The sequence below is a fragment of the Salvelinus alpinus genome, chromosome 28 (assembly GCF_045679555.1).
Source record: "Salvelinus alpinus chromosome 28, SLU_Salpinus.1, whole genome shotgun sequence".
In the NCBI taxonomy this organism is placed as follows: domain Eukaryota; kingdom Metazoa; phylum Chordata; class Actinopteri; order Salmoniformes; family Salmonidae; genus Salvelinus; species Salvelinus alpinus.
Genome location: NC_092113.1, coordinates 30,543,479 through 30,687,657, shown reverse-complemented (window position 1 = coordinate 30,687,657; position 144,179 = coordinate 30,543,479). Strand labels below are relative to the sequence as shown.

General features: G+C 41.5%; 1 protein-coding gene across 1 annotated transcript; it reads left to right on the top strand.

The window, feature by feature from the left end:
• Positions 1-43,584: 43,584 nt before the first annotated feature.
• On the top strand, positions 43,585-119,417 carry LOC139557629 (teashirt homolog 2-like). The gene is made up of 2 exons (XM_071372685.1): positions 43,585-44,094; positions 115,713-119,417. The coding sequence occupies exons 1-2, from the start codon at positions 44,055-44,057 to the stop codon at positions 118,748-118,750; spliced, it is 3,078 nt and encodes a 1,025-aa protein (XP_071228786.1). The 5' UTR covers positions 43,585-44,054; the 3' UTR covers positions 118,751-119,417.
• The last annotated feature ends 24,762 nt before the right edge of the window (positions 119,418-144,179 follow it).

Sequence of the window (144,179 nt, the reverse complement as noted above, 5' to 3'; positions counted from 1 at the left end):
ATGATGGTCATGTGACTCCATATAGAGTGTGTCCAGAGGAGATTCTCAATTGGAAAAAAGTCTGTCCTCGACTCCTCCGTCCTCCTCTCCTCTGTGTGGTCGAGGAGAGTGTCATATCGTTAGTAAGCAAATGGAGGAGCATGCTCACCTCTTTGATGAAATACTTTGGAAGATGACGCACAAGATGATCCTCCTGGTGGCTAGTGCAGAAATGTTTTAAAATCCACCACACCCCTTTTGAATCAGCTGTTGTTTTCTGGAAGGAGAAAAGCATTTAAAAATCATACGCTACTTATCCTTTACAAATAAAATGTTCTGCACAACTCGCTACATTTGTTTTTATCACTTTACACATTTTATTTTTGGGATTCCACCCCTTTAAAAAACATATGCCTGAGGACACGCGAGTGGAAAAGGAGAGTCTCCTATCATACAAGTGCTTTTGTTTCCATGTTTTCTCTCCTCTCCTTGCCTCCACCCCTGGATTACCTTTGACCTTTTTTCAAAAGCACGCGAGGAGAAGACGGAGGAGAGGATGCGAGGAGTCGAGCAAAACCACTTGAGATTCTCCCCAAGTGTCTTCTTCCTCTGATGTGTTGCATAAAAAAACACAACAACATTGAACTTTTAGGTTGAACAGAAATACTAGAGAATGTGAAATGTGGAAAACAAAATGTTTTGTCTGTTAATTAACTATATTGTTAGAAGCAGTTCACTAATACTACGTGTTGTATTTTGTTGATCAAAAACACCAATTTAGTTAGTGAGCACCCAATGTGTATGGGGATCACATATTTCTAGAACATATGCAACTCTATGGTTGGAATGTTATGTTTGTTTGTCTTTGACACTCCATTTCACCGTATTGTGTTTCCAATATGATGGAAGTTGGTGATGGAATTATTGAAATGCCTGGATCTCATCCGAATTTAACGAGCCAAATGACCTCATCATTATGAGACAAGCTTACCTTTAGCCCCCATTGGTGCGACAGTACAAAGCCTCTCTCAGGAAAAATAATGTCATAAATAAATGAGCAGACGAGTTTGGTTCTGACAAGTGAGGGACATGGTGTACCAGGAACATTTTTGATAGTGATCTAACTCATCTGGCAGCCGTGGATGTTGATTAAATCAGGATGTCAGCCACTTGACAAGACAAGACACAAACCGACGTGGAACCTGTTTGAACAGCGTGAGCAGTGCAAGATGACCAGGGAGATTTGCTCCAGAACTGCCTGCCTGCATAGCTGCTGAACGTTGAACACACACACACACACACACACACACACACACACACACACACACACACACACACACACACACACACACACACACACACACACACACACACACACACACACACACACCCCAAGTTTTGTAAGAGCTTCACTGAGCCCAATGTGATGGCATGGTTGATGCCACCATGAAGTATCTCTGACTATGCCAGACAGACAGACAGACAAGCAGCAGGCAGAACATGTAAAAATAACAGGCCCTATAATTATAGTATGTGAAAAACAAATACATTCTGAGTCAGTACTCAAAATAATAGACCAAATGCAAGAGAGTAATGCTTGGGGTTGACACATTTCTTACAGTACACAATGGGGCTGTGGTAAAAGGGGAGGTTCAGAGAAGGAAATAATGGAGCAGAGGTTTCTATTCAACTGCTGAGCAGAATTTATCAGTTAAAAAATAAGTGACTACAACAAAATGTGATGTGCAACTTTATCAAAACATAAAAATGGGATGCAAATAATAGAATCACAACAAACAATAATAATGGTGAGAGTATCTAAAATAATGGCACATTTTTCTACTTCCCTTTCACTTGAGATATACTGTACCTTGATCACATCTAGAAATTCTTATGTGATCATCACATACTAACAAGTATTAAGAAGTATTCTCTAGATGGCAAACGAGATGCACTCAATGAATCAGACCTGGGTTCAAATACTATTTAGAATATTTTAATTCAAGTTTTTTTATTTTAAAAAACAACAAGTAGTTGAATGTTGGAATGTATTTGAAAATACTATAATACACTGATGCAAATACACATTGACGCAAATACTTATTTGAAATAAGTATTTAAATGTTTTTTCTAATAGTAGGCTATTTAAAGGAAATTATTTGAAAATACTTTAAAATACTTCCAATAGAAGTAGTTGATTTGGGCCACATTATTTGAAAATAATAAAATATACAGACAATAAGTATTTAGATAACAAATACTCAAATGCACATCTATTTGAACGCAGGTCTGCAATGTTTACAAATACAGATGATCCAGTACTGTGTTGGACTACCCAGCAGCATCTCCTCTCCACCTGACCCAGCCTACTGTTCTCCTTCCTGCCTGCCCCATGGAGGTCAAAGTTACATGTACAACATCGCTCTGCTAATCTCCTTTGCCACTCATAAAATGTACACTACATCTCCCTCTTGGAGACCTGTCATTTTGGTGCTGCCTTTGGCTGTCAGTGAATGTAGATAATACCTCGGAGCATTCCGAGAAACCCGTGATTATTTATAGGGCTGGATCTGGATGTCTGAAAACATGCAAACATAAATGCTGCTTTGAATTACTTCACATTAGTTACAATACAAGAAAATTACGTTTTTGGTAGAACTTTCAGATTTCGATGAGTGTGTCTGTTACAAAATGCCATCTCTACAAATTAACACTCCTGATTCCTACTTACAAGCAAAAACTCAAACAGGAAGTACCATTGACGCCCTCAATACAGAAGTGGTCCGATGAAGCGGATGTAAAACTATAGGACTGTTTCTCTAGCCCAGACTGGAATATGTTCCAGGATTCATCCAATAACATTGAGAAGTTTACCACATCATTCACCGGATTCATTAATAAGTGCTCCGATGACGTCATCCCCACAGTGACCATACATACATATCCCAACCGGAAGCCATGGATCACAGGCAACATCTGCACTGAGCTAAAAGCTAGAGATTCATTCAAGGAGAGGGACACTACTCAGGAATATTGTAAGAAATCCCGCTACGACCTCCGATGAGCCATCAAACAGGCAAAGCGTCAATACAGGACTAAGATTGAATCCTACTATGACGGCTCTGACGCTCATCGGATACTGCATGGCTAGCAAACTATTACGGATTACATAGAGAAACCCAGCTGTTAGCTGCCTAGCGATGCAAGCCTACCAGATTAACTAAATGCCCTCTAAGCTCGCTTCGAGGCAAGCAACACTGAACCATGCATGAGAGCACCAGCAGTTCAGGACGACTGTGTGATCTCGCTCTCCGTAGCCGATGTGAGTGAGACCTTTAAACAAGTTAACATTTAGACTAATTACCAGGGCGTGTAGTAAGAGCTGACCAGCTGGCGGGTGTCTTCACTGACATTTTCAACCTTTTTTTTTCAACCTACATGTTTCAAACAGACCACCATCCACACTGCCCTTTCCCACCTGGACAAGAGGAACACCAATGTGAGAATACTGTTCATTCACTACAGCTCAGCATTCAACACCATAGAGCCCTCCAAGCTCATCACTCAGGATGTTTTAAATTATGTTTTAGTGTCACATACACTGAATAGCTGCAGTTAAATTTGTTGTTTTACAGGGTCAGCAATAGTAATACGTAGCCCCTGGAGCAAATTAGGGTTAAGTGCCTTTTGCACTAATTCTTTTGATTCATAGTTACCTAGCCAGTTTACCACTACCTACAGTGCATTTGGAAAGTATTCAGACCCCTTAACTTTTTTCACATTTATTTACATTAGAGCCTTATTCTAAAATTTATTAAATCCTTTTTCCCCTCATCAATCTACACACAATAGCCCAAAATGACAAAGCAAAAACAGGTTTTTAGACATTTTTGCTAATGTATTAAAAATTCAAAGCTGAAATATCAGACAATTTACTCAGTACTTTGTTGAAGCACCTTTGGCAGTGATTACATCCTTGAGTCTTCTTGGGTATGACACGCTTGGCACACCTGCATTTGGGGAGTTTATCCCATTCATCTTTGCAGATACTCTCAAGCTCTGCCAGGTTGGATGGGGAGCGTCGCTGCACAGCTATTTTCTGGTTTCTCCCAAAATGTTTGATTGGGTTCAAGTCCGGGCCTCGGCATTGTCTTGGCTGTGTGCTTAGGGTCGTTGTCCTGTTGGAAGGTGAACCTTCGCCCCAATCTGAGTTCCTGAGCACTCTGGAGCATGTTTTCATCAAGGATCTCTCTGTACTTTACTCCATTCATCTTTGCCTCGATCCTGACTAGTCTCCCAGTCCCTGCCGCTGAATAACATCCCCACAGCGTGATGCTGCCACCCCCATGCTTCATTCACCTTAGGGATGGTGCCAGGTTTCCTCCAGATATGACGCTTGGCATTCAGGCCAAATAGTTCAATGTTGGTTTCAAGAGGTCCTTTACGTGCCTTTTGCCAAACTTCAACCAGGCTGTCATGTGCCTTTTAGTGAGGAGTAGTTTCCTCTACCATAAAGGCCTGATTGGTGGAGTACCGCAGAGATGTTTGTCCATCAGGAAGGTTCCCCCATCTCCACAAAGGAACTCTGGAGCTCTGCCAGAGTGACCATTGGGTTCTTGCTCAGTTTGGCCTGGCAACCAGCTCTAGGAAGAGTCTTGGTGGTTCCAATCTTCTTCCATTAAGAATGATGGAGGCCACTGTGTTCTTGGGAACCTTCAATGCTGGAGACATTTTTTGACAACTGTAGGACCTTATATAGACAGGTGTGTGCCTGGATCAAGGATGATAAATGGAAACAGGATGCACCTGAGCGCAATTTCGAGTCTCATTGCAAAGGGTCTGAATACTTCAGTTTTATTTAACAAACATTTTTAAAAACTTGTTTTTGATTTGTCGTTATGGGGTATTGTGTATAGATTGGAAAAAAGGAAAACAATTATTTCATCCATTTTAGAATAAAGCTTTAAGTTACAAAATGTGGAAAAAGTGAAGGGGTGTGAATTCTTTCCGAATGCACTGAATATGTACATATCTACCTCAGCTACCTTATTTTTCTATATTTTTCTCTCAGCATTGTTGGGAAGGGCCCATAAGTAAGCATTTTAGGCTGGGTTTCTGTACAGCACTTTGAGATATCAGCTGATGTAAGAAGGGCTTTATAAATCCATTTGATTTGATTTGATTTGGCCTGTTGTTTATGAAGCATGTGACAAATACATTCTGGTTTAATGTAATCCTTGTAGTCATTGTGTCTCTTAGACATTGGAAGGCCTGATTTACAACCCACCAAATGATATAGGTGAATATAATGACATTCATCCTTCAAAACTAACGTATCGCCTTTCCTCATCCTTGGGTCAATTAAAGGAAATAAACTGCAAACATAAAGCACATTATATTCTTCTGTCCTAATCAAAATGAATGAATTAGTTAGATTATAGGAAACATGTTTACTGTAGTTCTGTTAACTATAGTTCTGTTTTTTAGATGGTTTTATTGGGATCTGTATCTCCCTTTCAGCAACATCCCATCAAATAGGGGATGTCCTGAGGACATTCTGCGACGTTCCCATTAGGTCCCACAAGGGTTACGGCACGACGGTATCCCTCTGGCGTTCTGAGAACGTTCTATGAACGTTGCTTAATTGTCCTAAGGGAACGTTCTCCAGGGGACCCCTCCTCCACATTGAGACTTGTGCTGTCTGCCATCCTTCACTTGAAGAAGCCTGTCTCCTCAACATCAGGTCAGTTGAATGAGCCCATCAGTCCAGCAGTCAACAGTCACCGTATTGTGTTCTACCATCTACAGTATGGCATAACCTCAGGCATTGTCACTCAATGAGTCGCTCACAATTATACCAACATGTGAAGCTCACAACATGTCATTCTGACCCTCATCTGTCACAATGGAGAGAGAGAGGTTGAAAACAATCTTCAAGGGACAATAGTTGTCATTTGTGTGCAACAAGTAACAGAGAAATATAATGTCAGTATTTATAAGCTGTCTTTATGTAGAGTTAAAATACAAAGTTGGAGGTTAACAAAGTATTTAAGTCAATATTAAACCAATGTCTTTGTCAAATTAGTAACTAATTCAGTCACAAATAGGAATGATTCATTCATTTTAAATGCATCTGCATATTTGAATCTAATACATTTTAAATGCAGGCATAATAAGAGATGGGAATTCCGTGTGCAGTCAATTTGGTGTCCGTCGGGACATAAAACTGCATATCATACGATAAGAGTCAAGATCAAGCAGGAACAGGTACCTTTAATTTAATTGCAAGGAGAGTTAGAAGACAGTTATGAATTTACAATTAGCTTCATCCTGGCAAACTTCTTAAGGTTTATGACAGTGTCTCTCTGGCCTTCACTAAAGGGTATGTGTGTGAACCATGAATTTCTTACGACAGCCCTATGATACCAGAGAGGATATATTTAGTGAGGATAACTAGTACTGCACAGTATAATCTGACACTTGTACCACAAGGGAGTCATACTGCATTGCTCACAAATGACAGTGTCACTGTTGGTTTGCATCCCTGGTGGAATAGGTTAAAGAGAACAAAACATGTTTTTGCAGTGGAGTGCCGCTCCACAAGACAGATCTAATAAAACTATATTTGATTTAGGGGGTATGATCTGACTGTGCTTGTCAGTGGTGAGTGAGCCCCCAGAGCTCCCAGACAGCAGCAGTCTGGCTGAGGAAGGACAAAGACAGAGTCCCTCAGAGCAATCTCAGTAGACTCAAGAACAGGAGTCTGCATGACTGGCCTGCTTTTGATGGCTGACTCCAACAGTGCATTTCAACTCGCTTCTGTTGCCAAGCTTTGCTCTCAGTTGCCCTGAGACTTAGAACAAAAACAAAAGCGTGCTGTTTCTGCCATTTTAGTTATGGAGATTTGATAAGAGTTTATTATAAATATATAGGAAATAGATACATGGAATAAATGCATAAACATCAGTTATTGATTGGAAAACATTGTAACAAATCCATAAAATCATTCCTGCTAGTGCTACTGGTAATGGTCTATTATACAATATTTCCCTATCGCTTCAAACTGGTCCCGATATTTTAGTTTAAACTAGAACCAACAATTAATTAACATTTGAACAACTATCAAACTCTAGTAAAAAATAACAACCATGTTGAAAGTGTACTCAATGAGGCAATTCGTTAGGCAATGTCAAACAGTGGTTCTCTTCAGTTTGTTGCTGCTCTTCCTTACCTCTCTCCTTGGCTACAGAGAATACACTCAGGTCCACATTCACCATGGTGATTAAACCTCAGCCTGCGTCAGCCTACACCTGCCTCCTCTCCTTCTCAGGAGGATCCAATAGTGGTTGCATAACTAAGCTATATTGACACACTATGGGAGTTCCTTTAGCAGCTCCTTCAATCACAGTCTCATGGCCATTGGAAAATTTCAAATACCAGGAAAAGGGGGACTGACTGCATTGCATTTGGGGAATTTGATTTTTGATTCATGTTGATAAAATAAAATAAAACGTTGTCCCTTCTTATTCTGGGATGGTCTTTTTACACAAGTAATCACTAAATAATATCGCACCAAGCAATAATCCGGTATTGTGTAACAATTAGCATAACATTCAATATAATTTCTTCCTTATTGTCATTCTATAACGCTACCTTGTAGGACAAGAACCTGCAGTGATCAAACTGAATTGAAAACATCAAATTAGAATCTGTGAGACATCTTCCTCAGGAAAACTCCTGAATGACGATTGGATAAAAATCGCAGTTATAGAATATTGTACAATGTGTGTGCCTAATTTAGGTTTTGGGAATTAGTAACTGGCAGGCTTTTTTTCAATGATATGTTTGAATTATTTCTCATGGGTGTTCATAATGGCGATATAAATCTTTCTGTTTGCAATTACAGACTGGCATGGTCTATTCCCCACTGGGTGATCGCCTGCGAACAATGACATATTACCGGCTGGCCGGCAATGGTCATTAAGAACTGATATGGGATTTATGGACAGTCTTTAAACATGAGATGGTATTAAAGAGATTTGAATACAGTCAAAATGGCACAGCAGAGGATTCTGCCTGTCTGAGCTAAGATGTAGCTAATGAATCGTGGTTGGTTGAAATGCTAGGGGATAAAGGAGTTATTTTGGGCAAGACCAATGTCTTATTGAACAAAATTTGTCTTTATTTCATAACTTCATCATTGGTCGTAGTCCATAAGATGGTGGATGGTTATTGTTATTTTTTGTCATTAGTCTGGTGTCATGTTGCTGTAATAAAATTATGAAATAGACTATTGGACATGATTAGGTCATTGTACTGCTTATTGAGTGAAATTTAGGTTTTATTTTACAGTACTTTCCACTGGTATTTGCCTGGTATTTATTAGAAAATTATGTGGTAACAATGGTTACTTTCTGGTTCTTACACAATTGGTAACTACCTGGGAGCTAATGTTGGCAAACGGTGCTTGACTTAATGAATCCTAAGAAACAACCAAGTAATTCATAGAGTTTAACTGTATTATTACTAGTGCTCGCAGAGTTAATCGAGTTAACGTTGAATAATTTTAATTCCCAAATTTCATATTTTTTTTAATCACGATTAATCACATTGTCAGAAATAGATTGACATTGAGGTTAAATAAAGTCTGCTTTCTCATTTGATCTAATTTTGCTAACGGTTACATTACACAAAATCAACCAGCAAACCAGGAACATTAGCTCAACATTCTCAGAACATTCTCAGAATTTTTTTAAATTAAATATTAACGTTCACTAAAATAAATTAACGTTCACTAAAATAAATTAACGTTCACTAAAATAAATTAACGTTCACTAAAATAAATTAACGTTCACTAAAATGTTGCGCGCAACATCTGTAACAACCACCACAGACCATTCCCCAGAAGTTCTCATTAGGTTTCCAGATAATGTAATATCACAATGTACCAGTGTACTAATGTACTAATGTTTTCCCAGCAAACCAAAATTGATTCTGTGCAAGTTCCCAGAACATTCGTTAGGTTGTGGCAAATGTTCTCATAACACAACAATTGTCTAGTTGTGCTTATTTTATTTCATTTTATTTGGATCTCTTTTAGTCCCCATTTGGACTAATCTTCCAAGAGTCCTTAAACATTAAAATACAATTTATAATAAAAACACATTTTCACATATAACACACTATTACAAACATACATAATATACTAACATAATGACCCAATAAATACTCAATCCAAAAAATATTGATTCTTCATCTACTATAGTCCCACAACATTTCTATGTATTATATTTAAATCGTTTTAAAATCATGTTTAAATTTATATATTGAAAGGTTTCTAGTTTGCTCAGTTAATTTATTCTATTTCTTTATTGCTCTAAATCGAAATGTTCTTTTGCCTATTTCTCTTTTCTGTCTGGATAACGCATAGATGGTGGACAATCTATTCCTAGTATTTACAGAATGTCACTTACCAACTGAATACCGTTGTGAATAGAACTTGGCCATTTTAAATGATTTATATTATGAAATAAAATAAGCATGTTTTTTTCAATTATCTTGTCGATTGATGACCAACCAAGAACACTGCGCATGACTGCAACAGAAGAACCATATCTCCACCTTAAAACAATCCTTGCTGCTTTGTTCTGTGCATTCTGCAGCCTCCTAACTTCACTTGATGATGCATTTCCCCAGACCACAGAACAGTAGTTCACCTGACTCTCAATTAATGCTTGTGTTATTTGCTGAAGAATTTTTCCTGGTAACGATTTTTTTTTTTACATAGATTAGTTATTTGAGACGACCATGATAAGCAGTTGTCTAGCTGCACTCCCAATAGTTTGGTTTCTGCCACTTCTTCAATTTGTACTCCTCCCATACGTAATTGTATCCCATGCTGTTTTGGCCTTTTCCTAGTTGAACAGACCAACAACTTTGGTTTTCTTGGTGTTTAAAACAAGTTTGTTTTGGCAAACCCACTCCCTGATATTCTCCAAATCTTCTTGTAAAGCCTGCTGTACCTGTTGAACCGATTGTCTTGCTGCATAAATTGTAGTATCATCTGCAGATATAGTAGCTTGAGTTTCAACTAAGGCATAGGGAAGGTCATTGGTATATATTAAATAAAGAAATGGCCCAAGGCAGCTGCCCTGCGGTATTCCACAGTTTAACACATGAGGGGAAGAAAATGAACCATTGATATAGGTGGACTGTTTCCTGTCAGTTAGATATGACTGTACCCAATTCAATACTACCTCCTTAAAACCATAATGCATTAATTTTGTCAAAATTATTTCATGATCCACTAAATCAAATGCTGCACTGAAATCTAAAAATAGTACACCCACAAACTTGCCATTTTCCATAGCATTGAGCCACTGGTCAGCTTATGATTATACAATGTTTGTATACTGTAAAACATTTGCATGATGTTGCAAGGATGTTCCCAGAACACATTTAGTTTGTTCTTTAAAGGCTCCCAGAATGTTTAATTTTGTTGTTGGAACAGTCTGGTGGAAACATTGTGGGGACAACACAAAATATGTTTCCAAAACACAAAAACTGTCCAGTTGTGCAAATAATTCCAAAATATATATTTTAGGGTACAAAAAACTTTCACCAGATGTTACAAGAACATTCCCAGAACACATTTAATCTGTTCTTTAAAGGTTCCCAAAATGTTTAATTCGGTTGAGGGAATAGTCTGGTGGGAACATTGTGCGGACATCACAAAAGAAAAACTCAGCAAAAAAAGAAACGTCCTCTCACTGTCAACTGCATTTATTTTCAGCAAACTTAACATGTGTAAATATTTGTATGAAGATTCAAAATTCAACAACTGAGACATAAACTGAACAAGTTCCACAGACATGTAACTAAAAGAAATTGGATAATGTCTCCCTGAACAAAGGGGGGGGTCCAAATCAAAAGTAACAGTCTGTATCTGGTGTGGCCACCAGCTGTATTAAGTACTGCAGTGCATCTCCTCCTCATGGATTGCACCAGATTTGCCAGTTCTTGCTGTGAGATGTTACCCCACTCTTCCGCCAAGTCACCTGCAAGTTCCCGGACATTTCTGGGGGGAACGGCCCTAGAGCACACCCTCCGATCCAACAGGTTCCAAATGTGCTCAATGGGATTGAGATCCGGGCTCTTTGCTAGCCATGGCAGAACACTGACATTCCTGTCTTGCAGGAAATCACGCACAGAATGAGCAGTATGGCTGGTGGCATTGTCATGCTGGAGGGTCATGTCAGGATGAGCCTGCAGGAAGGGTACCACATGAGGGAGGAGGATGTCTTCCCTGTAACGCACAGCATTGAGATTGCCTGCAATGACAACAAGCTCAGTCTGATGATGTTATGACATACTGCCCCAGACCATGATGATCCCTCTACCTCCAAATCGATCCCGCTCCAGAGTACAGGCCTCGGTGTAACGCTCATTCATTCGACGATAAACGCGAATCCGACCATCACCCCATGTAAGACAAAACTGCAACTCATCAGTGGAGCACTTTTTGCCAGTCCTGTCTGGTCAAGCGATGGTGGGTTTGTGCCCATAGGCAACATTGTTGCCGGTGATGTCTGGTGAGGACCTCCCAGACAACAGGCCTACAAGCCCTCAGTCCAGCCTCTCTCAGCCTATTGAGGACAGTCTAAGCATTGATGGAGGGATTGTGCGTGCCTGGTGTAACTCGGGCAGTTGTTGTTGCCATCCTGTAACTGTCCCGCAGGTGTGATGTTCGGATGTAGACGCTGTCTTAAGCGTCTCACAGTACGGACATTGCAATTTATTGCCCTGGCCACATCTGCAGTCCTCATGCCTCCTTGCAGCATGGCTAAGGCACATTCACACAGATGTGCAGGGACCCTGGGCATATTTCTTTTGGTGACTAAAGAGTCAGTAGAAAGGCCTCTTTAGTGTCCTAAGATTTCATAACTGTGACCTTAATTGCCTACTGTCTGTAAGCTGTTAGTGTCTTAACTGTCACGTTCGTCGTAATGTGGAAGAGAGGAGGACCAAGGCGCAGCGTGAAGTGAATACATTCTTCTATTTATTTAAGAAGAAACACTAACCAAACTAATACAAAAACAACGTGACGCTATATATAACAGTGCAGACACAGGCAACTAACACATAGACAATCACCCACAACCCACAATGACAAAACAGGCTACCTAAATATGGTTCCCAATCAGAGACAACGACTAACACCTGCCTCTGATTGAGAACCATATCAGGCCAAACACAGAAACAGACAAACTAGACATACAACATAGAATGCCCACTCAGATCACACCCTGACCAAACAAAACATATAAACATACAAGGCAAACTATGGTCAGGGCGTGACATTAACGACCATTCCACTGAACAAGTATGGGAAACAGTGTTTAAAACCTTTACAATGAAGATCTTTGAAGTTATTTGAATTTTTATCTTTGAAAGACAGGGTCCTGAAAAATGGACATTTCTTTTTTTGCTGAGTTTATGTTCCCAAAACACTAAAACTGTCCAGTTGTGCTGAAATTCAGATATTTTTGTGACAGGGTGCACAAAACATTTCTCTGATGTTGCAAGAATGTTGACAGAACAGCCTTTCAGAGTTCTTTAACCTTTTACTGCAGTGGGCTAAATCAGGGTCACAAAGAGTGTTTCTTGGTAGTCTTAAAAAAATCTATTTAGAAATTAAAGTATTCACCTCACACACATGGTTATGGGCTTAAAAAGAGTGGGCATCGAGCCAGGAGGGATGATGCCGGCTCAGCGCATCTGGTCTCCAGTGCGTCTCCTCGGCCCGGGGTATACTGCACCAGCCCTACGCACGGTGTCCCCAGTTCGCCAGCACAGCCCAGTGCGGCCTGTTCCAACTCCCCGCACTTGCTGGGCTACAGGGGGGATTCAGCCAGAATGGGAGCAGCCAGATCTGCGCTCGAGACCGCCAGTGCGCCTCCACGGCCCAGTGTATCCGGTGCCTCGGTCAAGGACAAGGCCTCCTGCATGTCTCCCCAGCCTGGTGAGTCCTATGCCTGCGCCGAGAATTAACCTTCCTATCTGTCTCCCCAGCCTGGTGAGTCCTGTGCCTTCTCCCAGAGCCAGGCCTCCTGTGTGTCTCTCCACTCCAGTGTGGATCCATGGCACGAAGCCTCCAGTGATAATCCATGGCAAGAAGCCTCCAGTGATAATCCATGGCACGAAGCCTCCAGTGATGATCCATGGCACGAAGCCTCCAGTGATGATCCATGGCAAGAAGCCTCCAGTGATGATCCATGGCACGAAGCCTCCTGTGATGATCCATGGCACGAAGCCTCCTGTGATGATCCATGGCACGAAGCCTCCAGTGAGAATCCATGGCACGAAACCTCCAGTGAGGAGTTATGGCACGAGGCCTCCAACGAAGGAAGCTAGTCCGGAGCCTCCAGCGTCGCCCTCTAGTCCGGAGCCTCCAGCGTCGCCCTCTAGTCCGGAGCCTCCAGCGACGCCCTCTAGTCCGGAGCCTCCAGCGACGCCCTCTAGTCCGGAGCCTCCAGCGACGCCCTCTAGTCCGGAGCCTCCAGCGACGCCCTCTAGTCCGGAGCCTCCAGCGACGCCCTCTAGTCCGGAGCCTCCAGCGACGGGCCTCAGTCCGGAGCAGTCAGAGTCATCCTCCTGTCCGGAGCAGCCAGAGTCTCCCTCCTGTCCGGAGCAGCCAGAGTCTCCCTCCTGTCCGGAGCAGCCAGAGTCTCCCTCCTGTCCGGAGCAGCCAGAGTCTCCCTCCTGTCCGGAGCAGCCAGAGTCTCCCTCCTGTCCAGAGCAGCCAGAGTCGCCCTCCTGTCCGGGGCCCGCTGCGTCCCGCACCAGAGCCGCCACCGCGGTGAAAAGCCCACCCAGACCCTCCCCTATAGGTTCAAGTTTTGCGGCCGGAGTCCGCACCTTTGGGGGGGGGGGGGGGGGGGGTACTGTCACACCCTGACCGTAGAAATCCTTTTTATGTCTCTATTTTGGTTGGTCAGGGTGTGAGTTTGGGTGGGCATTCTATGTCTGGTGTTCTATGTTGTCCTTGTTTTGTATTTCTGTGTGTTTGGCCTGGTATGGTTCTCAATCAGAGGCAGCTGTCTATTGTTGTCTCTGATTGAGAATCATACTTAGGTAGCCTGTTCCCACCTGTGTTTGTGGGTGGTTGTTTCCTGTTTAGTGTTTGTTTCACCTTTCAGGACTGTTTGTCGTGTTTGTTGTTTTGTCAAGTGTTGCGTATTTTATTAAATAATATGAACACTTACCACGCTGCACCTTGGTCCTCTTCTCCTTCTCCCGACGATGAGCGTTACACCAATATTATACTTTATATATGTCTGAAATATAACAAAAACGTTTGATGTAGAAAATAACTGATTTTCTGGAGTACTTCATTTAAAAAAATATATTTTTATTTTCCATATACACAAAAAGCTTATTTCCCTCAAAATGTGTGCACAAATTTGTTTATATCCCTGTTAGTGAACATATGTCCTTTGCCAAAATAATCTATCCACCTGACAAGTGTGGTGTATCAAGAAACTGATTTTACAATATGATCATTATACAGGCGCACCTTGTGCTGGGGACAATAAAAGGCCACTCTAAATTTGTCACACAACACAATGCCACAGATGTCTCAAGTTTTTAGGGAGCGTGCAGTTGGCATGCTCACTGCAGGAATGTCCACCAGAACTGTTGCCTCATCATTTAATGTTAATTTCTCTACCATATGCCGCCTCCAACGTCGTTTTAGAGAATTTGGCAGTACGTTCAACTGGCCTCACAACCGCAGACCACATGTGCTTCTTCACCTGCGGGATAGTCTGAGACTAGCCACCCGGACAGCTGATGAAACTGTGGATTTAGTTCGGCGTTGTAACCGACTTCAGTGGGAAAATGCTGACCGTCGATGGCCACTGGCATGCTGGAGAAGTGTGCTCTTCACGGATTAATCCCTTTTTCAACTGTACCGGGGCAAATGGCACACAAGCGTGTATGGCTGATGTCAACATTGTTAACAAAGTGCCCCATGGTGGCGGTGGGGTTATGGTATGGGCAGAAATAAACTTCTGACAATGAACACAATTGCATTTTATCGTTGGCCATTTGAATGCACAGAGATACTGTGACAAGATCCTGAGACCCATTGTTGTGCCAATCATCCCCTGCCATCACCTCATGTTTCAGCATGATAATGCACTGCCCCATGTTGCAAGGATCTCTTCATAATTCCTGGAAGCTGAAAATGTCCCAGTTCTTCCATGGCCTGCTGTTACGGCTTTCTTCCTGGGATGAGGGAGAGGACCAAAACGCAGCGCGGCTAGTGTTCAACATGATTTAATAAAGATAATAACGTGATCACTACAAGCAACAAAACAATAAATGTGAAAACCGAAAACAGTCCTATCTGGTGCAGAACATAAAGACAGGAAACAACCACCCACAAACCCCAACACAAAACAAGCCACCTAAATATGGTTCCCAATCAGAGACAATGACAAACACCTGCCTCTGATTGAGAACCATATCAGGCATACATAGAAATGGACAAACTAGACACACAACATAGAATGCCCCCCCAGCTCACGTCCTGACCAACACTAAAACAAGTAAAACACACAAGAACTATGGTCAGAACGTGACACCTGCATACTCACCAGACATGTCACCAGCAATATTTCTGCTGCTTGGCCGCCTCCGAGAACATTCCTTTGTGCTTAATAAGCATATGATTTGTCATGGAGCTAGTTGTGCTGTGATAGGAGAGCTTGATCATGATAGGGAACTTAACAGGGGTCGCATTAACGCAGAATTCAGCATTTTCCATGCAGAAAAAATATATATAAAACACATAAGAAATATCTTTGCTGAGTTTTATAAACTGCTTGTTATTGTAATTTCCAGCAGCAGCCGCTGATTGGCTGAATACCCAGGGAGCGAGGTGGTTGGAGTTGTCAAGAAAGCAGCATGAAAGAAATATGATGCCAAGTTTTCTAACTACCGTTAGTTTCTTTGAGAAGATTTATAAAGTGATCTGTGCATTTTAACAACAGCATAAGTACACCTATTTAACTTTTCCATGTCAAAAACCAAATGAGTACTGATGCACATGCTGCCACTGTTTTGAACAGATTAGATTATACTATTTAGAAGGAGAAGTCAGGTTGTCACTAGTTACCACACTACTAAGCTAATTAATGGAATTGTTTTAAGATGGTCATACCATGGATCATTAAGCTATTTAATTTGGAATTTTAGGACCCCTGTATGTATAAAAAAAAGTATATAAAAAGAATGTTGATAGAATATTAAATTTGGCCTTCACTACCATTTTCTTTGTTGTCACAAAACGACCTCTATCCTTCCATAAATGTGTATGGTTTACCTGCAGATGAGTCCCGTGACATTGTAGTTAGTGGGCCCAACCTTTCTCAAGCTACAGACCTTTTCGTGAGAAGACCGATTTTCAGGATGTCTCCTGGTCTGACAAATAGCACTGTAGCTCTGCCACTTTCCATCGCAGATGCAGAATGGTGACATAGGTGGATGTGATGGATTGAGATACAGCCAATGATATCTTTAGCTTAAACTGACAGATTTTTATGGGGATTTTTTTTAAATTATGTTAATTAGATTGACGTGTGGGTGTGTCAATAGACTATTAAGACTATTGAGGATTTTTTAAACTAAAACTAAAACAAAAAAATCTGGAATTTTTACTATATAGCCAATTTTTTGTTTTTGCTTGTGGTAACTAGTGGAAACCAGGGAGAACGCAAAATCATGCAGATGCAATAGGTGAAAACATATGATCTAACTGGGGATAGCTAGCTAACATAATGTCAGAAAGCATGTTGCGCTAGCCAGTTAACTTTTATTATGAAATAACTTCATATTTCCGAGTCAGATATGAGTTTAGAAAGACTTGAAATTTGCACGGGAGCTAATTAGCTGGCAAGCAACCAGCTAGATATAGCTAGCTAGCTAGTTGCTTATCAAAGGTACAGTACCAATCATAAGTTTGGACACACCTACTCATTCAAGGGTTTTTCTTTATGTTTACTATTTTCTACATTGTAGAATAATAGTGAAGACATCAAAACTATGAAATTACACATATGGAATCATGTAGTAACCAAAAAGGTGTTAAAAAAATACAAAAATATTTTACATTTGAGATTCTTCAAAGTAGCCACCATTTTCCTTGATGATAGCTTTCCACACTCTTTCCCAAACGTTTGACTAGTACTGTAGATTACTGTTTAATTTGAGCAAAACATCACCCAAACTATTTCTCGATGTTTCTCAAAATTACTGTAGCCGGCTAATTAATTTGATAATGCGTTGTGATTCACCCAGTTTTATGCTGTTTTATTCCACACATGTTGCTCTGTCACCTACAGTAGAACCTGATGAATACCATGGGGGGAAACAAAATTGGCCATGCTTTTTTGCCCTACCAGATGTGCAATGAGGTTTTAGCTAGTGTATCCCTCTGTCCTTCGACTCTTGTTGGGTGTAAATGTCCGGTTTATCGGGTCCCAGGCTTCCAGGCTCCCATGACTGTTATGATTATTTATTTGAGCGCCCCAGGATGGTCCATTTACTTTGTGCTGTTATAATTTTGCTATGAAATCCCGATTTTATTGGGGCAGTTCTCCCTCATAGCAAGTAGCTGGCAAAACAATCCAAGTAATGTTTACATGGCCTATGTGTCCACGGAGGCGCAGCTTGTCTTTGTACAATATATTTTTGCAGTAGGAAAATGTACACACTTACCACACTTTTATGAGCATTTAAAACATAATCCATTAATTATATAATATATATATTTGTTTACCAATCACACGTTTTTTGTTGTTGATCAATCACAAGTGGGGCGCCACCCTTAATGCCCTAATGAACAGGGCGACGCTGGTCATTTCTGCTTGGCATCAGACTCATTTTGTGCTTCAGTTGCACTGCACATGATATGGTCCCCCCTGTCTTATTTTTCATGATCTGAAAAGCGAAAGTGAATCTAAATCCGCACTCATTGTCTTGGTTAACTTGTAAATATGGGCCCAGAAGTATACAGCATATAAAAAGGATGGGTGGAGTGCTAGTGAATAAGTTAGTTATGTCTAAGAACACTAAAAAGCATGGAATTCCCGATTGAACATACTGCCATAGCTACTGTAAATACTGAAACAATAAGTTGTAAAAGAGCTTCCCTGGTGGCGCAGAGGCTAAAAGACTAGACTTGGGAACCAATCACTGCAGGTTCACACCCCATATGTGCAGATTGCCAACATGTAAAAAACAATAGATTTGTATGATTGAATGCTGTTCAAATGTCTTATGAATAAAATTAAAATGCCATGTGTCTGTATATCACATACAATCTTCAAATATGAATTGTCATTAAATGTAGAGAGAAAGGTAATTTGGATCTATTCCAATCTGCTGTCCTATGCTTTAAGGAGCAACAGTTTTCCATGCTGAAAATATTGTGGTGATATTAGTTCAAACTTAAATATAACATTTACAAAATGTTCTAAGGACCTCCAAGACAATGTAAAATGTACACTACCATTCTAAAGTTTGGGTTCACTTAGAAATGTCCTTGCTTTCCATGAAAACATAAATGAAATGAGTTTCAAAATGAATCGGAAACATAGTCAAGACGTTGACAAGGTTAGAAATAATGATTTTTAATTGAAATAATAATTGTGTCCTTCAAACTTTGCTTTCGTCAAAGAATCCTCCGTTTGCAGCGATAACACCCTTGCAGACCTTTGGCATTCTAGTTGTCATTTTGTTGAGGTATTCTGAAGAGATTTCACCCCATGCTTCCTGAAGCACCTCCCACAAGTTGGATTGGCTTGATGGGCACTTCTTACGTACCATACGGTCAAGCTGCTCCCACAATAGCTCAATAGGGTTGAGATCCGGTGACTGTGTTGGCCACTCCATTTATAGACAGAATACCAGCTGACTGCTTCTTCCCTAAATAGTTATTGCATAGTTTGGAGCTGTGCTTTGGGTCATTGTCCTGTTGTAGGAGGAAATTGGCTCCAATTAAGCGCCGTCCACAGGGTATGGCATGGCATTGAAAAATGGAGTGATAGCCTTCCTTCTTCAAGTTCCCTTTTACCCTGTACACATCTCCCACTTTACCACCACCAAAGCACCCCCAGACCATCACATTGCCTCCACCATGCTTGACAGATTGCGTCAAGCACTCCTCCAACATCTTTTCATTTTTTCTGCGTCTCACGAATGTTCTTCTTTGTGATCCGAACCTCTCAAACTTTGATTCGTCTGTCCATAACACTTTTTCCAATCTTCCTCTGTCCAGTGTTCTTTTGCCCATCTTAATCTTTTCTTTTTATTGGCCAGTCTGAGATATGTCTTTTTCTTTGCAACTCTGCCTAGAAGGCCAGCATCCCGGAGTCGCCTCTTCACTGTTGACGTTGAGACTGCTGTTTTGTGGGTACTATTTAAGTTGAGGACTTGTGAGGCGTCTGTTTCTCAAACTAGACACTAATGTACTTGTCCTCTTGCTCAGTTGTGCACCGGTGCCTCACATTTCTCTTTCTATTCTGGTTAGAGCCAGTTTGCGCTAGTTTGCGCTAGAGTAGTACACAGCGTTGTGCGAGATCTTCAGTTTCTTGGCAATGTCTCGCATGGAATAGCCTTCATTTCTCAGAACAAGAATAGACTGATGAGTTTCAGAAGAAAGGTCTTTGTTTCTAGTCATTTTGAGCCTGTAATCGAACCCACAAATGATGATGCGCCAGATACTCAACTAGTCTAAAGAAGGCCAGTTTTATTGCTTCTTTAATCAGAACAACAGTTTTCACCTGTGCTAACATAATTGCAAAAGGGTTTTCTAATGATCAATTAACCTTTTAAATTATAAACTTGGATTAGCTAACACAACGTGTCATTGGAACACAAGAGTGATGGTTGCTGATAATGGGCCTCTACACCTATGTAGATATTCCATAAAAGATCTGCCATTTCCAGCTACAATAGTAATTTACAACATGAACTATGTCTACACTGTTTTTCTGATTAATTTGATGTTATTTTAATGCTTTTCTTTCAAAAACAAGGACATGTCTACGTGACCCCAAACTTTGAACGGCAGTGTATATTGTATGAAGATCAATAAATATTATGTTAAACCTAAAACGAATATGCTATGAATGTCATAAAAACTGACTTATTTGGAAATTGTGGAACATGTAACGTTGTGGCAATGTTCTGTGCAACCTATGTGAATATCACAAGAATATTCTTGCAACATTCCAGACAACTCCCATAACTTAATTAAATGTTCTGAGAACCTTTAAACAACTTAGACCAGGTGTTCTGTTATCATGCTAGGAATGTCCTGAGCAACCCAACTTAAACATTGCATGAATGTCATCACAACTGAGCATATTTTGTGTTGTAGGAACCGATGTACCAACATTGTTCCCACAACCTAATAAAATGTTATGTCAACATTCTTGCAACATCAAAGGAATGTTTTGTGCACACTGACACAAATATTATCTGAATATCAGCAAAACTGGACAGTTTTAGTGTTTTGGGAACCTATCTCTTGGCATACAGTATCCCCACAATGTTCCCACAACCTAAATAAACATTATGGGAACCTTTTAAGAACATACTAAATGTGTTCTGGGAAGGTTCTTGTAACACCAGGTGAATGTTTTTTGCACCCTAAATGAAACATTGTAGAATTATCCAAACAACTAAAAAGTTTTTGTGTTTTGGGAACATATATTTTGTGATGTCCCCACAATGTTCCCACCAGACTGTTCCCACAACCTAATGAAACATTCTGGGAACCTTTAGTTTAAATGTGGTCTAGGAATGTTCTACAGACATTCTATAATCATCAGCACGACTAGACAGTTTGAGTTATTAGAACATTTGCTGCGACCTAACAAATCTTCTGGGAACTTTCACAGAATCAATTTTGGTTTGATGGGACGTCAATATTCGTCAATATTCTTGTCATGTTTTTTGTATGAAATATCTTAAATTACAAAAATGTAGCATATTCAGAATGTGTTGTTAATTACGAATAAATGCAGCAACTCCTGCAAGTTAACTCAATTATATTTTTTTATCGTTTGGCAGCCCTAGTTATTACCCTAAGACCATGTACTTACCTGGTCATTTCTGTACTGTACCAGAAATATAACATTTGTCAATCAAGAACATAATAAAACTTTCTTTGCCTGTAACCGGTCATGAGAAGCAAAGGCAAAGTCATGCTAAAGTACCTAGACAATATAACAAATCTCTCAGCGCCGTTGCATCCTCAATAGCTCTACAAGCATCTGACTAATTTCCAGTGGCAATTAGGAGCCTTTATACATTCCAAACTGCACTGCTCCTACAGCTGCTACCTCTGAGGGAATATAAGGAGCTTAAACATTAGATGTGTTCATTGGAAAGTGAGATATCAAGCCTTTGCCTCATCACATTAGTGCCGGCCCTTAAAGTGACTGTTTACCATGAGGTAGTGTTCACGGCTTTTAATGAGCTATCTGCCTGTTCTAGTATCATTCCAATTAGGCCCTCTTCTCAGACTATGGCATGATTACCACCATATGAAGCCTCAGACACCATTGTTTTAGGTACAGCAGTGAATGGAGCCCAGACTGTTTTTCCCTGTATGAGCTAGCACCTGGTGAATTACACATAGTAGCATATGATTAAACAGGTATTGGTTAATTAATACAGAGGAGAAGAGTATACACATCCCTTAGGTCACACCTGTGAAAATTCATATGCGAATTGAATATTATTTTCTAGAATTGTAATTATAGACTACAGGTTGATGGAGGTTACGTGCCACCACAGGTTTAATGTGTTGAATGCCTCCTTTCTTACAATAAGATGGTATTCTCAAAAGAATATGGATCGACTGATGTTAGTAGTATAGATTTTGAATGAGATCATGTCTCCTGAGTGGCGCAGTGGTCTAAGGCACTCCCAGTGCTAGAGGTGTCACTACAGACCCTGGTTCAATTCCAGGCTGTATCACAACTGGCTGTGATTGGGAGTCCCATAGGGTGGTACACAATTGGCCCAGTGTTACCTGGGTTAGGGTTTGGCCATGGTAGACTGTAATTGTAAATAAGAATTTGTTCTTAACTGACTTGCTTGGTTAAATAAAAAATCTCTGATGTGATGACAAACCATCACTAAGAATAGGCTGATCTGATGTGGTACAATTCTGGCCACTGCCATATCCCCAGCTAGCAGAAGCTATTGTATTTCTGATCAAAACACAGGCAGGAGGAGAGTCAGCCATTTACACTGACAGCTTGCGGCTCTCACATCGCTGTGGCTCTCCAGGAAATGTGCCCTTTATAGGACACTACAATTTATCAGGGCCCGTATGGATCTGGTCAAAAGTAGTGCACTATATAGGGAATGTGCTACTTGGGAAGCACCCTTAATCTCATCCTATTGTATAGTGTGTCTGTGAAGATGCTGATTTGTCAAGAAACACACTACCCAGACATTAAAGTATTTATATTTTGTCGCAAGAGAATGCTGTGGGAGAGTATGATGGAGGACAACATTATATAGGCTACTTTAGTTATTAGCTATGTTAGTTGCCGTCATCACTGAAAGAAAGCAGTATTAGAATTTAATGTATAGTAGCCTATAAATCCAGAAAATGCTATTAAAACAGAGCAAAACAGGAGACATTGATAATGGCTAAAACCGACACCAGATTCAGATTTAGCCTAGATTTGACACTCTTCACATGAAGAAGAGACAGGGAAAAAGATTATACAAGAGAAAGACCTTAAAAGAATCAATTTGGCAAGGTGTCTGGGAATGTGACTTCATACAGCACTGTGATTCCAACTGTCTTCCAGAAAGAGTGGAATGACTGTCTCTCTTCCACACTGACAGGCAGGCCGGGACCAAATTGACAGTTCTTTAAAGCAGCTGACAGAAAGCGGAATTAATGAAGTCATTGCTGGACTTTAATTATGTTAAGAAGTAAAAAAAGAAAATAATCTAATATAAGAAAAGGTTACCAAGTCCTCTGTGGTGTCAGATTATCTACTTTCTATGAATATTAATGTGCCTAATGAAGACAATCTTTGCTTCATTACCTTCATTATTCTGTATTCAGGTGCCAAGCTTCCACTGCCATTGACTTGTTGTTAAAGAACAAATATGTCACGGGAAAAATGACAGTCTTACCTTTTATCTGAAATGTATCAAAATGCCTTTCTTTTCAGATGATGGGATTTTTTTGTTGTGGATTTTTTTCCATGCATATTTAATTTTCAAAAACACATTTGAGTGTATATGTAATCGTGGCACACTTGCAAGTAGGATATATTGGATAAACTGGATAAGCAATATTATTTTATGGTGAATTATTTAAAGGGGGCAGAGGTAATGTAAATTCTATATGGACATTATACACTCCATTCCACTGGACAACAAATAAACAGGAAGCCACTAGAGCAAAATTGTTATAAGGGTCAATTACTGTTTAGACTTATGTTAATATTTTTTTCATACGATACTATACTATACTTCTATCCTGATTCCAAAAGGTAAACACAGCGATTCTATTGCGTCTAAGCAAATAGATATTAGAGGACAAATAGAGTATATATAAGTCTGAGGATCATCAGCTTTGCAAGGTGGGGGAACGCAAATGTCGGCAGATACCGTTATGTGATAAGATGTTTGATGACAAGTTACGTGCTCCTTCTGCATGCTACTGTATGGGCCCTGTGGGAGGGAAACACCAAGTGCTCCCCAAACTTCAATATTAACCAAGCATTATGATCGCCAGTTTCATTGAAGAGACAGAAACACAGAAATTAAAATGAACCTCGTTCTCCATGACAAGGCTACCTGAGTCATTGTGAAGGATGAGCTATGGCTATTTCTGGAGAATTAAGTGCTGAGTCTTTGCCACAGGGCAAACCCTGAATAGCCAGGGCTGGAATTACTTGAAAAGGGACAGGACTGATGTACTCTCCACTTGTCATTGAAGGAGTGTCTTTTTTCCCAGAACTCATAGATCAACATGGAAATCGACTGACTGTACACGAGGACTGATATGCAATGGTGAAATCTTTTGTGGGAAATGATCCTCCCAAAGTCAACAAATATACAACGAGGAAATGTATGTTCCTGATAAAAATGTATGTTTGTATGCAATATAATGTACATCTACAGTACGTGTTAGATCAACTGTATGCCATTTGGTATCACATTGTGCACTCAATGTGAGTTGTAAATATAATCATCATGACATCATTTTTGAAGGTTTTCTCAGGAAAGTCTAAAAACGACATGGAAGATTGAAATCCCTGTTTTGTTCTAAACATGTCTGGTTGAGGAAGGATATACTGTTTTGTTCTAAACATGTCTGGTTGAGGAAGGATATACTGTTTTGTTCTAAACATGTCTGGTTGAGGAAGGATATACTGTTTTGTTCTAAACATGTCTGGTTGAGGAAGGATATACTGTTTTGTTCTAAACATGTCTGGTTGAGGAAGGATATACTGTTTTGTTCTAAACATGTCTGGTTGAGGAAGGATATACTGTTTTGTTCTAAACATGTCTGGTTGAGGAAGGATATACTGTTTTGTTCTAAACATGTCTGGTTGAGGAAGGATATACTGTTTTGTTCTAAACATGTCTGGTTGAGGAAGGATATACTGTCATAATATTGATATATTATGACAGTAAATATTCATATTTGTCCAGATGTCTTTCTTTGTCCTGAATGGTTAATAAAAAGGAATGATCACCTTAGCTAATGTATGTCTTGGAGTGATGTATATAACGGTATGAAGGATGGGAAAGTATGTACCTCTGGTCTACGTTTTACTGCATCTGACAGATTACTTTTTAGGTGTCTTCGTCTGTACTCTGCATGTGGGAGTTCCAAATACTAAACTAAGATATTTAGTCAAACAATAAACTTTGGCCATCATCACTGAATTACTGATGATGATTTGAAGTGTGTTTTTGGGAAACAGTAATTCAGGCCAAGATGATTGTGTTTGTGGACACAATAATTTTGGAGGATCATGATGAAAACTTCTATAGATTAGTTCTTTTCGTGTAGTTTTATATTTCAGCAGTCTGTGTAACAAATGGAACACACAGCACACTAATCTTAAACAATTTGGAAGAGATTGTAACGACTTTCCTCTTCTTCTGACGAGGAGTAAGAGATATCGGACCAATGTGCAGCGTGGTAAGTGTCCATTTTAATATATAAAATGGAACACTACAAAAATACAAAATAACAAAGTGAATGAACAAACGAAAAATCGAAACAGTCCCATATGGTACAGACACAGGAAACAACCACCCACAAAACCCAAAGGAAAACAGGCTACCTAAATATGGCTCCCAATCAGAGACAACGACTGACACCTGCCTCTGATTGAGAACCATACTAGGCCAAACACATAGAAATAGAACAACAGAACAAAACATAGAAAAACAACATAGAATGCCCACCCCAACTCACGCTCTGACCACACTAAAATAAAGACATAAAAAAGGAACTAAGGTCAGAACGTGACAGAGATAACTAAGTCATGAACAATATTTAGCTTCATTGGAATGTTTGACTTTTCACCATGCACAATGGCTTTTGTTTGAGATGCTGCTCAACCTCAGCCATTGTATGGCACAGCAGTCTGTGACAAATTGATTATTTTGATTCAGATACCGTTATTCTGTATTCCTGTTGAAATGTTTAAACATTTACTTTGTGTTCATTTTAAAAAGGTTGTTATCCTTTTCCTCATGAGAAATTGTTGAATAAGCAATGTTCTCATCATGTTCTCAAGTTTATTGACTTCCATGTCACTGTAAATACCATTAGACTTTACGAGGAATATACAGTACACTGTATTGTAAACAATGCAGAATATCTCATCATCTTACAGTTTATTTACCTTCTTATGAATGTATGAATTAGTAGTAGTGTTCCGTTTGTTTTTCCCTCCGATCTCTGCAACACCACAGACGACCCAGGAGACTGTAGGAAGCGCCTGATCTGAGAGAAAAGTCATGATAAGTCATTCAACAACGCTTTTCTCTCTTCCACAAGCCTAGTCTGGCCTACCTATTAACACTTCCTTTAAATTATTCATGCTGATGGATAAAACACCTCCACAATTAATTGCATACGAGCCACCAGCACCCTCTGAAAACTACTGATAGGGCAGATACTGCAGTCACCGCATAGCCAACACCCATTCATTTACTTTGAGGCGTTTTCAGGATTTTATAGGCTCATTTGTTGCAAAACAAATATAATAGCAATTTGATACTAACACTATTATGTAAACATCGCTTTGGACGCTGAAATTAATTGTATCAGATATTTAATAGGCTACAGTAGATACACACAGTAAATTAAGGTCTGATGTGCCTCCTCCAGTAATAATAAGCATTGAAGAGATAGAAAGAAAGAAAAGATAGACCCTTAAGATATGAAACTTTCCTAGCTTGTATACTGTATTCTGTTTGATGGACAGAACTTCAGAGAAAATGAGCACCACACGTCTGACATGCTCATGTAAATTAGATTAGATTAGAACCCCAACCTTGAGCCCATCCGCTATGCAAAAGGCATTTCATTTCATATATTCATTATAAAACATTCAATGGATGCAGTATTAATTGCCCTACTTATTTAAAAATCTTAAAGATGATCTGTTGGAGAGTTTTGGGATCACACTTCATACTATATACATGTGTGTTCAAATCAAACTCAGTGGGGCATAATTTTTCCCCACACCATGTATCTTCTCTAAAAGTTTATATCTGGACAAAACTTTCAAACATGTCCATTTGAACAGTACCTTAGCTAATTGACTTCAGTGACCAACCACTTTCATGTAGAGTGGCAGGTAGCCTAGTAGTTAGAGCATTGGGCCAGTAACCAAAAGGTTGCTGGTTTGAATCCCCAAGCTGAAAAATCTGTTGATGTGACCATGAACAAGGCACTTAACCAACATTTTCTCCAGGGGCGCCATACTACTTCAGCTGACCCTGTAAAATCCCACATTTCCCTGCATATATCCGGTGTGCATATATCCGGTGTATGTGACAATAATAAAACATCTTTAACATCTCAGATGCAATTAAACATAAATTAAATCAAACATTTGAACCGTGATATAGTCAATGTTGTTATTATCAGTTAATAAACAAAACTTATTTTTAGATTTCTTCCGCATTATGGGCTGTAGATTCTGTATCATCAGACATAAAATACACAAGACATAAAATAATTGTATTGTCACTACAGTATGCATACCCCCAGCTAAGGCTAATGTGTAGCCCAGCTTTTTATTGCCGTGCTGCTGAGTGCAACGCCATGCATGCAGCCCAAAAGGCTTCAAATCATTGGGGAGATTGTTAGGCTTCTGTGGAAATTATGGAAATGCAGGGGGAAATGGACGAGCAACACTTCATAACAATTAATCAGAGTCCGCTGATTAAAGTTATATATTTTTTTATTCTCGATGATTCAGGGGATTATCAAAAGGACACTGTCCTTGTCATATTGATTAAGAGAACGCCTCTGCAAGAGGACGACACGCTAAAGGGAGATGCTCTCTCTCTTGCCCGTAAAATAAATATTAAATGAGAATATTAACTCGTTAACCTTGACAAGTATTTGTAATTTTCATAAGAGGGGAAAACTATAGCAGATTCAGCACAAAAAAATGCTGTGTGGGTTTAAGAAAGGGATGGCAGAGGGGAGCAGGGTGAGAGGGACGACGACAACACACAACAAATTACAGAGAATGAAGAATGCTACTGCATGAATCCTGTCATTTTTATGGGCTGAAATGATTAATTTGTTTGTTCAAATTCTCAATTAAGGCAGGAGGAACTGTGGAGAAATAGAGGATGAGAGCACTGCAGTGCAGTGCGGTGCTGTATTGGCTTTGCTAGGACCCAAGGGAAAGATACCTGATACAGTGCATTCAGAAAATATTCAGACCCGTTGACTTTTTCCATTTTTTTTAATGTTACAGCCTTATTCTAAAATGGATTAAATAAAACATTTTCCTCATCAATATACACAATACCCCATAATGAGAAAGCAAAAACTGTTTAAAAAAAACAGAAATACCTTATTTATATAAGTATTCAGACCCTTTGCTATGACACTCGAAATTGAGCTCAGGTGCATCCGGTTTCCATTGATCATCCTAGAGATGTTTCTTCAAATTGATTGGAGTACACCTGTGGTAAATTCAATTGATTGGACATGATTTGGAAAGGCACACACCTCTCTACATAAGGTCCCATTGTTGACAATGCATGTCAGGCACATATCTGGGGAAGGGTACCAAAAATGTTCTGCAGCATTGAAGAACACAGTGGTCTCCATCATTCTTAAATGGAAGAAGTTTGGAACTACCAAGACTCTTTCTAGAGCTGGCCACCCAGCCAAACTGAACAAATGGGGGAGAAGGGCCTTGCTCTGGGAGGTGACCATGAACGCAATGGTCACTCTGACAGAGCTCCAGAGTTCCTCTGTGAAGTATGGTGGTGGCAGAATCATGCTGTGGGGATGTTTTTCAGCACCAGGGAGACTAGTCAGGATTGAAGGAAAGATGAATGGAGCAAGGTACAGTGAGATCCTTGATTAAAACCTGCTCCAATGCACTCAGGACCTCAGACTGTGGCGAAGGTTCACCTTCCAACAGGACAACAACCCTAAGCACACAGCCAAGACAACGCAGGAGTGACTTGGGACATGTCTCTCAATGTCCTTGAGTGGCCCAGCCAGAGCCCAGACTTGAACCCAATCAAACATGTCTGAAGAGACCTGAAAATAGCTGCATTTGCAAAAATTCCCAAAAACCTGTTTTTGCTTTGTCATTATGGGGTATTGTGTGTAGATTGATGAGGAAAAAAACTATTTAATCTATTTTAGAATAAGGCTGTAACGTAACAAAATGTGGAAAAAGTCAAGGGGTCTGAATTCTTTCCGAATGCATAGGCCTTGGGTCACGTAAACTACATATATCCATACATAGGCTGAAAAAGGACTAAAAATGTACATACAAAGGCTGAAACAGGGATAAATATGTACATTCATAGGCTGAAACAGGGCTAAATATGTACATACATAGGCTGAAACAGGGCTACATTTGTACATACATAGGCTGAAACAGGGCTAAATTTGTACATACAGTAATATATGTAACAGGGCTAAATTTGTACATACATAGGCTGAAACAGGACTAAATTTGTACATACATTAATATTGTAACGGACGTCTACTTCGTCCTCCTCCTCAGACGAGGAGAGGCGAGAAGGATCGGAGGACCAATTTGCAGCGTAGTAATTTGACATGATATTTATTTACAAAAACAGACGAAGACGAAAAACTCTTGAACAAATTACAAAACAACAAACGAATGTAGACAGACCTGGACTTAGAACTTACAAAAACGAAGAACGCACAAACAGGTACAGACTACAAACAAACTAACGAACGATACAGTCCCGTGTGGTAACAAACATACAAACACCGGAAACAACCACACACCACAAACAATGTGAAACCACCTACCTTAATATGGTTCTCAATCAGAGGAGATGAAAACCACCTGCCTCTAATTGAGAACCATATCAGGTCACCCATAAACCAACATAGAAACACATAACATAGAATCCCCACCCACACTCACGCCCTGACCGACTAACACATACAAAAACAACAGAAAACAGGTCAGGAACGTGACAAATATAGGCTGAAACAGGGCTAAATATGTAATACAAAGGCTGAAACAGGGCTAAATATGTACAAACATAGGCTGAAACAGGGATAACTATGTACATACATAGGTATTCATATGGGATTTATTTTAGACATAACATAGTAACATGTATATATGTAAGATCAAGCAAATACAAATCGTTTTCATTCCTCATTCCTGCCTACTATATTTATTTGTCCAGGTTTCTCGATCAAGCGCAATGCCCTTAAAATGTCAGTTGTCTTCTATTAGAAATAAAGTGCAGATCACCACACACACACAGCAGCCTTGGCATCACGCACACAGAACATAAAATATGTAGCTTGCACTTCTTTTTCCCCAGGGTGCCAGTGCACTTATTATTGTCAGAGTGACAGATGTTTTTCAAATGACGCCGTCCCATGTGTGTTGAACCTTTACCGAAACCATGAGAGACTTTAGAATCCTCTACACAATCTGATTGAAGAAATCTCCATGAAATTAGGAGTCTCATGAGTCTGCTGGGAGTTCCACTTCTGTTGGATGCATTCGGATTGTAAAGATCTCCAGCAATCAGCAGGAGATCTCTTGACTGCAGGTCTTACGGAGGAACAGCATATTCTAGTGAGAATATCACCAATTATACGTGAAAAATACAACCACTCTTAGCGTGTACATTGGATGAGGCAGGTGCTCATATGTTCCTAGAACCACTCTGAGATTGAGACTTCACATCGTTCTTGTCACTGATTTGACAACAATGCTGCATTTCGATGGCTTATAATGCTAAGTGTCTGTTGGGCAACCTGCCCAAAAACCCAAACAACAATCCTTTACTGTCCACTGCAAGCCTTACTCAAAGTTAAATCATCAAAAAACATTTCCTGACAGAGGAAGTTATTGCATTTGGCATACACTACAGTTTTTTTAAGACAAAGCGCAACTCCGTTATAATGTTTTAGACCGTTTTATGATTTTCCTAATGATATCACAGTGTGTTTTCCAGATCAGTGGCTGCATTTAATGGTGTTGGCCACCTTTTCCTCCAATAAGGTGTCCTCTAAAAATCCAGAACTGCACGGCATTGACTGGAGCCAGCACTTCACAGGGAAGTGAAAATGCTTATTAGTCAAACAATGTCCATGAGAATAATGCCAGCGTCAGCCAGTAGTGAAGAATAACTCTGTCTCCATGACACTCTGGAGCCTGTGTTCCACACCAGTCCTGCTTGAGTACACAGAGTACACACATTATGTATATGAGTAAACCATACAGTACTGCAGGCTAGGCCAAGGTAAAGGACAGTCATTTTTAGCAGCACAGGCCTCCTATGAAGTATGAATTTCATGAATTTGCATACGTTTTAGGGTTTTACTGGTCAGTTTCTGCTAATTTTTTACTAATTCGGCTATCAGATACCTAAAGACATGTCACGCTAATCATCTTGTACATCTCACTATGATTCTAATACACCAGTCCCTTGTTTGCACATGTTTAATACAAAGAGGTATGTCAAAGCACTGTGTATTTATGGGGAACATTTGCTGCGTACGGAAAAGATGGGAATCAATTTCCCGCTCCTACTGATAATTGATGCCTTTTCTGAGTGTGCTCCCAGAGAGAAAGATGACAAGCCAGGTCTATCATAGTTGGAATGGTAGTAAAGCTGCCAAGGCCTCATTTCCTGGAGGCTTCTGACCCCTGAGCAACCCAGTGTCTCTCGTACTGCCTAGAGCCAACACTCATTCATCAACCAGGCCTGGAACAGGTCCAATGTGTCAATATCACTGTCACACATATCTTTCTATCTATATGGACTGTATGTATCTACTGTAGGTGTATCTATGAATTAATCTATTGGTTATGGTACATGTGTAAAATCACAGATTATAGATATGCACAGAGTATACAAAACATTAAGAACACCTTCTCTTTCCATGACATAGACTGACTAAATCCAAGTGAAAGTTATGATCCTTTATTGATGCCACTTGTTAAATTCACCTCAATGTGTGTAGATAAAGGGGAGAAGACAGGTTGAATAAGGATTTTTAAGCCCTGAGACAATTGAAACATGGATTGTGTATGTGTGCCATTCAGAGGTTTAATGGGCAAGACAAAAGGTTTAAGTGCCTTTGAACGAGGTATGGTACTAGGTGCCAGGTGCACCGGATTGAGTGTGTAAAGAACTGCAAAGCTGCTGGGTTTTCCACACCAAATATTCTGTATCAAGAATGCTCCACCACCCAAAGGACATTCTGTCACGCTTGCACCCGCTCCCCCTCTCTGGCACTCGAGGACGCCAGGCAGCCCATCATTACGCACACCTGTCACCATCGTTACGCGCATCAGCGCTTCATGGGACTCACCTGGACTCTTAACTTTTTGATTGCCTCCCCTATATCTGTCACTTTCTCAATGTCTTCCCCGTGTCTGCATTAATGTCGTTTTGTTTCCCTTGTCCAGACGCTGTCCTTGTTTTGTTTCATGTCCGTTATTTATTAAATATTCACTCCCTGTACTTGCTTCTCATCTCCCAGCGTCTGTCCTCACAGAATGCAGACACAAATATTGGAAGCATCAGAGAGTTCTTTGTTTCTTGTTGAGGTTGGTGACGTTGGGTCCAGGTGCTGCTGCCGAAGGAACCGGGGGAGCCTCAGCTGACTCGTCTGGCTTCCATGTCTTAGCTGGCTCGAGATGTTTTCTTGCCTCGGTTGGCTCGGCAGGCTCCCATCCCACAACATGCCTCTGCCGGATTGTCGGGCTCCCACGCCTCAGCCGGCTCGTCGGGCTCCCATCCCACATCATGCCTCAGCCGGCTCGTCTGGCTTCCATGCCTCAGCCGGCTCGTCGGGCTCCCACGCCTCAGCCGTCTCTTTGGGCTTCCACGCCTCAGCCGGCTTGTCAAGCTTCCACGCTTCAGCAGGCGTGTTGGGCATCCATGCCTCAGACGGCTCGTCCGGCTCCCACGCCTCGGCCGGTCTGTCAGCCTCGTTCAGGTGGGACGCCGGGTGGAGGCCCCTAGTGGTGGGGGTACTGTCATGCCTGCTCCCGCTCCACCTCTCTGTTTCATGTTTGTTATTTATTAAATATTCACTCCCTGTACTTGCTTCTCGTCTCTCAGTGTCTGTCCTCACACATCCAGCCAAGTTGACACAACTTGTTCCCCATTGGAGTCAACAATGGGCCAGCATCCCTGTGGAACACCTTATAGAGTCCATGCCATAATGAACTTAGGCTGTTCTGAGGGCAAAAGGGAGGGTGCAACTCAATATTAGGAAGGTGTTCCTAATGTTTGCTATACTCATTGTAGTTTTTCCGGTTTTACGCATTTACCGTAACATATCTATATATCTTTCTATCAATCTGTTCATCGATCAATCCATCCAATCTATCTCTAACAGTGGAGTTTATAACCATCGGTTAGATGTACTGCATTTATGTTTATTTAAAAACCTCTTAAGGATCTGACCCTTTCTTTCAATTTTTGCCTAAAATGACATACCCAAATCTAACTGCCTGTAGCTCAGGACCTGAACCAAGGATATGCATATTCTTGATACCATTTGAAAGGAAACACTTTGAAGTTTGTGGAAATGTGAAATTAATGGAAGAGAATATAACACATTAGATCTGGTAAAAGATAATACAAACAGAAAAAAAAATCCCCATCGTCTTTGAAATGCAAGAGAAAGGCCATAATATAATATTGCAGTTTAGGCGCAATTTAGATTTTGGCCACTAGACGGCAGCAGTGTGTGTACAAAGTTTCAGATTTATCCAGTGAAGCATTGCAATACTGGACAACATTTTGTATCAAGTCTGCCCAAATGTGCTGAATTGGTCAATTGATACATTTTCAAGTACATAACTATAGAGAACATACAAACATGATATGGTAATACAAAATGTAAGTTTACACAGTCCCAGGAATGTCATACATGATGGATCATTAGCTTATACACTAACTTTCACACATCTAGATGGCTGGGCAGGGTGGGTGTGAAGCCAGAGACAGCAGGGGTTCAAACTGTAGAACCCAGTTCCTACATTTGAATATAGAAATTGATTTTATCAAACAAAACTACGCTACATTTTATCTCTGGGACCCTCAGGATGACAAATTAGAGAAAGATTACTGAATGTAAGTACATTATTTACCTTCAGAGGTGAATGTATCAAACCAGTTGCCGTGATTTTTGTTGTTGTGCACTCTCCTCAAACAATAGCATGGTATTTTTCACTAATAGCTACTGTAAATTGGACAGTGCAGTTAGATTAACAATAATTTAAGCTTTCTGCCCATATAAGACATGTTTATGTCCTGGAAAGATTATTGTTACTTACAATGTCATGCTAGTCATATTAGCATACATTAGCTCAACCGTCCCGGTATAGGGACACCGATCCCGTAGTTAAGAACGGGAAGCATATAAATAGCGCACATAGAACAGATCTACCACTTCTTAGACTTGCTTTCAATGAGAATGACAGATTACATTTCTATGTGAAATTTGGTCGGGTCTCCTAAAAAGTTAAATATTGCAGCTTTAATGATTGTTTATATTTATTTAGTTGTACTGCATATGAATATATTATGAATGGGTGTCTCTGAAATTTCCGACTTGTTAACTGGTTGAACGTGGCACATGTACTTCAAATAAGGTGTTCCCCATTTACAGCAAATAAAGCCTTATACTTGGGGCGGGCACAATTACTGCATAACTGTGTAACCGACAGTTATGAATGAAGACTGTCATGAAAATAAAATAACCATCACAACTGTATGCATATATTATAATTTTTTCTAGAGAGAAGGGGCGACCAGGTGACTGAAGACGGGATGACCAGGCAATTAATGCGGTTGAGTGTGTTTCTGCAGTAAATGGACTCTTAACAACGTGATGAAACTTTGTTGCTCCTTGCTGAAACAAGCAAGGTTGTTGTAGCAAACGTGTATTCAGTTGCCTAGACAATGCACCCCTACTTGCAGCAGCACATATAGAAATAGAATGGATAGAGCAGGCTTGAAACCTCTAACCCTGGCAATTTGACTGGTAAATTCATGGGTACACTCGCAATGGCTGCATGGTATTGTGAGTCACTAATTTCCATGGTAATGTAGAATGTTTATTCAAATGATGTTAACTGATGTGGCACATGCAATGGAATCTATTTTTTGTAATGTCAGTTGAGTTTAATCAACAAATCCCAGCACATATTGATGGGTACACTTCCTGCTATTACTTCCTGCTTTGCTACTCGCAATGTTCGCCAGTCCACCCATTATGCCGTCATTGACTTGAATGGGGACGCAGGTTTTATTCATTCTATTTCTATGGCAGAGGAGAGGAGAATTTAAATTTGTATCCATGACCGTCACAGCCCTACTTAAACTGTAAATGAGCGTTGATGTACTACAGGATGACTAGTCTTTAGATGCTAACAGAACAGTACCATCATATAAAGAAGTGTTGAGTATAATATCATTAATGTCTTTGGGGCATACAAGTGAAAAATTCAGGAGTGTAAGTTGCCGTTTTCATTATAGCATAGGTAAGCTTCACAAAATAACGGTCGCATGTCTTTCGGCTCTAATTTTAGGTATGTTGTCAGGTCTGCTTCATCTCTTTGATGGCATCGCTGACGATTAGCAAGACAGTGCCACACAAAACCATCCCGACAGACACACATCTCTCACTGCTGAGGGAGACAGTTTTGGGTCTGACAAAAATACATTTCAAGGTCATTTGTTGTCACTTTAAAAGTATCAGGTTCCCTTGGAGACATACATATTTACTGGATGACATTGATATTGAGATGGCAGACTCACTTGATGAAGTGTTTTGGAAAATTTTAAGTTTTATTTTTGCATCTTTTACTTTCGGTTTTGTACACCAGCTTTAAACAACTGATGATACAATCTTTTCTGTTATGGAAAATATTTTCCCCAGTGGTTTAGATGTACAGTGATTGTCTACACTATACTTGCTTGTTTTGTCACTAACTGAAATTAGGAGAACTATTCGAATTTAAGCAATCAGGAAATGGCGGAGCGATTTCTGCATTGTCCATCTTTAAGTGTTACTAAGTTGGTAAGGATGAAACACCAACCAAACCCATGGCTGTCCCTGCTGATTGCATTACGTACAAAACAAACCATATGACACTTCAGACTGACATGTGCTAAAGTGCATTATAGTTATAGCTGGGATAAAGGTCACGTAGCCTGCTGTTATAAATGAAATCAGACAGCTTGAGCATACATGCAGTGTCAAGTCTGAAGGAAAATCCCTTGGATCTTTTAGGGACAGATGTAGACAGACCTCGAAAGATCTCTCCTTCCTTCTTTGTGAGTAGCAGACACTTAATCATCAAATTGAACAGAGAGAGAGAAGTATTTTAACTAGTTCATTACATAAGAGATAATAGACATGACATGGAGATGCTGTGCCTCCGTGTTAAAATGTGAAAATGCCCTTTTGATTTTCACTACTGTCTTTCTGAACTAGAAGGTTTGAAACCTGCCAGGGGTCATCAGTATTCTGCATCATGCAGGAACAGTCAACGAACAGTTCATACTGGCTAATTCATCTTTCCTTCATGATATTGTCTGGTCATCATGTAAATTTGGAGGTCTTATTTATTCTGTTTCTAGAATGTAGTATATCTACATATTCATTGCAGGCGTAATGGTCTGTCTGCTACCCTGTCCGGAGAAGCCTGTATACGTTTTCGAGTAGCAGACTTTTGCTCAGAGGGAGAGAGAGAGACTTGAAAGGAAGTAAGCAAATTAATGCAATGCCTCATTAGCATGGTTTTATTTGACCATGCCTGCACGGCCAATTAGAGAGCATATGTAATTTAAAACATTCAACCTAAATAGAACAAACTTAAACCAAAAACACATTTTTCTCATGGGACTCCATCTTTGCCTTGTTTTAATTCAAATTACGTTTTTTTCCCAGTAACACAATTTATAACGTTACTGAAGTGTATACATATAATATTATGGGTATATTCAGGCTTAAATGCATGTAGATGGTTTATCTATCTATGGTGTGAATACCTTTGTACATTAGGTCTAGGTTAAGGCCAGAAATCACTAGGCTCACGTCTGGCTATAGCTGACATGTTTGGCTATTGCTCTTTGTAATCAATACCTTCCATCCTGTCTTAAGAAACGGATGCTTGGCTGAAATATCTGTGTGCTGCCCTAACGACACAACGTGCAGCTCTCAGCTCAGCCCTAACGACACAACGTGCAGCTCTGCCCTAACGACACAACGTGCAGCTCTGACCTAACGACACAATGTGCAGCTCTCAGCTCAGCCCTAACGACACAATGTGCAGCTCTGACCTAACGACACAATGTGCAGCTCTCATCTCAGCCCTAACGACACAACGTGCAGCTCTCAGCTCAGCCCTAACGACACAACGTGCAGCTCTCAGCTCAGCCCTAACGACACAACGTGCAGCTCTCAGCTCAGCCCTAACGACACAACGTGCAGCTCTCAGCTCAGCCCTAACGACACAACGTGCAGCTCTGACCTAACGACACAATGTGCAGCTCTGCCCTAACGACACAACGTGCAGCTCTGCTTGAGCCTATGTCGCAGTCAGAAATAGATTGACAGCCAGTTCGCCGATGAATCATTCCCTTACTGAAGATTTAACAGAGCATACCTCACAATCACAAACAGAGACAGCAGGGACTGAAAAATGTATACAAGTAAAAGGCTGCTGGTACATAAGACACATAGCAACTGATCTGCACCAATGATAGCCTTATGACCAAAGCAAAATCCAGGTCCCAAATTCTTCCTGTGCAGCGGACTCAGAGCCTCAGTCACGTGAAAAATAGTAACACCTGTATTGCTTATACTGGTTGTTAAGCATTGGAATAAAATGTTGAGCAATATGCATAACCAAATGCTGGAATAATGAGACATCTGCATGTGTGGTCTCCTCCTTGGAGATGCCAGGAACGGAGCCATCTGTGAGGCTGCTGCCAGCTGTTTTCGTTCTTATAACATGTTTATTAAAAACTGGAGTTGTTGTCCTCTTCAAGAAAAGGAAAAAATATAAAGTATGGGTGTATGGCAATGTCTGTCTGTGATCGGATTGTCTCCATTGTCTTTATTAGAAAAGGAGTTGGGATTCATTGTCTCCACTGTCTTCATTCAAAAAGCAGTTGGGATTCATTGTCTCCACTGTCTTCATTAGAAAAGGAGTTGGAATTTATTGTCTCCACTGTCTTCGTTAGAAAAGGAGTTGGGATTCATTGACTCCACTGTCTTCATTAGAAAAGGAGATGGGATTCATTGTCTCCACTAACTTCATTAGAAAAGCAGTTGGGATTCATTGTCTCCACTGTCTTCATTAGAAAAGCAGTTGGGATTCATTGTCTCCACTGTCTTCATTAGAAAAGGAGATGGGATTCATTGTCTCCACTAACTTCATTAGAAAAGGAGTTGGGATTCATTGTCTTCACTGACTTCAATAGAAAAGGAGTTGGGATTCATTGTCTTCACTGACTTCAATAGAAAAGGAGTTGGGATTAATTTCCAACTCCCATAAAATATGTTGATCTTTTTAAGAGTTCTATACAAAATAATTCAGACATAAAAACTGGACAAATGTAAATCAAATATCCCTTAAGACTTATGATTGCGTTTGTCTGATACTACTATATCAACTGAGTCATATCATCATTATGCATGCATAATTATGAGATCAAATCAAATTACTTTCTAATTTCAGAGTCAATTAGAAAAATATTGATTGGCTACAATCAGGCAAATGTTTGCACAGCAGGCAACCACCAACCTAAACTTCTCAAGTTAGAATCAGATCAGATCTCCCATAATTGAGGGCGGCAGAACTGCAGACCACCCTCTGTAGCTGTCAACAAGATGCGTCAGGGATGCATCCTGGCATCCTTCCTGGGCTGGGTGATGGACACGGAGAAGGAGCACTGGAAATGTCCATCAGCATCCTTTAGCCAGTGCCATGTGCTGAACAAGACAGCTCAGGTCTGAACAGACACTGACAAACCCAGGGTGGACACACTGTCGACACAGACTAAAGCAATGCCAAGAGACAAGTGACAGGTTGCTTTGATGCCTTACCTAACTGCCCACTGCAGTAGGCCCACATGCAAACAGGGAGGCAGAAATAGGCACATAGAGTGGATGCTCTCATGCACGCACGCACACACACACACACACACACACACACACACACACACACACACACACACACACACACACACACACACACACACACACACACACACACACACACACACACACACACACACACACACACACACACACACACACACACACACACACACACACACACACACACACACACGTTATTGTAAATATATCCTAAAGATACATATGGCCATCACAAAGGTTTAAACTGCAGAAACTCAGGGAAAGGCAAAACGATGTACTAACAGCAGGCCTACAGATCACCAACATGTGCAATACATTGACATACAGCTCTAGACTAGGTAAGATGTAGAGCTCTAGACAGTGTGTTCAATGTTCAGTACTTTAACAAACAAATGCTCTTTTTCTTTTTAAGCAATTACCTGCCACAGGGTGAACCTTATAGGATCAAGTGAAATGTTTGAGATAAATCATTAAAGACACTGACAGGGCATTTATCTTCACTCCTGCTTTACTGCCTCAAGTGCACAACACACACATATCGACACATACCGACACACACACACACACATACCGACACACACACACACATACCGACACACACACACACACACACACACACACACACACACACACACACACACACACACACACACACACACACACACACACACACACACACACACACACACACACACACACACACCGACACACACACATACCGACACACACACATACCGACACACACAAACACACACACACACTGAACCCGATTGTTTTTGAACAGTCCTGCTGCTTAGTCCCAGTGTGTCTCAGTGTGTGTTCTTGTAAGAACACAGTTGCATGTGTCAATCCTCCAGTGGATCCATGTTCTTAAAGCGCTTCATTTTGAAATCAAGCATGAATAATGAATTAATTTCACAAGGCTTCCTTAACGATATATTACAGGAGAGGAAATAGGTCAAGCGGCTCGATGGTAGAAATATTTTTTGAAAATGATATTATTGGGTTAAAAAGACACACTTTAATCTGGTAAAGAATAACCTAACTTCCACACTCTCTTCTCAACACCACAACCACCTTCAAACACCATAGTAAACCAATGTACTAACATGTTTGATGTCGCCTATGCCAAAACTGATATATTAGGATTTATAAACTGGGTGGTTTGAGTCCTGAATTCTGATTGGCTGAAAGCCATGGTATACCACAGGTATGACACAACATTTTGTTTTACTGCTCTAACTACGTTGGTAACCAGTTTATAATAGCAATAAGGCACCTCAGGGTTTGTGATATATGGCCAATATACCACCAGGCACCACGTTGCGTCAGGCTTAAGAACAGCCCTTAGCCGTGGTATATTGGCCATATACCACACCACCTCGGGCCTTATTGCTTAAATATTATCCTAAAGATATCAAGGCCATTGTTTCGTCAACTTAGATAATAGACACCAGATTTAGAATTAAAAACAACAGAGATATTTGGATCCAAATACAATATTCTTGGACATTGAGCAATGTCATTCTCTAACATGTTAGTCTTAGCAAACTTTAACAAGGATTTCTCACAGTGAAGCATTTGCTTCAAGGTTAGCAATCAGAGCATAAAACAGTAATTGTCGTTGTCATAAATATGTGCATTTCAAATTACTCCAAATTAATATACAAAGTTCTCATGCAGCTAATTGAAATATAGTTTGATATTTTATTGAAGCTCTTTGTTCTTTTGGCCATTTTTTTTTTACTAACTGGTTTCTATATTTGATTTTGAAATGGGCATCTGCTGTTAACAGTATGCATATGTTGTTGTTCTACTTTGAAACCTATGACTCTCAAGATGGATCACTGGTTGTCCGTCTCACATGAAATGTAATCTTTGAATCAAAAACAGGTTTGGATTCCCTAGGCCTTTCTTCTTTCATTGTGGCTAGTACATTTTAATTAGACTGGCTATGCTGCTCGGTTTTGTAGCCAACCTGCGTAACTAAATAGTTGAACCAAAGATGCAAATGAGTACTGGGTTATTGGGTTGTTGCAATATTGGAAACAGTCAGGAGGAGGTGAAACTAACTGCTCTTAGTGAATTCCAGAACACTGATTTCCTTAAATAAGAAAATCCATGTTCAACATGAGGTCGTGGTCAAAAGGTTTTTATTTTGTTTCACATACACTATATATACAAAAGTATGTGGACACCCCTTCAAATTGGTGGATTTGGCTATTTCAGCCACGGCCGTTGCTGACAGGTGTATAAAATCGAGCCCATAGCCATGCAATCTCCATATGAAACATTGGCAGTAGAATGGCCTTACTGAAGAGCTCAGTGACTTTCAAATTGGCACTGTTATAGGATGCTGCCGTTCCAACATTAAACAGGTTTTTTTTACAGAGACATTTGAGAGATTTTTTGACAAAAAAAATGTGACTGATTGATGTCAAAGTGCATGTTTGTGCCTTTCTTGTGTTTAGCAAACATCGATTACATGTTTCATCATTGAATGAGTACATGTGAGCAACATCATTTGCAATTGGAATATGTGATATGATTTTATAATGTTGGGGCTTTGATATCCTCAGACAGTGTATACACACATCAATGTGTCTTTGTTTACGGCCTTCTCAGCATGCAGGCAACACAATGCATCTAATTGCTGCAACACTGAAAATTATGGAAGCTTAAAGCCACAATTGTCCACAGTTAGGAACATAATCCCACTAAAACTGGTTTGTTACCATATGTTATGGTGGTGGATCATCAGCTATGTGGTGGAAAATCCATAAGCAGCCAAGTAAGAGAGATGCAGCCGTGTAACACTGAAATGCTTGACAAAAATATGTGAAATTGTACTATAGCGTAGACTAGTAGCAATATACTGTATATACACTGATTGTACAAAACATTAGGAACACATGGTCTTTCCATGACATAGACTGACTAGGTGAATCCAGGTAAAAGCTATGATCCCTAATTGATGTCCCTTGTTAAATCCACTTCAATCAGTGTAGATTAAGGGAAGGAGACAGGTTAAATATGGATTTTTAAGCCGTGAAACAATTGAGACATGGATTGTGTATGTGTGCCATTCAGAGAGTGAATGGGCAAAACAATATTTAAGTGCCTTTGAACGGGGTATGGTAGTAGGTGCCAGGCACACCGGTTTGAGTGTGTCAAGAACTGCAACACTGCTGGGTTTTTCAAGCTCAAAAGTTTAATCTGTGTATCAAGTTGGCTGGATGTCCTTTGGGTGGTGGAGTCAACATGGGCCAGCATCTCTGTGGAACACTTTTGACACCTGTAGAGTCCATGACCCGACGAAGGTGTTTGTACACTCAGTGTATAGCAGAGATATCCCATAGACATCATCTATGCGCGCGCGCGTGCGCACACACACACACACACACACACACACACACACACACACACACACACACACACACACACACACACACACACACACACACACACACACACACACACACACACACACACACACACACACACACACACACACACACACACACAACCTCCCATAGACATCAATGCATGATTTACACACACACGCACGCAGGCACACACATAAGAACACACACACACCCCTGAACTGAGCAGAGCTGGATGGAAGTGTACACACACACATGCTTCTTTTGAAACACACAGCCGGGACCGGGGTGGGTGTTAAAAGCTGTCAGACAGGTATGGCTGTGGTTGCATCTAAGCCGTGATTGATCACACCGGTTCAGGCCGAGTTCAGGGGAGGTCGCTGGCATTGTGGGTAAGATGACTGATATCCACATAAATGGCATGATGGAATATTATTATGAAGCCATTTGTAATGTAGGGACGGACTGGCCAGGGCAAACCAGTTTCTCCGAAAGGGTTTGTGAGATCATGTTGCACTGTGAGGACCACCTAAGTCATCCATCATATTACCTAAACCTAGTTTCTGATTATGTCATGAGTAGCTTCTCTATGTAATAGGAACACAATTTGTCTAAACATACAGGTACCTACTTACCTCAATAATCTAGTAAGGACATTTCTGGTGAAGCAGTTGGTCAAGTTCTCCTGCAGCATTGCAATTCTCAAACAGAAATGGTAGAAATGGACGGGGATTAGACATAATTATCACTGTACAAGATATTTCCAAAATATTAGAGCACAATATTAGAGCACAAAACGTGTTTTTGTGAGGGTGAATGTGAAGTTGATGAACATGATGCTACGCAAGACTGAATCACAGATTACAAAGACATAAACAGGTGTTGAATACTTCTTATACAACTCTATAACCTCATAATATAGCATTTACTATGTTTGGAAGCAATTTCAGTTTTCAAATGTCTATTTCTTTCTTCCAACACCTCAGCAAAACATTGTGAAAACAAAAGGGAATTTAAATCGATGACGTCTAGTACCTTTTTTACAGTTTCTACTGGGCCATATCCTGGTGTTTTCTCTGGCCTCTGTCCCTTTAATAAGTTATTGAGCGTAACAAATGTTTGGTTTCCACTAGCTTCCATAGACATAAAACGAAAATTGGCAATAAGATACATTTTAGAAATGGGCGGGGTTTAGACTTAATTATGACTTTGTGGCTAGTGACGACCAAATGTCTCACTGCCATCATCAAGTCCAGGCGAGGAGGGAGGAGTTTTTAATGTTCAGTTTGTACTATGTATCGATGTTTGCTGGCATCGCCTCACCCTGCCTGCTCCTTGCGTGATATAGTCTACTGTACCATTACCAAAACGTTTTACGCTCTTCCTTCCATATATGCTATTCAATACAGGGTGCTCTCAGAACCTGACTGGCATCTATCTATCTGACGGACGTCGTCCTATGGCTTTGGTGGACCGAAACGGAAAGAAAAGGAGAAGACAATACGCCCTATATGATCTAGGAACGGTGAAAGAAGAAGAATTGCTTTGACACCTGCATTGCCCAGGCAACGTTTTCTGACTCTGGATTTTATAGTAAGAGGAAAGAAGTAGGCTACTCTGAGAGCAAAATAGAGAGTCGCTCGCTCTGCATGGACTAGCTTATTAGACTGCATACTGATTTCACCTGGACAGAGTGAGCTACGTGAACTACGAGTTAAAAAATGCCAAGGAGGAAACAGCAGGCGCCGAAAAGGGCTGCGGGTAAGAGGACATTCACACGTATATTGGTCTTGAACAATATTAGATGTTATTCTTATCAAACTGATATAGCCTCTTTACTGTCCCAAAGCGAATATCAAAGTGACGGTAATACGAGATGACAAAGGTGCAATTTATTCAAATATACTCGAGTCTTTTTTATATTTAGTTAAAGTTTTCTGTTTTTGAATAAGAGAGATATGCATAGGCTATTATGCGCACATATGTGGGGGTAATTTAATTGAATTAGTCTACTTTAGCGTTTGTAATTTAGCCCAAGTCATTCGAAAATAGTTTTACCAGAAAGCAAAAGTGGTGTGTATTGCTATAAACGATTAAGACGTGCGTAAAAGTATATTTCAGATGTGTGCTTCGGGTAGGTTATCTGAAACAGTTTAACTTACAAAGAACTCATATTATTTGATATCACAGACAAATGGAGAACAGAGTGAGAAAGAAGCATTTATTTAACTTTTTGGCGTGTGTGTGTCTACTATGTTATGTGTTTAAACAAGATGGAGAACACCTGAGACAATCATTGACAACCACTGTAACAGTGTAATGCAAATATTATGTAAATAGTTATACCTGACTGTCACTCAGTAAACTGAATACATACAGTAGGCCTACATCATCTACAGTGCAAGGTGTAAAATATGAACAAAGCTCTGTTGCTTAAATGTAGGTGTTAGGGGTCATCAGGAAAAATACATGCATATCTGTCAAATAAGGCTAGAGTTTATGTGGCCCTTAGTTTTTGGTGTGTGTGTGTGTACTTAAGCATATGTTCTCAGTGTGGCCTTTCTTCATGTCATGACCAATAGTGAAATAGTACTGTAGTGTTAAAGGTCATCAGTGTGCCAATACTTGGTTTGTTATGGTGACCAACTCATTTTAGTGTTTACTAATCGGGTTACTTAAGCCAGATCGATCATTACCAAAACCATCAGGCTGTCCTACTCCTTCTTTCATCCTTTGTTACCTCACTCTGCTAAATAATTGGTGTTAATGCTCAGTAATTCAGGCCATATACATCACCTGTATGATTAACCTTAACCTTGTTCTTTAACAGTGTTTCCACCATTGTAATAACGCACTGTAGTGCAGACCAGTGGCTTTATTAAAATAGGGACTGAAAATAATTGAGATTATGGATATGAATTGATTGATAAAAGGTATTGTCAGTGGAGATGGCAGGATGGGGTGGGTATAATTTGTGGAATGTTCCAACAGAAATCTGTTCTAAAAACTTCAGAAATAACAAGGTTGCCAACAAACAACTCATACAAAGTTGTATAGTGGCTGAATAAGATACCGGGTAGGGAATGGGCTATTTCATAAAGTTTTCCCTCACCACGTTTATTCAGAAAAATGTCTCTGGTAGCCTATGGACAAAGATTAAGTATAAGCTACGTTGGTGAGTTGATGCCTATTCGGCAGCTAGTTAGCTAGGTGAATTGATCATGCTACTTTGTATGCGTTGTTTGTTGGCAACCTTGTACTTTATGAAGTTTGTGGAACAGATTCCTGTTGTAACGTTCCACAAATTATACCGACCCTGCAGGATGCTGTTCAGTGGGTTTAGAAGTTATCACTCCTTATTATGATTGCGGATGTAGGCACCAGATGGTGATTGTTCTCTGCCAGTAATGGCGGATCTATATAGTCACTTAAGATAGTGAAACCCTTATCTAATAGACACCCACTCAAGTGTATGGACACACAGACACACACGCACAGACAGAGAAGCACCTCCAAACACACACACTCATCCTTATATATATATATATATACACAGGGCCTTCGGAAAGTATTCAGACCCCTTGACTTTTATCACATTTTGATACGTTACAGCTTTATTCTAAAATGGATAATAAAAATAATAAAAAAGCACTCAAACACATAATACCCCATAATGACAAAGCAAAACAGTTTTTGTTGAAAATTTTGCTTATTTATTAATAATAAAAATAGAAATGCCTTATTTACATAAATATTCAGACCCTTTGCTGTGAGACTCGAAATTGAGCTCAGGTGCGTTCTGTTTCCATTGATCATCTTTGAGATGTGTTTTGACAACTTGATTGGAGTCCACCTGTGGTTATTTCAATTGATTGGACATGAATTGGAAAGGCACATACCTGTCTATATAAGGTTCCACAGTTGACCGTGCATGTCAGAGCAAAAACATAGCCATGAGGTCAAAGGAATTGTCCGTGGAGCTCCGTGATGGTATTGTGTCAAGGCACAGATCTGGGGAAGGGTACCAAAAAATATCTGCAGCATTGAAGGTCCCGAAGAAAACAGTGGCCTCCTATCATTCTTAAATGGAAGCAGTTTGGAACCACCAAGACTGTTCTTAGAGCTGGCCGCCAGGCCAAACTGAGCAATTTGGGGAAAAGCCCTTGGTCAGAGAGGTGACCAAGAACCCGATGGCCACTCTGACAGAGCTCTAGAGTTCCTCTGTGTAGATGGGAGAACCTTCCAGAAGGACAACCATCTCTGCAGCACTCCACGAATCAGGCCTTTATGGTAGAGTGGCCAGACGGAAGCCACTCCTCAGTAAAAGGCACATAACAGCCCACTTGGAGTTTGCCAAAAGGCACCTAAAGACTCTGACCATGAGAAAAAAGATCCTCTGGTCTGATGAAACCAAAATTAAACTCTTTGGCCTGAATGCCAAACGTTATGTCTGGAGGAAACCTGGCACCATCCCTACGGTGAAGCATGGTGGTGATGGCATCATGCTGTGGGGTTGTATTTCAGCAGCAGGGACTGGGAGACTAGTCAGGATTGAGGGAAAGATGAACGGCGCAAAGTACAGAGAGATCCTTGATGAAAACCTGCTCGAGAGCGCTCAGGACCTCAGACTGGGGCAAAGGTTCACCTTCCAACGCGAAGACAACGCAGGAGTGGCTTCGGGACAGGTCCTTGAATGTCTTTGAGTGGCCCAGCCAGAGCCCGGACTTGAATCCGATCGAACATCTCTGGAGAGACATGAAAATAGCTGTCCAGCAACACTCCCAATCTACCCTGACAGAGCTTGAGAAGATCTGCAGAGAAGAATGGGAGAAACTCCCCAAATACAGGTGTGGCAAGCTTGAACTGACATACCCAAGACAACTCGAGGCTGTAATCGCTGCCAAAGATGCTTCAACAAAGTACTGAAAGGAAAGGGTCTGAATACTTAAGTAAATGAAATATTTTATTTTTTAAATTGTATTTTTTATAAATTTGCAAACATTTCTAAAAACATGTTTTTGCTTTGTCATTATGGTGTATTGTGTGGGGGTGAAACGATTTAATACATTTTAGAATAAAGCTTTAACGTAACAAAATGTACAAAAAGTCAAGGGGTCTAAATACTTTCCGAATGCATTGTAATATACATACCTACATACACACAACACCAGTCTCAACGTCAACAGTGAAGAGGCGACTCCGGGATGCTGGCCTTCTTGGCAGAGTTGCAAAGAAAAAAACATATCTCAGACTGACCAATAAAAATTAAAGATTAATATGGCCAAAAGAACACAGACACTGGACAGAGGAACTCTGCCTAGAAGGCCAACATCCCGGAGTCGCCTCTTCACTGTTGACTTTGAGACTGGTGTTTTGCGGTTACTATTTAATGAAGCTGCCAGTTGAGGACTTGTGAGGTGTCTGTTTCTCAAACTGGACACTAATGTACTTGTCCTCTTGCTCAGTTGTGCACTGGGGCCTCCCATTCCTCTTTCTATTCTGGTTAGAGCCAGTTTGTGCTGTTCTGTGAAGGGAGTAGTACTCAGCGTTGTGCGAGATCTTCGATTTCTTGGCAATTTCTCGCATGGAATAGCCGTCATTTCTCAGAACAAGAATAGACTGATGAGTTTTGGAAGAAAGCTCTTTGTTTCTAGCCATTTTGAGCCTGTAATTGAACCCACAAATGCTGATGCTCCAGATACTCAACTAGTCTAAAGAAGGCAGTTTTATTGCTTCTTTAATCAGGAACAACAGTTTTAAGCTGTGCAAACATAATTGCAAAAAGGTTATCTAATCATCAATTAGCCTTATAAAATTATTAACTTTGATTAGCTAACACAACGTGCCGTTGGAACACAGGAGTTCTGGTTTCTGATAATGGGCCTCTGTACGCCTATGTAGATATTCCATAAAAAATCTGCTGTTTCCAGGGATAATAGTCATTTACAAAATTATCAATGTCGACACTGTATTTCTGATCAATTTGATGTTATTTTAATGGACAAAAAAATGTGCTTTTCTTTTGAAAACAAGGACATTTCTAAGTGACCCCAAACTTCTGACCGGTAGTGTATAGTTGAAGTTGGAAGTTTACGTATACCTTAGCCAAATACATTTAAACTCAGTTTTTCACAATTAACATAGGTCAGTTAGGATCACCACTTTATTTTAAGAATGTGAAATGTCAGAGAATTATTTATTTCAGCTTTTATTTCTTTCATCACATTCCCAGTGGGTCAGAAGTTTACATACACTCAATGAGTATTTTGTAGCATTGCCTTTACATTGTTTAACTTGGGTCAAACGTCTCGGGTAGCCTTCTACAAGCTTCCCACAATAAGTTGGGTGAATTTTGGCCCATTCCTCCTGACAGAGCTGGTGTAACTGAGTCAGGATTGTAGTCCTCCTTGCTCACACACGCTTTTTCAGTTCTGCTTACAAATCTTCTATGGGATTGAGGTCAGGGCTTTGTGATGGCCACTCCAATACCTTTGTTGTCATTAAGCCATTTTGCCACAACTTTGGAAGTATACTTGGGGTCATTGTCCATTTGGAAGACCCATTTGTGCAGGTCTATAATTTTATCCCTGATGTCCTTACACAGCTCTCTGGTCTTGGCCATTGTGGAGAGGTTGGAGTCTGTTTGATTGAGTGTGTGGACAGGTGTCTTTTATACAGGTAACGAGTTCAAACAGGTGCAGTTAATACAGGTAATGAGTGGAGAACAGGAGGGCTTCTTAAAGAAAAACTAACATCTGTGAGAGCCGGAATTCTTACTGGTTGGTAGGTGATCAAATACTTATGTCATGCAATAAAATGCAAATTAATTACTTAAAAATCATGCAATGTGTCTTTCTGGATTTTTGTTTTAGATTCCGTCTCTCACAGTTGAAGTGTACCTATGATAAAAATGACAGACCTCTACATGCTTTGTAAGTAGAAAAACCTGCAAAATCGGCAGTGTGTCAAATAATTGTTCTCCCCACTGTATATATATATATCACACACACAGTTGAAGGCAGAAGTTTACATACACCTTGGCCAAATACATTTAAACTCAGTTTTTCACAATTCCTGACATTTAATCCTAGTAAAAATGCCTGAGTCTTCTTAGGTATGACGCTACAAGCCTGGCACACCTGTATTTGGGGAGTTTCTCCCATTCTTCTCTGCAGACCCTCTCAAGCTCTGTCAGGGTGGATTGGGAGCTTTGCTGGACAGCTATTTTCATGTCTCTCCAGAGATGTTCGATCGGGTTCAAGTCCGGGCTCTGACTGGGCTACTCAAGGACATTCAGAGACTTGTTCCGAAGCCACTCCTGCATTGTCTTGGCTGTGTGATTAGGGTCGTTGTCCTGTTGGACAGTGAACCTTCGCTCCAGTCTGCGGTCCTGAGAGCTCTGGAGCAGGTTTTCATCAAGGATCTCTCTGTACTTTGCTCCATTAATCTTTGCCTCGATCCTGACTAGTCTCCCTGTCCCTGCCACTGAACAACATCCCCGCAGCATGATGCTGCCACCACCATGCTTCACCGTAGGGATGGTGCCAGATTTCCTTCAGACGTGACCCTTGGCATTCAAACCAAAGAGTTCTATCTTGGTTTCATCAGACCAGAGAATCTTGTTCCTCATAGTCGGAGAGTCATTTAGGTGCCTTTTGGCTAACTCCAAGTGGGCTGCCATTTGCCTTTTGCAGAGGAGTGGCTTTCATCTGGAAACTGTACCATAAAGGCCTGGTTGTTGGAGTGCTGCAGAGATGATTGTCCTTCTGGAATGTTCTCCCATCTCCACAGAGGAACTCTAGAGCTCTGTCAGAGTGACCATCGGGTTCTTGGTCACCTCTCTGACTAAGGCCTTTCTTCCCAGATTGCTCAGTTTGGCCAGGCGGCCAGCTCCAGGAAGAGTCTTGGTGGTTCCAAACTTCTTCCATTTAAGAATGATGGAGGATACTGTGTTCTTGGGGACCTTCAATCCTGCTGAAATGTTTTGGTACCTTTCCCCAGATCTGTGCCTCGACACAATCATGTCTCGGAGCTCCACGGACGATTCCTTCGACCTCATGGCTATGTTTTTGCTCTGACATGCACTGTCAACTGTGGGACCTTATGCAGGTGTGTGCCTTTCAATTGAATTTACCACAGGTGGAGTCCAATCAAGTTGTAGAAACATCTCAAGGATGATCAATGGAAACAGGATGCACCTGAGCTTCATTTCAAGTCTCATAGTAAAGGGTCAGAAATATTATGTAAATAAGGTATCTGTTTTTTATTATTTATAAATTGGCCAAAATTTCTAAAACCCTGTTTTCACTTTGTATTGTGTGTAGATTGATGAGGAAAAGTTTTATTTAATCAATTTTATATAATAAGGCTGTAACGTAACAAAATGTTAAAAGTCCAAGGGGTCTAAATACTTTCCATATGCACTGGTTATTTATTATTATTATTATTATTCACACACTAAGTATTTTTGTCCCACAACAATCAATTTTCTTAAAAACAATGTGTCCCCAACCCACTATTATCCTGGTAACTTTTGAGAAGATGCCTAAGATCCCTTTACACGCTCTCAGCTGCCTCGCCTGTAATCTGGTAAATGTGTCAGCCCTTTAGAGAAATAAACCTTCCTGAAGAGTTTCTTCATTGTTGAGGTAATTGTCTCCTCTTTGACAGGCACATTCATCAGTGGCTTAATGGTCAATCAAAAGTTGGCAGGCAGAGTGTTTCCATTCTTTCCTATCCACTACATTAGGAATACTTAATCAAAATGTCTACCGGTAATGGTTGTGAAGAGTTCATGACTGACTGATCCGTTGTCTGTGCCGATAGAAAATTAACAGCTCGGCACTGGAGAGATGTTGGCCTGCAGATAAACAAATTGTGCATTAATATTTCATCTTCAAGACCTGGGATGTGCTTGCAGGCAGCTGAATATTCCTGGGCGGTGTTGTCATTTCTCTCACTCGCTTTTTTCCCCCTCTGTATTCTTGAAGGCTCTTTGCAGCTGTAACTCATTTCGCTTGATGACTTTACTGGGGTTACAGAGAGTGACGACAAATTGATTACCTGGCAGAGCAAGAATGGTGCGAAGAGAGACACGGGCTGACAGTCATGTTATAATAATATGTTTAATGATGTGTGGAAGGGAACAGGGAGAGAGGGCTATTGAAATAAGAGATGCAAGTATTATTTTTTTTGTGCAGATGTAGTAGGCCTATACCTCAGTGAAAATGTAATTTTGAAGGTGTAATGAAGAGAATGTCCTCAGCTACAGCCCATTCATTTATGGGACATTTTGTTTGAGGCGACAGACATTCATGCGAAGTCCAGTTACAGTATTAGACTTGCTCATCATTCATTGAACGTAAGGGTAACTTAGTGACAATTCCTTCCTGGCACACTGCAGAACACACTAAACTTTTAGATTTAAGTCACCATACGCCATTGTGGAAACGTTAAGGAATATGTGATGGAGTATAGGAAAGCATTTCAGTGTTTTGTTTCATATGTTGCAGACGCATGCAACCCTATGACTGGACTAAATACTGTAGCTCTAGCTGTACCTCAAACCGTTAGCCCAATTTTCTTTTAACTAGATACATTGGGCAACAAACAAAGGCTTCAGGTGTTGCAGTGCCAGTAAGTGAGTGACAGTAGCTTGTGGGGATTGGCAAGCTGAAAGTGATTTGTTCTGGAAACATCTTATCATCAGGGCAGATGTTGTTTATTCTAGTTCATGTAAAAATAAAAGGATGTCCAGTGCAGCAGTTTGATTTGAGTGACAAAAGATGAAAGGATAGGGCACCACCAAATATAGAAGTGATGCATTTTCTGGCCTATTTTTCTATAGAAGATTATAACCGTTGCTAATTATTGTGTTTTGTACCAAAAAGTGTTGACTTTGTCGAAGGTCTTGATGGCTTAGTTTTGCTCTCCTATTGAGTTGTCCTCATATTTGTTATAAGAGTAATATGGGGTGTGTTGTGTGATTTTGTAATGATAAATGCCGTTTAGCAAATGTTTTTTATCCAAAGCGACTTAGTCATGCGTGCATACATTTTTCGAGTGGGTGGACCCAGCAGGAATCAACCCACAATCTTGGCATTGCAAGCACCATGCTCTACCAGCTAAGCTATAGAGATCTCATTACATTTCACGACAGTGAGGTGAGGTGACAGCAGGTGTGGATAGGTAATAGTCTGAGAGGGAGTCAGCAGGGGGGCGCACTATCTATGTGATAAGAACAGAGACTCCTATGCCCTCCCAGCGGACTGATCTCTCCTGTGTGGAAAACAGACTGTTATGATTGGTCTCAAGGTGAGTGCCTGACTGCCTGTGCAGTGCTGCACCGTACCTCCTCAGTCACAACGCAACTGCAGCCTGCAACTGCTCATTCACCTTGCGTTCCCTCTGAGACCTGCGCTAGTTTCCAGGCAAATTACACAATTTAATATGCCATTGGGCTGGGTGATTCATGTGTCCATGTGATCATCGCAGCAGAAAAAGGCTTTCTTGTTATATTTTTTTCCTCATTAAGGCAGACAATAACTAGAATATTGGGAGAGTTTATTGTAAGCAGGCTAAATCTCAAGGATCAAGGAAATTATGCCACAGCACTGTGCTTTGTCCAGGTTCCAGATACAATGGTTTAAAGACCGAAATGGGGAAAAGACTGAAGAGTAAGGGCAGTTCATCTAAATGTACTTTGAAGATGAAAATGGGGAAGGACTAGTAGAGATAATGTAATAACACTCTGTTCCTGCTGTGTGAAGGACATTTGTATATGATGAAGTACAGTGGAGGATTTCCACTTGCCAAGAGCACTGCATTCTTATAAGTATGCAATAAGCACATTTACCCTGTACATCACCTTATAAAACACAGTTTACTCCAACACAGGAAAGACTAGGACTACCTGAGAGTTGTTGAATGAAATGAATGGTTGTAGACCTACTTTTTGGACATATGACTCTGAAGGCAGTGCTGGATCAGGTATCTAGCGCCATATGCCTCTCAAATGGATACATCCATATCTGTTCTATTTGACACAATTCACAGAAGAATATCCTGTGTTGTGTAACGCTCGTCTTCCTCCTCGTCTGAAGAGGAGCAAGGATCGGACCAATATGCAGCGTGGTTTGAATACATACTTATTTATTATGTAAACGAAGACGGAAAAACACTTAAACAAACTACAAAACAATAAACGACGTGAACAGACCTGAACTTGAGAACATATAAAAATGAACGCACCAACAGGAAGAAACAAACGAACGAAACGAAACAGTACCGTGTGGCGAACAAACACAGACACAGCAACAATCACCCACAAACAAACAGTGAGAACAGCTTACCTTAATATGGTTCTCAATCAGAGGAAACGTAAAACACCTGCCTCTGATTGAGAACCATATCAGGCTAGTTGACAATGAACCCAACATAGAAACACATAACATAGAATGCCCACCCAGCTCACGTCCTGACCAACTAAACAATACAGAACAAAGGAAATAAGGTCAGGAACGTGACATGTTGTATATATGATGTTCTCTCATTTCAGTTGTATACACATCATATTGTGTACGCCACATCATATTGTAAGTTACTTAAATTGTGAAATAAATAAAAAGTAGTTGTGTGTGTGTGTAAGATTAGCATAGACAAATTTCAAATTTGACGACAGCACCTCGAGAAACTATCCAACATTTGAGCAATTTAGTGCTTTTTGAGGTTGTTTCGTTTTGAATCTTTTATTTTTGGGGTTTCAATGATTCATTTTTTTAATTGTTTTTTTATTTTTACATAATGCACTATGTGGGTTGAATGTTGTAACACAGAATAAAACAATTTAATACCAGTCCCATAATGTTAGTGTCTGCCCTTACTGCTAATCGGTTATTACCCATAATTTATTTATTCACTTTACTTTAATCAAATATTTGAGTAGTTGTGTATATTACATTTGATTTATTTGATTACTGCATTATTTTATTCTCAAGTCATCAACTCATCTCTATAGAGCTGCTGCCTCTACTGTCTGACAATCATCATTTTAGTAGTTCTTCAAAGTAAATAAGGCATACTTTTTTATGACTGCTGAACACCTACTATCAATCACTTAGATTGGGTATTTTCAGGTAGAGAGACCTCGCGAAGTAACTGCTCTCTATCCCTTTCCATCACGCATTCTTCTCTCTTCTCTCTCTCTCTTTCCCTTTCTTCCCCACACTAACCTAATGTGGCAGGCGTAAAAGAAACACACAGACCAGACAAGTAGGCGTGCAATGGATTATGGTCATTGTAGTTAGTTTAGCGCAGACAATGTGGTAAATTATGTAGAATTATTGGTCTGTTGGAAGCTACAACTCCCTACAACATCACACAGTTCGCAGTAGTGATCTGATTTATCTTTAGAGAAACTGTGCAATGTGCACATTTAATCTCCCTGAAAAAACAGACAAATAATTGAACTGATTGGGTCAATTAGTTGTTTTAAACAAAAAATAATCAACATTTTGGTTAATTGCTCAGTGCCACTGAATGCAAAAAAATCTAAAACACAGTGAAAACATTAATCTGAAGTTATCTGCGGTGTACCTGATTTGCTTCTAATCAAATCCTTAATAGGCTTAAATTAAGATGTATTATGCAAATTAACTAGGACAATATTGTGCTAAAAGGTGTGATCGTTAAAAACAATTACAAAGTTAAACTGATTTCATACTGTGGCTCTATGCTTTTCCTAGAGGTCAAAAGGCAGTTCAGTTTGCATTGTAAATGTTGTTCATATTTTAGCATACACTCTTAGAAAAAAGGCTTCCAAAAGGATTCTTCAGTTGTCCCCATATGAGTAACTTTTAAAGAACAATTTTTGTTTTCAGGTAGAACCTTTTTGAGTTCCATGTAGAACCCTCTGTGCAAATGATTCTACATGGAACGCAAAAGAGTTCTACCTGGAACCAAAAAGCTGACCTCCCTTGCCTATGCTCTCCATTCTCTAGACTGGGGTCAAACGGAGGCTTTTACGTTTGAAAGAATTTTACCAATTCAATCACATTTCGTGTCTTGAAGAACGACTCTTGTACATTAAAACCTCTTAGTATTCAACTATTCAGGAATATTAAGTGGGCTAAAAAATCATGGTATTTTCAATGTCAATTACAGTATGGTACTGTATTTGACAATCAATTCATTGATCAATCAATGGACTAAACAGAACCGTATATTGGTTTCTTCTGATTTTGGACATTTAAAACTATTTTGCTATGGTAGCTTCAGTGTATATAATGTCAGTTTATGTGCCTCTTAGTAACATATTGCAATAAACATTCATACTGAACAATATTCCTAAAATTCAATACAGCAAATGTAGTATGGTTACTCAAATCACTTTCCATTGGTGTGCATTTCAAGCCTTGAGTTATTTGCCTGTATGTGCTGCATGTGCTGAGCCAGTCTTTTGAAACCAACATCTTAATTGAATCTCATTAAATAGCACTGACAGCTTGGGTGTTCGTGTTGAATATAGAATGATTCTGCTGTGCTTGCAACTTGATTAAGAGGATTCAAGAGAACATATTATTGTATGCCTTGGTTTACTCTGGTATGTAAAATTTATTAAATCATCATTAAAGGGAATAACCTGTTTAATTACTTTTTACCAGGCATGTACTTACTAGGTAACAGTTATGTTACTTACAGTGCATTTGGAAGTTATTTAGACCCCTTCGACCCTTTTCCACATTTTGTATTCTGTTTTTCCTCCTCAATCTACACACAACACACTATGACAAAGTGAAAACAGGCGTTTAGAAATGTTTGCATATGTATCGGGGAAAAAACAAATAGAAATACTTATTTACTTAAGTATTCAGATCTTTTGCTATGAGACTCGAAATTGAGCTCAGGTGCATCCTGTTTCAATTGATCATACTTGATGTTTCTACACCTTGATTGGAGTCCGCCTGTGGTAAATTCAATTGATTGGACATGATTTGGAAAGGCACACACCTGTCTATACAAGGTCCCATAGTTGACAGTGCATGTCAGAGCAAAAACCAAGCCAAGTCGAAGGAATTGTCGGTAGAGCTCTGAGGCAGGATTGTACCGTGGTACAGATCTGGGGAAGGGTACCACAAAATGTTTGCAGCATTAAAGGTTCCCAAGAACACAGTGGACTCCCTCATTCTTAAACGGAAGAAGTTTGGAACCACCAAAACTCTTCCTAGAGCTGGCCGCCCGGCCAAACTGAGCAATTGGGGGAAAGGGCCTTGGTCAGGGAGGTGACCAAGAACCTGATGGTCACTCTGACAAAGCCACTCAGTAAAAGGCACGTGACAGCCCCCTTGGAGTTTGCCAAAAGGCACCTAAAAGGACTCTGACCATGAGAAACAAGATGCTCTGGTCTGATGAAACCAAGATTGAACTCTTTGGCCTGAATGCCAAGCGTCACGTCTTGGTATCATCCCTACGGTAAAGCATGGTGGTGGCAACATCATGCTCATGGGAATGTTTTCAGTGGCAGGGACTGGGAGACTAGTCAGGATCGAGGGAAAGATGAACAGAGAAAAGTACAGAGATCCTTGATGAAAACCTGCTCCAGAGCACTCAGGACCTCAGACTGGGGCGACGGTCTGAATACTTTACAAATGCGCTGTACGTGCCTATTAGTACTTACATTCTCATTTTCCAAGAAAATACAGTACTAGACAAATAATTGAGCATCTTAGACAATTACTGCATGAGTTCATATGTATTTATTATCTTGTAGTACTGTATGTAATATCTAGTAGTATATTATCTTGTAATAGCCTGTTACTTTGTTATTCCACTGGAACAGTTTTACCTTGGAAACTCAACATGCACAACAACAACGTACTATACAGTAACAGGAAAGTTTGCATGCAACCCAAAATGTGAATCATGTTCACTTTATTATTGCATTTATTCATGCAGGGCACAATATATTATCTTAGCTACAATAACAGAGTCCGTAGTAGACAGAGTTATGAAAAATATGCATCCTGTATCATCTAAGCTAGCAATAAAAGGCAATTGGAATTGGTTCAAAATTGTCTGTCCTTGTAATGAGAGGATGACGAATGATATAATTTAGGGAAAGGAAATGAATGCGGGCAAACCAAAGAAATAATGATTCTGCTGCATTTTTTATTCGCCATGAAGATTCACTAATTCTGCTAAATATACCAGGAAATGTATGATCGCCAGTTAATCATTAGGTATTTTCTAACATTGTTATAGTCTGGTAGTAACACAAATGATGTATGGACAATGTAGATTTGATAGATGAACAGAGCATACATAGTGTGTGTATGAAGACGAGTAGGCTACACAAACATTGTCAAAATTGAATCCATTTCTTAGTCCACTTTTTTTCTTCTTTAGCCCCCCCTCCCCCTCTTTTTTACCATTAACTCAGATCATCCTGTACTTAAGAACATTAATCATTGCAGATTCCAGTACTTAGCCCATGTATGATCTCAGATTGCAGACATCTGATTAAATCACACAATTCAAACGGAGTCCTTTTCACCATTTTTAAGATCATGAAAAGGGGGGAATTTCCGAAGGAGATGGATCTAAAGCTCAATAATTTTGTCCTCACATGATTAATAGTAGACAGGGAGGGCTTTGTACAGGAAAGAGCTACATCTAATTGTGGGCCAAGTGTATCTAAGAGAAAGAAAACATGATGCCAAAGGCTTCCTGTATGAAGTGACATGACATGAAAGGTTCACGTGGGTGTTGGATGCTGTGATGATGTCACAGATGAGATTTTGGAGACCGCAAATGTTTCATGACTGATTGGACAAATGCGTTTCTGGCATTTCCACACAATTCTAAATAACACCCAAGGAAACTTTTTCCAAAGAAATGTTGTTAGTTGAAAAGGCAGAGATGTGTGTGTGTGTGTGTGTTAGAGTTTCCGGTAATAGCCGGCTTTTGGCGTTTATTATAATTATTTTGGGCGAGAAATAAAATTGGTGCCAGCAAATTGTCTGGGAGAATAAGAACAAATGCTGTTGCGAAATAATGCATTTTAGCCTCTTCATTGATGTAAATACCAGTCGATGTAAATACATTTGACTGGTAATGCTATTCGGTCTATAGGTTAATTTGCATAATTTAGTGGAATTAAAATGGCACGTGTGTACACAGTAGATTCGTTATGTATCTTATTTATCACACTCGTACAGCATGCAGATACTGCTGCCGCATCTCAAACAGCACACATAGGCAACAGAAGGCAGGCTTCATCACTTTGCAATGAGCTGTAGGTAGTATGCATTTTGAAAACATACACTACCGGTCAAAAGTGTTAGAACACCTGCTCATTCAAGGGGTTTTCTTTAATTTTACTATTTTCTACATTGTAAAATAATAGTGAAGACATCAAAACTATGAAATAACACATATGGAATCATCTAGTAAACAAAAAAGTCCAAATCAAAATAGATTTTAGATTCTTCAATGTAGCCACCCTTTGCCTTGACAGCTTTGCACACACTTGGCATTCTGTCAACCAGCTTCACCTGGAATGCTTTTCCAAAAGTCTTGAAGGAGTTCCCACATATGCTGAGCACTTGTTGGCTGCTTTTCCTTGACTCATCCCAAACCATCTCAATTTAGTTGAGGTCAGGGGATTGTGGAGGCCAAGTCATTTCTATTTTATTGATTTATTTCACCTTTATTTAGCCAGGTAGGCCAGTAGAGAAATCTATGTACAATGTGTGCAAATGTAGAAGAGTAGGGAGGTAAGGTAATAAATAGGCCATAGAGGAAAAATAATTACAATTTAGCATTAACACTGGAGTGATAGATGTGCACATGATGATGTACAAGTAGAGATACTGGGGTGCAAAAGAGCAAGAAGATAAATAACAATATGGGGAAGAGGTAGTTGGGTGTGCTATTTACAGATTGGCTGTGTACAGTGATCGTTAAGCTGCTCTGACAGCTGATGCTTAAAGTTAGAGAGGGAGATATGACTCCAGCTTCAGTGATAAAATGTTATTTTGAATTTGCCAATTCGTTCCAGTCATTGGCAGCAGAGAACTGGAAGGAAATGCAGCCAAAGGAGGAATTGGCTTTTGGGATGACCAGTGAAATATACCTGCTGGAGTGCATGCTACGGGTGGGTGTTGCTATGGTGACCAGTGAGCTGAGATAAGGCGGGGCTTTACCTTGCAAAGACTTATAGATGACCTGGAGCCAGTGGGTTTGGTGACGAATATGTAGTGAGGGCCAGCCAAGCATACAGGTCGCAGTGGTGGGTAGTATATGGGGCTTTGGTGACAAAACGGATGGCACTGTGATAGACTGCATCCAATTTAATGAGTAGAGTGTTGGAGGCTATTTTGCAAATGACATCGCCGAAGTCAAGGATCGGTAGGATAGTACATTTTACGAGGGTATGTGATAAAATCATTTATATATTTAAAGATAATGATTAAATAATTCCACTCTGAAACCATATAATTGTACGAAATGTATTAGATTCATAAAACTATAATCTGATGTGTGTAGTTTTAGTCAGAATTAGAACAAGGACCTTTTTGTTCCTTGTTAGTATGTACGCAGGGTGCAAGTGTGAAACAAATGATAAGAGGAGCTATCGACAGACGAGTTGTACTACTGTGTCCCCTACAGGACATTCTGTCTACACCCGTGGAGGGGAGAAACTGTTAGGCTTGCAGAAAATTATGAGACATGTTGCAGATTAAACAATGTATCTGTGTAGTGGAAAAACACCGACTTTCTAAGCAAGGCGTAGTTTATGATTTGAACTTGTTTGTGTGTGTTATAAAAGACTGGGTTTGTATAATGGACTTCAGAGTACTCTCGTGAATAAACATGTTTGACTATTGTAAGCTGGGACTGTTGTCTGTTTCATTCAACCAGAATCTTACAAACTCTGGGTTGCAGACTGAGTAGATTAATTGAAGTTTATGAACATTGATAACGAAGTTCTCATAACAGTATGTTTGGCAGCATGAGTGAAGGATGCTTTGTTGCAAAATAGGAAGCCGATTCTATATTTAATTTTGGATTGGAGATGCTTAATGTGAGTCTGGAAGGAGAGTTTACAGTCTAACCAGACACCTAGGTATTTGTAGTTGTCCACATATTCTAAGTCAGAGCCGTCCAGAGTAATGATACTGGGGGGCAACAATCGGTTGAAGAGCATGCATTTAGTTTTTCTAGAATTTAAAAGCAGTTGGAGGCCATGGAAGGAGTGTTGTATGGCATTGAAGCTCGTTTGTAGGTTTGTTAACAGTGTCCAAAGAAGGGCCAGATGTATACAGAATGGTGTTGTCTGCGTATAGTTGGATCAGAGAATCACCAGCAACAAGAGCGACATCATTGATATATACAGAGAAAAGAGTTGGCCTGAGAATTGAACGCTGTGGCACACCCATAGAGACTGCCAGAGGTCCGCACCACAGGCCCTCCGATTTGACACACTGAACTCTGTCTGAGAAGTAGTTGGTGAACCAGGCGAGGCAGTAATTTGAGAAACCAAGGCTATTGAGTCTGCCGATAAGAATACGGTGATCGACAAAGTCGAAAGCCTTGGCTAGGTTAATGAAGACGGCTGCACAGTGCTGTCTTTTATCAATGGCAGTTATATTGTTTTGGACCTTAAGCGTGGCTGAGGTGCACCCATAACCAGCTCGGAAACCAGATTGCATAGTGGAGAAGGTACAGTGGGATTTGAGATGGTCGGTGATCTGTTTGTTAACTTGGCTTTCAAAGATTTTTAGAAAGGCAGGGCAGGATGGATATAGGTCTGTAGCAGTTTGGGTCTAGAGTGTCTCCCCCTTTGAAGAGGGGGATGACCGCGGCGGCTTTCCAATCTTTGAGGATCTCAGACGTTTCGAACGAGAGGTTGAACAGGCTAGTAATAGGGATCCAGATTTTCCTCTTTCAGAACATCTGCTGTCTGGATTTGGGTGAAGGAGAAGCGGGGGGGGGGCGGGGGCTTGGGCGAGTTGCTGCAGGGGGTGCTGAGCTGTTGGCTGGGCTGGGGTAGGGGTAGTCAGGTGGAAATTATGGCCAGCTGTAGAAAAATGCTTATTGAAATTATTGATTATTATATTCGATGCTAATGCAGAATGCCAGAGGGTGTTTTTGTGCTGGTCAAGTCTGGGGTGAACCATGGGCTATATCTGTCCTTAGTGCTTATTTATGATGGCGAGGAAAGCACTTTTAAAGAATAACCAGCCATCCTCTACTGACGGGATGAGGTCAATATCCTTCCAGGATACCCGGGCCAGGTCGATTAGAGAGGCCTGCTCGCTGAAGTGTTTGAGGGTGCATTTGACAGTGATGAGAGGTGGTCGTTTGACCACAGACCCATTACGCACACAGGCAATGAGGCAGTGATCGCTGAGATCCTGGTTTAAGACAGCAGAGGTGTATTTAGAGGGCAAGTTGGTCAGGATGATATCTAAGAAGGTACCCATGGTTACGTATTTAGGGTTGTACCTGGTCGGTTCCTTTAATCATTTTTGTGAGATTGAGGGCATCTAGCTTAGATTGTAGGATGGCCGGGGTGTTAAGCATATCCCAGTTTAGGTCACCTAACAGTACGAACTCTGAAGATAAATGGGGGACAATCAATTCACATACGTATATGGTGTCCAGGGCACAGCTGGGGCCTGAAGGGGTCTATAACAAGCGGCAACTGTGAGAGACTTGATTCTGGAAAGGTGGATTTTTAAAAATAGAACCTCTAATTGTTTGGGAACAGACCTGGATAGTATGACAGAGCTCTGCAGGCTATCTCTGCAGTAGATTGCAACTCTGTCCCGTTTGGCAGTTCTATCTTGTCGGAAGATGTTATAGGTAGGAAAGGAAATTTCAGGATTTTTGGTGATTCAGACACAGCTAGGACATCCGGTTTGGCAGAGTGTGCTAAAGCAGTGAATAGAACAAACTTAGGGAGGAGGCTTCTAATGTTAACATGCGTGAAACCTAGGCTTTTACAGTTACCGAAGTCAACAAATGACAGCGCCTTGGGAATGGGAGTGGTGCTGGGGGCTGCAGGGCCTGGGTTAACCTCTACATCACCAGAGGAACAGAGGAACAGAGGATGAGTAGGATAAGGGTACGGCTAAAGGCTATAAGAACTGGTCGTCTCGTGCATTTGGAGGAGATTTCTGGGCGCGGAAAAATAGATTCAAGGCATAATGTACAGACAATGTTATGGTAGGATGTGAGTACAGTGGAGGTAAACCTTGGCATTGAGTTACGATGAGAGAGATTTTGTCTCTAGAGGCACCAGTTAAGGCAGGTGAGGTCACCGCATGTGTGGGGGGTGGAACAAAAGGGCCATCTCAGGCATATTGAGCAGGGCTGGGGGCTCTACAGTGAAACAAGACAATAATCACTAACCGAAACAACAATAGACAAAGCATATTGACATTAGGGAGAGGGATGTGTAGCCGAGTGATCATAGGGTCCAATAAGTAGCACTAGATGAGTCAGGGAGCCAATTCAGTATCTACTATGCTAGGCGAGCTGGTGACACAGCGATTCAGACAGTGGGCCGGGGCTAGCAGATGGGCATCCGGCGACGTCGCAACGGAAGAGCCTGTTCAAACCACCTCGGACGGTTACGTCGGCAAACCAGTCGTGATGTATCGGCTGGGCTCCGTGTCGGCAGTGAAGGGTCCAGGCCAATTGGCAAAAGAGGTATTGTAGCCCAAAAATTGGCTGCTGGACCTCTTTGGCTAGCCGGGAGATGGGCCTAGCTCCAGGCTAGCTCCTGGGTAACTGGTGCTTGCTTCGGGACAGAGACGTTAGCCAGGACTGGCCACTCGGATAGCAGCTAGCTAGCTGTGATGATCCGGTGTAAAGGGTCAGAGCTTGCGGTAGGAATCAGGAGATGTGGTAGAGAAAAAGCAGGTCCTTTGCTGTTGTTCTGGGATTGATTTGCACTTTTCGCACCAATCTATGTTCATCTCTAGGAGACAGAATGCGTCTCCTTCCTGAGCAGTATGACGGCTGCATGGTCCCATGGTGTTTATACTTGCGTACTATTGTTTGTACAGATGAACGTGGTACCTTCAGGCGTTTGGAAATTGCTCCCAAGGATGAACCAGACTTGTGGAGGTCTACAATTCTTTATCTGAGGTCTTGGCTGATTTCTTTTTGATTTTCCCATGATGTCAAGCAAGTTTGAAGGTAGGCCTTGAAATACATCCACAGCTACACCTCCAATTGACTCAAATTATGTCAATTAGCCTATCAGAAGCTTCTAAAGCCATGACATCATTTTCTGGAATTTTCCAAGCTGTTTAAGGCACAGCCAACTTAGTGTATGTAAACCTCTGACCCACTGGAAGTGTGATACAGTGAATTATAAGTGAAATAATCTGTCTGTAAACAATTGTTGGAAAAATTACTTGTCATGCACAAAGTAGATGTCCTACCCGACTTGCCAAAACTATAGTTTGTTAACAAGAAATCTGTGGAGTGGTTGAAAAACGAGTTTTAAAGACTCCCACCTAAGTGTATGTAAACTTCCGACTTCAACTGTATAAAACCCCCAAGGTGCATTATTGCTATTATAAACTGGTTACCAATGTAATTAGAGTAGTCAAATTAAATGTTTTATCATACCTGTGGTATACGGTCTGATATACCACGGCTGCCCACCAATCAGCATTCAGGTCTCGAACCACCCAGTTTATAATATAAAATAATTGCCTCAACGGACATGGTCTGATTTTGGCTAGGCTACTTTGAAGCAAGGTAAGATATGCCTCATAATATGTAGTAAAACGTTCAGGTTTCAAACAAAGTACACACTACCGGTCAAAAGTTTTAGAACACCTACTCATTCAAGGGTTTTTCTTTATTTTGAATAATTTCTACATTGTAAAATGATTTTTGGAGGAATGTCATTTTTGGAGAAATGTCCTCTGGTCTGATGAAACAGAAATAGAACTGTTTGTCCATAATAACCATTGTTATGTTCAGAGGAAAAAGGGAGAGGCTTGTAAGCCGAAGAACACCATCCCAACCGTGAAGCATGGGGGTGGCAGCATCATGTGGTGTGGGTGCTTTGCTGCAGGAGGGACTGGTGCACTTCACAAAATAGATGGCATCATGAGGCAGGAAAATTATGTGGATATATTGAAGCAACATCTCAAGACATCAGTCAGGAAGTTAAAGCTTGGTCACAAATGGGTCTTCCAAATGGACAATGACCCAAGCATACTTCCAAAGTTGTGGCAAAATGGCTTAAGGACAACAAAGTCAAGGTATTGGAGTGAGCATCACAAAGCCCTGACCTCAATCCTATAGAAAATTTGTGTGCAGAACTGAAAAAGCGTGTGCGAGCAAGGAGGCCTACAAACCTGACTCAGTTACACCAGCTCTGTCAGGAGGAATGGGCCAAAATTCACCCAACTTATTGTGGGAAGCTTGTGGAAGGTTACCTGAAGTGTTTGACCCAAGTTTAAACAATTTGATGTCAATGCTACCAATACTAATTGAGTGTATGTAAACTTCTGACCCACTGGGAATGTGATGAAAGAAATAAAAGCTGAAATAAATAATTCTCTCTACTATTATTCTGACATTTCACATTTTTTAAATAAAGTGGTGATCTTAACTGACCTAAGACAGGGAATTTTTACTAGGATTAAATGTCAGGAATTGTGAAAAACTGAGTTTAGATGTATTTGGCTAAGGTGTATATAAACTTCCAACTTCAACTGTATATGGCCAATATACCACGGCTAAGGCCTGTTTTCAAGCACTCCGCATTGCGTCGTGCTTAAGAACAGCCCTTAGCCGTGGTATATTGGCCATATACAACACCTCCTCGGGCCTTATTACTTGATGAACTTTCTTTCATTGTCAAATAGCCAAAGGCACAATCCTAATTATACTAGCAACCTATGCAATTATTATTTAATTTTTTTGGCCTACTGGTACATTAGTATGAATTTGTGATCTATCGTCCCACAACTGTCTGAGTCTGTTTGGAATAGGCTATTTATTTCTTGACAAGTTGACTATTGACATAGGTAAACTTTTCTACTATGGGCGATAGTAGATTGACAGGCTAGTGAGTTTTCTGTTTGTTACTTGTCTTGTTGGGTGAGAAAAAGTACATTTGGAAAGTTATTCTAACATCTTCAAAGTGCGCATCAGAATTTGGTAAGAAGGACCGCACATCGTTGCACCCTCGACTTGCATGTTCTGTTGAATATTAATACCATAATCTAAATGATATTTCTGTCATTCTGAACACCGTGGGTGGACACCCTAATCAGGTTACACACCCAATGCATATGGGTCAGGTACATTTCTCAAATGACCGGTAAATTTAAATGTTCCCGGTCAATTGTCTGGTGCCACATTTTCCTAATGAATACCCTGGTGTGTGTGTGTGGGAGGCAGGGCTTTGGGGGATCAGCAGTGTAATACATGCCATTACATTGCCAGGGGGAGTCATTGACGGTTAGCAGGATCCTGTTCCACATCATACTGCAGTCAAATTAATTCTGCGGTAAAACGACAATATGCATTTCAGTGGAAACCAGACCTTAATGTTCTCAGGCGTTTCCACTGTTGTTCCCTGAACATACAGTGTACATATTTATTTGTCCCTTACTGTTTTTCAATAAAATGTCAAATGGAAAGTGGAAAAGGGAAATATCAATACTTATTGAGCTAACAGTGATGTGATCAGGTACTTGTGGGAAGTCTTCACAATCAGAAGGAATGTTAAAATGAGTCCAAAAGCCATTTTAGCTTTAAAGAACAATATATTTTTTCCCCTCCCTCTCATATCCTGAAAAACACGCTGACTCAGCATTTCCTTTTTGTTTTGATCAAAGTTCATAAGTTTTATATTTTTATTCATACATTTTTTATCTTTAACTCTGCATTTTTGGAAAAGGACATTTCAGTAAGCGTCTCACTGTTAGTCTACACCTGTTGGTTACGAAGCATGTGACAAATACAATTTGATTTGAATTATCTCACAGTCCCCTCAGGTAATTTTGTGAAGTAGATCACGGCCATTTTCTCCATGACAGTCTGTGGTGTAGTGTTTGGATAAGAGGGAAGCCATTGTCTGGTGGTGAAAGTGATCATGTTGGGAGTGAACCACGAGCCAGTCGTCTCCTTGGTCATAATAAACCACAGCAATCCTCTGTCTGTGAGTCTGAGTGACATGACCAGAGCTCAAGGCTGTGGGAAGATCATCTCCACGACAACGTAACAGAGGTCACACATAGATCAAAGCACGTTGCCCAGAGCCATGACATCAACACTGGACAGGCTCTTTGTCAGCTGGACAGGGTACTGCATATCTCTTCATATCTACTGGAAACATACATCCAAACAATCTGCTCCTCTATCATTGTTATGAACTGAGCCAGACTGTTTCAGTTCTGTATGTACCCAACAACAATCATTGCATGTCTCAGTACTGTACAGTATATGCATTCATCCACAGCCCTGTAAGGCTGGCTGAACAAGGCTTAGAGACAGGGGTTGATTCAATTTGAAAAAGGGACTTTGTGATTGGCTGTTTGATACGTGAAACTGTATATCAGATGTCATATGGAGGATGTAAGCGGATTCATTTCTGATGTCTATTTAACACCTATATCAGTCAAGGAGTGAAGTGTTTTGGGAATACATTTGATGTAGTTTATATAGATCTGACTTTGTGTTTGTAAACATTGTTAAATGTTAAGTGCATTTCCCTCGTATTTTGACAACACCCCCCCCATTCAGAATAACTTTGACTCTGAACCCCTAACCCTATTTGTCGCCACTTCCATTTCCTGAAACACAAAAGAGGCGGATCCAGAAGCGTTAAGTTATGACTCATGACTTCCTGTCCCGTCCACTCTCTTACCTTGTCAATCTAAGAGACGCATGCATCTGTCAGGACACATGTACTATGGCCAAAATAACAGCTGCTATACATTGTCTTAGAAAATCTCTTATCCTTATGTTGTTGTTGTTTTGTAGTGTATTTGCATGTATGTCTTGTGCTCTACTGTACATACGCAACTACAGTCCTTATACATTGTGTCAGTGACATGTGTTTGCACACTTGTTTGTGCGTACATATGTGTTTATTTTTGCATGTTCCCTACATGCGCTATGGCAGCCCTACCATTCTGGCATGGACCCAGCTGAGAAGGTTCCGGCAGTGTCCAGACGCATCCTTTAAGGACCTCTTCAGGTCCTGAACCCCCGCCCCCCCCCCTCGCCTGCAGGAGGGCATTCATATTAATTTCCTCCTCTGATTTGGGAGAAATTATAAAAGGCGAGTTTCTTCCCCCCACTCTTATTTCCTGCCTGTGTTACTTACAACACGAACCTGCACACTCATTCACATTTAAAATGTTTGTATTTTTTAAATATATTTTTCAAATGTATTATTTCCCCCTGACCCTACCACCCCTCCTCTAATTGAAGTAAAGTAATGGACAACAATACTTAGGCTTCTACTTCCAGCTTATACATTCCCATTTGATTTAGACCCTAGACTGTTAATGATTGTCATGCCATGTCACAGAGTAGGATGAAGGAAAGCTCCATGTTAGGATCTGTGATTACTGAACGTAGTGTTAGTGAACTCTTTGGGTGTTTTTTTTTTTTATAACATTCATCACTCCCGATATCCATATCTTAGTTGCTTCATATACTAGTACACTTTTGTGTCATTCTAAAGATGTGTTTCTCACCCTGAACTGAAAAAACCCCTCTAAATAAAGTTATTAGTGCTCGATGATATAGGGTTAGGGTTGAAATAAATTACACTGATTAGACTGCTGGCTGTATATTTATTTTCTTACTGAGGACGTTGAGTAAATTAATGGTAATGAAAATAAGTCAGTCATGTAACTCAACTCTGTAATTACTGGCATACTTTGATGGTGCTATATGATACAGACAGCATACGCATCTACCTATTTATCCAAAACTCAGGTATCATTACATCTTATCCAGAGCGACTTACGGGAACAATTAGGGCTAAGTGCCTTGCTCAAGGGCACATCGACATATTTTTCACCAAGTGAGCCCAGCGCTCTTAATCACTAGGCTACCTTCCACCCTCTAAATATGCAGGCCTGGGTGGGGTAGCTTAGCTATAGCTCTGTGACTCTGTAGGCTGTAGTCTGTATGATTGCCATGTCAACTCTAAACACACATACACACAACTACAGCACCTTTAGCTTTGAGAGGATGATCTCCACCTCTGGCTCAGATTATGAGGGGTCTCTGTCTCGGCTCTGTTCAGTCAGCGAGGAATGTGCTCCCTGCTCTCTGCCTCCCTCTCGCCTACAGGCACATTGAGCAGAATGTGTCTGCGGTCTTCAAACAGCCCACATTGATCATTATTCATGACAGAAAGTCATAGGAAGGTTTATGCTTATTCTAGTGAGAACGGAACAGTGTGTTTGTGTTTCAATCTGAGTAACAGAAACGTAACTTTTTTTAGTAGATAGGCCTTAACTACAATTACTGTAAAGACACCCACTTCTTCTTGTAATAGGTGGTGCGATTCATATGTGCGATTCAAGTGTGGATAACAAAATGGAAACTGAAACAAAATAAATTGCCTTTTTTAACTGTGTAATTATGCGTGAGAGGGAGAGAGAGATGTGCTGTATTGGTGTATGGGCAGCCTATACTGTATATGAGCTCTGTTGGGGTGTGACTGTGTGCACCATCTTGAGTCCCCTCTTTGCAGGGGCAGCAGGCTGGCTATGGCATCAGTAAGGCACTGGGCTAGCTGAGATTCCAGCCTGTGAGTAATTGACTTGCTCTGGTAAACTCCTCTGAATGACACAGGCATAATTCACCCTAAATGTTTGCACTGTCACCAAGATGAGCTAACTGTCTCCCTGAAATATATGGGTGCAATTTTCGTAATTGGGTTTATAGCAATTCTTGGGAGAGGAGAGTGAGATTGAGATATTACTGACTTTATTACTGCAGCTGAACACCACCTAGCACCTTTCCCCTCAGTATCTCTCTATTCCTCTATTGAACACTATTGTGAAGGTTCACATGGCCCATACATTTGAGATATTACCAAAGTGAAGATTTTAAACAGTACTTACGTACAATACAGAATAGGAGGATGAGAAGTCACCATACATAATGTCTTATTACCCATGCCTACCGTATATTCTATTACTGATGTAATAATGTTAGAAATTGTGTTCCAGTTTCCTGGTCCTCTGGTACATTACTGTAGTTGCAGCCCTTGGTTATTGTGGTGGTGTGTCTGCTAGCATTACCTTGTGTTCACCATTATTGGTCATTTTAAAGTAGAAATTGTGGGAAGCTTGTGGAAGGCTACCCGAAACACTTGACCCAAGTTTAACAATTTAAAGGCAATGCTACCAAGTACTCATTGAGTGTATGTACACTTCTGACCCACTGGGAATGTAATGAAAGAAATAAAAGCTGAAATAAATAATTATTTATACAAATTATTCTGACATTTCACATTCTTAAAATAAAGTGGTGATCCTAACTGACTTAAGACAGGCACTTTTTACAAGGATAAAATGTCAGGAATTGTGAAAAACTGAGTTTAAATGTATTTGGCTAAGGTGTATGTAAACTTCTGACTTCAACTGTTTACTAAGAATGATATGTACAGCAGTATATTGCAGTGAGCTATGTCAAGAATCCAGTATATAAATAATGGAACGTACAGTAGTAGAATGAACAGCTCATTGTTGAACCCTCTCATTGGATAATTTTCTCATCTTTACTCATGTGCCAAAACATAATGTGAACTCATAAAAAATCTAATATACATAGGCTGTATAACACATCCCATAAATTGATTTTTACTCAAGCGTTTGAACAAAAACATCACTGTTACATTGCCCATGTTAGAGAGCTGATGCCACTCCCCTCTCTGGCTCCCTGTGAATACTCTCCTTTAATAGTGTGATGGGTGGTAGCTGAAAAGGTAGCTTACTTTGTGGGTTGAGGGAGAGGAGAGGTAGGATGGGGTTTTTGTGACTGGCAGCAATCAATCACTTTGTGAGTGCAGGCTAATGAAGCGGCCTGTGGTTTATTAAAGGCTACCTGGGAAAAGATTACTGCTGGGCCTGTATTTCTCGCCAGACAGCCAGACAGCCAGACAGCCAGACAGCCAGACAGCCAGACAGCCAGACAGCAGTCAAGCAGTCAAGGTGTTAACTCAACACTGGCTCCTATTATGTGACCTGGGTATATATGTGAATGCAAAGCTTTATACATTGTGTATTTTAGTAGGAGGAGAGAGAGAAAATAACAATTTTAGGATTTTTATTAGGATCCCCATTAGCCGACGCAAATGGCGACACATAATGACGCCATCCTGGGGTCGACACATAATGAAAAATGAATTACAGACAAAAAGGCTTTACAATTGACATACATTTAAAATCAAATCAAATTTTATTGGTCACATACACATGGTTAGCAGATGTTAATGCGAGTGTAGCGAAATGCTTGTGCTTCTAGTTCCGACTGTGCAGTAATATCTAACAAGTAATCTAACAATTTCACAACTACCTTATACACACAAGTGTAAAGGAATGAATAAGAATATGTACTTATAAATATATGGATGAGCGATGGCTGAATGGCATAGGCAAGATGCAGTAGATGGTATAGAGTACAGTATATACATATGAGATTAGTAATGTAGGGTATGTAAACATTATATAAAGTGGCATTGTTTAAAGTGACTAGTGATACATTATTATATAAAGTGGCATTGTTTAAAGTGACTAGTGATACATTTATTACATACAATTTTAATTATTAAAGTGGCTAGAGATTGAGTCAGTATTTTGGCAGCAGCCACTCAATGTTAGTGATGGCTGTTTAACAGTCTGATGGCCTTGAGATAGAAGCTGTTTTTCAGTCTCTCGGGCCCAGCTTTGATGCACCTGTACTGACTTCGCCTTCTGGATGATAGCGGGGTGAACAGGCAGTGGCTCGGGTGGTTGTTGTCCTTGATGATCTTTTTTGCCTTCTTGTGACATCGGGTGGTGCAGGTGTCCTGGAGGGCAGGTAGTTTGCCCCTGGTGATGCGTTGTGCAGACCTCACTACCCTCTGGAGAGCCTTGCGATTGTGGGCGGTGCAGTTGCCGTACCAGGCGGTGATACAGGCCGAAAGGATGCTCTCGATTGTGAATCTGTAAAAATGTGATTGTTTTTGGTGACAAACTACATTTCTTCAGCCTCCTGAGGTTGAAGAGGCGCTGTTGTGCCATCTTCACCACGCTGTCTGTGATGTGTATGCCGAGGAACTTAAAACTTTCCACCTTCTCCACTACTGTCCCGTCGATGTGGATAGGGGGGTGCTCCCGCTGCTGTTACCTGAAGTCCACGATCATCTCCTTTGTTTTGTTGACATTGAGTGTGAGGTTATTTTCCTGACACCGCACTCCGAGGGCCTCACTTCCTCCCTGTAGGCCGTCTCGTCGTTGTTGGTAATCAAGCCTACCACTGTAGTGTCGTCTGCAAACTGATCAAATCAAATGTATTTATAAAGCCCTTCTTACATCAGCTGATATCTCAAAGTGCTGTACAGAAACCCAGCCTAGAACCCCAATCAGCAAGCAATGCAGGTGTAGCAGCACGGTGGCTAGGAAACACTCCCTAGAAAGGACAGAACCTAAGAAGAAACCTTGAGAGGAACCAGGCTATGAGGGGTGGCGATTATAACAGAACATGGCCAAGATGTTCAAATGTTCATAAATGACCAGCAGGGTCAAATAATAATAATCACAGTGGTTGTCGAGGGTGCAACCGGTAAGCACCTCAGGAGTAAATGTCAGTTGGCTTTTCATAGCCGATCATTCAGAGTATCTCTACTGCTCCTGCTGTCTCTAGAGAGTTGAAAACAGCAGATCTGGGACAGGTAGCATGTCCGGTGAACAGGTCAGGGTTCCATAGCCGCAGGCAGAACAGTTGAAGCTGGAGCAGCAGCAAGGCCAGGTGGACTGGGGACAGCAAGGAGTCATCAGGCCATGTAGTCCTGAGGCATGGTCCTAGGGCTCAGGTCCTCCGAGAGAGAGAAATAAAGAGAGAGAATTAGAGAGAGCATACTTAAATTCACACAGGACACCGGATAAGACAGGAGAAATACTCCAGATATAACAGACTGACCCTAGCCCCCTGACACATAAACTACTGCAGCATAGATACTGCAGGCTGAGACAGGAAGGGTCGGGAGACACTGTGTCCCCATCCGACGATACCCCCGGACAGGGCCAAACAGGCAGGATATAACCCCACCCACTTTGCCAAAGCACAGCCCCCACACCACTTGAGGGACATCTTCAACCACCAACTTACCATCCGGAGACAAGGTCGAGTATAGCCCACAAAGATCTCCGCAACGGCACAACCCATGGGGGGCGACAACCCAGACAAGAAGATCACGTCAGTGACTCAACCCACTCAAGTGACGCACCACTCAAGCACTAGTAAGCCAGTGACTCAGCCCTGTAATAGGGTTAGAGGCAGATAATCCCAGTGGAGAGAGGGGAGCCGGCCAGGCAGAGACAGCAAGAGCGGTTCGTTGCTCCAGTGCCTTTCCGTTTACCTTCACACTCCTGGGCCAGACTACACTCAATCATAGGACCTACTGAAGAGATGAGTCTTCAATAAAGACTTAAAGGTTGAGACCGAGTCTGCATGTGAGATGAGTAGGCAAACCATTCCATAAAAATGTAGCTCTATAGTAGAAAGCCCTGCCTCCAGCTGTTTGCTTAGAAATTCTAGGGACAGTTAGGAGGCCTGCATCTTGTGACCTTAGTGTACGTGTAGGTATGTATGGTAGGACCAAATCGGAAAGATAGGTAGGAGCAAGCCCATGTAATGCTTTGGAGGTTAGCAGTAAAACCTTGGAAATCAGCCCTTGCCTTAACAGGAAGCCAGTGTAGAGAGGCTAGCACTGGAGTAATATGATCACATTTTTTGGTACTAGATTCTAGCAGCCGTGTTTAGCACTAACTGAAGTTTATTTAGTGCTTTATCCGGGTAGCCGGAAAGTAGAGCATTGCAGTAGTCTAACCTAGAAGTGACATGATGATTGAGTTAGAGGCGTGCATGGCCACGCAGTCATGGGTGAACAGGGAGTACAGGAGAGGGCTGAGAACGCACCCTTGTGGGGTCCCAGTATTGAGGATCAGCGGGGTGGAGATGTTGTTTCCTACCCTCACCACCTGGTGAAGTCCAGGACCCAGTTGCACAGCGCAGGGTCGAGACCCAGGGTCTCGAGCTTAATGACGAGTTTGGAGGGTACTATGGTGTTAAATGCTGAGCTGTAATTGATGAACAGCATTCTTACATAGGTATTCCTCTTGTCCAGATGGGTTAGGGCAGTGTGCAGTGTGATTGCGATTGCGTCATCTGTGGCCCTATTGGGGCGGTAAGCAAATTGGAGTGGGTCTAGGGTGTCAGGTAGGGTGGAGGTGATATGATCCTTGACTAGTCTCTCAAAGCACTTCATGATGACGGAAGTGAGTGCTACCGGACGATAGTCGTTTAGCTCAGTTACCTTAGCTTTCTTGGGAACAGGAACAATGGTGGCCCTCTTGAAGCATGTGGGAACAGCAGACTGGGATAGGGATTGATTGAATATGTCCGTAAACACACCAGTCAGCTGGTCTGCGCATGCTCTGAGGACGCGGCTAGGGATGCCTGGGCCGGCAGCCTTGCGAGGGTTAACATGTTTAAATGTTTTATTCACGTTGGCTGCGTTGAAGGAGAGCACGCAGGCTTTGGTAGTGGGCTGTGTCAGTGGCACTGTATTGTCCTCAAAGCGAGCAAAGAAGTTGTTTAGCTTGTCTGGGAGCAAGACATCGGTGTCCGCAACGGGGCTGGTTTTCATTTTGTAATCCGTGATTGACTGTAGACCCTGCCACATACGTCTCGTGTCTGAGCCATTGAATTGCGACTCTACTTTGTCTCTATACTGACGCTTAGCTTGTTTGATTGCCTTGCGTAGGGAATATCTACACCGTTTGTATTTGGTCATGTTTCCGGTCACCTTGCCATGATTAAAAGTAGTTCACGCTTTCAGTTTTGCGCGAATGCTGCCATCAATCCACTGTTTCAGGTTGGGGAAGGTTTTAATAGTCACCGTGGGTACAACATCACCGATACAGTTGCTAATAAACTCGCTCACCGATTCAGCGTATACATCAATGTTGTTGTCTGAGGCTATCTGGAACATATCCCAGTCCACGTGATCGATGCAATCTTGAAGCATGGAATCAGATTGGTCGGACCAGCATTGAACAGACCTGACCACGGGCGTTTCCTGTTTTAGTTTCTGTCTATAGGCTGGGAGCAACAAAATGGAGTCGTGGTCAGATTTGCTGAAAGGAGGGCGAGGGAGGGCTTTGTATGCGTCACGGAAGTTAGTAGCAATGATCCAGAATTTTGCCAGCCCGGGTCGCGCATTCGATATGCTGATAAAATTGACATTACAGACTTAAATATAAAAATATTTGTAAACCGCTACTAAAGACACACACATATACGCCTCCCCAAAAAAATACAGAAACATTGTTGTCAGGTTTTGGCCAGGACTGTTCAGGTTTTGGTCAATAGATGTCCCCATTGCACCTTTTTTGTACCTTTTGTTTTTTCCTTGCTCTAATTATTGTTTGCACCTGTGTGTCGTTCCCTTGTTAGTATTTAAACCCTGTGTGTTCCTCAGTTCTTTGCTCAGTGTTTGTATGTTAGCACCCAGCCCCAGCCTTGTTGTGAACATATTTCTCTTATTGGATTTTCCAGAGGTTCTCTGGTTTAGTGCTTGTGTATTTTTGAGTAGTCTTTTGAGGTTTGTTTTTCCCTGCTGTTTTTACCACTTTGTGGAGTTTCTTTGTATTTTGGAGGATATCCATTTTGTGCCTCTTGGCTTTATTTTTGGACGTGGTGGATTTATATTCTTTGCCTGAAGATCTTGTCCTTTTATTAAACCACCATTTCTAGTACTGCTGAGTCTGCCTCATCTTCTGGGTTCTGCCGACTATTAGTGACTGTTTCTCTCACCGGGTCCTGACAGAAACACTGAGCCATTAACCTCTCTGGGATAGATGGGACGCTTGCGTCCCAACAGCCATGTCAAAATGTAGAGCGCCAAATTCAAAAAAACTATATAAAATTAAACTTGATTAAATCACACATATAAGATATCAAATTAAAGCTACACTCGTTGTGAATCCAGCCAACATGTCAGATTTCAAAAAGGCTTTTCGGCGAAAGCAAACGATGCTATTATCTGAGGATACACCATAGTAAACAAAGAGAGACAAGCATATTTCAACCATGCCGGCGCTACTCAAAACGCAGAAATAAAATATAAAAAACGCATTACCTTTTATGAGATTCTTTTGTTGGCACTCCAATATGTCCCATAAACATCACAAGTGGTCCTTTAGTTCGATTAATTCCGTCCATATATATCCAAATTGTCCATTTATTTGGCGCCGTTGTACCAGGAAAAACAGCGTTCAATTTGAGCAAAATCACGACACAATATCTAAAAAAAATTACCTCTAATCTTTGCCAAAACATTTCAAAGTACTTCTGTAATACAGCTTAAGGTATTTGTAAACGTTAATAATCGATCAAATTGAAGACAGGTCAATCTGTTTTCAATACAGGATATCAACAAACTCACGGAACATTTCATGTGTTGCCCAAATCTCAAACATAAACAAACGACGTCACTCCACTTCCGGGTTAATATCTTTTTCACCTCACTAAGAAAAAACCTTAACCATTTTCCATACAATGGCGACATTCAGTGGAAGCAGTAGAAACTGCGCATTTACTGATTAGAATTCTGGTTTGCCCAACACAATCCATTGAACATAGAGGAACTGAACAATAAAAAAGTTAGTCCTCAGGGTTTTGACTGCTATATAAGTTCTGTTATACTTACAGATATGATTCAAATCGTTTTAGAAACTTCAGAGTGTTTTCTATCCAAATCTACTAATTATATGCATATCTTATATTCTGGGGATGAGTAGCACGAAGTTGAAATTGCGCACGCTATTTTTCCCTAAGTGAAAACTCTGCACCCTATCCTAGAGAAGTTAAAATGAACCCAGAGGCAGCCAGTACCCAGGACTTTTTTCCCATGCTGTCCCACCACGAGGGGACTGTCCAACGTCACGAAGCTGCTCTGGTTCAGCAAGAGGCCTTACTGGCTGGACATTCTCAACTTCTGTCGGAGATGATGACTTCCATAAAACAGATTTCTGATCAATTTTCCCCTGCAACCGCTTCTGCTCCAGTTCATCAGATTCAAGTGCCCGTGGCAGTTAACCCCCTGGCTGAACCTCGTCTGCCGCCTCCCCAACGGTTCTCAGGTGATCCGAGTGTTTGTAAGGGGTTTTTCACCCAATGTTCTCTCTCCTTCGAGCTGCAACCCTCGTCGTTTCCCACCGACCGGTCCAAGATAGCATATATCATCACCCTGCTGTCGGAAAAAGCCCTAGCCTGGGCTACTGCTGTGTGGGATGCCCAAAGTCCCTGCTGTGCCAGCTACTCTACCTTTGCTGAAGAATTCAAGCGAGTGTTTCAAGATCCCACCAGGGGTCCTGACTCAGCCAAACAGCTCCTGACTCTCAGCCAAGGTGGGCGCAGCGTGACGGACTATGCCATCCAGTTCCGCACGGTGGCAGCAGCGAGTGGCTGGAACGACGAGGCGCTCACAGTGTGTTTTTTGAAGGGTCTTTCCGACACCATCCAAGATGAACTGGCCACTCGGGAACCACCGGACAACCTCGAGTCCCTGATCAAGTTGGCTTCACGCATAGACCAGCGTCTGAGAGAGAGAGAGCTCAACCGTAGATCTCTCACCCTAGCTCCTATCGGTCCCAGCTCCGAGTCTCCACCTTTATCCTCGCTGACTCCACCGGAATCCATGCAGGTTGGACGCATCTCCCAGGCTGAGAGAGACCGCCGGATAAGGGAGCGATGCTGTCTATATTGCGGCAAACCGGGCCATTTCCTCTCCACGTGTCCCGGGCTCCAGGGAAAACGCACTCTCCCGTGCAGGCCTGGGAGGACTGTAACGGGAAACATAACCTCCTCCCATCCATCCAACTCCCGCCTGCTTATTCCAGTTACCCTTTCCTGGGACAACCACGAGCTTCCCCTTCAAGCCTTGGTAGACTCTGGAGCCGCAGGTAACTTCATGGATGGTGTTTGGGCGAAGGAGAATGGCGTTCCCTCTGAACCTCTTAGTGACCCCATAAGGGTTACTACATTGGATGGAAGCCCTTTGGGATCTGGACTTGTCACTCGTGTCACTACCCCCTTGCGACTTTCAGTTTCCCAACACCAGGAAGTGATGAACTTTCATCTGACCTCGTGTTCCGAGTTCCCTCTCGTCCTTGGATACCCCTGGCTTCACAGCCATAACCCTCACATCGACTGGTCTGTGGGCACTATCAAGCAGTGGGGTCCTACGTGCCAAGCCACTTGTATCTTCCCTAGTTCCCCGAGTTCCCCTCCCGAGTCTCTAGAATCCATCGACCTGTCCCGAGTTCCCGAGTGTTACCATGACCTCAAACCGGTATTTAGCAAACAGAGGGCCACCAAACTACCACCCCATAGACCTTACGATTGCCCCATCGACCTGTTTCCGGGCACCTGCCCCCCCAGGGGTCGGATCTTTTCCCTATCTCCTCCCGAACGAGCTGCTATGGATACCTACATCAAGGACGCTCTGGCAGCAGGCCTCATGCGTCCATCCACCTCGCCGGCGGGAGCAGGGTTTTTCTTTGTGGCCAGAAAAGACGGTGGATTACGACCTTGCATCGACTACCGGGGACTTAATGCCATAACCGTCCGTAACCGCTACCCCTTATGGCCACAGCCTTTGAGCTGCTCCAGGAAGCAGTGGTCTTCACTAAGCTTGACCTACGGAACGCATACCATCTTGTGCGGATCAAACCCGGTGACGAGTGGAAGACCGCTTTCAACACGCCTACTGGTCACTACGAATACTTGGTGATGCCCTTCGGCCTGACCAACGCCCCGGCTGTGTTCCAAGCGCTCATAAACGATGTGCTTAGGGATATGCTTAACATTTTCGTGTTTGTTTACTTGGATGACATCCTCATCTTTTCGAGCTCCCTTCAAGAACACACTAAGCATGTCAGACAAGTGCTCAAACGCCTCCTAGACAGCCATTTGTACGTTAAGCCGGAAAAGTGTGAATTCCATTCCTCTCGAGTACAATTCCTGGGATTTGTAGTGGAACCCGGTCGAGTCCAGATAGACCCCAAGAAGGTAGGGGCGGTAGCGGATTGGCCCACCCCCAAGTCCGTTAAGGAAGTTCAGCGTTTCCTGGGCTTCACTAACTTTTACCGCAAGTTCATCAAGAACTTCAGCTCGGTGGCAGCCCCTCTCTCAGCTGTAACCAAGGGTGGAAACACAAGGTTTCTGTGGGGAAGAGAAGCTGAGACGGCCTTCCAAGGACTCAAGCAGCGCATCCTCTCTGCTCCCATCCTGACACTACCGACGGCGGATGAACCTTTTGTGGTGGAGGTAGACGCATCAGAGGTTGGTGTTGGAGCTGTCCTGTCTCAGAGGGGGGAAGACGAGGCTTCATCCTTGCGCCTTCTTCTCTCACCGGCTTACCCCGGCCGAGAGGAATTACGATGTGGGGGATCGTGAACTCCTAGCGGTTAAGATGGCATTGAAGGAATGGAGACACTGGCTCGAGGGGGCTTCTCAACCATTTCAAGTGCTTACGGACCACAAAAATCTGGAGTATATCCAGCAGGCGAAGCGGTTGAACTCCAGACAAGCTCGATGGTCTCTTTTCTTCAGCCGATTCCAGTTTATCCTCACCTATAGACCCGGGTCGAAGAATCTCAAACCGGACGCCTTGTCACGAGTCTACTCTCCTGCCATTCGAGAAGATACTGACATGACTGTTCTTCCTGCCGCTAAGATCGTGGCTCCAATCTCGTGGCAAGTTGAGGATACCGTGAGACAAGCTCAAGCCATCGAACCGGGTCCTAAGGGAGGTCCTGCCAATCGGTTGTTTGTTCCCAAGGCAGCAAGATCCCAAGTCCTTCTGTGGGGGCACTCCTCTCGCCTCACCTGTCACCCGGGCGTAGGTCGCACCTTGGAGTTCATTCAGCGTAAGTTCTGGTGGCCCACCATAAGAGAAGACGTTGCCACTTTCGTCAAGGCCTGTCCCGTGTGCTGCCAGGGCAAATCTTCTCACCTCCGCCCTCAAGGACTCCTTCACCCTTTATCTATTCCCCACCGACCCTGGTCCCATATCTCGTTGGACTTTATTACTGGCCTTCCTCCGTCCCATGGTAATACTACTATCCTAGTCATCATCGACAGGTTTTCTAAGGCGGCCAGGTTTGTTCCCTTGACCAAATTACCTTCTGCCAAGGAAACAGCTGAGTTGGTGATTAACCATGTGTTCCGAGTCTTTGGCATTCCGCAAGATATGGTTTCCGACAGAGGTCCCCAGTTCGCCTCAAGGTTTTGGAAGGCCTTCTGCCAACTCATAGGGGCCACAGCCAGTTTATCTTCAGGGTACCATCCGGAGTCCAACGGCCAAACCGAGAGGATGAATCAGGAGCTGGAAACCACCCTCAGATGTATGGTTTCCAACAACCCGTCCACATGGTCATCCTTCATTGTTTGGGCCGAGTACGCGCACAACACCTTGTGCTCCTCCTCCACTGGTATATCCCCGCACGAGTGTCAGTTTGGCTATGCTCCTCTATTGTTCCCGGACCAGGAGGCAGAAGTCAGAGTGCCTTCAGCCTCGAGGTTCATCAGACGCTGTCGGCTTACGTGGAAGAAGGCCCGTCTTAATCTTCTGCGTTCCTCACAGCAGTACCAGCGACAAGCCAACAGACGTCGCCGTCCCGGTCCTACCCTGTACCCCGGCCAGAGAGTATGGCTCTCAACAAAGAACTTACCGCTATGGGTGGAGTCTCGTAAGCTGTCCCAGAGATTCATCGGTCCCTTTAAGATTGCCAGGAGAGTCAATCCCGTTACTTTTCGCCTGCACTTACCCAGATCCCTTAAGATCAATCCAACATTTCACATTTCTTTATTAAAACCTGTTGTTTTTTCTCCCCTTATCCCGGCAGGCAGACCTCCCCCTCCGCCCCGTGTCATCGGAGGCCAGTCGGCTTATACCGTCCACCGGATACTGGATTCCCGCCGGGTGCAGCGGTCCTGGCAGTATCTGGTGGACTGGGAAGGCTACGGTCCCGAGGAGCGCTCCTGGGTTCCTGCCAAGGACATACTGGACCCTGACCTCATTCGTCAGTTCAGGGCCCTCCACCCTGAGAAGGCTGGTAGGAACGTCAGGAGCCGTTCCTAGGAGGGGGATTCTGTCAGGTTTTGGCCAGGACTGTTCAGGTTTTGGTCACTAGATGTCCCCATTGCACCTTTTTTGTACCTTTTGTTTTTTCCTTGCTCTAATTATTGTTTGCACCTGTGTGTCGTTCCCTTGTTAGTATTTAAACCCTGTGTGTTCCTCAGTTCTTTGCTCAGTGTTTGTATGTTAGCACCCAGCCCCAGCCTTGTTGTGAACATATTTCTCTTATTGGATTTTCCAGAGGTTCTCTGGTTTAGTGCTTGTGTATTTTTGAGTAGTCTTTTGAGGTTTGTTTTTCCCTGCTGTTTTTACCACTTTGTGGAGTTTCTTTGTATTTTGGAGGATATCCATTTTGTGCCTCTTGGCTTTATTTTTGGACGTGGTGGATTTATATTCTTTGCCTGAAGATCTTGTCCTTTTATTAAACCACCATTTCTAGTACTGCTGAGTCTGCCTCATCTTCTGGGTTCTGCCGACTATTAGTGACTGTTTCTCTCACCGGGTCCTGACAATTGTGTCGTAGGCTGGAGTTCAAAATTATAATTGACACTGCAGATTGACGGTGAAATTGGGAACTTCAATTTAAGATGGAAAAAGATGTTAAACTAATCACACTAAGTTGGTTATTTTATTGGTTTCTCATTTCATGTAATAGTGGTGTACACATACAGATGTAGAATCTTAATTTTAGCCAGTTTGCTACAGCAGGAAAATAATCCTACAGCAACAGGCAATGTGGATTATAATTAATGGACTTTTTTGTAGCGGTTGATACATTTTTTGTAAGGGGAAGTGGAAATTACAAACTTCAGAAGCCTTTTTAACCTCAAATGTAAAAGTTTAAAAAAATAAAAAGTTATCATGCAACAGAGTGATCAAATTAAGATCTGACATCTGTAAAGCTTGATCAGGTGTGTGAGTATAATACTTTTCCATTGTACAATTAACATTCATCTGTTGAGGGGTTTTGGAGGGGCACAATGTGCGACTTATGTGTTTTCCGTTTGCTCCCACAGTATTCTTAAAGTTTATGTCAATTTTGCATCAGAACCGTATTTATTTTCCAATATTAGTTTGGTGATCCCTTTCCGTAAAAACCAAGACTACTTTGCTTTCGAATGTCAGCATGTCGGCGAAACATAAGGCCAAAAATATGACTTTGAGAAAACCCGGTCTACAAGACCCACTCTTATCACCGCCCTCTCCTGAGTCTGAGGGCCCGGGGATTTAAACTTTACCTGGAGGTACGACTTGGCCTGGCTGTGCTGAAATGAACATTCTCGAAGCCATCAAACTACTACGCTCTGAGGTAGTTTAAATGAAAACAGAGGTAGTTGCTACGATTGAGGCCCGAATACAGGAGGTTTCTGATACTTTACAAGCAGATCTAACCATCCTGCGGAACGAGACGGTGCCAGCAATCACATCACTCAAATCAACAACAGTTGCACACTACAACGATTGCAGCACTGGAGACCTCTGCTACCAATGTCTCTGACCTAACTACCTCCCTGGAAGCTGACGTGAAACGCGTGGCTGCGGATCTGAAAAAGGTGCAGGAGAGTTGTGAGTTTTAGAGGGATTCTCTCGCAGCAATAACCTGAAACTGGTATTGGTCCCAGAGTCAGTGGAAATGCCTCGCGCCCCATATTTCGTTGCTGGGCTCCTGAAGAATGTTCTTGCCATGGATGAGAAGCCGCTAATTGATCGTGCCCACCGGTCGCTCCACCCAAATCCCCGGGATGGTGAGAGGCCCTGTGACATCATTCTTCGAGTGCACTTTTTCCATGAGAAGATGGAGATTCTCCGACTAGCCCGCAATACCACTCTGAGCTTTCAAGGACAGAGCTTCTCTATCTACCAGGACTACTCCCCCACTGTTTCCAGGCAGCGCACAGCTTTCGGGCAGGCCAAACGACTACTACGGGACCATCCAGGTGTAAAGTATGGACTGCAATTCCCGGCCCATTTATGCCTTTCTCATGATGGTAAAGACTACACATTTGATTCTCCCGATGAGGCTATGGCTCACATTCAACGTCACATCAAGAAGTCTTGAACTTGCCCATAGATCAGCAATTGTTGCTTGCGAACTGTGGATAGTAAGTAAGTAGGCCACCTGTGGTACAATTATGTTTAGTTATAATGTACTATTCTTGTATAGTTGGGGAATTGGCGAACCCATTCAGGCTTATTTGATGTGATCTAATGTTTTGATCATCTAGTGTGCTTGCCTTTACAAGCATTCAGTCAATTTCATTTCATTGTATTAACCTGTTATGGCTGCAGCCCGACGTCAGCCCGACGCCGGTACACCTATGACAACATCCAGCTCAAGTGCAGGGCGCGAAATTCAAAATCTATTTTTTTTTAATATTTAACTTTCACACATTAACAAGTCCAATACAGCATTTGAAAGATAAACATCTTGTCAATCCAGCCAACATGTCCGATTTTTTAAATGTTTTACAGAGAAAACACCACATATATTTATGTTAGCTCACCACCAAATAAAAAAGGAGGACAGACATTTTTCACAGCACAAGTAGGATGCAAGTAGCATGCACAAGCCAACCTAACTAACCTAGAACCAACCTAAATAACCTAGAAAAAACTACCTCAGATGACAGTCCTATAACATGTTACACAATAAATCTATGTTTTGTTCAAAACATTTGCATATTTTAGCTATAAATCAGTTTTACATTACTGCTACCATCATAGCTACAGTCAGAAATCGCACGGGAGTAGCCAGAGAAAATACAGACACCAACGTCAACTACTAATTACACATCATAAAACATTTCAGAACAATATATGGTGGATAGCTAATGAAAGATCTTGTGAATAGAGCCAATATTTCCGATTTTTCAAGTGTTTTACAGCGAAAACACAATATATTGTCATATTAGCTTACTACAATAGCTAACATCACAACAGCATTGACTCAAGGCAAACGGTAGCATAGCACAGTTCGACAGATATATGAAAAAGCATCCCAAATTGGGTCCTTATCTTTGTTGATCTTCCATCAGAATGTTCTCCAAGGGGTCCTTTGTTCAGAAATGTCTTTATTTCGATCCAGAACGAACAATTTCCCTCTTGAATTAGCAAGCACACTGGCAGTGTGACGCTAACCTCTCCATCTTGAAAAAATTATTGCGTCGCATCACGTCTAAAGTCCAGAATACATTTCAATAATATAATTAAACTATATTGAAATAACATACTTTAGGATGATATTGTGACATGTATCAAATAAAATCGAAGCCAGAGATCATATTCACCTTTACAGAGTGTTTTCCAGGAGCCGAGTCCAGGTCCTACTTCGCGCCCAGAAAGAAAAATAAACTGCGCAACACTCACTCCAAGAGGTTGTGTTCAATCCCAGGACGAGATAATCAAGTGATTTCTTCTCTCACTTCCGCATGACACCCAGAGGAAGGCGTATGACGTGTTTCTACAGTCCTAAGTGACATGCCCTTTTATAGACAAGGGCTTGAAGAGCGACATCGATTTTGGAAATCTCACTTCCGGATAGGAAATGGGCTGTAAAAATAGTTCTGTTCCACTTAGAGAAACAATTAAAACGGGTTTAGAAACTAGAGACTGTTTTCTATCCAATAGTAATAATAATATGCATATTGTAAGAGCAAAAATTGATTAAGAGGCCGTTTGAAAATTTGCACATATTTTCCAGTTTTTCAATACGCCCCCTGCAGCCATAACAAGTTAAGGTTTTACTTAACTCCTTTGTTTCCAGGCTGTCTCATTCACCTATTCAGTTTGTTTACATAGTGTCTCAGTGAACTCAAAATATTTTTGGTTATTTGTTTACTGCATCCGTTTGTACCGACCCAGTAAACAGTAAATGTTCTGAGGTTACACGTTTTTGGGGGTCTTCACTTCAATTTTAAAGGTTTTGAACGTAATTTATGCCCAGCAAACTTTCAATGTTGCACACACAGTTTTTTGGTCTTAGCTGTAAGTTGTCTTATCGTCCAACTAGACAATTATGTTTTTTTGATCGTCTTACTATGATTTGGTTACTTCAAATTCGTTTTTTGGTTGAGAGCCTAGATACATTTATTTTATTGTCTCTCTCAATGCTTGTTATAAGACTGGGAATATGATTATATACATCTACAAGTGGTGCCTTTGTAATATCGATTGCACAAGGGATTCACTTTTTATTTTATTTTTTTGCTGCTTGATCCACTAACACAAAACGCGACTTTAAAGAGCGGGACTGTGGGTTTGGGTTTAACACCGCACTCTCACAGACATACTGTGCGAAGAGAACATGTTTTATTTAGTCTTGTACCTCCTTTGGGGAGGTACTGTCTGTGATTTGGGAGGTGGTGGGTGGGTGGAAGGAGGTTTAATTTTTCAGTTCTAATGTTGTCATTCTATCTTTTTGTGTAACGGTTTTCTTCCATTGGTGAAGGAGAGGACCAAAACGCAGCGCGGCTAGTGTTCAACATAATTTAATAAAGAATATGTGAACACTACAAACAACAAAACAATAAATGTAAAAACCGAGACAGACCTATCTGGTGCAGAACACAAACACAGAGACAGGAAACAATCACCCACAAAATCCCAACACAAAACAAGCCTCCTATATATGATTCTCAATCAGGGACAACGATTAACAGCTGCCTCTGATTGAGAACCATATTAGGCTGGACACAGAAACAGACAAACTAGACACACAACAGAATTCCCACCCAGCTCACGTCCTGACCAACACTAAACAAGCAAAACACATAAGAACTCTGGTCAGGACGTTACATTTTGAGTGTTTTTTTTACTGTACTTTTTCAAAGTATCTTACACTGTACATTTTTACTCTGAGACAAGTTATTCTGGGGTTTTGGGTATTCATTGCTTTTCCCTAATGATTGGGTTGTATAATGGGAGTGCTCATGATGCCCGAAATAATATAATCAAGTACATTCCATGGAACATCAAAGGGGCTAACAACCCTGTGAAGCGTAAGAGGGTGCTGACACACTTAAAGGGTTTGAATGCAAATGTTGCATTTCTACAAGAGACTCACTTGAGGACTGGTGAGCACTTTAGGATGCATAGGGACTGGCTTGGTCAAGTGTTCCACTCTAACTTTCATAGTAAATCGAGAGGTGCTGCTGCCATTTTGGTTGATAAATCTACTCCCTTTGTAGCTTCTGAGGTTATTGCTAATTCTGCCTAACCTTCGACAGTGTACTTATGAGAGTATTGTTATTTCTGACCATTCACCATTAGTGCTTGAACTAGAGTTTCCCCAGCGACCTCCTGTGTGTTATCAATGGCGTCTTAACCCCATTTTACTCTCAGATAAGGAGTTTGTCAATATAATTTCTTCTGAAATCACCTTATTCCTAGAAATTAATTCAACGCCAGGTATGACCTTCTCTACCATATGGGAGTCTCTCAAAGCATACTTACGTGGCCAAATTATGGAATCCATAGCTACATTGGATGAGAAGTATGCTACAGATAACTTCCTCTGATCTACATAAAGAGTGCCAACTACTCCAATCTGAATTTGATGAGCTTTCTACCAGCCAAACTGAACAGTTACTCTTGCGAGCTCGATACAGAGTGTATGAACAAGGCGACAAGGCCAGTAAACTCCTTGCACATCAGATCCGTAAATCTGAGGCCTCACGTTTAATCCCACAAATAAGGACCCTGTCTGGTGCCACCACAGTTATACATAAAGAGATCAATGATCAATTCAAACAATTTTACTCTGCGCTATACACCTCTGAATCTCCTCAAGATCCTTTGCTGATTGATTCATTCTTTAATGGTCTGAATATGCCTTCAATTAATACAGGCTCCCATGACTGTTTAGAAGAAGAATTTACACCTGAGGAGATTGCAACAGTAGTGTCCGCATTGAAAAGTGGTAAATCACCGGGTCCGGATGGTTTTCCAACCGAATTTTACAGGACGTTTTCTGGTCTGCTTTGCCCATTCTTGTCTCGATTTATTTAGAGTGCCTTAATACCTCAAAGCTACCGCCTAGTCTTTATCAGGCTTCAATTTCATTACTATTAAAGAAAAACAAAGACCCCCTGGAATGTGGATCCTATCGCCCAATCTCGCTTTTAAACTGTGATTACAAAATCCTAGCCAAGCTCTTAGCCATCCGTATGGAAGGCTCGCTGCACCAAGTAATACACCCTGACCAGACTGGCTTTGTGAGAAATAGGAATTTGTTTTTCAATATTAGACACTTTATGCATATACTGTACTCCCCAGCATCGGGGGACCCGGAGGTGGTGGTCTCGCTCAATGCTTTTGACCGTGTTGAGTGGGACTACCTAACAGCTGCCCTTTATAGATTTGGCTTTTGCCCCAAATTCATCGCGTGGATAAAGATTCTTTATTTTTCTCCCATGGCTTCGGTATGGACTAACAACTTGTCCTCTGACTATTTTCCCTTTCACCATGGATCCAGACAGGGTTGTCCACTCTCCCCCTTGTTGTTTTCTTTGGCAATCGATCCCATCGCCATCACACTACACTCTAATGATGCCATTCAAGGTATAATCAGGACATGCTTAGAGCAGAAAGTCTTGCTATATGCTGACAACCTCCTTTTGGGGGGACATTAAGGTTGATGATGTGCCTATTGATTCTTATTGAATGTGACCTGCGGGTGCCTTTTTCACCTTGCCCTGTCAGAGACTAAAATGTGAGCTTGTTTTGCCCTGTTTTTAATTTTTTGTTTTGTTCACTCTTACATAAAATGATCATAATTTATTTTTGTTGAAAGCATTGTAAACTTTTTTTTGGGGTCCAGTGGATGGTTGGTCTGTGGCCATGAGTGGTTGCATTTCTTCACCCCTATCCCTTGTCTGTTTACAGGAACAAAGGTGAGGTGTCTGCTCTGTCCTTGTACTACAGATTGCCCTTTAACCTTGGTAGCCTTCTGCCCGATGTGTTTAACCTGTCTAGGACTGGGGAACCCCTCGCCAACAGCCAATGAAATTGCAGGGCGCCAAATTCAATCAACAGAAATCTCATAATTACATTTTCTCAAACATACAAGTATTAGACACCCTTTTAAAGATACAATTCTCGTTAATCCAACCACAGTGTCCGATTTCAAAAAAGCTTTTCGGCGAAAGCAGAACATATCATTATGTTAGGTCAGCAACTAGTCACAGAAAGCATACAGCGATTTTCCAACCAAAGAGAGGAGTCACAAAAAGCAGAAATATTGATAAAATTAATCACTAACCTTTGATATTCTTCATCAGATGACACTCCCGGGACAACATGTTACACAATACATGTATGTTTTGTTCGATCATGTTCATATTTATATCCAAAAACCTCAGTTTACATTTGGCTTTGCCTCCAAAACATCCCGTGAATTTGCACAGAGCCACATCAAATCACAGAAATACTCATAATAAACATTGATAAAAGATACAAGTGTTGTTCACAGATTTAAAGATATACTTCTCCTTAATGCAACCGCTGTGTCAGATTTAAAAAAAAACTTTACGAAAAAGCAAACCATGCAATAATATGAGTACGGCACTCAGACGACAAATTAACCCAAAGAAATATCCGCCATGTTGGAGTCAACATAAGTCAGAAATAGCATTATAAATATTGTCTTACCTTTGATGATCTTCATCAGAATGCCATCCCAGGAATCCCAGTTCCACAATAAATGTTTGATTTGTTCCATAAAGTCCATAATTTATGTCCAAATTACTCAGTACACAATCTAAACTCACGACGCGCGGGCAGGTCCAGGCAAAAGTTCAGACGAAAAGTCATATTACAGTCCGTAGAAACATGTCAAACGAAGTATAGAATCAATCTTTAGGATGTTTTTAACATAAATCTTCAATAATGTTCCAACCGGAGAATTCCTTTGTCTTCAGAAAAGCAATGGAACAGAGCTGGCTCTCACGTGAACGAGCGTCACAAGCTCCTGGCATTCTGCCAGAGCCCTGACTCATTCCCCTCTCATTCGGCCCCACCTCACAGTAGAAGCATCAAACAAGGTTCTAAAGACTGTTGACATCTAGTGGAAGCCTTAGGAAGTGCAAAATGACCCCATAGACACTGTGTATTCGATAGGCCAAGAGTTGAAAACCTACAAACCTCAGATTTCCCACTTCCTGGTTGGATTTTTCTCAGGTTTTCGCCTGCCATATGAGTTCTGTTATACTCACAGACATCATTAAAAAAGTTTTAGAAACTTCAGAGTGTTTTCTATCCAAATATACTAATAATATGCATATATTAGCAACTGGGACTGAGTAGCAGGCAGTTTACTCTGGGCACGCTTTTCATCCAAACGTGTTAACTTATCCAAAGTACGATATCTTTAAAGCTATTCTTTTTTATTTGTATTTTTTCTAGTTGAGTATATTATTTATATTGTTTTGTGTTGTCCTGTGTGTAAAACTGAATAAACAGAGTTTAAAAAAAAAACATTAATCTGTTGAAGTTTATATAAGTAACTTTTTCTTGTCATTTTTTTTTTTTACGGAGAGAGCATTTAAATCAAGGCACACAAATATAGTTAGGAAGACAAATGAGTAGCAAGAGTGAAAAATGCAAAGCAGTTCTTTTTCTCTTTATTTTAATGGTGGTGAAACATTACTGATGCCATTACAGAGACCTTTTATTGCATTATTTTTGTCCCTCAAGCCGAGAGTAAAGAAAACCCTTGTGGTGCAAAGTAGCCTCTTTACTTTTAAGAGATAATTTGAAGCCATTTCCAATTCATTCCCTTATCTGTCAGCAGGCTTTACAGGGCTTACGATGCAATTACTCTACTAACTGAAATAAGGTTAAGAAAGATAACTCTGAGGTAAATCTATCGTATTAGTTGTCTGTGTTTAGATTGATACCATCAACTGAAAATGGCTCTTGCTGATAATGAACTGTACCAAAAATGGAAAATCCTTTGAAAACAGAGATATAGGGCACATAGTTACAACTTTTTTAAAGCATTGTAAATGATAAAGATCAAAAACATTCTCGATAACCACCAAACAAATTCTCGTCAGACATTCTAACTACATATCCTGATCAGATTTACATGTGGTGGGTGTGAGTCATACGTTTGGTCCCTGTATCAGGTCCAACCTGCAGGTCTCCCAGGGGTCTGACTCTGGGATGGGGTGAGTTGAACTATATGGCTCCATCCCACAGTCCAGACGGTAGTATATCAGCGGAATCGCAGCAGCATGGGCGTGTGTGTGTGAACGCGCTGCTCATAAATATCCCCTCCTCCATAGGGGCCCCTCTGATGGTGATGGCGAAAGGATGTTGCTGTCTGAGTGATTGAGTGCTCCTGATCCTGGCCCTGGGCACATCCCTGTACTCAGCACCCAAATGGGAGGCCTACCGCTGAGCCGAGCAGAGCACTGGGCTGGCTGGCTGGCCTGAGGGGGCTCTTCTACTAACACAGGCCGATCAGTCGCAGACATACAGCTACACACACAGCATAAAAGCTGCAGAGACCCTTTCTCCCTTTCAGACCACAGACAAAGGAACACTTGCAGTGCAGCCAGCTACACCGTGAACACAGTGTGAATGGGGTATTGTCTGATAGTAGGCCTACATCTGTGGGGAGAAACATACATTAATTTATGAAATGTGAAACTTGGTGCTGAATTGTTTTATTGTAGTGGAAAAATATGATAACATTTTTGGGGGGTAGATCATGTGATAAATGTGTCTTCACGTAACCTCCTAAAGGCGTCAGCAGACTTCAGTTCGGCTGGCGGCTAGGCGAACCGAACGAGTATGCTCGCAATACTCCCTTAAAAGATTCAATAGTACTGTTTGTCCATTTTGAGACGCCATGGCCAGCATTCACTTCCTCAAAATAATCAGAATTAATCTAAGATATCTCAAGAAATCTGTCATTCATTTTTTAGTTTTTGCAGGGGGTAGATCTTAGTCACACAATTTTACATTTAACTAAGATGTTTGGTGCCGTATTTCTCAATAAAAAAATGTCCCTCGTTGAATGACAACAAAGAAGAATCCCTAATGTTGACCAATGAAAAATGTTGTGTGCCGGAACAGCCCCAAACAAACTCACCAAAGTCCCCCAAAAACCGCCACAAAATGTCATCATAGTATATGCACAAACTCTTCTGAGTGGTTTCGGCTGGGAAGCATGCGGGCTCCTTAAGTACTGTAACATTATCAATACAGTATTGTGTGCCCTGCCGTTAACTTTCAAATAGGAATCTCCCCCCTCTCTCGCTCTCTCTTTCTCTCCCCTCTTTCTCTCTATCTCTCTCTCAAACCCTCTCTCTCCCTCCTGTCTGTCTATCACTCACTCTCACAGGAATCTGAGATAATCAAGGAGCGGTAATTAGCCTGACTTGCTTCATGGTAATTGGGGGCAGGAGGAGGTTGATCTTTCTCTAATGTTTTATTTTCTTTCTGATATTTACGTACTTTAGGTTGCTCAAGCCAGCTTTTTTCCTTCAGTCTTTTCCTCAACTCGTCCCGCTGAAGTGGATAGCAGCCGTTTTATGGGCTCCTGACCAATTCTGCTGTTCGGTGTGTTTTTTTACACTGATCTTAACCGTTTTGTACATAATGTCTCCGCCATGATTTCCTATGACCGAAAAGAGCTTTTGGGCATCAGAACAGCTATCACAAACCTCAATTTGAATGGCAATTTCTATTTCAACAAGTTCGCAGCTCTGGACGTTATGCTTATTTTGGACCAGGCCATAATCCCTTGGACTCGAAAGAGGAAGCGACGGCGCAAGAGAGGCAGGCGAGCCTGCATCCTGACGAGACTACGTTGGCGAGCAAATAAATCACTTCTACCCTCCGTTCTATTTGCGAACTTAGTCACTAGAGAACAAACTGGACAAGCTTGGTTCGAGACTATCCTATCAACGGGACCTGAAGAACTGTAATATTCTATGTTTCTTTTTCAATGCAACGTCAAGACTGATCGGCAGCCTCGGGTAAGACAAACAACAGCTGGTGTGCGATCTCTAATGTTAAGGAAGTCTCAAGTTTTTGATCACCTGAGTTAGAAAACCTCATGATAAGCTGCAGACCATACTATTTACCAAGAGAGTTTTCATCTATTTTTTGTAGCTGTCTATTTACCACCACAAACTGAGGCTGACACTAAGACCGCATTTAAGAGCTGTATAAGGCCATAAGCAAACAAAAAAATGCACATCCAGAGGCGACGCTTCTTGTGGCCGGTGATTTTAATGCAGGGAAACTGAAATCCGTTTTAACATATTTTTACCAGCATGTCACCTATGCAACTAGAGGCGACAAAACTCCAGATCACCTTTACTCCACACACAGAAACACAAAAGGCTCTCTCACGCCTCCCTTAGGCAAATCTGAACATAACTCTATCCTCCTGACTCCTGCTTACAAGCAAAAACTCAAACAGGAAGTACCAGTGATGCACTCAATACGGATATGGTCAGATGAAGCGGATGCTAAACTAAAGGACTGTTTCGCTAGCACAGAGTGGAATATGTTCCTGGATTCATCCGATAACATTGAGGAGTTTACCACATCAGTCACCGGTTTCAGTAATAACTGCATCGGCAACGTCTTCCCCACAGTAACCGTACGTACATATTCCAACCGGAAACCATGGATTACAGGCAACATCTGTACTGAGCTAAAGGCTAGAGCTGCTGCTTTCAAAGAGCGGGACACTAATCCAAATGCTTATAAGATATCCCGCTACGACCTCTGATGAACCATCAAACAGGCAATGCATCAGTACAGGACTAAGATTGAATCCCACTAACTGGCTCTAATGCTCGTCGGATGTGGCAGGACTTGCAAACTATCACGGATTACAAAGGGGAACCCAGCCGTGAGATTCCCAGTGACACAAGCCTACCAGACTAGCTAAATGCCTTCTATGCTTGCTTCAAGGCAAGCAACACTGAACCCTGCATGAGAGCACCAGCTGTTCCGGTTGACTGAGATTTTGCTCTCCGTAGCCAATGTAAGACCTTTAAATAGGTTAACGTTCTCAATGTCATGGGGCCAGACAGATTACCAGGACGTGCACTCAGAACATGCGCTGACCAGCTGGGAAGTGTCTTCACTGACATTTTCAACCTCTCCCTGACCCAGTCTGTAATAACTACATGTTTCAAGCAGACCAGCCTGCCCAAGAACGCCAAAGTAACATGTCTAAATGATGATCATCCCGTAGTACTCACTTCTGTAGCCATGAAATGCTTTGAAAGGCTGGTCATGGCTCACATCAACACCATTATCCAAGAAACTCTGGACCCACTCCAATTTGCATACCGCCTCAACAGATCCACAGATTATGCAATCTCTATTGCACTCCACACTGCCCTCTCCCACCTGGACAATTGGAACACCTATGGCAGAATTCTGTTCATTGACTACAACTCAATGTCAACACCATAGTGCCTTCCATGCTCATCACTAAACTCCATGCTTCTGGTTGGGATATGTACATATGGTCCCTGTGGGGACCCAGGGACTGAACACCTCCCTCTGCAACTGGATCCTAGACTTCCTGACTGGCCGCCCCCAGGTGGTGAGGGTAGGCAACAACACATCTGCCACTCTGACCCCTCCTGTACTCACTTTTCACCCATAACTGCGTGACAGCGCATGATTAAGTTTGCTGACGACACAGCAATGGTCACTGTTAGTCTACACCTGTTGTTCACGATGCATGATTTGATTCTTTTATGTTTGTTTTTTACATAATGACCCTTGCATTTCATCATCAGTCAGTAGCAGCTCAGGCATTTTATTTATTTAACCTTTATTTAACTAGGCAAGTCAAACAGGAATTTGCATCCTGTAGCACAAACTCAAAAAAGTTCTGGGACACTGTAAAGTCCATGGAGAACAAGAGCACCTCTTCCCAACTGCCCACTGCACTGAAGCTAGGAAACACTGTCTCCACCGATAAATCCACGATAATAGAGAATTTCAATAAGCATTTTTCTACGGCTGGCCATGCTTTCCACCTGGCTACCCTTCCATCCTGCACCCCCCCACAGCAACTCGCCCAAGCCTCTCCCATTTCTCCTTCACCCAAATCCAGATATCTGATGTTCTGAAAGAGCTGCAAAATCTGTACCCCTACAAATCAGCCTGGCTAGACAATCTGGACCCTTTCTAAAATGATCTGCCGAAATTGTTGCAACCCCTATTACTAGCCTGTTCAACCTCTCTTTTGTGTCGTCTGAGATTCCCAAAGATTGGAAAGCTGCCGTGGTCATCCCCCTCTTCAAAGGGGGAGACACTCTAGACCCAAACGGCTACAGACCTATATCTATCCTACCCTGCCTTTCTAAGGTCTTCGAAAGCCAAGTTAACAAACAGATTACCGACCATCAAGTCCCACCGTATCTTCTCCGCTATGCAATATGGTTTCAGAGCTGGTCATGGGTGCACCTCAGCCACGCTCAAGGTCCTAAACGGTATCATAACCACCATTGATAAGAGACAATACTGTGCAGCTGTATTCATCGACCTGGCCAAGGCTTTCGACTCTGTCAATCACCACATTCGTATCGGCAGACTCGATAGCCTTGGTTTCTGAAATGACTGCCTCGCCTGGTTCACCAACTACTTCTCAGACAGAGTTCAGTGTGTGTCAAATCGGAGGGCCTGTTGTCCGGACCTCTGGCAGTCTCTATGGGGGTGCCAAAGGGTTCAATTCTTGGGCTGTCTCTCTTCTCTGTATACATCAATGATGTCGCTCTTGCTGCTGGTGATTCTCTGATCCACCTCTACGCAGACGACACCATTCTGTATACTTCTGGCCCTTCTTTGGACACTGTTAATAAATCTCCAGACGAGCTTCAATGCCATAAACTCTACTTCCGTGGCCTCCAACTGCTCTTAAATGCAAGTAAAACTAAATGCATGCTCTTCAACCGATCGCTGCCCGCACCTGCCCGCTCAGCATCACTACTCTGGACGGTTCTGACTTAGAATATGTGGACAACTACAAATACCTAGTTGTCTGACATGGTCTGGTCTGACATGGTCTCTCATGGTCTCTCATGGTCTGACAAATACCACTCTAGCTCTGTCACATTTTACCGCAGATGCGGAAGTACAACATTGGCGGATACGGTAGATTGAGACACATCCAATGAAAAAAAAACAATGTCGCTAGCTTAAACTGACAGATTTTTATGGGGATTTTTGTTAATATGCTAATTGATTTTCCTAAGGGTGCGCACATCGACTCTAGGGGATTTTAAAGGGTTTATGCAACATTTTGCCACGGTCTTTACAGCATTAAACCATTATCTAACTTACACTCTTAGTAAAAAGAGTTCCAAAAGGGTTCTTTGGCTGTCCCCATAGGAGAACCCTTTTTGGTTCCAGGTAGAACCCTTTTTGGTTCCAGGTAGAACCATCTGTGGAAAGGGTTCTACATTGAACACAAAAGGGTTCTACCTGGAACTCACTGTTCTCCTATGGGGACACCCGAAGAACCCTTTTTCTAAGAGTATGATGATAAAAGGCATCGTACTACAATAACCTATATATAGTATCCTGGGTAAAATGTTTCTATAACAATATGTTCTATTGTTCTTGTGCATATTAACTTAGCATTATTGCAGTGGAGAGAATGGAAACACAGAGCATATTCTTCCTGTCATCTAGTGTAGTGATGTTCCGTAGACAGGCCAGCAGGTTGATTAGTCATGCCTATCTGTTTTCTACTCTGAAAATTCACCATGGAGGGTTGACACTGTCACGAACTCATATCAACATTCGCAATTACTGAACAGCCCCCGTATGAGTCCCTAAGGGAACCATGATTGCAATTAAAAAGCATGGGCCAAATGTAAATTAAATAAACTACTTGAAACGGGAAACAATGAATGCTTGAAATTCCTTGACTTATAACTCTGCTACAATTTAACTTCCATTTTATCTTTGTTGCCTGTTACCCATTAAGATAATGATAATGCTTTATTTCACTGGCATACTCATTATAGTCCCTGTGTCTAAAACAAATTGCTTTGTTTTGAAATTATTGCTATTAAACATAATTATGTTAAGGATAGCTGATACTATGGTCTCATAATATAAAAATTAAGAAACTGTAATTACAGCTTTCTTTTAAAATCAAACCCCCATTAAATGTTTCTTGTTTATTTTTGTGTTGCTCTTCTGCTGATTTAAATGTTGTTGTAGTTAGATAGGGAGAGACGAGGAGAGCACTGCAGTTCATGGGGTTATTAAAATTAGTAGAGCAATAGCAGCTGAACTTCTGCCTATCCACCGTGATTGATGACCCAAGCCTTATTTGCTGAGGCGGAGTGTTGTTCCTGTGTAATTGTCTACCAGATGGCTAAGCTAAGTGTTCTTAAATGCCTTTAGACCTGCAGGGGTCTGAGGTCCAAACATTTTAGGTACTAATGGTATTGTTGTTGTTGTTAACATCCTGCAGTTTGAAATGCTGTTTGAGATCATGATTCACTAGCAAGCATTGAGTTGAAATAAGTCCTCCTAAACTCCACCTACTTAATGTGTTCAACCTAGATCTTTTCCAGTGATGGTATTTGGAAAACTAAAACAACCCGTCTTCAGATCATATTGTATTGGTCACATACACGTGTTTAGCAGATGTTATTGCGGGTGTAGCAAAATGCTTTTGTTTCTAGCTCCAACAGTGCAGTAATATCTAACAAGTAAGAACGTTGACAGAAGGTAAAAGAAGAAAAAACAGACTATTTGTATCCACTAGCTAGGCTACCTGAGGTAGAGTAGCCAGATTGTGCAGAACAGTGGATCTAGGTGGCAGTGTGATCATCAATCACAGGCCCTCAAGGGGAGCTGCAGCAAAAGCTGGGCTGAAGTGCTATCTGTCAGCTGCTTCTCTGATACAGGCCCGGAGAGGAGAGGAGAGGGGCCCTATCAGCAGCCATCAGCTCATATCCCAGCTACAGAATGCCATGTAAACACGTACAAGTGCTCCTGTCAAAATAACCCCTGTCCCAGTTCAGCAAGTCACACATATTTCCACAAATGGATGGATAGTCGGTCATCCTTGTTTAGTGGGATGAAGGAGGACACGTTGCATTGGGATGTTTTACATCCTGGCTCTTCTAGATAGACGCTGCTGCCATTTTTTTTATAATACGTTGTTTTTCTGTTGGCATCAACGGCTGGTTTTAAACTACTATTCAATATTTGTAATTCATAAGGGTATGTACTGTGTGTACTGTCTCGCTCCCTCTACATCCTACTTTTGAATAAATCCACCAAGAGCTTCTCCACTGAGCCACTACTGTCAATAACTCTCAAGATGGATAGTTGTTCTGCATGCTTGTTTATTCGGCACTGGGAAGATATATACTACCGTTCAAAAATTTGGGGTGTCACTTAGAAATGTCCTTGTTTTTGGGAAGAAAAGCAACTTTTTTGTCCATTAAAATAACATCAAATTGATCAGAAATACAGTGTAGACATTGTTAATGTTGTAAATGAGTATTGTAGCTGGAAACTGAGGATTTTTAATGGAATATCTACATAGGTGTACAGAGGACCATTATCAGCAACCATCACTTCTGTGATGACCTTCTAGGCAGAGTTGCAAAGAAAAAGCCATATCTCAGACTGGCCAATAAAAAGATTAAGATGGGCAAAAGAACACAGACACTGGACAGAGAAACTCTGCCTAGAAGGCCAGCATCCCGGACTTGCCTCTTCACTGTTGACGTTGAGACTGGTGTTTTGCGGGTAGTTTTTAATGAAGCTGCCAGTTGAGGACTTGTGAGGCGTCTGTTTCTCAAACTGGACACTCTAATGTACTTGTCCTCTTGCTCAGTTGTGCACCGGCGCCTCCCACTCTTTCTATTCTGGTTAGAGCCAGTTTGCGCTGTTCTGTGAAGGGAGTAGTACACAGCGTTGTACGAGATCTTCAGTTTCTTGGCAATTTCTCACATGGAATAGCCTTCATTTCTCAGAACAAGAATAGACTGACGAGTTTCAGAAGAAAGGTCTTTGTTTCTAGCCCTTTTGAGCCTGTAATCAAACCCCCAAATGCTGATGCTCCAGATACTCAACTAGTCTAAAGAAGGCCTTTATTGCTTCTTTAGTCAGCACGACAGTTTTCAACTGTGCTAACATAATTGCAAAAGGGTTTTCTAATGATCAATTAGCCTTTTAAAATGATAAACTTGGATTAGCTAACACAACGTGCCATTGGAACACAGGTGTGTTAGTTGCTGATATTGGGCCTCTGTACACCTATGTAGATATTCCATAAAAAATCTGCCGTTTCCAGCTACAACAACATTAACAACGTCTACACTGTAGACGTTGTACACATCAATTTGATGTTATTTTAATGAACAAAAAATGTGCTTTTCTTTCGAAAACAAGGACATTTCTAAGTGACCCCAAACTTTTGAACGGTAGTTTATATAAGTATAATTTGTCATTTGTATAATTATTTGGAGTCCTAGTTAAAACCCAGAGTGGGGGGAGATGGCATCCCTTGGGGGGTGGGAGATAGGTGGGGGTGGGTGGGTAGGGAGTTTGGGAAATAGCCAATTGTCTGACGCTTTGATGAATGACTCCACGGGTTTTTGGTTTTTACTGTGAGTGCTGGGTCCTTTTAGCTGCTATTTGCTTTCACCACTGTCCAAGAAAAAGGATGTGATGGGTCCAAGGACTGAGTAGCATCGTCCTGTCATGTGCAGCTGCAGCCACACAGCGAACAGGGTGGTCCGAGCTGAGCAAAAGTTACATGCTGCATATGCATAGGCACAGTACACTTGACTGCAGTCTGCTGGTCTATGGCCCTGGAATGAATTTGCCTGTTTAAATACAAATATTCAGGATATGTTGAATATAAATATGCATGTTGTTTTGTCCATTTTTGTCAATTGGAAGAGCAACACTACTAGGAAGAAACACTGTTCAGTAGTCAAAGCTACAGTAGTATCCCTGTGATTCTACTTTTGATTATGTTCCACTTTGGGCTTGGAGCCAACGTGAGCACTCGCTTCGTTACTGTATGGATCATCTTTTAAGACCATTTAAGATCACAGTGCCCAGAGTCACAGTCAAGTAATAACTACTTCAACAGACTCAGATGTTCATTAAGCTCTTTCGTTCATTCAACTTGAGGAGCACCTCTTCTTTGACGGGCTTGTCTTTTTTTGTTTATTTCTGTACAGAATAAACATACCACCAGTGTTATGACAAATTCTTATTTTTATTTAAAGCAGATATGCTATTTGCGTTACTTCTGAGATCTCCCTCAGTGGTTTGAATTTGAAAAATAATTATACGAGTTGGGACAACAATAAGAAAACAGAAAGAAAAACTGAAACAGATGAATGACAAGCAATTACTTCAGTTGTCCATCAAACTGTTTTGATCCATTGTTGAATCAAACATGATTGATATACAGTATCAAATCTCACCTGAAAATGATTACTACTGTATTTGAAAAGCTGTTTGTGTCAGTGTGCATGTGAGCTTCTGCATTCAATATCCACTGTATTCCACTGCCACAGAGTTTCAATTCTAGATGGCCATTGTGTCTTCAGTTGCATTTTAGACTGACAAAATGTATTTTCCCAGCTGGAATGAGTGCGCTTTTGCTGTCGTTCAGCAACAACGGAGTATATCCCACAAAACGCTGTTTGTGTCTCGGATGTCCCCAGTCTCCCTCTACAGCCATTGAATATAGGACAGTTAGTACAGTCCACCAGGCCTTGGTAATCCTGCTACATACTCATCACGTAGCCCTTTCCTCCCATACACATTATAAAACCTGGTTGCTTGGATCCTGGATGCTGATTGGTTGATAGCAGAGAGATAACACACAATAATTCCTGAAAAATACCATGATGCTGTAATGGCATAACTCCTTTTCAAGTATCAATATGTATCCACTGTTCCGCACCCCAGCCAGGCAATTAAACTTCAAATTCCCTCGGGCGGGGGGGGGCGTCTAGAAATTATTTCCCCATGCTTCTTACCTAGCATTTGGTTTGGTACAGCGGGGGTTAATGTAAGCCTCACTGTCTGACTATCTGACCTCGGAAACAACGTTTCACTTTTAAGTTGCAATCTGCCCTGTACTTGTGAACGGTGCCCAGACGAGACGAGACACATTTTTCTGAGCCAAGCGAAATCACACATCAACATCATTATCATGGATATGAAATTGCAGATATGCAGATAGTGTACTGTCATTCCAGTGCAATGTTTGACGTGACTAAATTAGCACAAGTTGGCTAGCTAGCTAACAAGTTGCTGTTCATATCAACATCACCAACTACTAGCTTGCTATAATATGGACTGGCCAACCATTTACTAGTTGTTGCCTACCAGTATGTATTTTAATATTTATTAAAGTGATTCTCTGTTACTATTGTATACTTTTTAGTCAGTAGTTCTGAAAGTAGTGATCACAAGACAAAAGTGGTCCCCAAAAATTGATTGCATACTATATCACATATGTGCGCCACGTCATTTCTCTCTCTCTCTCGCTCTCATTTGTGCATCTTGCTAGCTGTCAATCAAATGGTGAGGCGCTGAAGCTCACAGCTTCTGGAAAATAGTTGCTTTCAAACTAGGGAGTTCGTGGCTAGTTTAGGTAAGACAGTAATTCTGCTCATTAAGCATGTATGAACTACACATTGATGAATCCAGCCCAAAGTCGGAGGTTTAAAAAATACTTGCTAGTCGCCAAAGTTCCGGGAACATGTCTTTCAATCATTAATTATTGAAGTTCTTGTCTCTCATCATCATTGAATCTCTGCTAACTAGCTAGCTAACTATATAGCTAGCTAACTAGCTACATGCCAGTGATTTGTTTAGCATAGCAACGTGGAATAAATAGAATTAATAACTGGGTCAAAACATGACAATAGAACGGACAACCAGCCCATTTGGATATCAACATCAGAATCTCCGAACTAACGACTGGCTTTTGCCCAGATTATTTTGTATGGTGGAATTTACTCAATATAATTGCTTTTAACCCTTTACACTCGTGGGAATTGGCCTATATGGATAAGGCTACATTGAAAAGCATACAGTATGCATAACAACGGTAGGGATTTAAAGGGAACAGTTCGGAGATAATGGGAAGATTATTAGACCAAATGTGAGTACACAACAGTTCACCTGACACAGTACTGTATCCACATTTTTTTTACATTATGTGCATTTTACATTGAAATCTGAAAATAATCTGGATACATTCAGTAACGTAAAACTAATCCTGGAAAATGTGGGGTAGCTGCAACATAAGACAAAAACATGACAAGGGTTTCAGTAAGAGGACTAACTGATGTCTCCAAGTGGCCACACACCTCTCTAAAGTGTGCACAATTCCTAAGCAATTTCAATGCACTTTTATGACTCAGAGTCTTATAAGGTATTTTTGTAGCTCTTCTAGCTGTGCCATTGAGGGTCTAGAGCAAGCACACCTGTAGTTTCATTTGAAACACAACCTTGCATCCCCGCCATCACACAATTACTGTTGCTGTTTATACAATAAAAGAAACGGTCCATTATAAATCGCAATCTGGGTTAGGTGGGCATAATTTGAAAGCTTGTTCTATTGGCAACATAAATTATAAAATATAATCTTACTGTTAGGCTTTCACAATGCAATTCAGTGAAACTGTTTTTGTAATTTTGGTGAGCATAGAAAGGACTCATGAGTGCGTTCAGGTGCTTGTGCCCTGGCAAATGTTCTTCACAATTAACAGACAGGCTCATTCTGTTCAGAACAACCCAGGGTATGATGCCATGTCATCTTGTAATTGTACATCAAACATAGTGACACTATCTGATTTGGAAAGTGCACGTTTGGTTTGCTTGTTTGAAATCAAAGCAGTATTTATTATAATCCTCAACGTCTCACCTTTGAAAATACATTGAGTCTTAATTTATAGCGTTTCCCTCACTCAGACATTTTTTGTTGCAAGTTGACCAATTACTGGGAAGAATGGGGGCAACTTGTCACACGCTTAAGTTCAGTCAAAACCCATAGAGTGCTGTGAAGTGCAGAGCCAGAGCTCTCACATCATGTATAGCATGTTACTGTAGAGCCACTATGTTCCAATTTAGGTGCTTATTAGTGCCCAAATCATCCATTTTCAACCCGTATACGGGTACAAGTGTAAAAGGCTACTGAAAACATGTCGTTAATCTTTTTTTTATATGTTGGCAACCGGTTCATGAAAGCAATAAGGTCCTCAAACCCAGGAATTATTCCTTGGCTTTACCTCGGGCCTAATAACTGCCCCTAGTTGGAAGTTATCACATGATAATTCCCGGCTTCTCATGCCTTATTGCTTAAACAACCCACCCACTAATGCCCCATTCTGTAGGTTGCTTGATGTCACAGTATGTCAAAGCATCCATATGCAAACAGAGATGTAGGGCACCCCATTGGCTTTTAATATTGAGAAATCAAAGTGTTACCATTAGAGTAGTTATCTCCATTTTGTTTGACTAAGCAGTGACGCAACACACAACAAAATAACCTTTTGCATGCCGAATCTCTTTGGAAAACTAGGACATGAAATTACATATCCCTCTTTCTCTCTCTTCTTCCTCTGCTTGCTAATGTCTTTCCTAGAACTTGAACGAACAGCGTGTGTGTAGGACACATAAGACAGATGTTTAGGAGTACTTTCACCTTGTTTGCACTTTAACAGAGCTTAGCTGATGTGGAATGCCACTCATTCAGCCTCCTTGCTACCTCAGGGCTTTTCTAGCCTTTCTTCCATAGAGCCATCTGTACTGGACAGAGAGTAGCTCTAACCCACGTCTCAGGCCATAATCTCCACAAGTGGGATTTTTATCCAAAAGAAAAAGGTTAAATAGACTGTGTTATCTTAAATACAACCAACTTCTGTTATCAAAAACTGAACTGATGTGTATTACTCTATTGAATAGGCCTCATTCAAACATGGTTTACTGTTTGCATGGCTATGTTATCACTTGTGTGTAGGCCCGCTGTATGCTTTTATCAGTTTGTGCTGTCGGGTCTGTTTGCAGACAAGGCCGTCATTGATATTGTTGAGGAGTGACTATCGTTAAGCAGTGGACTTATCTAATCCGTCTGCTGTGCTTTGGAAAGCCAGAGGAAGCGGCTACGGGACAGGAGCAGGAAGAGTGGACAGGGACGGGCTGTGGATGCTACTGCATATTTAATTATCGTTGATATTAACACAGAGAGAGAAGGACAGAGAGGCAAGAAGAGAGGATAGAGGAGCAGAAGGAGGGAGGGGAGAGAGAGCGAGGACCCGCCATGTTCACTTTTTAATTAAGGCTCCGTAGTGTAACTCGTCAATGTACATTATTGGAAGAATGAACGTCAATGCCATTGCTTCTTCTCCCCCTCCTTTATCTCTGTCAATGATTCAAAGACATGATTTATGGTTTGTCTCCGTCTTTCAGGATCATCCATCAAGTTCCGGCTCTGCCGCCGTGCCACCCGTTGTAAATCATTCTGAAAGCCTGTCACTCATTACCATTAACCCCTCCTCTGTCGCTCTGGTCTGCGGCTTCCTCAACCTCTCTTTTTTTTTCTCCTTCCCTCCCTCCTTTTCCTCCCCCTCAATGCACAACCTACAGCCACACAGGGTATCAGTTCCGTTTCGCTGCCCCGTCCGTCCGCCTACCTTCTTTTCAATAAATTAACCAATGAATAAAAAGGCCCTGTACTCTTCAGGCAGGCAGGCAGCTCCTACTCCTCCTCCATTACATTAATGCTGCTTTCATAACCAAGTGGGAAGTGGGAATTTACCACATATGACTGGGACAAATCCACATGAGCAGCCTTCCACCTGATAATTACTAGTTGGAAACCGGTCTATTGCCACGTTCGCGCGCTAGTCAGGACTAGGAAACTCAAATGTCCAACTTGCTAATTGGTTGAACGCAGCACCTGTATAACTACAACCAGTTAACAAGTCAGACATTTCAGTTTCCTAGTTCCGACTAGTATATGAACACAGCATATCATCCTAAGCCCCCACTTCTCCTACATGGTGACCTCTGACATTGCTTACTAAGGAAATTATCTTGATAACAGCATTTTCAGCAGTTAAATGCAACATCAAAAAACTTTATTTATAAAAAGCAATCTATTAATATGGTTTTTGAATGCTATAATTTATTTGCGTTTCTCAACAAGTTCAAAGCACATGAATGCATCCAACTGGTATTTACAACGGGTAAATTCCCACCTCATACTTGGTTACGAATGCAACATAACACCACAGAAATGTCACTGCTGAGAAGCTCAGGGTAATTGAGGATGTAGCACATAGAAAACATTTGTGTTGTGGTTTTGCAATGGAAATATTTGAACACCTATGATATGTGCACATAATTGTTTTACTCAGTTACATACAGTACAAAAATATACTATTTAAATCTATGGATTTAATAACCTAACAAACTAAAGGAATATCATCACAAGGATTTAGTTATTTGTAGCCAGGGTTATAAAGTTACTAGTTAGTTTCAAACCAGTATTTGTGGTAGGCCCTTCCACTAAATTATATTGCTTTACTGGAAACGTTAATGCTTTACAAACCGAGGCTTACAATGACACAATGACTGTACTCTTTAACCAGATCTTATAGAAAAGGGTTTTATGAACTGAAACATTGACTCAATAGAGTGAATGTCAATCTCTCAACAATAGATGATGTGCCGCCGCGGGAAGCTTCAATTCACTAGCTTCTTTGTTTTATCATTCTAATCAACATCTAGATATCAACGCTACAGAATATCCACAAACAGCGGAGAGAAGCCATGAGCCACAGTATTGAGGGGAAACTTTCAGAGATTGGGTGCCAACACATTTCACTATTTGTGCAACCATTGTTCTCAGAACGGACTGTCAAAGTGACAATGCAGCGGCAGGCAAATCCTGAAGTTTGCGCTTTTCAGAAAAACTGCGAGCCCTAATCATTTTTGCAGAAGGACATTTGACAACAAATTTGCCATTAAAATGAATGGGAGGGAGGCTGAGTTGTTTTGAAGCATTTCTTACTTTTTAGCTCGTCTCGTCCCCCAGAGCTGCTGCATGTTTGGCGGGTCTGCTTCTCCCCTTTACACTTGCCATGAAACAGCCTTTGGTCCCACAAGAAACCATCTGACAGTACCACGCTTCTGTTGTATTTAATGAAGGGAAAAAGCAGCAATCTACTATTAATGAATTTGGAACATAAAAAATGCCTCCCTTTGCTGAAAATGGCACAAAACTGATTATATAGGGAAAGCCTCTTCTGGATTCCCGTCCAGATTTTAATGAAAGATCCATAGAGCCAGAAGAGGGAGGGAGAGTTAGTGAAATGCAGATTGTTTTAATAGAATACACACTCTTCACCAGGCAGCTGCAGTATCAGATTCATGATGGCCAGCGTTTTTGTGAAGTTCATGATGCTGTGACTATATACATTCACTTATCTCAGGAGAAGAGGAAATGTAACAGAGAGCGAACCATGTAGTGACAGAGGTGGACCACTAGCAGCCTTTATATTTCATGTTGTACACTGAACAAAAATATAAATGCAACATGTAAAGTGTTGATCCCATGTTTCATGAGTTGAAATAGAGGACCACAAATGTTCTCATGTTGTGCACAAATTTGTTTACATCCCTGGGCAGAGCCCTACAGAAGGCAAATAAAATAGAGGTTGACTCTTCCAACCCACTCCCCTCCAAATTCCAGCTCCTTCCCTCTGGCCGCAGGTAAAATATAAAAAAAAAAAAATAGGGACAAGTACTCTTTTATTCCGAATGCAATTCTGCAACTTAACAAAATGTTGGACTAATTGCACATTAGCACTCACACTGAAATTGCACTTACCCTGCCTACATGCTTGTAAACATCCTATGCATATTTTTATATTTGTTTTTTACATGTGCTATGTTTTATGAATTTCCTCTCTGAAGACATAAAAGTTTTCTCAATCTGTTAGTGATCTGTTAGTTTCTTCTTTGCCAAGATAATCCATCCACCTGACAGGTGTGGCATATCAAGAAGTTGATTAAACAGCATGATCATTACACAGGTGCAACTTGTGCTGGGGACAGTAAAAGGCCACTTTAAAATGTACAGTTTTGAGGGAGCATGCAATTGTCATGCTGACTGCAGGAATGTCCACCAGAGCTGTTGCCAGAGAATTGGATGTTAGTTTCTCTACCATAAGCCGCCTCCACAAGAATAAGACGCCTAGAGAATTTGGCAGTACGTCCAACGGGCCTCACAACTGCAGAATACGTGTAACCACGCCAGCCCAGAACCTCCACATCCGGCTTCTTCACCTGCGGAATCATCTGAGACCAGCCACCCGGACAGCTGATGAAAATGTGAGTTTGCACAACCAAAGATTTTCTGAACAAACCGTCAGAAACTGTCTCAGGGAAGCTCATCTGCATGCTCGTTGTCCTCACCAGGGTCTTGCCCTGACTGCAGTTCAGTGTCGTAACTGACTTCAGTGGGTAAATGCTCACCTTCGATGGCCACTGGCACGCTGGAGAAGTGTGCTCTTCACGGATGAATCCCGGTTTCAACTGTACCGGGCAGATGGCGTGTATGGCGTCCTGTGGGCGAGCGGTTTGCTGATGTCAATGTTGTGAACGGAGTGCCCCATGGGGGCAGTGGGGTTATGGTATGGGCAGGCATAAGCTACAGACAATGAACACAATTGCATTTTATTTTTATTTTAATGTACAGAGATACCGTGAAGAGATCCTGAGGCCCATTGTCATGCCATTCATCCACTACCATCACCTTATGTTTCAGCATGATAATGCACAATGTCGCAAGGATCTGAAAATGTCCCAGTTCTTCCATGGCCTGCATACTCAACAGACGTCACCTATTGAACATGTTTGGGATGCTCTGGATTGACGTATACAACAGCGTGTTCCAGTTCCTGCCAATATCCAGCACCTTCGCACATCCATTGAAGAGGAGTGGGACAACATTTCACAGGCCACAATCAACAGCCTTATCAACTCTATACACTGCATGAAGTAAATGGTTGTCATACCAGATACTGGCTGGTTTTCTGATCCACGCCCCTACTTTAAAAAAAAATCTTTCTCTGTGACAGGCATCTGTCAATCTGTATTCCCAGTCATGTGAAATTAGGGCCGAATGAATTTATTTCAATTGACTGATTTCCTTATATGAACTGTAACTCAGTCAAATCTTTGAAATTGTAGTATGTTGCATTCATATTTATGTTCAGTGTATATTACATCAAATACACTATGATATGTAATAGCTTATTGTCACAACACAATGTGTTATATATATATATGTTATAGACCAAAATATAATGTATAGGATATTTATTTAATTTAGGATTTTTCTCTAAAAAGATTCAATTCAACCACTTTCACTTTGTAAAATAAAAATATAGCAAAATCTAATTAAATAAAAATCTCTTTGCAATCAAATTACCTGGTAAATGTATAATGCATTTGTTTTATTAGTCTGTATGTTGCAAAACTACTGAGCTTCATAAAATCCAAGTCCGGTCAGACAAGTGTAGAATAATTGTCCCATCCTCCTCCTCTCAGCCTGTGGCTCATAAAAGCTTTGAACAAAGACCTAATCTGTGCGAGGCAGTGGTCCTTTAAACGATGGCCCATTTTCCCCTACCCTGCCTGCCAAACCACGTAAACATTCCTGACTGACATTCAATCAGAGAAATTTGAACCGAAGCAAGATGGTCTTTTATTAGTACCTCTGTTTGCTTGACTGGTCAGCTCCAATATGCACAGTTTGGATGGGTGGCGTACAGTAAGATGATGGGTTCTCTCTGATAAGGGTGAATGAGAGGTAAACTGCTATTCTGCAGAAAGGAACCATCAGACCTCATCACGTCGCTCCTGGAGAGCCATGTCACAAGCTCTTCAAAAACCAAGTGACAGAGAAAGGAGCAAGCAGCAGCACACTGGGCTGTACTGAGTAGCAGCTCTGTCTCTCTGTCCCCTTGTCTTTCTCTCTTTCTTTCTTTCTTTCTTTCTCTCTGTCTGTCTGTCTCCCGCTCTCGCTCTCCCGCTCTCTCTCTCGCTCTCTGGCGCTCTCGCTCGCTCTCTCTGTGTGTCTCCCTCTCTCTCTGTGTGTCTGTCTCTCTTTCTCTGTGTCTGTCTCTCTCTCTTTCTCAGATAAAAATGTTTTTTTATTATATTGACAGTAGAATTTGCTGTTCATGATTAAATGTACTGTTTTCCTTTTCATAAGAAAGTATTTGTTGCATTCGCCAGAAACAAAATCCTTGAACTTAACAAATGGACTGTAGTGCCACTACCAGTGAGGCAATATTCTCGTGGTTCCATCCATGTTTTTTGGAAGGGTGTGTAAAATGTCCCCTGCCAGCCCTGAAAGCGGGGCCCTCCTCTTCTGGTGAGATGCAACACGAGGCAATAGTACTGCATGTGAGGCGGTGGCAGGCAGGCGGCATGGCGGCTGGCGATAGCACGGTGGCACGCTTACGTGATGACTTAGGTGCTGGAGTGCAAATTGCATTGCTCTCCTGCTATTCACTTCCAATTAGGCAGCGGGCCGAGTGATGCGTCTCGGATCAGGAGCTTCTAGCAGGCAGGCATCAAAAAGAGCAGTGTCGCTCAGTGACATCATTGAGGGAGGGAGGGGAAGGGACTCCTGGAGCTACAGTAGGATGGCAGCCACAGCTTGATGTGACTAAGTGAGAATCGTGATTAGTATCGATGAAGAAACAGGGACACTGAGGAACGACAGCATTTTTATTTTGAACATGAAAATCCCCAAATCAGAAAGATAAAAATCTTCAAATAAACATGCAGATTCTGCTACTTTTTAGTCTTACAGTCTTGAAACATATTGTAGCTGTTTCAAGATCAAGTGTCAATGGTGTAGGTTAGTAAGGTTTTCAATGTTTTACCTTCATTCACTAACAACATGTTGGTTGTGAATGTGGAAATATTGTTTTGATTGCTGTAATTATTGTGATGATTTTTGCCCAAATCAACTGCCAGATGGTAGGGTATGGTCTGGTGTCATATTTGTGATCCTATCATATAAATCTGGGTCTGAGTCCATCCAAGTAGCTACATCATACTGCCTTTAGCACAATTCACAATCTGCCTTTCTTCACGTTGTCTGCTTTGAAATGTTGAGGTTCTTTATTTGATCATATTAGACTATGAAATATTGAATGTGCCGGTGTATGAAAGCAAGGCATTTATCTGCATGAATAGCCCCTGTTTAGTGAAGTAGGTAATGCGCTTTAAGTATCATCCCATTCATGCATACAAAAATGGACACTAAACTCTCTGTCGCATGGTTTCACGCTGCAGCAGAGCCCTCAGAGAGATCTTAAAGCTGCAATATGTAACTTTTTGGGCGACATAGAAATGTGAGTTATAGATATGTCATTCTCGTTGAAAGCAAGTCTAAGAAGCGGTAGATCTGTTCTGTGTGCCTTATTTCTATGATTCCCATGCTTAAGTTTTTTGTTTTTGCATCTTTTACTTTCGGTTTAGTATACCAGTTTCAAACAGCTGAAAATACAATGTGTTTGGTTATGAAAAATATATTTCACAGCGGTTTAGATGGTACAATGATTCTCTACACTATACTTGCTTGTTTTGTCACAAACTGAAATTAGGCGAACTATTCAACATTTTGCGATTTCTGCAACCACTGTATGACTGCATTCTGACTTCATCTTATGGTTGCTGGTAACATAACAGTGTTCTGAGTGTATTTATGACTGTGGGGGTGATGTACTGTTTCAAGCAAAATAAATTATCTAGGCTATAGGTGGAGTGTGAGAAGGGTCGTAAAAGTTATTTAGGCCTCCTTATTTTACAATAAAAAATAAAAAAACACATATTTTGTGTTTTGTCTATTACCTTCCAGTAATAGTTAACTGGATCACATAGGCTAGGCAGTCTGTGAACCCTGTAAACATGTCCTTCATTGTTTCGAGACAGTATAAAGACAAACAAGTCAAATATACTGTCTGTAAAATAAAGCAATGATTATTGAGTTTACAGTAAGCTATTGGCCCGGATTAAAAATTAACTCATGCAATGTCAGCCGTGTATCCAGTCTCAGATTGATCTAGATAAACAGCATACTGTAACCTGACTTCAACTGACTGACATCTGTCAAATATTACATAGCTGGTATGTCTCTCGGTCTTATGACAGGCCTGTGCATTAAGCGTAAGTTAAAACTGTACATAATGATGACTAACCACTAGAAAACGTGTAGCCATCTTGCAGACACTATTAAGTCAACAACAAAAGTATAGTTTTAGTAGATATTTGATCAAAATTACAGTACAGTGCGTCAGCCTCTCTTTGAGATGTCTCCCTTCACACTACAAGGACTCCAACTCCATAGAGTGCTCTGGAGAGGAACCTACAACATATCTATCTCACTTACCTTATTATAGAACTGAAATCTATAGTGACAACAAATGAAACTGCTCATTTACAACAATATATCAACAAAAGTCTTGCAGAGGTTGGGGAGACAATTTGACTCCAGAAGACAAAGTCTGTAGATTGCTTTATTTGCCTGACCTGTTTTATTAACGTGTAGACTCTAGAAGCTGCATTCTTATGTGGGACACCGTAGACGGACGGATAGCATAGACGGACGGACGGGCCTGCTGTGTTTTATTTTTTTCTATTTAGAGTGCCATAAATCCGGGAGATGAAAATGTCATGGAGCAGGTTCATTTTCCAAAGAGGTTTTGATTGCTATGAGCGTGTAATTGATTGTTCCAAGGACAGGGGGAAATCTAGAAATGTCATAACAGTCCTGCTTAGGTCGGTCCCACCGCCAGGCAATCAATGTGAAGTAAAAAGGGATATTGATTTGTGAGCAGCGAAAACTGTAGCTTGAGACAACCGGAGAGCAGTTCAGGAAAGTGGCACAGACATGCAGACCTGTCACTGGCACCTATGAATTACACAATTTTCTGTGAAGATAGTATTACCTGGGATATTCAGGGTATTGCAGGCAGCTGTCCATTAGCTAACCCTGTCAGGCTGCTCACTGACTGCCTTGTCACTTTAATGAGGGAAATGTTGACCTTCCATGTGATAAATGTTGATATCTTTACCATTACAAAGTTAATACTAACAGGCTAATAGTGGAAGTTAAATACTGTTACTGGGGAAACACAAACTAATTTCAGCATGCTAACTTGGAAAATGGCAAGTTATTCTGCAACAGGTGATCAAATTATGATCATACATTTGTATCAGAGATGTAGACTACAATGTCCCTAAGTAGCATCAGAGAAGGCTCTGCCCTTGCATTTGATATTGCTAATTGGCATCCACCAAGGGTTGGCAAAATGGAGTTACAAAGAGTGTGAGAAGTGGAATTAGACATGTGGGTATCTTGGCGTCACCCCTGCCTGGTGCCTTTGGATGTAGATAACCAGAGATACTGTATATAATGACGAGATGGTCTTGTCTCCGCCCTAACTATGGGAGTCGTTGTCCCAAATGTGGGAAGGCAGGCAGTCTGTATTCCCGCATGGACGGGAGTGGACCGTCTCGTGTCACCTCATTTTCACTGATATTACTTTAGATCAAATGGGCAGGAAATGCTGCTGATAATTTCTGTCAATTTCGTCTGGAAATACAAAGTATACTAAATGTAGACTATTCTCACGTTCTGTTACTTTAGGATTTTAATTCCTGATAATTAAGTTATTATCTTAATACATTTTTGTTTCATTAAATAGCCATGCTGAGTTTGATAGTGCTCTATGGCAGTGTAGATAAAGCTACTTGAACATAGTAAATTGTATCATCTAATTGCCATGAAATAACAATTTATTGGATGCATGTCAGTGTGCTCCATTGCTGTATGATTGCTAAGTGTCTCTTAGTGAAATATTTATTAATGCTAATTCTTAATCCATGAATTAGTTAGAAGGTTCACTATCTGCATGAAGTAGGCTAAGTAAAGCTGTTTTGCTATATCTGCAATATGTCACCAGACAATCCTTGAAACTTCTACTTGAAAATGCTCTTTTATCAATCAATATTTGGTAATGGTCAATATAAATGAAAGGTTCTACGGTAATTTGAATTTTCCAAAAAAGCAATGTGCTATAATTGACTTCTGTCCATAGTCTCTATCAAGACTTTCAAAAATAGAAGACGTCAACTAGAAGCTTGTCATAGGCGATAGTGTTCTCGTTTATCTGTGATAACTACAGTTGAAGTCAGAAGTTTACATACACCTTAGCCAAATACATTTAATCTCAGTTTTTCACAATTCCTGACATTTAATCCTAGTAAAAATTCCCTGTTTTAGGTAAATTAGGATCACCACTTTATTTTAGGAATGTGAAATGTCAGAATAATAGTAGAGAGAATTATTTAATTTCAACTTTTATTACTTTCATCACATTCCCAGGGGGTCAGAAGTTTACATACACTCAATTAGTATTTGGCAGCATTGCATTTAAATTGTTTAACTTGGGTCAAACGTTTCGGGTAGCCTTCCACAAGCTTCCCACAGTAAGTTGGGTGAATTTTGGCCCATTCCTCCTAACACAGCTGGTGTACCTGCGTCAGGTTTGTAGGCCTCCTTGCTCGCACACGCTTTTTCAGTTCTGCACAAACATTTTCTATAGGATTGATGGCAGGGCTTTGTGATGGCCACTCCAATACCTTGACTTCGTTGTCCTTAAGCCATTTTGCCACAACTTTGGAAGTATGCTTGGGGTCATTGTCCATTTGGAAGACCCATTTGCGACCCAAGCTTTAACTTCCTGACTGATGTCTTGAGATGTTGCTTCAATATATCCACATAAGTTTCCTGCCTCATGATGCCATCTAATTTGTGAAATGCACCAGTCCCTCCTGCAGCAAAGGACCCCCACAACATGATGCTGCCACCCCTGTGCTTCACAGTTGGGGTGGTGTTCTTCAGCTTGCAAGCATCCCCCTTTTTCCTCCAAACATAACAATGGTCATTATGGCCAAACAGTTCTATTTTTGTTTCATCAGACCAGAGGACTTTTCTCCAAAAAGTACGATCTTTGTCCGAATGTGCAGTTGCAAACCGTAGTCTGGTTTTTTTATGGCGGTTTTGGAGCAGTGGCTTCTTCCTTGCTGAGTGGCCTTTCAAGTTATGTCAATATGGGACTCGTTTTACTGTGGATAAAGATACTTTTGCACCTGTTTCCTCCAGCATCTTCACAAGGTCCTTTGCTGTCGTTCTGGGATTGATTTGCACTTTTCGCACCAAAGTACGTTCATCTCTAGGAGTTAATGCGTTCCTGACTGATATGACGGCTGCGCGGTCCCATGGCGTTTATACTTGCGTACTATTGTTTGTACAGATGAACATGGTACCTTCAGGCGTTTGGAAATTGCTCCCAAGGATGAACCAGAATTGTGAAGGACAAAAAATTAATTCTGAGGTCTTGGCTGATTTCTTTTGATTTTCCCATCATGTCAAGCAAAGAGGCACTGAGTTTGAAGGTAGGCCTTGAAATACATCCACAGGTACACCTCCAATTGACTCAAATGATGTCAATTAGCCTATAAGAAGCTTCTGAAGCCATGACATACTTTTCTGGAATTTTCCAAGCTGTTTGAAGGCACAGTCAACTTAGTGTATGTAAACTTCTGACCCACTGGAAGTGTGATACAGTGAATTATAAGTGAAATAATCTGTCTGTAAACAATTGATGGAAAAAGTTGTTGAAAAATATGTTTTAATGACTCCAACCTAAGTGTATGTAAACTTCCGACTTCAACTGTATATATTAAACGATCAATAAAACATGTCTCTGTACTCTGACAACACTCCCTCTCCAGCATGGGGGGAAGAGGGTGTTTTGGAAGCCAACAATGATCTCAGTTGGCCAATCCAGAATTCTCTCTTGTGGTTGAGGGTCATAGCACATTCGGGAATCTCTGGTCTGCTGCGTGGCTCCTTGTTCTCCATGTTTGTTTTGAGTCCCATGACCATCTTCATCCATTAGCTGGCAACCAGTTCACCTCTAAAGCTTGTCCTGAGACACTTGTGAAATATTGATTAAAAAAAAGATTTATTTTCCGATTGCGAAGGAGGATGACATTCTTCATTCTATGGGCTGACCCAGTGTTCTGTAGTACTTGGAGTGCTCCTTACATTCAGCATTCCATAGAGTGCCCCTAAATCAAAGGTTAAATATTACCCACATTAAATGCATAGGTGCCTAGACAAGGGCATTGTGTCCTTTTCATGTTTAACTAAAAGCACATCTGCCATCTTCTCCCAAAATGCAAATTTTCCAACATGAATAAGAGAACATACTGCAAGATGTTTCTTCGAAAGTATTTTTTAAGTAGTTTGTTTTCATATTGTGGACTGGCTAAATTTGAGAGGGACCTTAATTCAACAGAGAAGAGTTTGATTGTTTTATATTGATAATAGTTTTACTGATTCATTTACTGTATGAATATCTGATCCTCCAGCCTGGTTCAAAACTGCTTAATATGCTGTATCACAAGTAATGCAAATTAGATGATGTTAAATATGTCAATTAGAAAAACTGTTGTTTAATTATCAGTTAATTGATGCAATAACATTGAGCCCTATGAGTGTGAACAAACAGGTGGATAATGAAATAGATAATTGCTGTTTATGAGCCTGTCAAGGACAATATAACAATGTGACAGATTGCCAGCAACTTCTAGAAATGTTAGATAATGATCTTGTTATAATAAATACATATATTTTCAAAAATGTATTGGTTCTTTGTTGTGCTGTGATTCATGTATTAATTATTATCCAGATTTAGGTTTTTTTTTTGCATAAAGAATGCAAATTTCTCTGTCAAGAAAGACTATCTCACTCTGTAACCACTTAAATGGAGACAGGATATATTTCAGCTCATTTTGAAATCTGAAATGTAAGTAAACCCCTCTCATCTTGCAAGGCTCAGGCTTTTTCATTTATTCATAGAACACTTGTGGAATATTAGAATATCGCTCAGTCTTTGTAATTTGCTGCAACACAATCTGGTGGATCCAAGCATGGAAAGATATTATCCAACAGAGAAAGCTTAAGTTTTTTCATTGCAAGTTCATTGCAGTTTGGAGATACTCATAATCACTTTGGAATAGGCCACTTGCAATAACACTTAGTAAAACCCTAGCAAAAATCAATTGCATTTTGCCTGTCATTGGCCAACGATTGTTGTAAACATCTCAACATGAGGCAGGGAAACCTTTGAGACAGCACTAAGTCAATGACCCGCCGTGAATCACAAGGAGCCGCTTGACCTCTAGTAGTTTGTTAGAAAAGGCATGTGACATCCATACTGTTGATCCTCTCATGTAGCTCAGTCCTGCATTGTGCATGTAGCCTTGTGTGGACTCCACAGTTTCTCTGAAAACAGAACAAAAAAGCAAACAAAACCTCTTGTTTTGACGTACTTTGCATATTTTTCCATTCTTGGAAATATTTCAAATGCTCAGTAGTGATTGCAACTCAACTAATTTCCCTCTCCTATGGTGATTTCTTACTATTATGTAGTCTAAAGAGAGATAGGGGTCTTGTAATGAATAACCTCGTCCCCAGGCTATTGGGCATATAAGCCTGGGATATCAAAGATTCAAACTTGGCCTTAGAATTCTATGGTCACTCCCACTATGGGAGTTGCCTGCTTAGTAAAGTATTTGTCATCATTTATCACATGACTGTGAAGCGTGGGGAGGGTTAAAAGGAAGATGCTGTAGATTAAGCCAATGCCTATGCACCGGGAGTTTATTCCGGTTTTTCTTTATTGGCTAACGAAGGCACAGTTTGACGCGTTGGTCCACCAGACTTTCATTGGTCGGAAGTGTCTGGGAACAAGATTATGTGAAGCTTAATAACAAAGGTTTCTAAATTGTATCTCTCTTTCTCCTTCTTTTTCAGTATACGTGCCTGATGAACATGGCGTCATGCGAGAGACCATCTCTGAGGATGACAGAGAGAATGACACTCCAACTGAAGAGAAGACGAGTCCCAAGGCCTCAGAGGACAAAGAGATGGACAACAAAAGCAGCTACCAGGACTCCCCCGTCAGTGTCCTTTCCAATCAAGAAGCCGAGTTGGAGTCGCGCCTTAGCGACGCCAGCGATAGACTCTCACTCTCAGACTTCAAAAGTTCCCCACCACCTGAAAGCCAGAAGGACGAGGGGAGCAGCGGTTCGAAACACAAGGATGACATGCACAGCAGCCTGGAGAAAATGAGGGCCGCCTATGCTAACTTTCTCTCAGATTCCTACTGCACAGGGATCGGAATGGACTTGAAAATTAGCAAAACTCCCAGCAAAGCTAACTGTGACAGCACCAATGTTAGCACCAAGAGTGAATTTGACTGGCATCAGGATGCACTATCCAAAACCTTCCAGCAAACACACTCCCCAAAGCCTGGTTCCAAACCCAACCTCTTCAGCTCGGTCCACCTCTACAGACAAAGCAGCAAAGCAGGTGGGACAGTATTTACAGGGGCCAGCCGATTCAAGTGTAAGGACTGCAGTGCAGCCTATGACAGTATTGTGGATTTGACAGTGCACATGAACAAGAGTGGACATTACCAGGACAACAATCATGGCAAACCAAGCAATGCCTCCACATCCTCTTCCAAATCAAGGAAACGAAATTTGCAAGACATGGAAGGGAAAGAGGATGCACAGAAAGTTCTGAAGTGTATGTTCTGTGGCCATTCTTTTGAGTCCCTCCAGGACTTGAGTGTCCATATGATAAAAACTAAGCATTACCAAAAAGTACCTTTGAAAGAACCTATCCCAGTACTCTCACCTAGATTACTGCCACCAGCAAAGAAACGGACCTATGAGGCCAACAGACCTTGTTCTCCTGATTCTACCACAGGGTTAGCTGGCTACAGCGAGGCCCAACGGTCCGCGGCTATTTCAAATGCTAACAGTAATCGCTATGGTTATCAGAATGGGGCTAGCTACACTTGGCAGTTTGAGACATGCAAATCTCAGATTCTAAAATGCATGGAGTGTGGAAGCTCACACGATACCCTGCAACAACTCACCACTCATATGATGGTCACTGGACATTTCATGAAAGTTACAAACTCAGCCTCTAAGAAAGGGAAACAGTTAGCTCTGGATCCCTTGGTTATAGAAAAGATGCAGGTATTAGCTGAGCCGCTTGCTAACAAAACTGATGGCGATAAAGTGTCTCCAAAAACATATTCCCCAGGGGGCAGTGAGAAAGATAGCCAGAGGGAAGGCACATTGGACAAAATGGAAGAAAGTGAAGTGAAAGATGACAAGGCAGACAGTGAGGATCAAAAGGCAGGGAACAGGGTGATTAAATATCGATATCTTCGTGAGGAGGATCTGGAGCAGCAGGGATTGTCAGGTGGTGGAGGGGATATCCTCAAGTCTTTAGCCAACACGGTCGCCTCTGCAATCAACAAGGCTCAGACTGGGACCCCCAGCTGGAGTGCCTACCCCAGTATCCACGCTTCCTATCAACTCTCTGGGATCATCAAGAGCAGCACTCATCTCTCAGCGTCTCCCCCCATTCAGGTAAAGCACACATTCAACCACAAGCTGAGACCGATCGCCCCAAAGGGGAAGTTTCTTCAGGGTGCTGGGGGAGTTGACACTCCACAGCAACAGTATCGAAAAGCGGACACCAAGAAAGAAAAGGTTGGCATTAGCGATGGTAAAGAACGTCTGAATATTAAGTTTGATCTGGTGGAGAATAATGACAGCGATTGTCAGGATGATTCCTCTACCTCTTCAAAGCTCGACGCAGACTGTCTGAATGAAGGGAGTGATGTGATCAAAGGGAAGTGGAGCCCAGATTTCTCAGACAGAGGCAAGACACCAAGCCCTCCTGCCACCGGTGGACGAAGCACTACTTCAGAGCTTGTCAATGACACCCCGGAAATACTCGGCATAAACCCTCTAAGTGCACTGCAATCAGTTCTGAACAGCCATTTGGGTAAAGCAAATAAGCCCACCAATTCAAGATCTGAAAATAGTAAACTATCTGCTCGCTCTCAATCTATATTAGCTGAACTCAACCAGAGTATGGAGAAACCAGCAGTGGTGCATGCTACCCCTGCTAGGAACAGCGCTAACATTGCCTTCCTGTTTGCTAGCAATGATCAGCCAATAGACCTGACAAAATATAAACCTAACAAGCCAAGTTTCTCCCATCTACAACCCTTTGCCCCAATGCCACAGAAACACGCTCTGTCTGACATTGCTGACATGGTCAAGGTTCTTCCTAAAGCCACCACACCAAAAGCCTCTATGCCATCAAGGATACCCACCATGAAACTGGAATCAGACGTGAGACGCTCTGAGGACGTGTCGGCTGAGGTATACTCGGTTCACAAGCGCAAGGGAAGGCATTCGAACTGGAACCCCCGACATCTTATCATCCTCCAAGCCCAGTTCGCCTCCAGCCTCTTTCTGACTTCTGAGGGCAAGTACTTACTCTCAGATCTTGGTCCTCAGGAACGAATGCACATCTCTAAGTTTACTGGACTGTCCATGACAACCATCAGCCACTGGTTGGCCAATGTGAAATACCAACTTAGGAAAACAGGGGGGACCAAGTTTCTGAAGAGCATGGACACTGGCCATCCGATCTTCTACTGCAATGACTGTGCTTCCCAGTTCAGGACACCACCAGCCTTCATCTCCCACCTGGAATCACACCTAGGGTTCCAAATCAAAGATATGCGCAAATTGCCTATTGAGCATCAGACGAAGGTAGAGGAGCCAGAACTGTCAAAGGCTCTCAGTGTCCGTGCGACAGAGACGCTAGTCACAGAGGAGGATGTTGACACTAAGTTCAAATGTAAGCTGTGTTGTAGGACATTTGCTAGTAACCATGCAGTTAAACTCCACTTGAGTAAAACTCACAGCAAATCACCTGATAACCATTCACAATATGTGGAAATGGATAAAGAGTAGGAGTTGTTCATTTTTGCTACCTTTTTTGTTGTTATTGATTTTTGAAACACTGGTTAGATATTTCAGCAATGTTTCCAGTAGCATTGAAAACATTTGATTGAATATGACATGGACACACTGGCTAGACTAAACCCTAAAATGTTAAAGAATACACCAACTTATACCTTTGCACCCTTCTTAAATGCATCACCAGTAATGAAATGTATTACTGCTTGAAATATAATTGCTAACGTTTGCATGCAATAGCTCTGGCTATGACTACTATTTATTTGTATAATATGTCAAGTTTCAATTGTATTATTTCAAAGAAAATGTAATGGATAAATTGTAATGATCATCTCCAATGCTACACCTTTGTAAAATATGCAGCTGTTTTAAACAGGTAGCCAGACACATGTTAACACATTTATTGCACTGTACATTGAACTGTACAGTGAATTGCTATGTAAAAAATGTTTTGTGTTTCAATGATAGAACAGAAAAGCACTTTAATAAATGTTAAATCACCAGGTTAGACTCAGATTCTGTACATGAACCCAACAAATTTAGACAGGTTGGAAACAAGGAAAAATAAAATATAAATGTGTTTCATTTTAAAAGGATGACAGTGAGACAAATGATACCTGCACCTTTTTTTTACCAATTGAAATAAAGAATTAACATTTGATACCAGACTGTGTTCATTTTAAGTTTTCATGAGTCTCCTGTACTTCTCCTGAAATATTGTAAATTAACAATATATGCGTAGATCAATGTGTGGTTGGGAATGACTGTGTTCTTCATAACAAGTAGACATTTTCTTCAGCTCTCTTATTTCACAGCTATAAAATATAATTGCCTGCTAAATTCATAAACATTTTACACAATTTATCTCTTTTCTTTCCAGCAATCAAGTCCCTCAATTACCACCACCATCAAATCTCTGTTTTATAACAGGCGGCTGACATTTGATGGCAAATGGAGAAAAGCACATGGGCACAATGGTGATTTGAATACTGTGACACCAACTTGCCCTCTGTTGGAAATGAGCAGGCAATCACAATTGTTCATCAGATGACTCCTAATGCAGTTAAAGTATTCAGCTATAATTTCTTCTTGCATTTATAATTACTGTCATAGACCACACACCTCAGTGAGCAGATTAAAGCTATAAATTATGTAATGCCTCGCCTCACCAATGGATCCCCTGATTCGTCTGTAGAGCCATTATGTTGTAGAGTAGCAACTTATTTTAAATTGAGACCAGCACAAATGATCTAAGATATGGGAAGATTATAGTGGGAAAACTGATTGCAATATTCAGATCATTTGTGTTTATTCATGGTAATTAAAATGTGAGATTGAATTGTCTTATTAAAGAGGAGATATGCCTCAGTACTGCTGCAGTTGTAAGCATTCAGAATGTCACAATTTTGCTAAAGTTCCTTTATCCTTTGTGAAATTACTATAGAAATTCACTGCAGTATTGGATGTGGGACAACAAGCGTATACAGTAGTCTGGCTCTATCAGCATAGCATGCAAGTGATCAACATTAGGTTAAGGCTTACCATTGATAAAATGCTGTCATCAATGCAATCACCTGAATTGTTTCTTACCTTAATTTGGTCTAATAAGTCAAAGTCACATTGGTGATTTATTGTTACTGTACAGGGAAGTGATACACTTAGGAACACGTGCTCTTTCCATCACATAGACTGACCAGATAAATCCAAGGCTATGATCCCTTATTGATGTCACTTGTTAAATCCACTTCAATCATTGTAGATGAAGGGGAGGAGACAGGTTAAAGAAGGATTTTTAAGCCTTGAGACAATTGAGACATGGATTGTGTATGTGTGCCATTCAGAGGGTGAATGAATAGGCAAGTTAAAATATTTAAGTGCCTTTGAACGGGGTATGGCAGTAGGTGCACTAGTTTGAGTGTGTCAAGAACTGCAATGCTGCTGGGTTTTTCACCCTCAACAGTTTCCCGTGTGTATCAAGAATGGTCCACCACCCAAAGGACATCCAGCCAACTTAAGACAACTGTGGAAAGCATTGGAGGCAACATGGGCCAGCATCCCTGTGGAACACTTTTGACACCTTGTAGAGTCCATGTCCCAACGAATTGAGGCTGTTCTGAGGGCAAAAGCTGTTCTGAGGGCAATATTAGGAAGGTGTTCCTAATGTTTTGTACACTCAGTGTATAATCTATAAGTAAAATATATGTACTGTATATGTGACCATGATCTAAAACAAACATTCCACAAGGTTCAAATTCCAGTTGCTAAACAATCCATTTGAGGCTTCATGATTTTTCACATGGAATGTTTCCATTTCAATACAGTTGATATTTGTGCACTGGGCATGATAATTAAGATTTTTGATTTTCGTTTGAAAAATAACTGGGCACCTCAGCAATGGCTGAAGGTAGTAGTAATGTATCCCTACTGCACTTCATGGACCAAAATATATGGTTAGCAGTAGGGGCGCAACTTTGGTGGGGGGGACATCGTTTATTTTTATTTTTAATTTAACATTTTTATCCAGTCCGATGAACACTCCAAACACCCTACCCGACCGCTCGGAGGTGTCAGCATGGTCCTAAACCACACCGTTGCCTTGTTTTGTATCACATTTCAATGAAAAAATTGGGCTCCCAAGTGGTGCTGCACTGCATCTCTATGTTAGAGGCGTCACTACAGACACTGGTCTTGAACCAGACCCTGGGAGTCCCATAGAGCAGCACACAATTGGCCCAGCGTGGTCCGGGTTTGGCCGGTGTAGGCCGTCATTGCAAATAAGAATTTGTTCTTAACTGACTTGCCTAGTTAAATAAAGGTTATATAAAATAATAAAACTGGGGGGAACAAAAATGCAATTTCAGAATGTGGGGGGTGGGGGGAGTTACACCCATGGTTAGCAGAGACAGTGGTATACACAATACTGTAAATACAGCAGTTGTGGTGAACTGTTAAAGCTAGATTGTGTTATGTGTCATCACATTTCCTCTCATCCATGGGAATTGAATGAAGGAAAAGTAAATGAAATAAACTTTGGAAAAATATTAGTACCGGTATGTGAAATTCTCTAAGTCATATCGTGTTTAAGAAATTATTCTTGCCTAATGTTTTGCAGACAATGAAAAGTAACAGCCTGCCTATACCATGATGCGGTTTGTCTAGCTGTAAAATTGTTTTTGAAACATTTAAACTGTCTTAAGGTGTATAAATGTCATGATTCTGATTATTCATAGTCTGATGGATCCGAAACATCAGAACAGCTTACTCTCTCCACACAGGCTAGGGCTTGGAGATTCTTTTTAAAAACTGTACCAGTGGCTTAGTAGAAAAATCAAATTATGCACATAAGTATGCTAGCATTGCAGAAGCAGCCGTGAAAACCAAACTTAGCTAAATTGATGCCAGCTCGCATTTGCAAATCCTTTGTCAATCTGCCATTAAACATTTTATCAAATAATGATAAGTGTACGCCCATTGCTTAGTTTGCTCTGATGTTAATGTGCTGTAATGGGACAAATGTGCATTGGAATTTGCCTGCTTGGATACACACAAAACATTAACTATATGCCTGACTTTGTTTCTTTCTATGGGTTAGACAGGGATGTGTTTTCTGCATTTTCTGTGAATCACAGAGGAAAAGAGGGTTGAAAAGCTTGTCACACAACATCGTCATAATAAGTGAATCTCATTTGTTTAATGAATTACCATGAAAATAATTACCTGTTAGAGATAAGGGACAGAGACCGAGCCCTTGAGTATAATTTCTTCTTCCCTGAAATCTTTATGATTTGTAATGTCCGTTTTTACTTCATTACACCTCATTACTTCAAGGCATCCATTTTTTTTAGTCCTCATACTGTATGCATGACTTATTGCATGAGCTAAGACTGGATTGCAAGTTTCACATAAAAGCGCTCATTGCACAGATTTTACCTATAGATGTGGTCAAAATTAGTAGCAATCTCCATTCCACCTCCTTCAGTAGGCCTATCTGTCATGTTATTTATTTTAGATTGTTGTGTTGTTACAAATGTGCTAATCCTATCAAACACTTGATTAATATACTTCAATACATTTAATCAATCAAGTGGCATGATACTGCATATTAATCTTGCATCATACATTATAAACTCCTTGTCATTTAGCAATTATGGCACATGCATGTCTTATCAATCATGTAACCTGATACCTGATTCTAAAAAGAAAAGATAAGGGTTGATAAAGTAGTTTGAACAGGTGAAAACTCAGGAACAGTGCTGTATTCCATTAGAAGTCTTCAAAATGTTCTATCACAATAGTTCAAACATTGTTTTCATAATTTAGGCCTAGTCATGATTTCTGCCCTCTCTTTTCTTCTAATCATCCTCTCTTCCTTGTGCTTTCTCTGTCTATCTCTTATGGTTTAACTTGTAATGGTCGTCCTTAATTATTAATTTTGTTTAATTTCTTGTTCATTGCGAAATACATAGGCCAGTCAATGATTGAGTCATGTCATTACTTCTCTGTGAGAGGAGAAGAACATTTGAAAGGCTTCACCGTTGTGTCAGCCAGTCATCTGATGTCAGGGAGATTTGAAGAGTCTCCCTCCCTCTTGAAGTGCTGTATGTTGCACTATCAACACAGAGTCCAACGCAGTGGGGTGTCAGTGACGTGTATTCATGGATGCCAAGGAAGGCCAGGTTTCCCCCCAAAAATGTACCAATGTCAAAAAAAAAGAAAAGATCTTTCATATCTCTGTATTTCATAATTTTCCTTCAATTTGCAAGGGGCTGAATGTATCTCACAGAAGAAAGCATCCGAGCAAGTGAAACTGTGCACCTCTGTCTCTCTACCTCGCTCATCAACTCATCCTTGACCGCTGGCTACGTCCCTTCCGTCTTCAAGAGAGCGAGAGTTGCACCCCTTCTGAAAAAACCTACACTCGATCCCTCCGATGTCAACAACTACAGACCAGTATCCCTTCTTTCTTTTCTCTCCAAAACTCTTGAACGTGCCGTCCTTGGCCAGCTCTCCTGCTATCTCTCTCAGAATGACCTTCTTGATCCAAATCAGTCAGGTTTCAAGACTAGTCATTCAACTGAGACTGCTCTTCTCTGTGTCACGGAGGCGCTCCGCACTGCTAAAGCTAACTCTCTCTCCTCTGCTCTCATCCTTCTAGACCTATCGGCTGCCTTTGATACTGTGAACCATCAGATCCTCCTCTCCACCCTCTCCGAGCTGGGCATCTCCGGCGCGGCCCACGCTTGGATTGCGTCCTACCTGACAGGTCGCTCCTACCAGGTGGCGTGGCGAGAATCTGTCTCCGCACCACGTGCTCTCACCACTGGTGTCCCCCAGGGCTCTGTTCTAGGCCCTCTCCTATTCTCGCTATACACCAAGTCACTTGGCTCTGTCATATCCTCACATGGTCTCTCCTATCATTGCTATGCAGACGACACACAATTAATCTTCTCCTTTCCCCCCTCTGATAACCAGGTGGTGAATCGCATCTCTGCATGTCTGGCAGACATATCAGTGTGGATGACGGATCACCACCTCAAGCTGAACCTCGGCAAGACGGAGCTGCTCTTCCTCCCGGGGAAGGACTGCCCGTTCCATGATCTCGCCATCACGGTTGACAACTCCATTGTGTCCTCCTCCCAGAGTGCTAAGAACCTTGGCGTGATCCTGGACAACACCCTGTCGTTCTCAACTAACATCAAGGCGGTGACCCGTTCCTGTAGGTTCATGCTCTACAACATTCGCAGAGTACGACCCTGCCTCACGCAGGAAGCGGCGCAGGTCCTAATCCAGGCACTTGTCATCTCCCGTCTGGATTACTGCAACTCGCTGTTGGCTGGGCTCCCTGCCTGTGCCATTAAACCCCTACAACTCATCCAGAACGCCGCAGCCCGTCTGGTGTTCAACTTTCCCAAGTTCTCTCACGTCACCCCGCTCCTCCGCTCTCTCCACTGGCTTCCAGTTGAAGCTCGCATCCGCTACAAGACCATGGTGCTTGCCTACGGAGCTGTGAGGGGAACGGCACCTCCGTACCTTCAGGCTCTGATCAGGCCCTACACCCAAACAAGGGCACTGCGTTCATCCACCTCTGGCCTGCTCGCCTCCCTACCTCTGAGGAAGTACAGTTCCCGCTCAGCCCAGTCAAAACTGTTCGCTGCTCTGGCACCCCAATGGTGGAACAAACTCCCTCACGACGCCAGGTCAGCGGAGTCAATCACCACCTTCCGGAGACACCTGAAACCCCACCTCTTTAAGGAATACCTAGGATAGGATAAAGTAATCCTTCTAACCCCCCCCCCCTTAAAAGAGTTAGATGCACTATTGTAAAGTGGTTGTTCCACTGGATATCATAAGGTGAATGCACCAATTTGTAAGTCGCTCTGGATAAGAGCGTCTGCTAAATGACTTAAATGTAAATGTAAATGTTAAATGTACATGTAGGCCATCTATCTGATCCTGTCTTGTCGAAATGAGTATGACATTGTTGCCACCTGTAGCATTGAAGGCAAGGGAAGCCAGAGAGCATTTGGCCTCCCTTGATAAAAAGTATACAAAATTTGCCAATCAGCGTTGAGCTAAACTGAGCGAGCTCAACTGTACATCCCATTGAGAGCATCTGTCATTGACAGAACAACTTGAATTGTTGCATCTCGTTGTGTTGTTGTCCTCCGGTGGCTAGCTAGCTAAAATTGGCACTTTCCTAAATTAGCCATGGATGGAGATCGGGATTTGGACTCGTGGTTTTACTTAATTCTCCGTACTAGCCAATGAATAAAACGGCGATACATTCTTGTGCCCCTGGCCTGAGAGGATGGAAGTTCAATATGTAGTTAGATGTAGAAGGCTAATGTTAACTAGCTAATGTTGCCCATGAATGGAAGTTAGGCTAGCGAGCAAGCATTTTAGCCAGGTAGCCTAGGACAACAAAAAATGAAAATGTGTACTGTATGACAGAGTGATAGACCGTTTTGTCAATGTGAAAGAGAGGAGGATGGTATTAGCGTTTCAAGTCTGAATTTGTCCTGCTAGGTGACCTAAACCGATACATGCTTAAACCACCTGACCAAGTCCTAAAGAGACCCCCTAAATATTTCTCAGATTATTACCAATCCCACAAGGTATGACTTCAAATACTCAGAAAAGGCTCCTCTTCTTGATGTAATCCTCACAAATAATCCTGATAGGTATCAGTCTGGTGTTTTCTGTAATGACCTTAGTGATCACTGTTTTACAGCCTGTGTTCGTAATGGCTGTTCACTGGAATGACCTGTCCTGATTTGTCATAGACGCTTGCTGAAAAACTTTAAAGAGCAAGCCTTCCTTCATGAACTGGCCTCTGTAAAATGGTATAGAATCAGCTTGATCCCCTCTGTCGAAGACGCTAGGACCAGTGGTATTGTTACCAAACACACTCCCATAAAGAAAATGAGAATTTAAAACAGGTTCAGCCCCTGGTTTGACCGTGATCATGCAGAGTTACTCCACCTCAAGAATTGCATTTGGCGAAAGGCTCGGCACACGCATACTCAGGCTGACTGGCTTTCGTTCAGACAAATGAGAAACAAGTACCCTCGGGCTATCCGGAAGGACAAAGTTAATTACTTTAAGGAGCAGTTCTCTCTCTGTGGGTCTAACCCCAAGAAGTTCTGGAAAACGGTTAAAGACCTGGAGAATAAACCCTTCTCCTCACAGCTACCCATGTCCCTTAACTTCTTATGGCTGAAGGGGCAGTATTGAGTAGCTTGGATGAAAGGTGCCCATATCAAACGGCCTGCTCCTCAATCATAGTTCCTAATATTTGCATATTATTATTAGTATTGGATAGAAAACACTCTAAAGTTTCTAAAACTGTTTGAATTATGTCTGTGAGATTAACAGAACTCATATTGGCAGGCAAAATCCTGAGTTGAAATCAAAACAGGAAGTCAGAAATCTGAGCCTGTATGTATTCACCAGAGTCCCTTAAGAAATCCACTTGAGTTATGAATGATGTTGCACTGCCTAGGGGTTCCACTAGATGTCAACCATCAATAGAAATTTAAATGAGACTTCTATGATGTTGTGGGAGAGAATGATAGCAGAATCAGTCAGGTGTCCATCAAGCAGCCATTTTCTGATCATGCTTTTTTTTCATGGAAGTCCCCTACGTTCCATTGCTCACGCAGACAAGAACGAATACTCCGGTTGGAACTTTATTGAAGCTATATGTTAAAAACATCCTAATGATTGATTCAGTACTTAGTTTGAAATGTTTCTTCGACCGGTAATATCACATTTTGAAGTTTTTGTCCGATATAAAGCTGACCAGAATTAGCGTTTGGACATGTTTACCAAACGCGCTAACAATTGGACATAAATAACGGATTGTTTCGAACAAAACAAACATTTATTGTGGACCTGGGATTCCTGGTGTGCTTTCTGATGTAGATCATCAAAGGTAATGGAATATTTATCATGTATTTTCGTGTTTATGTTGACGCCATCTTTGCAGCTACTTTTGAGCGCCGTCTCAGATTATAGCGTGCATTTCTTTTTCCGTAAAGTTTTTTTGAAATCTGACACAGTGGTTGCATTAAGGAGAGGTATATCTATAATTCAATGTGTATAACTTGTATTATCATCTATATTTATGATGAGTATTTCTGTTGAAACGATGGGCTATGCAAAGTCACTTGATGTTTTTGCAACTAGTGAATCTAGTCGCCTCAATGTAAACTCAGATTTTTTTATATAAATATGAATTTAATCAAACAAAACATGCATGTATTGTGTAACATGAAGTCCTATGAGTGTCATCTGATGAAAATAATCGAAGGTTAGTGATTCATTTTATCTCTATTCTGGTTTTTGTGAAGCTATATTTAGCTGGGGAAAATGGCTATGCTTATTGTGGTTTTGTGGTGACCTAACATAATCGTTTGTAGTGCTTTCGCTGAAAAGCCTATTTGAAATCGGACACTTTGGTGGGATTAACAACAAGATTACCTTTAAAATGATATAAGACACATGAATGTCTGAGGAATTTTAATTATGAGATTTCTGTTTTTTGAATTTGGCGCCCTGCACTTCGACTGGCTGTTGTCATATCGTTCCCGTTACCGGGACTTCAGCCATAAGAAGTTTTAGAGTTGATGATGTGGTTGTTACTGACAAGAAGCACATGGCTGAGCTCTTTACTCACCACTTCATTAAGTCAGGATTCCTATTTGACTCAGTCAAGCCTCCTTGCCCGTCCAACATTTCCTCATCTCCCACCCTTTCTAATGCGACTATCCCGATGCTTCTCCCTCTTTTTCCCCTACCCCGCTACAAAGTTTCTCCCTGCAGGCAGTCACTGAGTCCGAGGTGCTAAAGGAGCACCTGAAACCTGACCCCAAAAAAAACATCTGAGTCAGATGGTTTAGACCCTTTCTTCTTTAAGGTTGCTGCCCCTATCATCGCCAAGCCTATCTCCAACCTTTTAACCTGTCTCTCCTTTATGGGGAGGTTCCCATTGCTTGGAAGGCAGCCACGGTTCGACCATTATTTAAAGGGGGAGATCAAGCTGATCGTAACTGTTATAGGCCTATTTCTATTTTGCCCTGTTTATCAAAATTGTTGGAAAAACTTGTCAATAATCAACTGACTGGCTTTCTTGACGTCTATAGTATTCTCTCTGGTATGCAATCTGCTTTCCGCTCAGGTTATGGATGTGTCACTGCAACCTTAAAGGTCCTCAATGATGTCACCATTGTCCTTGATTCTAAGCAATATTGTGCTGCTATTTTTATTGACTTGGCCAAAGCTTTTGATACAGTAGACCATTCCATTCTGGTGGGCCGGCTAAGGAGTACTGGTGTCTCTGAGGGGTCTTTGGCCTAAGTACTAAAAAGTATAAAGTCAGAACATCTGCTGTATCAGCCACTGCCTGTCACCAAGGGAGTAACCCAAGGTTCAATCTTAGGTCCCACACACTTCTCAATTTACATCAACAACATAGCTCAGGCAGTAGGAAGCTCTCTCAAACATGTATATGCAGATGATACAGTCTTACACTCAGCTTGCCCCTTCCCGGATTTTGTGTTAAATGCTCTATAACAAAGATTTCTTAGTGTCCAACAAGCCTTCTCTACCCTTAACCTTGTTCTGAACACCTCCCCAAAACAAAGGTCATGTAGTTTGGTATTAAGAATGCCCCTCTCCCCACAGGTGTGATTACTACCTCTGAGGGTTTAGAGCTTGAGGTTGTCACCTCATACAAGTATTTGGGAGTATGGCTAGATGGTACACTGTTCTTCTCTCAGAACATATCAAAGCTGAAGGCTAAAGTTAAATCTAGACTTGGTTTCCTCTATCGTAATCGCTCCTCTTTCACTCCAGCTGCCAAACTAACCCTGATTCAGATTACCATCCTACCCCTGCTAGATTACGGAGACTTAATTTATAGATCGGCAGGTAAGGGTGCTCTCGAGCGGCTAGATGTTCTTTTCCTTTTGGCCATGGTCATCTCTGTATACCTGTTGCAAGACCCACTGGTTGATGCTTATTTATAAAACCCTCTTAGGCCTCACTCCCCCCAATCTGAGATATCTACTGCAGCCCTCATCCTCCACATACAACACCCATTCTGCCAGTCACATTCTGTTAAAGGTCCCCAAAGCACCCACATCCCTGGGTCGCTCGTCTTTTCAGTTCGCTGCAGCTAGCGACTGGAACGAGCTGCAACAAACACTCAAACTGGACAGTTTTATCTCAATCTCTTCATTCAAAGACTCAATCATGGACACTCTTAATGACAGTTGTGGCTGCTTTGCGTGATGTATTGCTGTCTCTACTTTCTTGCCCTTTGTGCTGTTGTCTGTGCCCAATAATGTTTGTACCATGTTTTGTGTTGCTACCATGTTGTTGTCATGTTGTGTTGCTACCATGCTGTGTTGTCATGTGTTGTTGCCTTGCTATGTTGTTGTTTTAGGTCTCTCTTTGTGTAGTGTTGTGTTGTCTCTCTTGTCATGATGTGGGTTTTGTTTTATATTTCCCAGCCCCCGTCCCCGCAGGAGGCCTTTGCCTTTTGGTAGGCCGTCATTGTAAATAAGAATTTGTTCTTAACTGACTTGCCTAGTTAAATAAAAAATATACAAATTCTTATTGTCTCTGCCTTTAGGCCTGTATATCACGGTCGTATATCACGGCATATGAATAAACTGCTTATAGAGCAAACAGCGCAATTATCACAACACATAGGTTGTAATACGGCTTATTTTTGGGAGGAGGTGAGGGCTTGACTTCCCCAGATATTTTACCCACGCAACACTACTGTGGAGTGTACTCTTTTATGTTGTTAAGAAGAAGAGAAAGAATGGTGACACTTTCCAGAATAACCTAACACATCTTCTTGAATGTCCTGCAGGGCAGTGTAACGTTCGTCGTTAAGGGTAGACCAAGGCGCAGCGTGATTTGGGTTCATCATATTTTATTTAAATGTGAACCAGCGAAAAAAAAACAATAAACAACACAACGAACGAAAAGCTTCGTCGTGCAAAATACATGCAACCAAACAAAGACAAGATCCCACAACTGAAGGTGGGAAAAAGGGCTGCCTAAGTATGATCCCCAATCAGAGATAACGATAGACAGCTGCCTCTGATTGGGAACCATACTAGGCCAACAAAGAAAAAGAAAACATAGATATTTAGAAAAACTAGAGTACCCACCCTAGTCACACCCTGACCTAACCAAAATATAGAGAAGAAACAGGGATCTCTAAGGTCAGTGCGTGACAGGCAGAGCTTCAGAAGTTCATATCCTTGTACTTTGTCACTCTTCAAAGTGAGTCAATCTTATCAAGAGAACATGTTATATGAGTGCTTCTTTGGCAGTTTTTATAAGAAAAAAAACAACATTTTAGCTGCGGAGAGAAAAATGTGCAGCTTGAATGTGAATGTCCTGCATTTTGCCATGGGTCGTAGATCCAATGTTGCAGTTTTTAAGCACATTTTCTGCAATTCTACACATTTTTCCATGGGTCAGAGACAAAATGTTGCAGTGTTAAAACTAAGGTAACACTTTATTTGGATAGTCCATCTGTAGATGCTCTACAGATTATCTACAGACAATCAGTACCATTTCAACTAACTATCTACTAACCTTAATTCCTATCCTAACCTTAACCCTTAACCTTAACCCTAAACTTAACCCTTACCCTTATTACTAAAACTAACCCTAACCGTAGCAAGCAGTTGCTTATTAAAATATATTTTTTTGATAGTATGATCATCTGTAGAGTATCTACAGATCGAACACCCAGACTATTCAAATAAAGTGTGACCAAAACTAATTTCATCTGATTCTACTCATTTTGCAATGGGATGGAGATAACATTTAGCAGTTTTAAAGCTAATGCCCTTCAGTTCTAAACATGTTTCCATGACTTAAGCTATCTTCATATGATTCTGAGTGAGAGTAACTGACAAAATCAATGGGGGCCCCCTGAAGGTCAGGGCCACTGGGCACGGTCAGTAATTCGGCCATGATGACTACAAGGTTTTAAAATCTGGCTAGACTAACTTACTTAGCAATCTAAAAAAAAAACATCTGACATGGGGTAATTGAGTAGTTCAGAGGACGATAAGGTAGCTAAGGTGAAACAGTCCCTCCCGTTTATCCAATAGTCTCCTATTTGTTTTGGATAGTGTGATTATTTTCAGCCAGACATAGACCATCTATTCAAATCCTCTTAATTCAAATATTGTTTAAAGTCCACATTTAGCATTTCTGTATTCCCCTACCAAAGTTTATTTTTAAACAGGATGAGTTTGCCACAGAGAAATGTGGACGAATTTCAGCGTAGGAATGCATGGCCAACATTTTCATTGCCATCATTTACCGGAGGAGAAAACGAACACTTGATTGCCAGCAGTTCATCAGTGCATCCTTCAAATGTGTCACCCAGCCTGCCTCAAGGCACCATGCTGGCTCAAATTGAAGCTGACATGTCCCAAATACGAACACAACAAATCACACATTTTTATTGGAGCCTAATCTGCAGCCTAGCCCCCTTGCAGACGTCAGCACAATCACGGACGCCTCTCTAATTCCTGCCGACTGGCTGCTTGTGCCTCCCAAGCATCTTCGGACTCACAGACCAAACACTAATGGCTGGGCGCAAGAGATGAGGGTGACACCTATGCTTATCAGATGACTTTAATACACTTGTAAAGATGTGTGAGGAGAGAGGGGAGAGAGGGAGGATTCTGCCTCGGTAAATACATGGTTGAGATGTAAATAGAGCTTACATCTGCAACAATGTCTGTGTTCAGTCAAATCAAATGTGCTTGTTTGATGGAAGACAGTGTGGGTGCTAAACCAACTCTGAATGTAGCTATATTGTCTGTATGGTATTTGGTCAAAAGCATAAAACTAAATAAAATGTTCAATGCATTAATGAAGCCTTTATAAACCCTTTATAAGGCCTACAGTTGAAGTCGGAAGTTTACATACACCAAATACATTTAAACTCAGTTATTCACAATTCCTGACATTAAATCCTAGTAAAAATTCCCTGTTTTAGGTCAGTTAGGATCACCACTTTATTTTAGGAATGTTAAATGTCAGAATAATAGTAGAGAGAATGATTTAATTTCAGTTTTTATTTCTTTCATCACATTCCCAGTGGGTCAGAAGTTTACATACACTCAATTAGTATTTGGTAGCATTGCCTTTACATTGTTTAACTTTGGTCAAACATTTCAGGTAGCCTTCCACAAGCTTACCACAATAAGTTGGGTTAATTTTGGCCCATTCCTCCTGACAGAGCTGGTGTAACTGAGTCAGGTTTGTAGGCCTCCTTGCTCGCACACGCTTTTTCAGTTCTGCACAAACATATTCTATAGGATTGATGGCAGGGCCACTCCAATACCTTGACTTTGTTGTCCTTAAGCCATTTTGCCACAACTTTGGAAATATGCTTGGGGTCATTGTCCATTTGGAAGACCCATTTGCGACCAAGCTTTAACTTCCTGACTGATGTCTTGAGATGTTGCTTCAATATATACACATAAGTTTCCTGCCTCATGATGCCATCTAATTTGTAAAATGCACCAGTCCCTCCTGCAGCAATTCATCCCCACAACATGATGCTGCCACCCCCGTGCTTCACAGTTGGGGTGGTGTTCTTCAGCTTGCAAGCGTCACACTTTTTCCTTCAAACATAACAATGGTCATTATGGCCAAACAGTTCTATATTTCTTTCATCAGACCAGAGGACTTTTCTCCAAAAAGAAAGATCTTTGTCCGAATGTGCAGTTGCAATCCGTAGTCTGGCTTTTTTATGGCGGTTTTGGAGCAGTGGCTTCTTCCTTGCTAAGCGGCCTTTCAGGTTATGTCAATATGGGACTCTTTTTACTGTGGATAAAGATACCTTTGTACCTGTTTCCTCCAGCATCTTCACAAGGTCCTTTGCTGTCGTTCTGGGATTGATTTGCACTTTTCACACCAAAGTACGTTCATCTCTAGGAGACAGAACGCGTTCCTGAGTGATATGACGGCTGCAGGGTCCCATGGTGTTTATACTTGCATACTATTGTTTGTACAGATGAACATGGTACCTTCAGGCGTTTGGAAATTGCTCCCAAGGATGTGGAGGACAAAAAGGTCCTGAGGTCTTGGCTGACTTCTTTTGATTTTCCCATCATGTCAAGCAAAGAGGCACTGAGTTTGAAGGTAGGCCTTGAAATACATCCACAGGTACACCTCCAATTGACTCAAATTATGTCAATTAGCCTATCAGAAGCTTCTAAAGCCATGACATAATTTTCTGGAATTTTCCAAGCTGTTTAAAGGCACAGTCAACTTAGTGTATGTAAACTTCTGACCCCCTGGAATTGTGATACAGTGAATTATAGGTGAAATAATCTGTCTGTAAACAATTGTTGGGAAAATGACTTGTGTCATGCACAAAGTAGATGTCCTAACCGACTTGCCAAAACTATCATTTGTTTTCAAGAAATTTGTGGAGTGGTTGAAAAACGAGTTTTAATGACTCCAACCTAAGTGTATTTAAACTTCCGACTTCAACTGTATATATGGATTTTTCAGAAATTATTCATAAAAATATGTAATTTGTAGCAAATTCTTTATGCTTGATGATTATATGTCTATGATTAGAATGATGAAAAACAGAAAGATGAAGTTTTAGCCTGAGGATGCTTTTCAACCGCTCTTCTGTACATTAGGCCTAAGCTGTCTAAGAGCATACAGAGATAAATAAAAAGGATGGGAGGATGAATGCAGGCCCAGTGTTTTCTCTCCACCTCTTGCCCTCCTCTCCTGTCATCTGTTGCCCCACAGCAGGTCAGAGGTTGTTGGCGTTGTGCTCACTTGTAATCCGTCTCACTGTCAGACGAGCAGCTCCTAGGTCACCCGTCACTCACCGTGACATGAATCAGGGTTGACGCCAGCAGATTTAAGCCATTTCTCTCAGTCTGTAAACACAGGCAGAGATCACATAGCAGGCCCAAATCGAAAGAACAGCCTTCACTAACCACACCATGGCCTGAAACCACTGGCCTCAGGACAGGTGCATGACCCACAAGAGCAGTTTTACATTTAGAGCACGGGTTTAAAACAGTTCAGGAAACAGAACCAAAAACTGGAAAATAAATGCATTTTTCAAGGAACAGAACCAGAACTGAGAAGGAAAGTGATCTATACTTTTCCCCAACAGAACCGTTATTTTAAAAGCATATGAACTGGTTAATAAAGCTCTTTTTCATGTTCCGAGCATTTTTTTCCAGTCCCACAAAAACGCAACAGAGCGCCTATGCAAAGCCTTCACTGTCACTAAGAAACGTATTCTAGTGTCTGCCTGCAGCTACTGACGTTATAGGCGTGATTCAGAAATTAGGGAGAGAGATTTTTAATTAGAGAACAATGGATTAACTTTTTAAATTATAGTTAAGGATACTATAGTTATCACTTTCACATTGGATTAACTACAAAAAGTAAAGATGTGTTTTTATTTTAATTCCGGTGCTGCTCTGCACACACAAGCTTGTTAGCTAGCTCTGCTCTAGCTCTTGAAAACTCTAGGCAGCATTATGTGTAATGTAATGGAACTGAGAGTCATGATCAAGCGCTAGCTCCAGTCAAACGTTAGTTAAGCCAACTCTCTGAAGTTCAAAGACATTCAAAGTTCCTTCATAGAAACCGCACCTCCGTAGGTATAATTATGTGGGCTTAATTCACTAGTCCTCAACTGGCAGCTTCATTAAATAGTACCCGCAAAACAGCAGTCTCAACGTCAACAGTGAAGAGACGACTCCGGGATGCTGGTCTTCTAGGCAGAGTTGCAAAGAAAATCCATATATCAGACTGGCCAATAAAAAGATTAAGATTAAGATGGGCAAAAGAACACAGACACTGGACCGACACTGACAGAGGAACTCTTCCTAGAAGGCCAGCATCCCAAAGTCGCCTCTTCACTGTCAACCAAGATCGCGTAGCAGTGGGGACGTCTGTTTTGATTGTCTTGTCCCATCCCTTGTATATATAGTTTTTCTTCGTATATATTTAATATATATTGGTATAATTATACATTTTTTAAATCTCATTTTCCATCTACGGACTGAACATACTCTCCTGCAACCCGCCTCACCCAATGTGGTATGGATCTTTCTATTTTTACAATTTTGAACCGGAACCCACTTCTGAAGCTAGCCAGCTACCTAGCTACTAGCTAGTAGTTAGCCTGGAGCAAGTCTCATTCTAGGCCCATCTGCCAGCTAGCTGAAGAGATTCCATCAAGTAATCCCTGGGCTTCAATTACCTCTTTTGCCAATTGGCCTGGACCCTTTGCTGCCGACATGGAGCCTCGCCGATCCATCACGACTGGTCTACCGACGTAACCGTCCGAGGGGGTTTCTGTCCCGAAGCAAGCACCAGTTAGCCTGGAGCTAGCCTGGAGCTAGACCCTTCTCCAGGCTAGCCAAAGAATTCCATAAGATAATTCCTGGGCTTCAATACCTCTTCTGCCAATTGGCCTGGACCTTTTGCTGCCGACACAGAGCCCCGCCGATCCATCACGACTGGTCTGCCGACGTAACTGTACGAGGGGGTTTCAACAGACTCTTGTTGCGACGTCCCCCTGAGGCCCATCTGCTAGCCTGCTGCTAGCCCCGGCCTGCTAGTTGTCTGAATCGCCGTGCCTCCAGTTTGCCTAGCTACTTACTGGGCCCTATGATCACTCGGCTACACATGCCTCTCCCTAATGTCAATATGCCTTGTCTATTGCTGTTTTGGTTAGTCATTTTTGCCTTATTTCACTGTAGAGCCTCCACCCCTGCTCAATATCCCTTAGCTAGCCCTTATGTTCCACCCCCACACATGCGGTGACTGCACTTGGCTTAAATGGTCCCTCTAGAGACAAAACCTCTCTCATCGTCACTCAATGCCTAGGCTTACCTCCACTGTACTCATATCCTACCATACCCTTGTCTGTACATTATGCCTTGGATCTATTCTTTCACGCCCATAAACCTGCTCCTTTTGCTCTCTGTTCCGAACGCACTAGACAACCAGTTCTTTTAGTCTTTTAGCCCTTATCCTACTCCTCCTTTGTTCCTCTGGTGATGTAGAAGTTAACCCAGGCCCTGCAGCCCCCAGTATCACTCCCATTCCCCAGGCACTCTCATTTGTTGACTTCTGTAACCGTAAAAGCATTGCTTTCATGCATGTTAACATTAGAAGCCTCCTCCCTAAGATTGTTCTATTCACTGCTTTAGCACACTCCGCCAACCTGGATGTCCTAGCCGTGTCTGAATCCTGGCTTTCCATCCCTAACTATAACATTTTCCGACAAGATAGAACTGCCAAAGGGGGCAATGTTGCAATATACTGCAGAGATAGCCTGCAGAGTTCTGTCATACTATCCAGGTCTGTGCCCAAACAATTTGAGCTTCTACTTTTAAAAATCCACCTTTCCAGAAACAAGTCTCTCACCGTTTCTGCTTGTTATAGACCCCCCTCGGCCCCCAGCTGTGCCCTGCACACCATATGTGAATTGATCGCCCCCCATCTATCTTCAGAGTTCGTATTGTTAGGTGACCTAAAGTGGAACATGCTTAACGCCCTGGCCGTCCTACAATCTAAGCTAAATGCCCTCAAGCTCACACAAATCATCAAGGAACCGACCAGGTACAACCCTAAATCCGTAACCATGGGCACCCTCTTAGATATCATCCTGACCAACCTGCCCTCTAAATACACCTCTGTTGTCTTAAATCAGGACACTGTAAAGTCCATGGAGAACAAGAGCACCTCCTCCCAGCTGCCCACTGCACAGAGGATAGGAAACACTATCTCCACCGATAAATCTACGATAATCGATAGTTTCAATAAGCATATTTCCACGTCTGGCCATGCTTTCCACCTGGCTACCCCTACCCTGGCCAACATCTCAGCACCCCCTGCAGCAACTTGCCCCACCCCCCTACTGCTTATCCTTCACCAAAATCCAGACAGCTGATGATCTGAAAGAACTGCAAAATCTGTATCCCTAAAAATCAGCTGGGCTAGACAATCTGGACCCTCTCTTTCTAAAATGATCCGCCGAAATTGTTGCTACCCCTATTAGTAGCCTATTCAACCTCTGTTTCGTGTCATCTGACATCCCCAAAGATTGGAAAGCTGCCGCAGTCATTCCCCTTTTCAAAGGGGGAGACACTCTTGACCCAAACTGTTATAGACCTATATCCATCCTGCCCTGCCTCTCTAAAATCTTCAAACTTTTTTATATTTTTTCTCCATTTCCGCCTGAATGACTTGCCCAAAGTAAACCGCCTGTAGCTCAGGCCCTGTAGCCAGGATATGCATATAATTGGTACCATTGGAAAGAAAACACTTTGACGTTTGTAGGAGGAGAATATAACACAATAGATATGGTAGGAAAAAATCAACAAAGAAAAACAAACAGATTTTTTTTATTTTTGAGAGACCATCTTCTTAGAAATGCAAGAGAAAGGTAAATTAAAATATGGCAAAGCACCCCCACAACATGATGCTGCCACCCCCGTGCTTCATGGTTGGGATGGTGTTCTTCGGCTTGCAAGCCTCCCCCTTTTCCTCCCCTAAGCCTCCCCCTTTTCCTCCAAACATAACGATGGTCTTTATGGACAAACAGTTTTATTTTTGTTTCATCAGACGAGAGGACATTTCTCCAAAAAGTACGTTCTTTGTTCCCATGTGCAGTTGCAAACCGTAGTCTGGCTTTTTATGGCGGTTTTGGAGCAGTGGCTTCTTCCTTGCTGTGCAGCCTTTCAGGTTATGTCAATATAGGACACGTTTTACTGTGGATATAGATACTTCTGTACCTGTTTCCTCCAGCATCTTCACAAGGTCCTTTGCTGTTGTTCTGGGATTGATTTGCACTTTTCGCACCAAAGTACGTTCATCTCTAGGAGACAGAACGCGTCTCCTTCCTGAGCGATATGACGGCTGCATGGTCCCATGGTGTTTATACTTGCGTACTATTGTTTGGACAGATGAACATGGTACCTTCAGGCGTTTGGAAATTGCTCCGAAGGATGAACCAGACTTCAAATCAAATCAAATTTATTTGTCAAATACACATGGTTAGCAGATGTTAATGCGAGTGTAGCGAAATGCTTGTGCTTCTAGTTCCGACAATGCAGTAATAACCAACAAGTAATCTAACCTAACAATTCCACAACTACTACCTTATACACACAAGTGTAAAGGGATAAAGAATATGTACATAAAGATATATGAATGAGTGATGGTACAGAACGGCATAGGCAAGATGCAGTAGATGGTATAGAGTACAGTATATACATATGAGATGAGTAATGTAGGATATGTAAACATAAAGTGGCATAGTTTAAAGTGGCTAGTGATACATGTATTACATAAAGATGGCAAGATGCAGTAGATGATATAGAGTACAGTATATACATATACATATGAGATGAGTAATGTAGGGTATGTAAACATTATATTAAGTGCCATTGTTTAAAGTGGCTAGTGGTACATTTTTACATAATTTCCATCAATTCCCATTATTAAAGTGGCTGGAGTTGAGTCAGTATGTTGGCAGCGGCCACTAAATGTTAGTGGTGGCTGTTTAACAGTCTGATGGCCTTGAGATAGAAGCTGTTTTTCAGTCTCTCGGTCCCTGCTTTGATGCACCTGTACTGACCTCGCCTTCTGGATGGTAGCGGGGTGAACAGGCGGTGGCTTGGGTGGTTGTTGTCCTTGATGTTCTTTATGGCCTTCCTGTGACATCGGGTGGTGTAGGTGTCCTGGAGGGCAGGTAGTTTGCCCCCGGTGATGCGTTGTGCAGACCTCACTACCCTCTGGAGAGCCTTGCGATTGTGGGCGGAGCAGTTGCCGTACCAGGCGGTGATACAGCCCGACAGGATGCTCTCGATTGTGCATTTGTAGAAGTTTGTGAGTGCTTTTGGTGACAAGCCGAATTTCTTCAGCCTCCTGAGGTTGAAGAGGCACTGCTGACTTGTGGAGGTCTACCATATTTTTCTGAGGTCTTGGCTGATTTCTTTTGATTTTCCCATGATATCAAGTAAAGAGGCACTGAGCTTGAAGGTAGGCCTTGAAATACATCCACAGGTACACCTCCAATTGACTCAAATTATGTCAATTAGCCTATCAGAAGCTTCTAAAGCCATGACATAATTTTCTGGAATTTTCCAATCTGTTTAATGGCACAGTCAACTTAGTGTATGTAAACTTCTGACCCCCTGGAATTGTGAAACAGTGAATTATAAGTGAAATAATCTGTCTGTAAACAATTGTTGGGAAAATGACTTGTGTCATGCACAAAGTAGATGTCCTAACCGACTTGCCAAAACTATTATTTTTCAAGAAATTTGTGGAGTGGTTGAAAACTAGCTTTAATGACTTCAAGCTAAGTGTATGTAAACTTCTGACTTCAACTGTATATAGAGTACCAGTCAAACATTTGGACAAACCTACTCATTCAATGGTTTTTTTTTTATTTTACTATTTTCTATATTGTAGAATAATAGCGAAGACAGCAAAATTATGAAATAACACATATGGAATCATGAATTAACCAAAAAAGTGTTTTATATTTTACTTACTTATATTTAGCTACATGACTCCATATGTGTTATTTCACAGTTTGTTCTACAATGTAGAAAATAGTAAAAATAAAGACAAACCCTTGAATGAGTAGGTGTGTCCAAACTTTTGACTGGTACTGTATACAGTGCCTTGCAAAAGTACTCATCCCCTTTGGCATTTTTCCTATTTTGTTGCATGACAACCTGTAATTTAAATGGATTTTTATTTGGATTTAATGTAATGAACATACACAAAATACTCCAAATTGGTGAAGTGAAATGAAAAAAATTACTTGTTTTAAATACTTCTAAAAAAGAAAAACAGAAAAGTGGTGCGTGCATGTGTTTTCACCCCCTTTGCTAAGAAGCCCCTAAATAAGATCTGGTGCCACCAATTACCTTCAGAAGTCACATGTGTGCAATCTAAGTGTCACTTGATCTGTCACATGATCTCACTATGTATACACCTGTTCCGAAAGGACCCCAGAGTCTTGCAACACCACTAAGCAAGCGGCACCACCAAGCAAGCGGCACCATGAAGGCCAAGGAGCTCGCCAAACAGGTCAGGGACAAGTTGTGGAGAAGTACAGATCAGGGTTGGGTTGTATATATGTGCCAAGCTTGACGCTACAAGCTTGGCACACCTGTATTTGGGGAGTTTCTCCCATTTTTCTCTGCAAATCCTCTCAAGCTCTGTCAAGTTGGATGGGGAGCATTGATGCACAGCTATTCAGGTCTCTCCAGTGATGTCCGGGCTCTGGCTGGACCTCTCAAGAACATGCAGAGACTTGTGCTGAAGCCACTCCTGCATTGTCTTGGCTATGTGCTTAGGGTCATTGTCCTGTTGGAAGGTGAACCTTTGCCCTAGTCTGAATTCCTGGGCACTCTGGAGCAGGTTTTCATCAAGGATCTCTCTGGACTTTGCTACATTCATCTTTCCCTCAACCCTGACTAGTCTCCCAGTCTCTACTGCTGATGAACATCCCCACAGCATGATGCTGCCACCACCATGCTTCACTGTAGGGATAGTGCCAGGTTTCCCCCAGAGGTGACTCTTGGCATTCAGGCCATAGAGTTCAATCTTGGTTTCATCAGACTGAGAATCTTGTTTCTCATGGTCTGAGAGTTCTTTAGGTGCCTTTTGGCAAACTCCAAGCGGGCTGTCATGTACCTTTTACTGAGAAGTGGCTTTTGTCTGGCTACTCTATCATAAACGCCTGATTGGTGGAGTGCTGCAGAGATGGTTGTCGTTATGGAAGGTTGACCATGGCCCTTCTCCCCCAATTGCTCAGTTTGACCAGGCAGCCAGCTCTAGGAAGAGTCTTGGTGGTTCCAAACTTCTTTCATTTTTTGGGGATCTTCAATCCTGCTGAATTTTTTGTTACCCTTCCCCAGATCTGTGCCTTGACACAATCCTGCCTCGGAGCTCTACGGATAATTCCTTCGAACTCATGGCTTGTTTTTTTTTCTCTGACATGCACTGTCAACCGTGGAACCTTATGTAGACAGGTGTGTGTCTTTCCAAATGATGTCCAATCAATTGAATTTACCACAGGTGGACTCTAATCAAGTTGTAGAAACATCTCAATGATGATCAATGGAAACAGGATGCACCTGAGATCAATTTTGTATCTCATACTATTGCAAAGGGTCTGAAAACTCATGCAAATAAGGTATTTCTGTTTTTTGTTCTTAATACTTTTTTTTTTTTAATAACAAAAAAATGTTTTTCTTTGTCATTATGGGGTATTGTGTGTAGATTGAGTTTTTTAATTTAATACATTTTAGAATAAGGCTGTAATGTGGAAAAAGTCAAGGGTTCTGAATACTTTCTGAATGCACTGTAGCTACAATGGTGGCTACATTACAGTGATCCCTCGCCACTTCGCGGTTCACTTATCGCGGATTCGCTATTTCGCGGATTTTCATAATGCATTTTTTATTTTTTTTTGGTGCATTGTGCTCTGCATTCTGATTCGCTAAAAACTCACTCCCGCTTCTTGTATCAAAACATGCTACGAATTGTGCTATCATTTTGTCGTCTCGTGCAGTTATGTGTACGTACATAAAACAGCTTGGCAAATTTACATTAAGTTGGCCAGGAAGGAAGGAAGGACTAACGCTTGGTCGCTTAGCAACCATGGTGCGAATGGCCACTGAACTTAAGCGAGTAGCTGAGGAATGGGACCCTTTGACGAGCCGTTCATTACAGTTCTCCAACGTAATCGATGGTGGCATGTCGGTGTACAAGGATCTTTTTGCAAAGAAGAAAAAAGAGCGACAACAGCTGCCTATCACTATGCTCTTCTCCCGAACAAACACACCTGCACCGCGGGCTTCAGAAGAAGAGAACACTGCAGAGCGCAGTCAGGATGCAGCGGCCCAGTCTGAAGAGCAGTGAAACGGCCTACACGTGAGTCACTGTATTTGTATACATGTAATAGTTGCTAATTGTAAAAAAAAAAGAAGTTTTCTATTTCGCGGATTTCACTTATCGCGGGTCATTTTCGGAACGTAACCCCCGCGATAAACGAGGGATTACTGTACTTACTATTACGGCTACATGGCTACTATTATGTCTACATAGTGTGGCAAACGGGAGTGAGAGGTGAGGGGAGTGGTAGTTGAGGAGAGATATCTTGCAGGCTCCACCCCCAAGCCTTATATGGACTTCCTGCCTCAATGAGGAAAGGCTGGTGGTTGTTAAGCCAGGGAGCGCTTGGGGATAAAGGAGGAAGCAGCCTGCACAAAGGGGCAAAGGAGGTGAGAGACAAGAGAGGTATGAAGAGTGAGAAAAACAAGAGCAAAATCTGTGTGATTGCCTGTTGTGACCTGGACTGTTGGACTACCCCCCGTGTACAGGATTGGCTGAGGACCCGAGTGTGAGGATTACCCCTGGAAAATAGAACGGACAAAGAGAATGGTGATTGGTGAATTCTCCCTTCTTTCCCCGTGTATGAAAATCCCTGATAAACTTCCCCTTTGCATTCTATTTGTGCTACTGGTTCCTGTTTTGTTATTGAATTGGTGACGTGGAAACCCCACACCCTTGATCTTGCTACAATAGATGCTATTTGTGCTACTGTAAATAGCTACTATAGCTACATAACCTGACCTGCAGGTGTAGTCACTCATTCAAGACATCTATATGACAACTGAGATGCAGGACTCTAAATACAATTTCTTTGCTTCACTTTCGGCACAAATATTCATCTTATGTCATAAAATAATGTGAGCACTCAAATTGTCAGACAGCTCCCACTCTGAGCTCTCATCATCCTTCTCCCAAGCATTTCTATTTAATTTAAGTGTTCTGGGAAGTACATACATTTTATTTTAATGACGTTTCTCAAGTTGACTGATCTGTAATGTAAGCTGTTCCAGTCCAAGTTTTTCTTTCTATCTTCTTTGTGTGACTCTCATATACGGGACTTTTCTCCTATTAAAAGAAAGTGTTGATTATTTAATGTAAAGGTAGACTTAGCAACAATGCATCATCATACAGACCTCAAACAATATTTTAAATATATCAAGACTGCCCCATAACATCTCCATAAGTTTCCCATAACATCACCCTAACATCCCCATAATGTTTCCACAACTTTTGCATAATAGTCCCATAACATACCCATCATTTTTCTATAATGTTCCCACAACTTCCACATAATGTTCCCATAACAGTTTAGGTTTTATTTATTTGCACCAAAGAAAAGGGTGAAAGACAAAACAGTGTGCAGGTGAGGTTGGAAGCCAAAAAGGCTTATATAAAAACCACACCATAAATATATCTCCATAATGTTCCCTTAACATCACCATACCATCCCCACAATGGTTCCATAACATCACAACACCCCCATAATGTTCTCACAACATCCCCATAAAGACCCCATAATGTTCCAATAACATTACCATAATGTCACTGATGTTCCCATAAAATCCCCATAATGTTCCCATAACATCACAACATTCCCATACGGTACCCATAATATCCTCATAATGTTCCCATAATGTTCCTATAGTGTCCCCAAAACATAATGTACCCAAAACATAACCATAATGCTCCCAGAATGTCCTCGTAAAATTGCCATATCATCACTATAACAAACACATTTCCAAAAACCTTGACAGGCATTATCATGAGCTCATGCTAACAAGCATGATACAACTGCATGTACTCAATAACCACTCATAAATGAATAGGCAACAGTATACCAAATGCTACTTACTGAAATGATATTGAAAGCAGTGAAGTTGACCCGAAACACATCAAAGACATGGCAGATGTCGTCAGCCATGCAAAATCATTGAGATATCAAAAGAAGAAATCGAATCAC

What these genes read in the sequence shown, in the direction of transcription:
- LOC139557629 (XM_071372685.1), top strand. Translation starts at nt 44,055, where the DNA reads ATGCCAAGGAGGAAACAGCAGGCGCCGAAAAGGGCTGCGG. An exon ending in GGCGCCGAAAAGGGCTGCGG is followed by an intron (nt 44,095 to 115,712) that starts GTAAGAGGACAT and finishes CTTCTTTTTCAG; the next exon opens with TATACGTGCCTGATGAACAT.